This window comes from Xenopus tropicalis, chromosome 6 (genome assembly GCF_000004195.4).
Source record: "Xenopus tropicalis strain Nigerian chromosome 6, UCB_Xtro_10.0, whole genome shotgun sequence".
NCBI classification, from domain to species: Eukaryota; Metazoa; Chordata; class Amphibia; order Anura; family Pipidae; genus Xenopus; species Xenopus tropicalis.
The window spans coordinates 137,932,381-138,054,276 of NC_030682.2; the positions used below are offsets into that span (position 1 = coordinate 137,932,381).

The 121,896-nt window shown below is 40.7% G+C and overlaps 3 protein-coding genes across 3 annotated transcripts; all 3 read left to right on the forward strand.

Moving 5' to 3' along the window:
- The first annotated feature begins 27,143 nt into the window (after nt 1–27,143).
- On the forward strand, nt 27,144–42,425 carry LOC100494817 (transient receptor potential cation channel subfamily V member 4). Its single transcript, XM_018094907.2, has 13 exons — nt 27,144–27,171; nt 27,601–27,741; nt 28,176–28,474; nt 31,891–32,070; nt 32,909–33,067; nt 34,749–34,841; nt 35,556–35,629; nt 35,846–36,011; nt 36,259–36,325; nt 37,177–37,493; nt 37,637–37,749; nt 40,332–40,414; nt 41,949–42,425. Exons 1-13 carry the CDS (start codon nt 27,144–27,146, stop codon nt 42,029–42,031), a joined length of 1,803 nt encoding a protein of 600 aa, XP_017950396.2. The 3' UTR covers nt 42,032–42,425.
- Nucleotides 42,426–58,706: 16,281 nt separating this feature from the next.
- On the forward strand, nt 58,707–86,720 carry trpv4l.1 (transient receptor potential cation channel, subfamily V, member 4 like, gene 1). The gene is made up of 19 exons (XM_018094908.2): nt 58,707–59,138; nt 59,579–59,716; nt 61,977–62,150; nt 62,644–62,817; nt 65,235–65,396; nt 66,119–66,279; nt 67,332–67,481; nt 67,968–68,108; nt 70,458–70,756; nt 73,095–73,274; nt 74,671–74,829; nt 77,548–77,640; nt 78,885–78,958; nt 79,165–79,330; nt 79,530–79,596; nt 79,980–80,296; nt 80,424–80,551; nt 82,170–82,252; nt 85,084–86,720. The coding sequence occupies exons 1-19, from the start codon at nt 58,885–58,887 to the stop codon at nt 85,206–85,208; spliced, it is 3,045 nt and encodes a 1,014-aa protein (XP_017950397.2). The 5' UTR covers nt 58,707–58,884; the 3' UTR covers nt 85,209–86,720.
- Nucleotides 86,721–89,412: 2,692 nt separating this feature from the next.
- On the forward strand, nt 89,413–117,747 carry trpv4l.2 (transient receptor potential cation channel, subfamily V, member 4 like, gene 2). Its single transcript, XM_012965188.3, has 17 exons — nt 89,413–89,532; nt 93,415–93,626; nt 102,168–102,325; nt 104,234–104,386; nt 105,025–105,165; nt 106,186–106,466; nt 106,858–106,947; nt 108,392–108,553; nt 109,424–109,582; nt 110,052–110,144; nt 111,150–111,223; nt 111,423–111,588; nt 112,515–112,581; nt 113,592–113,908; nt 114,061–114,188; nt 116,556–116,638; nt 117,167–117,747. The coding sequence occupies exons 2-17, from the start codon at nt 93,424–93,426 to the stop codon at nt 117,310–117,312; spliced, it is 2,421 nt and encodes an 806-aa protein (XP_012820642.2). The 5' UTR covers nt 89,413–89,532; nt 93,415–93,423; the 3' UTR covers nt 117,313–117,747.
- The last annotated feature ends 4,149 nt before the right edge of the window (nt 117,748–121,896 follow it).

Genomic DNA, 121,896 nt, shown 5'->3' on the forward strand with positions numbered 1-121,896 from the left:
TGAAGCCCCTCCCTATATCTCAGCTCTGATCTCAAAATACACCCCTTCATGCAACTTACGCTCTGCTTCTGACCACCTTCTCTCTTTTCATCACTTCATCCCATTCCCCACTGCAAGACTTCCCTTGAGCTTCTGCCATCTCTGAACCCCCTGCCTCCCTACCAGACTCTTCTTCTCCTTCCAAATTGTCAAAAGCTCCCTAAAGTCCCACCTGTTTAGAGAAGCATATACAGTGCATGTTGATTGCTCAGAAATCAGCTTCTCATAAATCACCAATTACTTTTATCTTCCTCATGTTTTCAATGTTCTGTAGCCCTTTAGGATCTAAGCTCTTGTGAGCAGAGTCCTCTAATCCTGTTTATTACATAACCCATGTTTGTTATAAATTAATGTGAAGTGCTGCATAACTATATGAATAAATGGTGATACTAATACGCCAGTGGAGAAAAGGCCAATCTGTTTCACCCCCTCCATCTTGAATATGTACTTATGGGATCTGCCTGTCAGTGCACACACCGCATGAAGTTTGAGGATGAGTCTGTAAGTGCAAACCAGGAGCAGATTTCAGTGCAGAAGTGCAAAAGTAAGCATTTTAGCACCATTCTCCACAGTGTTTGAACAGGCTGATCCCATGCGTGTCAGGGCACACAAGATGGGGTTGGGGGAGCAGATCCCTGAGTGTGACATTGCCCTTGTGCTATTGTTCCCTGCTCGCTAGGAGTTAGGATCCTTCAGCATTGTTACAGTAAGCCCCTCCCCTGCCTGTCCCTGTTCCCGTAAGCTGCCTTCATTGGGAGTTTGTTGCCAACTCCACTGGGCTTGTGCCGACTCTCTGCACCTTGAAACTATTAAACCTTTCCTGAGAATTCTCTGTTCATGCTAGAACTCATGGACGAAAAAGTGTTGCAAAATGAGATGTTTTGTTCTGCAGAAAATGAATCAGGCAATTGCCCCATTGATCAAAGTGAAACCAATAAAGAAAAAAAGTTTTTTTACCTGGAGTTTAACCTCTGGTTAGATCCATATGGTCTTTCACTTTGCCTTAAGGTGGCCATACAAGTAGCAATAACGATATTTTGTGTGACCATTGGTAGCACAAAAGATTGTTCTCACCCTCCACTGACGTTCATGGCTGAATCGTCAGCTATGGAGGTAGAAACAATAGAAATTCTACCTCCACCTGCCGATTCAGCCCTTGATTTTGCTCGGGCGCCATTGTCTTTTAACCTGCTGATCGATTAGTTGACCGATTGGCCTCTTCGAGCCATCATACACACATTGTACGAAACCTAGTTAATTATAATAATAATCGGTGTGTGTATTACCGGCTTTACACAAACCATTTGCCTGATATACGTTTTCTATTCAGAATGCCATTCCCCTTGCTACTGTCTTGGCGGATGGGGAGGAGGAATTTGTGGTTGAGTTTGTGAGTGCCTCCACCTAGTGAACACTGAGGAGCACACCTCAGGGGAAATCTACTAGGAAAATAAAAAACACAAGGGCTGATTCACTAAAGGTCGATAAAACGTTCGTTATTTATATATATTTATATATATTTATATATTTTATAAAAAAATTTAGCGCGTCTAATTTTTTCGTAAATTAACGCACGATTCACTAAAAGGATACTTGCGTTAATTTACGCGCGATGCTGCTTGTGTTATGTTAGTCGCAAAGACTATTTTTGTGCGGTATTTGACAGAACATGCGCTAATGAATGCATCGCCCACAAATAGTCACCGCATGCGAAAAAATGCGTGCCATATTAGCCATACATGCCATTACTTTCGTAAAATTACTGTACTGAAAATGGCCATTTCCCTGCAAACTGGCGGCTGCATCACTCTGGGGCCAACACAGACTTGAATAAATCCCACTGCAAAGTCCATATTGTGTTGCCAAAAGCTCATTAACTGTACTTTTCTATAATTACCGCCTGCCCCAAGTAGGTGTTGATTTTCGCACAGACAAATGCGATATTCAGTGCGTCTAAGTGTTTGTGAATCAAGCATTAGTATTATTTCGGCGCACAAATGAACGCATGCGATAATACTGTAGTGAATCGCACGTTCATTTTCGCATCAATTTTAACGCAAAAAAGCGTGCGATAAAAATGAACGCACTTTAGTGAATCAGCCCTACAGAGTTTGCAGTGACAAATTAACTTTATATTGAAATAAAGAAATGCAACTGGCATCTAATACAAATAACAATCCTGCACTGGGGGCATGTGGGGACCTATCTGTCTCACTAGCAGATAAACACACTCTGACTATCTTACTAGCACAGACCCTTTACTATAACAGTCCCACAAACTCTGGATGGGATTAAATAATACACAGTTCAGTTTAAGGCAAGAAACTTTCCCCAAAATACCTCTTCTTGGACATAGTAGCTGCTCCCATGTAGCAGGTACACAAACTACAACTCCCCTCACACAGGGGCCCCATACTTGAATCTTTGTCAGTACCCTCCCTTGGGGGGCTCACTCCCTGGGGGCACTCCCAGGGGCAGACACACTGGAGTTTACAGGCAGCTCTGCAATGCAGACACAGTTTATAATGGTACCATTCACATCCTGGATCTCATAGGCGGAGGATGACTTTTTTGTTTGGGGAGGCTAAAGATGGCCCATACACAGACTGACCTACAGCTAATGTGACACTTAGTGGATTCGCTGCTGGTGTAAAAAATTAACCTCCCAACTACCTCTGGCAGTTCCCACTGACTCCCAGGGATACTGTACAAAAGTGCGGGTGGGGGGGATTTTTTTAACCCTAAAATGCTTAGGATGTAAAAGCATTCATACGTGCACTTCTGTTAGGGGTTCTCTATACATTTGTGTTCAGTTAGGTTAAAGGGGTAGTTCACCTTTAAATTAACTTTTAATATGATGTAGACACTGATATTCTGAGACAATTTGCAATTGGTCCTCTTTTATTTTTAATGGTTTTTCGGTTATTTAGCTTTTTGTTCAGCAGCTCTCCATTTGGTATTTCAGCAGCTATCTGGTTGCTAGGGTCTTATTTACCAGGTAGTGGTTTAAACAAGAGATGGGAATATGAATAGTTAAGGGGCTGCATGGAAAAATAAAACTGTAACCTCACAGAGCAATACTTTTTGGTCAGTGACCCTCATTTGAAAGCTGGAAAGAGGCAGAAGCAAAAGGCAAATTATTCAAAAACTATATAAAATTAACTAGGAAGACCAATTGCAAAGTTGCTAGGAATAGGCCATTCTATAATATACTACAAGTTAACTTAAAAGTGAACCTCCCCATTAGATGGGTTTAAGTTAGCTTTATAGAAAGTGAGGCAGCAGGTACTGACATCCCAAGCACGTTATATACAGCGAGACACAGTCTTTATATACAAAACCAGCACATTATATACAGTGAGAAGCAGTGGGTACAGATGGCAGATATTCAGGCCCTGGCACTATAACACTGGCACTGATACACAGCATTGGCCCCACTGTAACTAACTAGAAATGAAAAAAACAATGACAAAAGTAAAAGAAAAATAGAAAGTGCAAAAAACCATAACAAATATATAAAAGCACAATGAGCTTTGTCAGGGGGAAAAGTTAACTTACCCTCCATCTGTTAAGGTGGCCATACACGGGCCGACTATAGCTGCCGATATCGGTCCCTTGGACCGATTCGGCAGCTAATCGGCCCGTGTATAGGCAGGGCAGAGCGGATCGGGGACCGCATCGGCTCGTTGATGCGGTCCCCGATCTGACTGCCCCATTGCCGCCCACATAATCCGATCGTTTGGCCCCAGGGCCAAACGATCGGATTATTTTTTTTTACCTAAATTCTCCCCGATATCGCCCACCCGTAGGTGGGTATATCGGGGGAAGATCCGCTCGCTTGGCGACATCGCCAAGCGAGCGGATCTGCTGGTGTATGGCCACCTTTAGGGTAGGGCAGGGGTCTGCAACCTTTAAGACATAAAGAGCCACTTGGACCCGTTTTCGAAAAGAAAAAAAAACTTGGAGCCGCAAAACCATTATAAAACAAATCTAACACTGCATATATTGTTTCTTACCTTAATGCTATATACAGGATCATGTGCCAGAGTCCAGGCCCCCGTATAATGTGCCAGAGTCCAGGCCCCCCTATAATGTGCCAGAGTCCAGGCCCCCGTATAATGTGCCAGAGTCCAGGCCCCCCTATAATGTGCCAGAGTCCAGGCCCCCGTATAATGTGCCAGAGTCCAGGCCCCCCTATAATGTGCCAGAGTCCAGGCCCCCCTATAATGTGCCAGAGTCCAGGCCCCCCTATAATGTGCCAGAGTCCAGGCCCCCCTATAATGTGCCAGAGTCCAGGCCCCCCTATAATGGGCCAGAGTCCAGGCCCCCCTATAATGTGCCAGAGTCCAGGCCCCCTATAATGTGCCAGAGTCCAGGCCCCCCTATAATGTGCCAGAGTCCAGGCCCCCGTATAATGTGCCAGAGTCCAGGCCCCCCTATAATGTGCCAGAGTCCAGGCCCCCGTATAATGTGCCAGAGTCCAGGCCCCCCTATAATGTGCCAGAGTCCAGGCCCCCCTATAATGTGCCAGAGTCCAGGCCCCCCTATAATGTGCCAGAGTCCAGGCCCCCCTATAATGTGCCAGAGTCCAATAGCCCCCCCTATAATGTGCCAGAGTCCCCCCTAATGTGCCAGGCCCCCCTATAATGTGCCAGAGTCCAGGCCCCCCTATAATGTGCCAGAGTCCAATAGCCCCCCCTATAATGTGCCAGAGTCCCACCTAATGTGCCAGGCCCCCCTAAAAGTGTGACTTACCTCCTGAGAGCGAATCACGCGCCTTCCTTCAGCCCGGTCCTCCTGCAGTCTGGCTTCAGCCCGGTCCTCCTCTTCAGCACACACATCATCCTCCGCGGAGAGCAGCACCTGAAAAGCCACTGAAAGACTAGTAGACACTAGTCTTTCAGTGGCTTTTCAGGCGCGCTGCTCGCCGCGGAGGATGATAGTCACCAGCCTGACCGGAGCCGCACCTAAGGCCTGAACGAGCCGCATGCGGCTCTGGAGCCGCGGGTTGCCGACCTCTGGGGTAGGGGATATTATAAATGTCCGATGACAAAAAACAATTTAATTCCAGCTAGTGGGTCAGCCTTTAGAACATATACAGTATAGTACCTGTGGGATGAAAACTGCAGCAAAGTTCAAAGCTGGTTCATGGGTAAACTTACAGTCTGCAGATTCTTCTTTTTTAAGTCTTCATTTCTGCAGTTTTGCAAAATTTCCCGATCCCTGTCTGCATCTGTGTCTTGATTGGTCAATTTTACTGTCTGTCAAGAAAGCTGTGCTCTGATTGGGGAATATACAAGAAGAAAGATCCAATCAGAGCACAGGTGATTAGAGCAGAACCCGGAGCTTGCAGGGACAGGAGAAGATTTGCAGGACAGCGCAGAAACAGAGACAGGTTTTTTTATTTTATTTTTTTATTTTTAGGGTGCCAGAGCAGGTTTGGGGAGGCTTAGCCTCCCTTAGCCTTATCCGCCTATGCTGGATCTCTAGCAGCTTGGCAAGTAACAGGATGGGCTCTCTTTGTACAGCTGGGACACTAAGCCTTTCTTCCTGGCCAAGCTCAATACCAGCTGAAGAAGAATTCTGTTTAATATCTTGGACAGGCTCTTTCACAGTGGTTTTGGCTGGGTTCTGCAGCAGGGAATCCTTTATAGCCTCTGCTGGCCCGTGTATTTGGCTCCAAACCCAGGCTCTCTCTGTGTCATAGTAATTTCCTAGATATCTTCTGGGGCTCCCAGCAGGCCTCAGGACTTTCTTCCGCCTCTCAGCCAATTGGATCACTCCCCTGCCTGTATCCTGGCTGGATGCTGTCAAAGGTAGAACAAAGGGACAGAGTACTCTGATCCTATACATTAGCATTAGTTATATTGTTTCTAGTAATTTAGTTACTCTGTTCCTCTCGCACCTCCAACTATTAAAGGAGACATTTTATATAATATTCATCTTCAGTTATATTATTCATCCGTCCTCAGGATATGTAATGATGTCTTTTTTTTGTTGATGATACTAAATTGTGCAAAACTATAAATTCTGTAACCCTATCTTGGCTAAAAAGTGTATTGTCTAGCTAGTAAAGGTAGAACATGGGTGACACTGGGCTCTCTTACCCTCTGGCCCTTGCTAAGTGGAGGAGTAAGGAAGAATGTGTTGTTCAGCTGCACCCCTTTGGTGCTGTATAGAAACAAAAATAGGACACCAGAGGTTCTTGCAAACATACAAAAAGGGTTTATTTTCAAAGACTCTCCACAGGGTTAATACAGATTAATGAGGTAGTATTAAATGTCATCAGATAGAGTCATAAGTAAATTAGAGTTCTGTGACACCGATAAGGAGACAACTTGAGAGGTTTTAAGATACAGCTTTAGGTTGCCAGCAAGTGGTCTGGATTCCCTCCAGCAGAAATAGTGTAGGGCATTAGAAACACTAATCTGAATTTGTCTTCAGTACTGTGGTTTCTTAATTTTAGGCCTAAAAATTTTATTGCCTAAAGAGGACTACCTCCAGCTGTCTACCTTAGGTAGAGCACATAGCTGCTCTTTCTAGCTCAGCCTAATTATCTTATGTTCTTGGAATGTACTACAGGTATCGGACCCCTTATCCGGAAACCCGTTATCCAGAAAGCTCCGAATTACGGAATGCCCGTCTCCAATAGTCTCCATTTTAATCAAATAATTCAGAATTTTAAAACTGATTTCCTTTTTCTATGTTGAAATAAAACAGAACCTTGTAATTGATTCCAACTAAGATATAATTAATCCTTATTGGATGCAAAACAATCCTATTGGGTTTAATTAATGTTTTATTGATTTTTTAGTAGTATTGAGATCCAAATTACAGAAAGACCCCTTATCCGGAATACACTTGGTCCCGAGCATTCTGGATAATGGGTCCTATACCTGTATAACAAAATTAGTCCTATAATATGACAAACCTTGTGAATGGGGTCCCTGTTTTCCTACTTTCACTAGAAGAGCTTTCCCATACCTTCCAAAATTTGAAAAATGTAAGGAGGGACACGCCAATTTTTTCGACCACACTTCCTTAGTTATGCATGGTTATGTACCTTGGTAGAAATAACATAAATGCTAGTTATATACTAAATGGAAGTATTTTGGGGACCTCCTTAATTGAAAAGGATTTGGGGATTTTTGTGAATAACAGACTGCACAACTCTAGGCAGTGTCAGTCAATTCCCTTTTGTTACTAAAAATACATCAGTGTTTATGGATGATTTTAGTGCATGCATACTCAACTCACTACAATCCAGAACTATTGGAACCTATGCTGTCCAGGGGACATTGGATACATTCCCCTGTGTCTCATATTCCCACCCATAAGTAGATGGTCTTTTGTTCAATTCACATATTCTGTTACTAAGAGCATTCTGATATGCTGTTGCTATGCCCTTTTGTCATAAAACATTCTCTAAGTACCTGCACCTGATTTCTAAACTTTAAAAACTGAATATATCACTACACTTGCTATGTATCTATGAGCTGGGAAAGCTGAAATGGTTAAGGATTTAGATAATTGTGTAAAATGCTCAATAGACCAGTATATGTTCACAGAAGCCAAAGTACAAGAAGTAACATGCATTGGACTTTGGTGTGTAAACTGACTCACAAAGTCTTTGATTGATAAAAGTTAATCACACTGGATTAAATAAAGGCATTGGGTGAAACTGCACGTGTCATAAGTAACAGTGCCAGCACCAATCAGAACTTCATTTTATAATCAATTTTATGAAGTAAACAAAAGTAACCAATTATGTTTATTGTTTCAATTATGTAATCCCTTTGATGTTCTATAAAATGATATCCCGTAGTATGTCAGAGCATACTGCTCAGCGAACTGAAGAAAGAATCCTTCTCTGATCTGAAGTTTGGTAACAGTTTTACTACCTAACATATGGGATCCTGATCCTGACAGCTAGCCAGTCCAAACGCAGACTCATAACTACGCTGGTTTTTTTGGTAAGATTTTTTCCATCATAGAACTGATTTTCCACCATACAACGGATCAAGATTTTGATTGTCTTAAAAATTTTTGTTGCTTATTAAATGTGCATATATATATATATATATATATATATATATATATATATATATATATATATATACAAACAGGTATGGGATCCCTTATCCGGAAACCCGTTATCCAGAAAGCTCCGAATTACGGAATGCCCATCTCCCATAGACTCCATTTTAATCAAATAAATCAGAATTTTAAAACTGATTTCCTTTTTCTCTGTAATAATAAAACAGTACCTGTACTTGATCCCAACTAAGATATAATTACCCCTTATTGGGAGCAGAACAGCCCTATTGGGTTTATTTAATGGTTAAATGATTCCCTTTTCTCTGTAATAATAAAACAGTACCTGAACTTGATCCCAACTAAGATATAATTACCCCTTATTGGGGCAGAACAATCCTATTGGGTTTATTTAATGGTTAAATTATTCCCTTTTCTCTGTAATAATAAAACAGTACCTGTACTTGATCCCAACTAAGATATAATTACCCCTTATTGGGGCAGAACAATCCTATTGGGTTTATTTAATGGTTAAATTATTCCCTTTTCTCTGTAATAATAAAACAGTACCTGTACTTGATCCCAACTAAGATATAATTACCCCTTATTGGGGGCAGAACAGCCCTATTGGGTTTATTTAATGGTTAAATGATTCCCTTTTCTCTGTAATAATAAAACAATACCTTGTACTTGATCCCAACTAAGATATAAATAATCCATATTGGATGCAAAACAATCCCATCGAGTTTGATTAATGTTTTATTGATTCTTTAATAGACTTAAGGTATGGAGATCCAAATTACGGAAAGACCCCTTATCCAGAATACCCTTGGTCCCGAGCATTCTGGATAATGGGTCCTATACCTGTATATAAATTTAATATGCCTGGAAAGTATCAGTGCTTCTGAGACTATATTTATAGCAGTCTGATGCAGAATCTTTGTGTTGATTTGTGCTTGTTTAAATGTAAGACTCACAATAATGTAACCACAGGCCCTGGTGAAAAAACAGAACCCAGAGTTGCCCACTGAAGACACATGTTCATGTACTATTGCAATGTAAATTAATATTTACTACATACAAGTGCTCATGTTTCCTTGAACAATGGCATGTATATTATTTTAAATATTTTCCATTTTTTTCAAAAGTACCAGGAGTAAAATATGGCGGGACCCTTCCCTAAATATAATGCACCTTTGGACACTAAAGATTCCCAGGAGAAAGATGACTCTACTCTTAATAACAGATCATTACCATCTGGGAGTGAGGGAGGGGCAGAGCCCAGTGATGGGAATAAAATTACCCCTACCATGCGTTCACTTCTACTGCCAATGGACACAGATTTTCATGGAGTAAAAAAAACGCACTATAGGAGAGAAGAGCCCCTAAACGTAACCACTTACGAGTAAGTAGTGACTTGTAATGATTTTTTTTTCTTCATCATTAATACACAAATTATTTCATTCTTTATTCACATATTATAACAACATAGAATTTACACATTCCCAGCAGGCCTCAGGACTTTTTTCCGCCTCCCAGCCAATTGGATCACTCCCCTGCCTGTAACCTGACTGGATGCTGTCAAATGTAGAACAGAGGGAAGGGACAGAGTACTCTGATCCCATACATTAGCATTAGTTATATTGTTTCTAGTAATTTAGTTAATCAAATCTCTGTTGCTCTCTCTGCACCTCCAACTATTAAAGTAGACATTTTATCTAATATATAAATAATATAAATAATCTTCAGTTATATTATTCATCCCTAAATTGTGCAAAACTATAAGTTCTGTAACCCTATCTTGGCTAAAAAGTGTCTTGTCTAGCTAGTAAAGGTATATAATTGCTTACCTTAGAACCTCGTTTTAGTTAAAAACTGCACAGGCCCAGGGTACTTCTGTAGGAGCACCATGTGTAAAATATGGCGGCACCTTAAATATAATGCACCTGTAGACACTAATGATTCCCAAGGGAATGACGACTCTACTGTTAGTAACAGATTATTATCATCATCTCTCCTAAACTCGTTTGGAAGTGAGGAACGTGCAGACCCCAGTGATGGAACTGAAATTTACCAGAACAGGACTTTGTGTGTAACGGCAATGGACTCTCGCTTTGATAAAGTAACAGAAACAGACAATGTGAGAGAAGAGCCTTTTAACTTAACCCCTTATAAGTAAGTAGTGATGATTTTTTTATTCATCATTAATACACAAACTCTTTTCTTCTTTATTCACATGTTATAACAACATTGAATTTACACACTCCTATAATATCAAAAACTTACTAGTTAGAGCCAACATGAGTGATGCATCACATACAATATTTTAATGGTGAATTAAGGCCTGTGAAGAACTTTCCCCCTTAATTGCCATTAAATAAAGGAAAATAATAATCCCTGGGGGTACAAAAATATCACCCCCCCCCCATGTGATTATAATTGTTTACCTTAGAATCTCTTTTTAGTTAAAAACTGCACAGGCCCGGGGTACTTCTATAGGAGCACCATGTTGCATCTTCTTCCGCTTCTTTATACCTCTATGTTGCCCTGAGCCAGGTGTACATACACAGTAGAGAGAAAGGGCAGCTTTTCCCCTCTAAGTTTGGCTTTTCACTCTACTGTGCATGCATACCCGGAATGTAATGGAAAGAAGATGCATCATGGTAGGAGTTTTAAAGTACCACTGGCACCCAAGTTATTTATGAGATCAGGTTCTGTGTGTGAAATCAGTATGGTTAACTCTTCCTCCAGCTGTAACGTGAGGGCCCATCTGAGAGCAAAGAGTCCTCTCAGGAGTAAATTATGGCGGGACCCTTCCCTAAATATAATGCACCCGTGGGAATGATGACTCTAATCTTAATAACAGATCAGGTCAGTATGGGTCTGTATGTGAGTGGATAGATAGGTCAGTATGGGTCTGTATGTGAGTGGATAGATAGGTCAGTATGGGTCTGTATGTGAGTGGATAGATAGGTCAGTGTGGGTCTGTATGTGAGTGGATAGATAGGTCAGTGTGGGTCTGTATGTGAGTGGATAGATAGGTCAGTATGGGTCTGTATGGGAGTGGATAGATAGGTCAGTATGGGTCTGTATGTGAGTGGATAGATAGGTCAGTGTGGGTCTGTATGTGAGTGGATAGATAGGTCAGTGTGGGTCTGTATGTGAGTGGATAGATAGGTCAGTATGGGTCTGTATGTGAGTGGATAGATAGGTCAGTGTGGGTCTGTATGTGAGTGGATAGATAGGTCAGTGTGGGTCTGTATGTGAGTGGATAGATAGGTCAGTATGGGTCTGTATGTGAGTGGATAGGTCAGTATGGGTCTGTATGTGAGTGGATAGATAGGTCAGTGTGGGTCTGTATGTGAGTGGATAGGTAGGTCAGTATGGGTCTGTATGTGAGTGGATAGATAGGTCAGTATGGGTCTGTATGTGAGTGGATAGGTCAGTATGGGTCTGTATGTGAGTGTATAGATAGGTCAGTGTGGGTCTGTATGTGAGTGGATAGATAGGTCAGTATGGGTCTGTATGTGAGTGTATAGATAGGTCAGTGTGGGTCTGTATGTGAGTGGATAGATAGGTCAGTATGGGTCTGTATGTGAGTGTATAGATAGGTCAGTGTGGGTCTGTATGTGAGTGGATAGATGGGTCAGTGTGGGTCTGTATGTGAGTGGATAGATGGGTCAGTGTGGGTCTGTATGTGAGTGGATAGATAGGTCAGTGTGGGTCTGTATGTGAGTGGATAGATAGGTCAGTGTGGGTCTGTATGTGAGTGGATAGATAGGTCAGTATGGGTCTGTATGTGAATGGATAGATAGGTCAGTGTGGGTCTGTATGTGAGTGGATAGATAGGTCAGTATGGGTCTGTATGTGAATGGATAGATAGGTCAGTATGGGTCTGTATGTGAGTGGATAGATAGGTCAGTATGGGTCTGTATGTGAGTGGATAGATAGGTCAGTGTGGGTCTGTATGTGAGTGGATAGATAGGTCAGTGTGGGTCTGTATGTGAGTGGATAGGTCAGTATGGGTCTGTATGTGAGTGGATAGATAGGTCAGTATGGGTCTGCATGTGAGTGGATAGATAGGTCAGTGTGGGTCTGTATGTGAGTGGATAGATAGGTCAGTATGGGTCTGTATGTGAGTGGAAAGATAGGTCAATGTGGGTCTGTATGTGAGTGGATAGATAGGTCAGTGTGGGTCTGTATGTGAGTGGATAGATAGGTCAGTGTGGGTCTGTATGTGAGTGGATAGATAGGTCAGTGTGGGTCTGTATGTGAGTGGATAGGTCAGTATGGGTCTGTATGTGAGTGGATAGATAGGTCAGTGTGGGTCTGTATGTGAGGGGATAGATAGGTCAGTATGGGTCTGTATGTGAGTGTATAGATAGGTCAGTATGGGTCTGTATGTGAGTGGATAGATAGGTCAGTATGGGTCTGTATGTGAGTGGATAGATAGGTCAGTATGGGTCTGTATGTGAGTGGATAGATAGGTCAGAATAGATTTGAGTGTGCTGGGGTTACTTGGAAGGTTTTGACTTGATTGACTCTGGTCTTTTTCAACCCTATCTTTATAATATTTTAGAGGTGAATTAAGGCCTGTGATTAACTTTCCCCTACAATTTCCATTAAATAATGAAAAATCTCGGCGGTACCAAAATTTTCTTCCCCACAATATATATTATTTATAATTGCTTACCTTAGAACCTCGTTTTAGTTAAAAACTGCACAGGCCCAGGGTACTTCTGTAGGAGACCATGTGTAAAATATGGCGGCACCTTAAATATAATGCACCTGTAGACACTAATGATTCCCAAGGGAATGACGACTCTACTGTTAGTAACAGATTATTATCATCATCTCTCCTAAACCCGTTTGGAAGTGAGGAACGTGCAGACCCCAGGGATGGAACTGAAATTTACCAGAACAGGACTTTGTGTGTAACGGCAATGGACTCTCGCTTTGATAAAGTAACAGAAACAGACAATGTGAGAGAAGAGCCTTTTAACTTAACCCCTTATAAGTAAGTAGTGATGATTTTTTTATTCATCATTAATACACAAACTCTTTTCTTCTTTATTCACATGTTATAACAACATTGAATTTACACACTCCTATAATATCAAAAACTTACTAGTTAGAGCCAACATGAGTGATGCATCACATACAATATTTTAATGGTGAATTAAGGCCTGTGAAGAACTTTCCCCCTTAATTGCCATTAAATAAAGGAAAATAATAATCCCTGGGGGTACAAAAATATCACCCCCCCCCATGTGATTATAATTGTTTACCTTAGAATCTCTTTTTAGTTAAAAACTGCACAGGCCCGGGGTACTTCTATAGGAGCACCATGTTGTATCTCCTTTCACTTCTTTATACCTCTATGTTGCCCTGAGCCAGGTGTACATGCACAGGAGAGAGAAAGGGCAGCTTTTCCCCTCTAAGTTTGGCTTTTCACTCTACTGTGCATGCATACCCGGAATGTAATGGAAAGAAGATGCATCATGGTAGGAGTTTTAAAGTACCACTGGCACCCAAGTTATTTATGAGATCAGGTTCTGTGTGTGAAATCAGTATGGTTAACTCTTCCTCCAGCTGTAACGTGAGGGCCCATCTGAGAGCAAAGAGTCCTCTCAGGAGTAAATTATGGCGGGACCCTTCCCTAAATATAATGCACCCGTGGGAATGATGACTCTAATCTTAATAACAGATCAGGTCAGTGTGGGTCTGTATGTGAGTGGATAGATAGGTCAGTATGGGTCTGTATGTGAATGGATAGATAGGTCAGTGTGGGTCTGTATGTGAGTGGATAGATAGGTCAGTATGGGTCTGTATGTGAGTGGATAGATAGGTCAGTGTGGGTCTGTATGTGAGTGGATAGGTCAGTATGGGTCTGTATGTGAGTGGATAGATAGGTCAGTATGGGTCTGTATGTGAGTGGATAGATAGGTCAGTGTGGGTCTGTATGTGAGTGGATAGATAGGTCAGTATGGGTCTGTATGTGAGTGGAAAGATAGGTCAATGTGGGTCTGTATGTGAGTGGATAGATAGGTCAGTGTGGGTCTGTATGTGAGTGGATAGATAGGTCAGTGTGGGTCTGTATGTGAGTGGATAGATAGGTCAGTGTGGGTCTGTATGTGAGTGGATAGGTCAGTATGGGTCTGTATGTGAGTGGATAGATAGGTCAGTGTGGGTCTGTATGTGAGGGGATAGATAGGTCAGTATGGGTCTGTATGTGAGTGTATAGATAGGTCAGTATGGGTCTGTATGTGAGTGTATAGATAGGTCAGTGTGGGTCTGTATGTGAGGGGATAGATAGGTCAGTATGGGTCTGTATGTGAGTGGATAGATAGGTCAGTATGGGTCTGTATGTGAGTGGATAGATAGGTCAGTGTGGGTCTGTATGTGAGTGGATAGATAGGTCAGTGTGGGTCTGTATGTGAGTGGATAGATAGGTCAGTGTGGGTCTGTATGTGAGTGGATAGATAGGTCAGTGTGGGTCTGTATGTGAGTGGATAGATAGGTCAGTATGGGTCTGTATGTGAGTGGATAGATAGGTCAGTATGGGTCTGTATGTGAGTGGATAGATAGGTCAGTATGGGTCTGTATGTGAGTGGATAGATAGGTCAGTATGGGTCTGTATGTGAGTGGATAGATAGGTCAGTATGGGTCTGTATGTGAGTGGATAGATAGGTCAGTATGGGTCTGTATGTGAGTGGATAGATAGGTCAGTGTGGGTCTGTATGTGAGTGGATAGATAGGTCAGTGTGGGTCTGTATGTGAGTGGATAGATAGGTCAGTGTGGGTCTGTATGTGAGTGGATAGATAGGTCAGTATGGGTCTGTATGTGAGTGGATAGATAGGTCAGTGTGGGTCTGTATGTGAGTGGATAGATAGGTCAGTATGGGTCTGTATGTGAGTGTATAGATAGGTCAGTATGGGTCTGTATGTGAGTGTATAGATAGGTCAGTGTGGGTCTGTATGTGAGGGGATAGATAGGTCAGTATGGGTCTGTATGTGAGTGGATAGATAGGTCAGTATGGGTCTGTATGTGAGTGGATAGATAGGTCAGTGTGGGTCTGTATGTGAGTGGATAGATAGGTCAGTGTGGGTCTGTATGTGAGTGGATAGATAGGTCAGTGTGGGTCTGTATGTGAGTGGATAGATAGGTCAGTGTGGGTCTGTATGTGAGTGGATAGATAGGTCAGTATGGGTCTGTATGTGAGTGGATAGATAGGTCAGTATAGATTTGAGTGTGCTGGGGTTACTTGGAAGGTTTTGACTTGATTGACTCTGGTCTTTTTCAACCCTATCTTTATAATATTTTAGAGGTGAATTAAGGCCTGTGATTAACTTTCCCCTACAATTTCCATTAAATAATGAAAAATCTCGGCGGTACCAAAATTTTCTTCCCCACAATATATATTATTTATAACTGCTTAACTTAGAACCTCGTTTTAGCTAATAACTGCACAGGCCCAGGGTACTTCCGTAGGAGACCATGTGTAAAATATGGCGGCACCTTAAATATAATGCATGTGTGGGCACTAATGATTCCCAAGGGAATGACGACTCTACTCTTAGTAACGGATTATTACTGTCATCTCTCCTAAACCCGTTTGGAAGTGAGGAACGTGCAGACCCCAGGGATGGGACTGAAATTCCCCAGCCCAGGAGTTTGTGTGAAACAGCAATGGACTCTCGCTATCATAAAGGAACAGAAACAGACAATGTGAGAGAAGAGCCTTTTAACTTAACCCCTTATAAGTAAGTAGTGATGATTTTTTTATTCATCATTAATACACAAACTCTTTTCTTCTTTATTCACATGTTATAACAACATTGAATTTACAAACTCCTATAATATCAAAAACTTACTAGTTAGAGCCAGTGTACTATAGGAGTGTGTAAAGATGCATCACATACAATATTTTAATGGTGAACTAAGGCCTGTGAAGAACTTTCCCCCTTAATTGCCATTAAATAAAGGAAAATAATAATCCCTGGGGGTACAAAAATATCACCCCCCCATGTGATTATAATTGTTTACCTTAGAATCTCTTTTTAGCTAAAAACTGCACAGGCCCGGGGTACTTCTGTAGGAGCACCATGTTGTATCTCCTTTCACTTCTTTATACCTCTATGTTGCCCTGAGCCAGGTGTACATGCACAGGAGAGAGAAAGGGCAGCTTTTCCCCTCTACGTTTGGCTTTTCACTTTACTGTGCATGCATACCCGGAATGTAATGGAAAGAAGATGTATCATGGCATCATGGTAGGAGTTTTAAAGTACCACTGGCACCCAAGTTATTTATGAGATCAAGTTCTGTGTGTGAAATCAGTATGGTAAACCCTTCCTCCAACTGTAACGTGAGGGCCCATCTGAGAGCAAAGAGTCCTCTCAGGAGTAAATTATGGCGGGACCCTTCCCTAAATATAATGCACCCGTGGGAATGATGACTCTACTTTTAATAACAGATCATTACCACCATCTTATCCAAACCCGTTTGGGAGTAAAGGAGGTACAGACCCAAGTGATGGGAATAAAATTTCCCCTAACAAGCATTCACTTCTACTGCCAATGGAAACTATCTTTCATGGAGTAAAAAAAGCGCACTATGTGAGAGAAGAGATTCTTAACGAAACCACTTACGAGTAAGTAGTGACTGGTAATGATTTTTTTATTCATCATTAATACACAAATTATTTTCTTCTTTATTGACAAAGTTACATAGTTACATAGGGTTGAAAAAAGACCAGAGTCCATCAAGTACAACCCTTCTAAGTAAACCCAGCACACACAACCCATACTGACCTATCTATCCCCTCACATACAGACCCATACTGACCTATCTATCCACTCACATACAGACCCACACTGACCTATCTATCCACTCACATACAGACCCACACTGACCTATCTATCCACTCACATACAGACCCACACTGACCTATCTATACACTCACATACAGACCCATACTGACCTATCTATCCCCTCACATACAGACCAACACTGACCTATCTATCCACTCACATACAGACCCACACTGACCTATCTATCCACTCACATACAGACCCACACTGACCTATCTATACACTCACATACAGACCCACACTGACCTATCTATCCACTCACATACAGACCCACACTGACCTATCTATCCACTCACATACAGACCCATACTGACCTATCTATCCACTCACATACAGACCCACACTGACCTATCTATCCACTCACATACAGACCCACACTGACCTATCTATCCACTCACATACAGACCCATACTGACCTATCTATCCACTAACATACAGACCCATACTGACCTATCCACTCACATACAGACCCATACTGACCTATCTATCCACTCACATACAGACCCACACTGACCCATCTATCCACTCACATACAGACCCACACTGACCTATCTATACACTCACATACAGACCCACACTGACCTATCTATCCACTCACATACAGACCCACACTGACCTATCTATCCACTCACATACAGACCCATACTGACCTCTCTATCCACTAACATACAGACCCATACTGACCTATCTATCCACTCACATACAGACCCACACTGACCCATCTATCCACTCACATACAGACCCATACTGACCTATCTATCCACTCACATACAGACCCACACTGACCCATCTATCCACTCACATACAGACCCATACTGACCTATCTATCCACTAACATACAGACCCACACTGACCTATCTATCCACTCACATACAGACCCATACTGACCTATCTATCCACTCACATACAGACCCACACTGACCTATCTATCCACTCACATACAGACCCACACTGACCTATCTATCCACTCACATACAGACCCCACACTGACCTATCTATCCACTCACATACAGATCCACACTGACCTATCTATCCACTCACATACAGACCCATACTGACCTATCCACTCACATACAGACCCATACTAACCTATCTATCCACTCACATACAGACCCACACTGACCTATCTATCCACTCACATACAGACCCATACTGACCTATCTATACACTCACATACAGACCCATACTGACCTATCCACTCACATACAGACCCATACTGACCTATCTATCCACTCACATACAGACCCACACTGACCTATCTATCCCCTCACATACAGACCCACACTGACCTATCTATCCACTCACATACAGACCCATACTGACCTATCTATCCACTCACATACAGACCCACACTGACCTATCTATCCACTCACATACAGACCCATACTGACCTATCCACTCACATACAGACCCACACTGACCTATCTATCCACTCACATACAGACCCATACTGACCTATCCACTCACATACAGACCCATACTGACCTATCTATCCACTCACATACAGACCCACACTGACCTATCTATACACTCACATACAGACCCACACTGACCTATCTGTACACTCACATACAGACCCACACTGACCTATCTATACACTCACATACAGACCCATTCTGACCTATCTATACACTCACATACAGACCCATACTGACCTATCTATCCACTCACATACAGACCCATACTGACCTATCTATCCACTCACATACAGACCCACACTGACCTATCTATCCACTCACATACAGACCCATACTGACCTATCTATCCACTCACATACAGACCCACACTTACCTATCTATCCACTCACATACAGACCCATACTGACCTATCTATACACTCACATACAGACCCATACTGACCTATCCACTCACATACAGACCCACACTGACCCATCTATCCACTCACATACAGACCCACACTGACCTATCTATCCACTCACATACAGACCCATACTGACCTATCCACTCACATACAGACCCATACTGACCTATCTATCCCCTCACATACAGACCCACACTGACCCATCTATCCACTCACATACAGACCCACACTGACCTATCTATCCACTCACATACAGACCCATACTGACCTATCCACTCACATACAGACCCATACTGACCTATCTATCCCCTCACATACAGACCCATACTGACCTATCTATCCACTCACATACAGACCCACACTTACCTATCTATCCACTCACATACAGACCCATACTGACCTATCTATACACTCACATACAGACCCATACTGACCTATCCACTCACATACAGACCCACACTGACCCATCTATCCACTCACATACAGACCCACACTGACCTATCTATCCACTCACATACAGACCCATACTGACCTATCCACTCACATACAGACCCATACTGACCTATCTATCCCCTCACATACAGACCCACACTGACCTATCTATCCACTCACATACAGACCCATACTGACCTATCTATATACTCACATACAGACCCATACTGACCTATCTATCCACTCACATACAGACCCATACTGACCTATCTATCCCCTCACATACAGACCCATACTGACCTATCTATCCCCTCACATACAGACCCACACTGACCTATCTATCCACTCACATACAGACCCATACTGACCTATCTATCCCCTCACATACAGACCCACACTGACCTATCTATCCACTCACATACAGACCCATACTGACCTATCTATCCACTCACATACAGACCCACACTGACACATCTATCCACTCACATACAGACCCACACTGACCTATCTATCCACTCACATACAGACCCACACTGACACATCTATCCACTCACATACAGACCCATACTGACCTATCTATCCACTCACATACAGACCCACACTGACACATCTATCCACTCACATACAGACCCATACTGACCTATCTATCCACTCACATACAGACCCACACTGACCTATCTATCCACTCACATACAGACCCATACTGACCTATCTATCCACTCACATACAGACCCACACTGACACATCTATCCACTCACATACAGACCCATACTGACCTATCTATCCACTCACATACAGACCCATACTGACCTAACTATACACTCACATATATAAACTATATATACAACCACTAATACTAACTGTAGATATTAGTATCACAATAGCCTTGGATACTATGCTTGTTTAAGAACTCATCCAGGCCCCTCTTATAGGCATTAACAGAATCTGCCATTAAACATCACTAGAAAGGGCAATCCCCAACCTGCCCTCACTGTGGTTAAGGTTAACTAAGACCTGTGATTAACTTTCTTCTTCAATTTCCACTAAATAAAGGAAAATTATAATCCCTGTTGGTACCAAAATGTAACCCGCCCCCCTCTGTAATTATAATTGCTTACCCTAAAACTTATTTTTAGCTAAAAACTGCAAGGCCTCGGTTATTTCTATAGGAGCACCAGGTTGTATCTCCTTTCACTTCTTTATACCTCTGTGTTGCCCTGAGCCAGGTGTACATACACAGTAGAGAGAAAGGGCAGCTTTTACCCTCTAAGTTTGGCTTTTCACTCTACTGTGCATGCATACCCGGAATGTAATGGAAAGAAGATTTATAAAGACAAAGAAAATGGCATCATTGTAGGAGCTTTAAAGAACCACTGCTGCCCAAGTTATTTGTGAGATCAAGTTCTGTGTGTGAAATCAGTGTAGTTAACCCTTCCTCCAACTGTAACGTGAGGGCCCATCTGAGAGCAAAGAGTCCTCTCAGGAGTAAATTATGGTGGGACCCTTCCCTAAATATAATGCACCTTTGCACACTAAAGATTCCCAGGGGAATGATGACTCTACTCTTAATAACAGATCATTACCATCATCTTATCCAAACCCGTCTGGGAGTGAGGGAGGTGCAGACCCCAGTGATGGGAATAAAATTATCCCTACCATGGGTTCTCTTCTACTGCCAATGGAAACTACCTTTCATGGAGTAAAAAAAACACACTATGTGAGAGAAGAGCATTTTAACATACCCACTCACAAGTAAGTAGTGACTGGTAATGATTTTTTTTTTATTCATCATTAATGCACAAACTGTTTTCTTGTTTATTCCCATATTATAACAACATAGAATTCACACATTCCTATAATAACAAAACTTTATACAAGTTGGAGCCTAAATGATTGATGCATCAAATAAAATATTTTCAAGGTGAACTAAGGCCTGTGATTAACTTTCTTTTACAATTTACATTTCATAAAGATAAATGATATTCCCTGGGGGTACTAAAATGTTAACCCATTAATAATATATATTATTTATAATTGCTTACCTTAGAACCTTGTTTTAGCTAAAAACTGCACAGGCCCAGGGTACTTCTGTAGGAGACCATGAGTAAAATATGGCGGCACCTTAAATATAATGTACCTGTACCTGACACTAATGATTCCCAAGGGAATGATGACTCTACTCTTAGTAACAGATTATTACTGTCATCTCTCCTAAACCCATTTGGAAGTGAGAAACATGCAGACCCCAGTGATGGGACTCAAATTCGCCAGACCAGGGAATTGTGTGAAACGGCAATGGACTCTCGCCATCTGAAACCGCAGTTAGAAACCGACTGTGGGAGAGGAGAGGCTATAAATGTAACCACTTCCGAGTAAGTAGTAATGATTTTTTTATTCATCATTAATACAGAAATTATTTTTCTTGTTTATTCACATATAATAACAACATAGAATTTACACATTCCTATATTATCAAAACTTTATACAAGTTGGAGCCTAAATGATTGATGCATCAAATAAAATATTTTTAAGGTGAACTAATGCCTCTGATTAACTTTCCCCAACAATTGCCATTAAATAAAGGAAAATTATAATCCCCGGGGTACCAAAATGTTCATCCCCACCCTGCAGTTATAATATGCAATATATATAACTGTTTACCTTAGAACCTCTTTTTAGTTAAAAACTGCACAGGCCCGGGGTACTTCTGTAGGAGCACCATGTCCAATCTTCCTCCATTTAGAAAGACAAAGAAAATGGCAGCATGGTAGGAGTTTTAAAGTAATACTGGCACCCAAGTTATATGTGAGATCAAGTTCTGTGTGTGAAATCAGTGTAGTTAACCCTTCCTCCAACAGTAACACAAGGTCCCATCTCAGGGGTGATCAGGGAGTTGATACTGCCCAAAGCCAGCCTGGGTAAGACCTATTACAGTATAGGGTACTAGTACAAACCACTTTCCTAAAACCTGTTACAATAGAAAATAAGTAAATTGCAAAACTGCTCAGAGAAGTACCCTGAGTAAGCTTACATTGTTTTTTTTTTTTAAATTTTGAATTCCCTTTAAGTTAATCAGTAACTTTCTGTGTTGTACTGTATAAATGTTTCAGCAAAATCAAAGTAGCCTGGGCTGATATTCAGTTTATTCTCCACAGCCTTGCCAGCATCCCCCTTTCTTATTCATGTAGCATAAGAGGGGGCTAGCAGGGAGCGTGGGTGGCCATGGTAAATGGTGGAAGTTCCAGCAGGCCAAGAATCATCCCCACTTGGCTGTAGCCTAAGGGTCATAGGAGGCCTGAGAACTTGGGGGAAGGTTAAGAGGGATGGGGTTAAAAACTGGGCAGGAGTCAGGTGTGGTTGGAGGAATGTATTTGGTGCTGGGTTTTTACAACTTTTGACTTTGTTTGACTTTGTTGGTTGGTTGTTATACTAACGGTAATATGTGGATATTTTGTTACTTTAGTTATAATGTTATATACTATATGGAGTTTGGTACTATGTTAAATGTAGATAGGAAATGTAGTTTGTTCAATAAATTGCTCTGCGGCCTTTGCATCCCCTCAAAAATTGTCAGAGTGACTAATTGTTGGGGGCTTCCTCTGGGTTGATCACATTGGGGGTGGGGGACTGAACTTGATGTTGCCCCGATCAAGCAATTACATTTGTCTGGAAAGTTCTATTGCATGTAAAACCATGTTGGCACAAACTCATAGTATTGCGATTTTCAATGTATTCAAGTACCCTATCCCTTATAACCCCTTCAAAAAGCTTTCCTACTACTGATGTCAGACTAACAGGCCTATAGATTTTAGGCTGAGAGAGATCCTTTTTTTAAAAAATGGCACAATATTAGCATTCTGAATGTGCACCAATTGCGGTGGGAAGAAGACAGGCTGAGGTCTGGTACCTAGTGCAAATACCTAGTGCAACTTGACACACAGAACATCACAAAGTAATGGTTTAAGAAAAAACACGGAAAGGTACAGTGTATACTGATACACTATGTATATGCCAGTTGGTTAATATTTTTGGACCAAGAGATGCCTCCTACGCTGTGGAAGTGATGTCACACACGTTACATTACTTCCTGACGCACATGACATCTCTTCCATTGAAATGATGTCACTTCTACAGCACACTGCTGCCCATACCCCTCACACTCCCCAGCTCAGAGGGACAGAGGAGAAACAATATATACATCTCATTCACAACAGCCCGCATCTCCAAAAATTTAGGGCAACTAAGCCCAGCTATGTTTATTTGCACCCCAATGTGCTTATCACCCACTCACTGTTGCTTGGTACACCAAGGACTGAGGGATTGGTGCTATTTTCCTGCACTGTAAAATAGTTGGGTTTCACATGTAACCACAGTTATTGCCATGTCCATGCATATCCTCTATGAGGGGGCGGCCATATTTGTGCCGCAGGAGTCCGTTAGCATTGGAAGGTATAACTGACAGGCTGAGAAGGGTCAGTCAGGTTGGCAAAACAGCCACTATTAGGAGCTCCATGTAACCATTACTTACACAAGCAGCCCTATCAGCGAGAAACCATCAACATGACCTATAGGGAACTTTTAATGCACATTTATATTTTGAAGAGTAGTTTTTTAGTGTCAGTAAAATCTCTTTGAAGAGAAACGCCTGACATGCGAAATGCGAGTCTTGCACAAAATATGTTGTTTGGAAGCAGCTTCTCTCTGTGTTTTGCCAAGCAGGACTGTTTAAAGTGTTTGCAATAATCTTTATTGACTTTTTTTTTATTATTTTTTTTTTTGTTCTAGACGCCAAGCCCCATGCCCTGATCACCCCCCAGACGTAAAAAAGTATAATAGGGAACTCATTTTTAATATTGTTTCAAAAGGCTGCACAGCAAAACTGGAGGGACTCCTGCCTTTCTTGTTGCGTGAGAAGAAACAGCTGACAGATGAAGAATTTCTAGGTTAGTTGGAATTGGCAGTTTGGGTGCTCTGCTTTGTACATTAACATATCAACTATCCTACAGAGTTTAAACCCAACCTTAAGGCTTAACCCCTGCACTCCCTAGTTCTCTACGGAACTTTGCAAACCACTTCATTACACATGCAGAAAAAGTAATCAATTAGAACTGTGCATTATAAATGCAAGAGAATTGACCAATGAGAGTGCTGGCTACCATCTTGCTCACACATGCAGAAGTTATTATGCCATTTTAGCTTAATTACATTATGCTGGATCAAGTTTTGCCCATAGTGCTATATAGTCCCTAAAGATTGCCAAACTTTTGGATTCGCACAATATCTCCCACCTCAAAGTGCACATATCAGAGAAGGTCATCAAAATGAGCGGATCTTTAATTGTTTGGCCAGCTTAACTTCATTTGCAACAGATACATTTACAGAAATGAGGGATTATTGGAGGATTATTTTCCATTTTAATGCAGCTGTTGGCTTTGAGAGCCGGGGAAAGTTATATTGTGCAATATTGCGCAATTTTGCGCAATGAGAACTATGCATTATAAATGCAAGAGAATTGACCAATGAGAATGCTGGCTACTATCTTGCTGTTATCACACATGCAGAAGTTATTATGCCATTTTTGCTTCATTACACTACTTTGGAATCAGACACAGGAATAAAGAAAACACTTGCTCAGTGCTGGGAAAATGTGTTTATTGCTTCTAAAGTTGGCCATGCACAGGCACTGATAAAAGCTGCTGATTCAGTCCTTCTGGACCGAGTTGAAATTTATTGGGTCATAAGGTGGGACCCTATGACAGGCCTACCTGATCAATATCTGGCCATAAATCAGCCAGATATTGATTGGGTAGGTTTAAAAATCCCATTGTTGCAAGCACTGCATAGGCTTATTGATGCAGTATCTTTCCTGATGGCCAGCATTTACCATTATTGTTATCTGATCATTTTGCCCAAGTGCCAAATGATTAGATCAGAACAATATCGCCCACCTCAAGGTTGGCATATAAAAGAAAGCATATCTTTTATTGTTTGGCCAGCTTAATTCCAGTTGCAGAAGCTGGATTTACACAATATTTGCCTATTGCTAGCAGTATGTAATAATATAGGCAAATGTTGGCCTGTCTGGCCTAATGCTGTTAGGACCAGCAAAGATCTGGTTTGCTGCAAAAGGTTGCTGGATCAAGTTTTGCCCATAGTGTTATATAGTCCCTAAAGATTGCCAAACTTTTGGATTTGCACAATATCTCCCACCTCAAAGTGCGCATATCAGAGAACGCAAGTTCAGCAAAATGAGCAGATCTTTAATTGTTTGACCAGCTTAACTTCATTACTTCTTACTACATTTACACAAATGAGGCATCATTGGAGGATTATTTTCCATTTTAATGCAGCTGTTGGCTTTGAGAGCTAGGGAAAATTATATCGTGCAATATTGCTTTAAGAATACAACCCAGATATTGGTGGTCTATAGCTACCAGCATGCCTTAACCTTGATAATATGTTACATTATTCTGGGATTTGTAAACACAAACAACTGAGTAAAGTGTGGTTGAGCACACTCAACAATCCCCTTAATCTCAATGAATTTAATCTATTAAGAAGGAACATACCAGGGGGAATCAAACCCTTATTAATGCCATTGGATATAGTTTTTGAGCATACAGGGAAATTCAAGCTTCTCCATGTTATGAGGCAGATAATCAGATTACTGATGCAGAAATAAGTAAAAATTCCCTATTCAAGAAGAAACATTGGAGCACTGGTTATCTAACTATCCAACTCACAAAGACATTGAGGCAAAAAGCATGTTCGGCATAAGATAGATCATTGAACTCATACAGAACAAGGAGGGTATATTGCCCACACATCAGTCCTACCTTTTTTGTTACACAGTATTTTAAAGTCAAACTAACCTCAATGACCAAACTACCAAACGTCAGCTTTAAATAGATATGCAATCAATAAAATGCCTAATTCATGGGTGAACCAATTTAAACATAAAACATCCTCATTTTATTTGTGTCCCCAGTGTAGGGGTGTGTTTTGGTAACCCTAGTGCTAGTTATAGCATCACTCAGGAGAGGAAATTATTTGCAGACATGGCATTGATCATCTTTCAGACAATGTTTGCCTATCTCTAGCAGCAGGTAGTAATATGGGCAAATTGGTTTTATAAATTCACTGGCCTAATGCAGGATAGGGAAAGCAAGCATCTAGTCTGGTCCAAAAGGTTGCTGAATCACTGAAATTATGCTGAAAACTATGGAAAGTTTTGCCATAGTGCTATTCAGTTCCTAAGGATCTCTGTCTATGTTGTTCATCATGGACCTACATATGTTGTATTAACACATGAGCAAAGGGGAAGTTATTAAAGCAATCAGTGTTCCATGGGTTCTCCTGACACCCTGAGGTTGGCACAGCCTGTCTTCATGCATGTAGATGGATCCTGTTTCCTTCTAGCCCAAATCGCTAGTGTAAACCAAGCCTTCCAGGAACTTTACATTTCCTTCCAAAATCTACATCACTTTGACTTTGTGTGTGGGTTACAGTATTTAGTACCTGTATATAATATATTATTCAAATTCCTCTTTTGTTTTTACTTTATAGAAGACTCCACGGGAAAGACTTGTTTGTCCAAAGCTCTAATGTACCTGAAAAATGGCAAAAATGAGACCATCCCAATTCTAATTGACATTGCCAATAAAACTGGTGATCTTCGACAATTTATTAACTCACCCTTCTCAAAGTATTACGATGGTAGGTACCTGTCTAGAGAAGCAAAGTGTTTATTTTAGGAATATGTTGCTGCTGTTGTTTACTTGAAGGCATATTAACTAAGTGCAATGTGCTCATGTCAGGGATCAAAAACTGCAATACCTGCAAACTGCAATAAATCCTGTCTCCCCTATCGGCTAAATAAATGCCCTTCCATGAACCTCAGTGCAGAGATACAAGTAGTCAATGTAGCTGGGCGCATATGTGCAAATATGCCTGTTCAACCTGCCAACCAGATGGGTAGATCATTGGCAAATTTGGATAAACACTGGCAGCCACATTGGCTTGATCTGATTGTTTAGCAGTCACCTGAATGACTGGATAAGGCAGGTGGGCCATTCATTGATTAATAATTATGTATTTTTTTTCCAATCTGTACAATCCTAACTGGCTTTTAGGTTTGCTTAGACCCACATATTCCAGAAGATGTTGGCTATGTTGGTTGCATGTTCATATCTGCCCATGTGAAGCTAGCTTTATATTCATATGACAGAATGCAAAGTTCTAATGTGAAAATAAGAAATCTCATTTGTAGACTATAATAAAACAGCAAACCTACTCATCTTTACTGAGTAATAATTGTATAAGTAAGCACCATGGGCTATAGAATGCATTGATTTTTTTTTTGTATATTACAGCTGGCCAGTATATAATGTTGTGTTGTTTCAGGCCAAACCGCTCTGCATATAGCCATTGAGAGGCGCTGTAAGGATTATGTTGAGTTGCTGGTACAGAAGGGGGCTGATGTTCATGCTCAGGCCAAAGGGCGTTTCTTTCAACCCAAGGATGAAGGGGGATGTTTCTACTTTGGTAAGGCAGTTCCATCATACATCTGTTGTTGTTCTTCTTGCTTGTTATCTTAATGTTGTGGTATGTAATGCTGTTACAAAGTAGTTTCACCATCTTGAAAGCCCCTCATACTAGTAATCATAAGAACAGTAAAGGGACAGAAACACCCAAAAATAAGTGTTTTAGTAAGTAATTACAATATAATGTATTGTTGCCCTGCACTGGTAAAAGCTGTGTGTTTACTTTAGAAACACTACTATAATTTCTATAAAAAAGCTGCTGTGTAGCCATGGAGGCAGCCATTCAAAACTAAAAAAAGAGAAAAAGCACAGGTTACACGTATGATAGTATTTTCTGCACCAGTTACAAATATGAGAAGAGAAGATTTTATCTGGATAAAGTTGGAAAGGAAGAATACATTTTCATGCACTGATTTGTTTTGTTTGCTGCTCTAGGTGAACTTCCCCTGTCCCTTGCTGCTTGCACCAAGCAGGATGATATTGTGGACTATTTGACAGAGAATGTTTATAATAAGGCAGATTTGTGTCGTCAGGATTCCCGTGGTAATACAGTTCTGCACGCCTTGGTTGCTATAGCAGACAATACAGAAGAAACAACCACATTTGTAACTAAGATGTATGATCGTTTGGTCGTTAAATGTGCTAAGCTGAACAAAGAGTGTAGATTGGAGACCATCCTCAACAATGACAAGATGTCACCTCTCATGATGGCAGCCCAATTGGGAAAAATAGATGTAAGTGCTTGCGTGTGCTTTTTCAAGTGCAATGTGTGTGTTAGGGTCTAAACTGAGGTTTGGGCTAATAGGCTGCTAACTGAGTCAAGCAAGGCCCAATCAGCACCTGTAGCCAGATGTGCATGTGTGAGCCTTTACACTCGCTGGAATAATTTGTTGGCTGAGTAACCTTAGCAACATCCTCTTTGGGGACCACTGAGCTGCCAATCTACTCTGCTGGCCTTTAGGTAGAAGACAGGCTTTTAGGATGTGGGTTATAAAGAGATAAGTGTGCATAGGTGCTTGAGTAAATGGGCAGAAAGGGCATACACCCAAGGCCTACCAGGTCAAAGGGTAACAAAAAGCTGCTTCAACTACAATATACTTTTAATGAAGCATTTCCCACAAATGGTAGGACCATACTTTTAATCTGCTGGCAGAGCTTTTCTTTGTCATAGAGTAGTGCAAAGCTCCTTTAATAGTATCCTTCCATTCATGCAGGCACCTCAGTACTGCATATTTCCTACCCTATACAAGAAGGCCATCTTGAGCTGCAATTTCCTAAATCGTTTGTTTGAGCACATGCATCTATGGGTATCTAGGGTGCAAGTAAGATATTGAGAGAAAGCAAAAGAAGCAGCACTAGCTGCTCAAAAGTTATTTTCTCTGGTGTGAATAAAGCACTTTTCAGCTGCTAGCCTAGTTTTCTTGACTTCTCTCAGTACCTTTTTGGCATTAGTTCACACACACCAGACCAGGGGTCCCCAACCTTTCTTACTTGTAAGCCACAGTCACAAGCCACTGGGTGGGGATCACTGCACCAGAGATTGGGGTGTTTACTTCAGTAGAAAGCCTGTTGCACATTGTACAGTTACCATGACAGATTTAAAGTTATACTGTTGCTAAAAAAAAATACTCTTCAGAATATGAATGTACATAAAAAGTTACAAAAAGATAATTTTATGATAGTAGTGTATGCTTCCTGGAGACACAAACCCAGTCATGGCCTGATGTGCCAAAAAGAAGCTGAATTTAGAAATGTATCCTATGACTAAGGCTAATACTGTTGCCTGTATGTTTCCAATAGTAACAAATAGCTGCCCATGGTCCTTAACTTGCTGGCTAATTACTGATTTCAGGTAGTTTGTTTAGAAAGATAAACTGGATGAGACATAGACAGCCTTGCTAAACTATATCCTAAACAGTTATAACTTTATTCTCTTTTGTGGGCACCATCCCTCCTTTAGGGCTCTGGCACACGGGGAGATTAGTCGCCGCGTGACAAATCTCCCTGTTCGCAGGCGACTAATCTCCCCGAAATGCCATCCCACCGGCGAAAATGTAAATCGCCGGTGGGATGGCTTACGCGGCAGCGCAATTTCAGTGAAATCGCAGAAGTTTCCTCTCGAACTTTGTGGGCAACTAATCTCCCCGTGTGCCAGAGCCCTAATTGTAGGAGGAGCAGAAAGGCCTGCGCTATGAGTTGGTATATATTTTATTTCAGCTTGTCAGTCTGCTTTTTAAGGCTATAAAAAAAAATTGACTTTACACAATTTTTGTACTTATGCTTCAAATATATTTGACCTTTATATATTTAACTGTGCTTCAGGTATTAATGTACTAGTTCTATGTTTTTTTTCTCTGTGTGGGAAATAAAGAAAGAGCTATACATGAGTATGACAGAGATCTTATTGTTAGGTAATACAGTATGGGATCCGTTATCTGGAAATCCGTTATCCAGAAATGTATGAATTATTGGATGGCCATCTCAGACTCAATTTTAATCAAATAATCGAAATTTTTAAAAACAATTCCCTTTTCTCTGTAATAATAAAACAGTACCTTGTACTTGATCCCAACTAAGATATAATTACCCCTTATTGGGGGCAGAACAGCCCTATTGGGTTTATTTCATGGTTAAATGATTCCCTTTTCTCTGTAATAATAAAACAGTAACTTGTACTTGATCTCAACTAAGATATAATTACCCCTTATTGGGGGCAGAACAGCCCTATTGGGTTTATTTCATGGTTAAATGATTCCCTTTTCTCTGTAATAATAAAACAGTACCTGTACTTGATCCCAACTAAGATATAATTACCCCTTATTGGGGGCAGAACAGCCCTATTGGGTTTATTTAATGGTTAAATGATTCCCTTTTCTCTGTAATAATAAAACAGTACCTTGTACTTGATCCCAACTAAGATATAATTACCCCTTATTGGGGGCAGAACAGCCCTATTGGGTTTATTTCATGGTTAAATGATTCCCTTTTCTCTGTAATAATAAAACAGTACCTGTACTTGATCCCAACTAAGATATAATTACCCCTTATTGGGGCAGAACAGCCCTATTGGGTTTATTTCATGGTTAAATGATTCCCTTTTCTCTGTAATAATAAAACAGTACCTGTACTTGATCCCAACTAAGATATAATTACCCCTTATTGGGGCAGAACAGCCCTATTGGGTTTATTTAATGGTTAAATGATTCCCTTTTCTCTGTAATAATAAAACAGTACCTTGTACTTGATCCCAACTAAAGGTGGTCATACACATTGAGACCCGCTCGTTTGATGAGGTTGCCAAACGAACAGATCTTCTTGTGATATGCCCACCTAAAGTGGGTGATATCAGGCTAATTTGATTGTTTGGCCCTAGGGCATAGGCGCCTATGGGCTGAGGTTTGCATCAATGAGCCAATGCGCTCCCAAATCCGACAGGAAAATCAAACCTGCCCGAATCTGGCCTGACTCGAATTGGCAGCTTAAATCTCCCCATGTATGATACCGACAAAAAAAAAATACTTTTCAAAAAATCAATGTACATTAAAAGTTACCTATAGGTCATGTTGACCATTTCTCGCTTTTTTTCTCGCTTAGTTAATTAAAGTTCCTAAACCTGACTGTTTTGCCAATCTGACTGTCCCTTCTCAGTCAGTTAAAGCTTTTAATGCTAATGGACTCCTGCTGCACAAATATGGCCGCCTCCTCATAAAGGAACATGGGGATAAGATAGGTAGTGTAAAACCATAAAGAAGTACTTTTTTTGGCAAAATTATCAATCTCATGCAAACACCATGTTATAATATATTTAAAGACAGTTTAATTTTAGGTGGCAGTATCTCTTTAAGATATAGTTAATTATTGTGTTATAATTATAATAAGAAGCAAAACAATCCCATTGGGTTTATTTAATGTTTACATTTTTCTTTTAGAAGACTTTAGACCAAATTAAAGAAAGATCCCTTATCCAGAAAACCCAGAGTCCTAAGCATTCTGGATGACAGGTCCCATACCTGTAACTATAAATGTAATAATGTAGCTGAGTCTTAGACATTTGCCTCTCTAATATCCTCTGGACTAATTTCTTGACAAATGTGTATCTCTGCAGAAACATATAACACTCTCTCTCTCTCTCTCTCTCTCTCTCTATCAGATATTCCAGCACATCATCCAACTTGAAATAAAAGACGAAGAAGCTCAACACCTCTCACGGAAGTTCCGGGATTGGAATTATGGCCCTTTGCATTCTTCACTTTATGACTTGGCTACGCTGGATACCTATGAGGATGGGGATTCCGTACTTGAAATACTGGTTTATAAGAGTACAGCTAAGGTCAGAACCCATAATACTTGTTTAGGAAAAGTTATAATAGTTAACGACAAATTTGAGATATTTTTGTTTTTTCATGTTTTTTTTAAATGTGTTGCTTTTCACAAAAAAAGTACAGCAAATGGCAGTGTTATGTGGGGTCCCCAATAATGCAGTTTAGGAGGAAGGGGGAGGGTTTGGGAGGCGTGCCCAGGTATTACTCAGGTTTAGTTTTTCTTTAGGACACTTGGCTCACAGCTGGCTACAGATATGGCACTACATCAAGCAACTTTTTTGTTGCTACTGTTATTATGGAAAGGGAGATGTCCCAGTATCCAGTGGGGGCCACAGGCTATGCTATATAATGCACCATAAGAGTTTATAGTACAGCCTATCACAGTGAGTCTTGCTGGGACATAAGCACCCCAGCCTTTCTCAGTTGCTATTCCTCCTCAAACTCCTCTAGTTTTCCAAAGTTGCTATGTGTAAGGTTCCATGCTGTATTGTCTCATACAGTATGTAAAGGTGGCCATACACGTGCCGATTCTATCTGCTGATATCAGTCCCTTAGATCGATTCGGCACCTTATTGGCCCATGTAGGGGCACTAACGACGGGCCTGCCTGACCGGAATCTGGCCTGAAATTGGGCAGAAATCGATCGGGCAGGTTAAAAAATGTTGTCAGATCGGGGACCGCATTGGCTCGTTAATGTGGTCCCCGAACCAACTGCGCCTATTACCGTCATTCTAATTCAATCATTTGGCGACCTCGCCAAGCGAACAGATCTTAACGTGTATGGCCACCTTACATAAAGAAAAATAAAACCCAAGGGCAGGGCTCATATTTATGTTCCCATTGCAGAACCGCCATGAGATGCTGGCAGTGGAGCCCATAAATGAACTATTAAAAGAAAAGTGGAAGAAGTTTGGTGCTGTTTTTTTCTACCTCAGTTTTTTTGCCTATCTCTTTCTCATGATCATCTTCACATTAATTTCCTATTACCGACCCATGGAAGGCACGGTAAGTGCTGGTTTCATTCTCTGCTTTTCAAAACAACTGATTCACAGCAAGAAAAATGAAGTGATAGTTGTGAAATTAAAAGAATATTTAAATATGCAAGCTACCATCAAGGGCCAGTATTGAATTGTGGACAGTTGATACAACAAGCTAGATGTGTATAAATAATTCAGCAAAAGGGGCCAAGTTCAGCCCAGAAGAGGGTTTACCAGAAGCAGTTTAGCTGCAGACTGTGGGTTTCCATATACAAATGAAGATTATCACCCTAAACCTGCCATCATGTGCAAATGAAGATCCCACCCGCATGCAGTAAACCTTATTAAGGCTAATGCACAAGAGATTGGTTTTGTGCAACAATAATGCTTGTCTTTAGTGCACAAGCAAGTTCCAAGCAAAAATGGCATATTGACTTCCTAGTGCTTTGTGGTGGTGATGTAGTGATCCAAAAATATTTCCTGTTGCATATTTGCTCAGTGTATTTATTGAGTATCTTTGGTCTGCTGTTTATTAAAATGGCATTTAAGCATAATTTGTTGATCTGTAATGATTTCTAAATTTGCGAATCTTTCAAAAGATTCGCGAAACGGTGAAAATGTACCGTGTCAACAAAAAATTGTCGCCCGCAGCTATTCTTTTGTCGCACGGCAATTCTTTTCAAGTTTCAAGTTTATTGTCATATACAAATAACAATGAAGCATCATTACTGTAATGACATTTTTTTGACCCGTGTTCCTCCCAACTTTACATAGACAAACAAAACAAAAACAAAAACAAAAAAATACAAATATTAAATATAATAAAAGTGTGCAATACAATTTTTGGACGTGTGGCAAATTTTTCCGCAGCAAATTTTTTCATCCATTTTTTTAAACAATCCGACAATGTCGAAACGCGTAAATTCGCCGCGAATCCATGCCTGGCAAAACATTTCGCCCATGACTATCTAGGAGTGTAAGATAGTAAGGCAGCTAGAAAGAGCGGTCTTGTGCTCCACCAAAGTATTTTAGCTGGAGGTAGCTTTCCCTAGGCATTACTGGCCTAACGTGCTGAAGGGATTAAGGCTTAGAATAATGTTTACTGAACATTTTCCAATGGTGCAGATCCAGACCACTAGCTGGTAGCCTTAAAGGTGTGTTCTCACAGTTGCTCTGGGATTCCCTCATCATTAGTGTGGGACCAAAAGGACTTTTCCATAGTGATTCCAAAAAGAGGCAAAGGAACCAGGACTTTCTTTATGACGTAGATGGGATGTGGTTATTTGGGTGGACAATCTTGAAATTGCCCACCCAAGTATTAGGAGAACAGACACTTCTGCATCTGATGATTTCCCACAGGCATGTGGGGATTGACCAAATTACCCAAATATCACCCCTAATCCCACCAAGAGCAAGCAGAAAAAGAATGTGAAATGCACACTTTTTTCTTCTCCATGACAATGTAAAAACTATAGCAGTGACTTTCATATGTGTATTTGTTTGATTCATATCACGTATACTAACCTTAAAGTGGGGTCAGTCTTTCCTTCAACCCACACCATGGAGTGGGGGTGAGACAACCTTGGCACTTTGGCATTGCTGTTGATATTCTGAAGAAGTTTGGAACTTTTCAGGGTATTTACACAGCTGTGTATAGCCCTGGACTGAAACATTCTCAATTTTAAATCATCCCTTTCTTGTTCTTACAGCCCCCTTACCCTTACAGAACAACAACGGATCACTTGAGGCTTGTAGGAGAGATCATTATTCTGCTGACTGGGATAGTCTTCTTGATTGGCAACGTAAGTTCAGTCAGATATTATTTCAGTGACTGTCATCTGTGCTTTTCATACACTAAACACTATTTTCACCATTTCACTATTTTCTTACAGAACCAGAGAGATGGGAGTTGACCCTATGACTTAGGTCTTTGAAACCCCAGCTCGTTTTTTTCAACTAAATCTTATATTATTAGAGATGGTTATGTTCTAATCACATTGCCAACTTATTTTATGAATTTTCTATCCATCATCATGTCAGATCATATTCTTGTCTGCACTTGTGCTTTAAAATATACTAAAATCAGCTAACTAAGAGACTTTCTCTCCCATTTATTAGAAGCTTTTAACTCCCAAAATATCTATCGTCTTATGAGATTGACAGCTTTAGAAATCTCACTAATTACTAGTCAACAAAAGACCTTCTGGGTCAGTATACCATAATGTACAATAATCACACTCTTACACCATGTTGTACAATAAGTCCATGTTAAGGTCCGTTGCTTCTTGTTTTATTTTAGCAAAGTTTTAGGTGCAGCCCTCAGTTTTATTTCTAATTAGCGACCCTGCATGGCTGTGTTATGAAGCATGTTAGGAATAAAACATGAGCTGTTGCACAAATCATTTTAATATTATTTTTGTTCAAATTTCAGTTCAGTATTTCCCCTATAGTGCATTAAGCGTGCCCAAACTGTATGCAAATCTGTGTATTGTTCAAGTCTGATATTATTTGTCTAGATGAAAGATCTTATTATGAAGAAGTACCCCGGGGTATATTCTCTATTTACTGACGGATGCTTCCAGCTGCTTAAGTAAGTACCCAGCACTTAAGTATATGGTGGTTCAGTTCAGCAGTCAGATCCCAAGCTAAAATGACATCCCCTATGACACCATCTAACCAACATCCCAACAACCATGTTGCTAGCTAGATGGTATGGAGGGTGGCTAAATGATGAGGGAGAACTGTGGCTGGATTCTGATTTATTTGTGTATTTAAACTTTCTTTTTTTTTCACTTCCTGCCCCCAGTTTTATCTACTCTGTGCTGGTCATTATCACAGCGACTCTGTACCTTGCTGGTATTGAAGCTTACCTGGCCGTTATGGTGATTGCCTTGGTCTTGGGCTGGATAAATGCTTTATACTTTACACGAGGCTTGAAGCTCACTGGGATGTACAGCGTTATGCTTCAGAAGGTCAGAACCCTGTTCCTTGTTATAAGCGAAAGGGGGAGGCTCATATCTATCCCCAAACACTTATATTTCTTAACTGAGTTTATATTGTAGGCTGACTTGTAGGTAAATATGAGTTTTGCAACAAATGCGTTCTAGGTTTTATTATTGCTTAATCTTTACAATGTTTTCTTTGTTAAAAAGAAACTTTATGCCCCAAAGCCAGCTAAATAGGCAGCTGAAAGGAAAAACAATCTGCTGTACATTTCAGGTCCTGTTTAAGGATTTATTTCGCTTCCTGTTGGTGTACCTGCTCTTTATGGTTGGATATGCATCAGGTAAGGGCAGCTCCATAAGGTGAATGAAGGAGATAATTTCCATTGCTAATGTACAAACATTAATACTAACTGTAGATATTAATATCACAATAGCCTTGGATATTCTGCTTGTTCAAAAACGCATCCAGGCCCCTCTTATAGGCATTAACAGAATCTGCCATTACCCCATCACTAGGAAGGGCATTCCCCAACCTCACTGCCCTCGCCGTGAGGAACCCCCCACGCTGCTTCAAATGGAAGCTCCGTTCCTCTAATCTAAAGGGGGGGCCTCTGGTGCGTTTTTTTTTATGGGAAAAAAGAACATCCCCCATCTGCCTATAATCCCCTCTAATGTACTTGTACAGAGTAATCATATCCCCTCGCAAGCACCTTTTTTCCAGAGAAAACAACCCCAACCCTAACAGTCTAACCTCATAGTTTAACCCTTCCATCCCCTTTACCAGTTTAGTTGCAGTCTCTGCACTCTCTCCAGCTCATTAATATCCTTCTTAAGGATTGGAGCCCAAAACTGCCCCCCATACTCAAGGTGAGGCCTTACCAGGGCCCTATAAAGGGGCAAAATTATCTTCTCATCCCTTGAGTCAATGCCCTTTTTATACAAGACAGCACTTTATTTGCTTTAGTAGCCACAGAATGACACTGCCAGGAATTAGACAACTTGTTATCTACAAAAAAACCCAGATCCTTCTGCATTAAGGAAACCCCCAACACACTACCATTCAGTAGATAGCATGCGTTTATATTATTTCTACCAAAGTGCATAACTTTGCACTTGTCCACATTGAACCTCAATTTAGCAAATGAAGTCTAGAACAGAGTCTCATGTTGTATGCAATATTTTTTCCCCTCAGCTTTGGTATCCTTACTGAATCCATGCACAAATGAGATGATATGCAATGATGGACAAGAAAACTGTACTGTCTCAGAAAATCCTTCCTGCCAACACAGCACCACATTCATCAGTTTACTGCTAAACCTCTTTACATTGACCATTGGGATGGGAGACCTAGAGGTGATCAGCCATGCCAAGTACCCTGCAGTCTTCATCGTTCTGTTGGTGACATACCTCATCATCACCTTTGTTCTCCTCCTTAACATGTTAATCGCTTTAATGGGAGAGACCGTCGGGGAGGTGTCCAAGGAAAGCAAGCAGATCTGGCAACTGCAGGTAAATAGACTCATATATATCTTTCACCCATACACATACACACACACACACAGGGACAACATCACATAAATTACATAAACACCCTTCTGCCCACACTACCATATGTGAATCTTCAGTATCCTAATCCTATTTTGTTGTACCAGTGGGCTACCACAATCCTAGATATAGAGAGGTATCTTCCAGCTTGCATGAGGAAAGCCTTCCGCTCTGGAGAAGCAGTCTTTATTGGACCGAAAGATGAACGCTGGTGTTTTAGGTAATGCACATAAACTGTACCTGGCAAATATTGTATACGGCAATGATGTGTTTATTCATCTACATCTTCAAAATACCAACAACTTTCTATTTATCCAAATGTTCACACTGGATTCATTAGTGACACATCTGCTGGTGCATCCATTAGTACAGGCAACAAGAGGTTGACCTAATCGGTTTCCTATAAGCATAAAGGTTCAGTGGTCCATCCTAGGATAGATTTATTATAAAAAAATGCATATTGATGAAGTTTAAACCTATACCACAAATCGCAACATAAATTAAAATATAATATTCCCATCTCCAGGTTAATATGAGAGGCAGGTAGAGATGGGCAATTCATTATAAGATTCTCCATCTTTTTCCCAAAATTTGGCAGATCTGCTTATGCCCACAGGATCAACTTCCCCACACTAGGGGGCAGAGTCACAAAGATAAGTGCTATATTGCACCAGTGAGGTTACCTACAGCAACTAAACAAATGTAATCGCTAATTAGCTGCTATGGGTGACTGCCCATACTAACCATTTCAGCTAAATCCTGCTCAGTGAAAATCCGCATTAATTAATTTCATTAATTCTTCTCAAATTAAATATCGCCCATAAGGTTTCATGCGATAAACCATTAAACAATGTTTTCTGGTGGCATTAAATCTGGTCCAAACGCTCTGTTGAAGTCTATAGGAAAAAAACTGGACCTGAATTTGGAGAAAAGTTTTCTCTCCTCAAATTGAATTTTGCCCCTAAGTTTTCACATGATAAACCAAAAAATAATATTTTCTCATGGAATTAAAGTTGGCCCAATGTAATGATTTTGCAGTAGCTGAAGTTACAGACACAACAATTTGCGTACATTATTTTCATCATGCCACATACTTTGACAACCCTAGGCATATAGGGCATCAAACTGTACATTAGACACCTGGTATTCATATACAGGTATGGGATCCCTTATCCGGAAATCCATTATCCAGAAAGCTCCGAATTACGGAAAGCCTGTCTCCCATAGACTCCATTTTAATCAAATAATTCAGAATTTTAAAACTGATTCCCTTTTCTCTGTGATAATAAAACAGTACCTGTACTTGATCCCAACTAAGATATAATTACCCCTTATTGGGGGCAGAACAGCCCTATTGGGTTTATTTCATGGTTAAATGATTCCCTTTTCTCTGTAATAATAAAACAGTACCTGTACTTGATCCCAACTAAGATATAATTACCCCTTATTGGGGGCAGAACAGACCTATTGGGTTTATTTCATGGTTAAATGATTCCCTTTTCTCTGTAATAATAAAACAGTACCTGTACTTGATCCCAACTAAGATATAATTACCCCTTATTGGGGCAGAACAGCCCTATTGGGTTTATTTAATGGTTAAATGATTCCCTTTTCTCTGTAATAATAAAACAGTACCTGTACTTGATCCCAACTAAGATATAATTACCCCTTATTGGGGGCAGAACAGCCCTATTGGGTTTATTTAATGGTTAAATGATTCCCTTTTTCTCTGTAATAATAAAACAGTACCTGTACTTGATCCCAACTAAGATATAATTACCCCTTATTGGGGGCAGAACAGCCCTATTGGGTTTATTTAATGGTTAAATGATTCCCTTTTCTCTGTAATAATAAAACAGTACCTGTACTTGATCCCAACTAAGATATAATTACCCCTTATTGGGGGCAGAACAGCCCTATTGGGTTTATTTAATGGTTAAATGATTCCCTTTTCTCTGTAATAATAAAACAGTACCTGTACTTGATCCCAACTAAGATATAATTACCCCTTATTGGGGGCAGAACAGCCCTATTGGGTTTATTTAATGGTTAAATGATTCCCTTTTCTCTGTAATAATAAAACAGTATCTGTACTTGATCCCAACTAAGATATAATTACCCCTTATTGGGGTCAGAACAGCCCTATTGGGTTTATTTAATGGTTAAATTATTCCCTTTTCTCTGTAATAATAAAACAGTACCTGTACTTGATCCCAACTAAGATATAATTAATCCTTATTGGGGGCAGAACAGTCCTATTGGGTTTAATTAATGTTTTATTGATTTTTTAGCAGACTTAAGGTATGGAGATCCAAATTACGGAAAGACCCCTTATCCGGAATACATTTGGTCCTGAGCATTATGGATAATGAGTCCTATACCTGTATAGCATTTTTTATTTTTGTACCTAATAATATGTGAGAATTAAGATGCTAAATGTTCCGATATATATATCAGAAATTAAAAAATCAGCTAAATTATTGTTCGCATATTTCAAAAACAACAACATATCCCATAGTATTGGACAATAAATAGGTGTGCATACATTAAACATACATGAATACATACATACAACCAATAACCAATACAAGTTAAGCAAAGCTTTTTTTTGGTTTGGAGTAAAAGTACATATTTACCTAATTTAGAGTGCTGAGCACTTTCCAAAAATATATGGTTTTCTGGGGTTTAATTACTTTTTGGGCTTTACCCCACATAAAACACAGAAGAAATCTTGATTTGTGATTTCTGTGATCTTGAAAATAAGCTAAGTTTGTCCTTGTCTGATATCTTCTCTTCCTTAAGGGTTGATGAGGTGAACTGGTCCCACTGGAAACAGGATATTGCCACTATTAAAGAGGATCCTGGAAAGAACAACTTGCAGAGAGGTAAGAGATTCCCATTGGGCACTTCTATAACTAAATATATAATGGGGACATTGTGAGAAACATTGCATTAGAGCAATAATTAGCTGCAACCAATCAACACATGCTTGTCATACATGTACTAACCCATTTACTAGACAAAAGGCAGAGAAAAAAACACAGTGACTTACTGTGCCTCTAAACGGCTAAAAATCCGAATTTGACAATTCGCTAGGATAAACTTGTCAAGTTCATGTAGAAGTCAATGGCAAAGGTCTCTTGTAGCAGCGACAATTCAATAAAGTCGTGATTTTCTCGACGACGTTCGAAAAAATAGTTTTTTTACAACTTTTCTCACAGCAACTTTTTCTTCTGACTTTTTTTCTGTAAATATTAGACATTGGGGAACACGAGTTTAGTTGAATTTGAAAATAAAAACAAAATGAGAAATTATGAAGTTTTAGTAGTAGAATAACAAACAATAATTATAGGCTACTACATTAAGGCACAGCTGCACCTATAATAGTAGCGGGTCTTCAAAAGGAGTAACATTGGGAAGTTTAAGGATACATTTCCAATTAACGCCTTCCCATAACAGACCTATCTCAGTGCCATTCACTTTTTCAGTTCATTTGGCAGTATCTACATGTGTGAAATGTGTCTCATAGCTCTACAGGGCATATCAAAAATAGGTGACTGGGTGCCACGCACTGAGCAGACCTGTGTGTGCTCCCTCTTGGTCCTGGCTTGAACATTCTCTGGCACTGGCTTACTCAACAGGTATTGGCATTAAACAGTGATGGCACTTCCAGTCTTGATAGGAGAAGACTGGGCTAGAGATGCTTAAGGACAAAGCAAAAAATGGAAGATGCTTTCTTCATTCCCTGCCATTGTGGAATTGGGATGTAGAGGTTCAAGAAGATAATAGAATAATTTGTCTTCTTTCTAGTTCAATACCCTACAGATGAATGAAATCAGGTCATTGTTCTAAATCTTAAAGTGATGAGACCTGAAACTGCATGTTGGATCCATGGCCCTAAATATTTCATGAATGTCCTAGAAGGAGCTAGGTAGCTGCTACATGTAGATAGTAGAATGGTTCTTATTGAGCAGTAATATGAGGAATACATGTGTAAGTTAAGTGGGTGCCCCTTAGTGATCACTTAACAAAAACTTGCACCCAGGAATGCAGGTGCCACAGCATTGGGAGTGAACTCTGATGTGACCCAACCTGAAGCAAGGGAATAGGATTGCTTTGTGTGTTAAAAAGCATGAGAAAGAGTGTTAAAGCATTTCCAACTGATATAGTGGCCTTTGTGACAGACAGTACTTCATATTTACCTTTACTTGTCCTTATGGGAGATTATAAACCCTGTGGGGAGTGGGTGTATCCTGCCTGATAGCAGCTGTATGGGGCTGCTCCATTTATTAAAGCATAAACTGAAATGCTGCTGTTTTGCTACATGGCCTTACAGTAAGTGGAACTGACCTGTTGGGTATATGCACAGCAGCTTTAGGCTTAATTTAACTTATATTGTTATTTTTTTATTTTCCATAGATCGGCCGTTAGTGGGGAAGCATAAAGCTGACCAACATTCAGAAGATGAAAAGTTGCTTCCAGAAAAAGACCCACAAGCCTAGAATCATAAGAAGAACTGGAGGAATAACCAAACATAAATATAAGTGAATGTGGCACAGAGAAGAGCTCTCAGACGTGGCACAGGGCGCAGCACTTCCATATTAACTGCTCTAGCATGGTGACATACTGTATTTTTCAAGTCTTCGCAATGCTTTTTGTATTATCAGAATAACTAAAACTTACATGGCTTTTAAAGTGCCACAGGTCATAGATTCTACAGTGTGTGGATAAAGGTAACACAGATCATAAATTCTGCATTCTCTGGCACTTTCAGATTTACAGACATTTTATTGGCTTTTGAAGTAAAATGCTTAAATTATGCAGAACCTTACAGGTAAATAGGGTTGCCCTTCGGGTGGGGGGATAGGAGGTGATGTTACACAGGGGTGGGGAAATGGGCAGAGTGGGTGGGGCAATGGGAGTGGGCAGGAAACAGGCGGGGCATATGCAGGATGATCTGTATAAGGGGGGGGTCAGGGAAGGGAGCAATTTATGGGGTATTAAAAATGTATCAGCAATTACATTGGCTGGCCCTAGCTGGTGATTTACTGGCTGGGCTGGTCAAATCCCTGCATGGTGGCAACACTACGGGGCTGATTTACTTACCCACGAACGGGTCGAATGGAGTCCGATTGCGTTTTTTTCGTAATGATCGGTACTTTGCGATTTTTTCGTATGTTTTGCGATTTTTTCGGATTCTTTACGAATTTTTCGGATCCAATACGATTTTTGCGTAAAAACGCGAGTTTTCCTATCCATTACGAAAGTTGCGTAAAAAGTTGCGCATTTTGCGTAGCGTTAAAACTTACGCGAAAAGTTGCGCATTTTTCGCGTAAGTTTTAACGCTACGCAAAATGCGCAACTTTTTACGCAACTTTCGTAATGGATACGAAAAACTCGCGTTTTTACGCAAAAATCGTATTGGTAACGAAAAATTCGTACAGAATCCGAAAAAATCGCAAAACATACGAAAAAGTCGCAAAATGTTCGTTTTCAAGTCGGAACTTTTCCAATTCGGGTCGGATTCGTGGGTTAGTAAATCAGCCCCTACAGGTAAAGTGAAAAGCAGCGCTGATGTCAGTTCCTGGGACCCCTTTGTCTCATAAGCCAATGACAACAGTGCCCAGGTAACAATAATAACTACCACGCTTTTTAACTCTGACCCTCCCCCCCAGAGTAACCCCTCACTCCTCCTGGGCACATGGAATTCATTGCCGGCACCAACTGAAAACTGCACCCTACCACCTAAAAATACATATAACTTTTTTTCCATAGTTTTTTGTTTTGCACAGCCATAATCACACTTTCACAGACAGACAAAAGTGAATTTTAATGTTTGCTTTCTTTAGGTTATTTTTTTCTAATAGTTCTCTGATCAGTGCTCTACACTGGTGGGTCTGGGATTCTGACCTTGGCTCTTACTGTGGAGCAATGATTTTTTGTTTTATGCTTTTAGTGCTGCTTTGTTCTTCACCCATAATTATGCAGTGAGTTTAGTGCATTATAGCTTTAATTGCTTATTATTTCATTGAGGGTACAGTGAGAGTTGTAAATCAGGAATTCTGACTTCCAATCTCGCTGTGCGTTTTTTTTAATATTGTCTCAAGATTTTAAAGAATAGTAGTGATTTTCCTGGATTTGATTGCTGGTTCCAGAAAGGACCTGGGTATAATGGGAGCTCAAGGCATTAGACTGAGTTCATTTTTTAACCCTAGATTGTAAGCTTTAAGGCAAATGTAGCCTATGTCCATAGTTATATATAATAGAGTCACTGAAAGGTCCAGGGAGTTTGATAGAGTCTTGTTTTTTTTTATTATTCTGCCAGTTTTGTTACATTTTCAAGGGTTAACTGTGGGTTTATTGAGGTTACAGTCAGGTTTCTTTCTTGCTTCTGGCCATGGGATTTGGATGGGTTGGGCAAACCTATGTCATTGTTTTTATTTTAGTTTTTATAAACATACAAGCAATGCCTTTATATACAGATACATATAAGAAAATAAATATATTTTCATGGAAAAGGAATCTGTTCTTTTGTGTGAGGCCTCATTATTACTCATAGATGGGGTAAAGAAACCGGGTACCTAAAGAATGAATATAAAAAAGATGGTGGCTGACAGCGGCACAGAGACAGCTGGGTTGGGCTCAGTCGCTGATCAGCAGGACAGGTACTTCATATAGTACTTGTTGAAGAAGAGGTAAGACAGTCTTCCTTCAGGCACACTAGGGGCATATGAAAAAGAAAGAAAATAATATAGTGCCTCGGCTCTCATCAGGAATATGGTGAGAAAATTCAAACACTGAAAATCCAGAGACAGTGGCCAGACTTGAAATGGGAAAAAAAGCAGAATAATGAAGGAAAATTCCATGGTTGAGACAAAATAATCATTATGTGTATCCTAAAACTTTATCCTGAGACTCATTAGCAAAAAGCTCCAAATTATGGGAAGCCCATCACCCACAGAGTCTCATAGAGTCCAGTGATTTCCTTTGATGTTTAGTAGACTTAAGGTATGGAGATCCAAATTATGGATAAACCCCTTATTTAGAAAAAAAAACACATTCTATGCATTCCAGGCTATGCACCCTATACCCATATTACCTCATTTTCATGGAAGTCATTGTACTTCTGTTTTCAGTTGTTCTCCATTCGTATGCGGATTACATAACTCTTCTTCTGGTTATGTTCGAGCTTGTGAAATAAAGACTCAGATTCCCACAAGCTGGTACACAGCTTTCTGTTTATCTATAAATAGATATATCTATAGAATAATTTAAAGAGTAAGTAACGCTGATGAATACATAAAATAAAAAAATAATACAAATAAAAGAAATATATATATATATACAGTGCCGGAACTAGGGGTAGGCAGAAGAGGCAGCTGCCTAGGGCGCCACGATTAGGGGGCGCCAGGCAGGAGCCTCTCCTACCTACCCCTAGTCCTCATTTTTTGTCATTGCCCTGGAATGCCTAGGGGCGCCCTAGGCAACCTGGTCGGCCACCTTGCCCGTGCACCTGCAATGACCCACTGCAGGTGCACGGGCGAGGTGGCCAACCAGGTTGCCTAGGGCGCCATAGGCATTCCATGAGCATATAAAACAGGTCATGAAACTCCGAGGTGACTTCTAATATCCTCATATTTTACAGCAGGGGGTATGTTATTATAATACACAAGTTCCAGTGAGTCATGTGACAGATATTACATCACTAAGCACTGATTATAACTGATGACATCACTATGACATAATTTACAGGCTATACATGGCTCTTGTGTATTATATATATATATAGGCTGTTATAGCAGAATCAGAATGCTTGCTAAAATAGTGACATTGGGAGGTGGAATCGTTACATCAGGGGCCCGGCAGTGATGTTGTGGGTGCGGCTATGACATCATGCCCTGCAATTCAACTGAATTTGTCTGGTTTTTGCATAGTTAAAAACCAGACAGGAGGTTATGAACTAGTTTTAAAACCTAAAAGTGGGCTATAAAATTGATTTTGATGAGGGGCCCAGCTAGTTCAGTTAGATAAACGTGATTTACAGATTTTATGCAGATTCCCGTGCTTTGTAATGTTACCTCAGGGAGACTTGCTGGTGTCACATAATTAATATAATATATATGTATAGCACACTACGCACGATACCGCATGCAATATTTTATGCGCTAAATAACGCACAGTGCGGTATTTTACGCATGCACGCTAATTATCGCAAGTGCGATAGCTTTTACACGCGCGCTAATTGTCGTGACATTACGCACGCGCCAATCGGCAGCATAAAACTGGCGACATTTTGCCCTGGGAGAGCGCAGAGTGCTAGAGAGGTGCTGTATAAATGTTTATTTGCAAAAAAAACCCCAAAAAACCAATAAAAATCTAAGTAAGAAAAAAAAAAGAAGTGCTAGAGATAATAAAATGGGGGGGGGGGGGGGTGCATTTAAGAATATTTAGCCAAATACTTAGGGGTCCGTTTGCTAAAGTGGCTTAAATTAAGTGGGAGATTTTAGACACAGAATAAATGGCAAATATGTTATGGGCACTTTATTAAACGGGGACAAATATAATGTTGCAATTATTCTGCCAACAAAACATTGGATTGGCAGTTATCACACTCGCCAGAAAATACGCTACGTACTAATTAGCGCAAGTTTTACTATTCAGCAAAATGGGCTAAAGACTAAATTGTTACATGTAACATTTAACCCATATAGCATATTGATGTGTTACTGATAAATGTAAGAGTGTAGGGGAAACTACATGAAAGTATAGAATACCATATCAAGGAAAGAAAAATAATTAGACATTAACCAGTTCAAAAGTAGAAAAATAACAAGTTTTATTTTAACAATAAAATTTAAAAGATTAAAAACAACATTTTTGGGCCCCCCTCCTCCCACGCCCCAAATGGCCCCTCCCCCTGTGAACCCTCACATCAATACAAAGGACACACAGACATTGTTAGCCAGGGCCCCCTAAAACATTCGTGGCCCTTCCCCCAAATGACTCACACTATGGGCCGCTCCCTGCTGCTTCCCCCCTGCTTTAAACTTATTTATGCATATGTATTTGAAAATAGATGTGTATATATATATATATACAATAGGAAGTGCTGGGAAGCTGCATACCATAAGGAACAATAATACCTGGGTGCCTGTGGCAAAACAAAATCTAGACAGGCATGGGGTGACGGCACACACAGGATTTTGACAAGGAGTCACAAAGATGTGAAATAATATTCAGAGGTTTATTGTGACCAACGTTTCAGGTTCTCACAGGCATTATGGTTGAACGTGATGGACGTATATCTTTTTTCAACCCAACTTACTATGTTATTATGTCACTTTCGTCATCCCTGACATTTCTTACATTTGTACCTTTAGTTCAAATTACTTGCTAAATCTTTTACTGAACGTATACTGTAAAAGCATAATAAAGTACAATAATTACCTTCCGCTATTTCAGCGACCAGTTCTGGACTCCTGCGCTTCAGGTCAGACCATATGCGCTGGAGCAGGCGGAGGTCCACATCAAGGGCAAACCTGGTGACCAACCCATATTTGAGCTCGCGCAGGATCGCTCTCTTCCTCTCGTGGACCCCAGTGGCGGGTTGTCATATCCTGAGTGCAGGAAAAAGGTCACAATATAGCGCCTCTCCCCTGGTAGCAGATCAGAAACCCCAGGCATAATGCTCTCTGTAGTGTGACTGCTCAATGACACAAGTCGCACATGTCATGAGATTACAAAGTCGCTACAAAATGGCCGCAAGTCACGAGATTACAAAGTCGCGACAAATGAATCGCCAAAATATACATAGTAATGTATTTGTGCGACTAAATATTCACCGCTATAGAACTGCATATTATGGTGACTAAATATTTACCGCTATGGTACTGCATATTATGGCGACTATATATTTACCGCTATAGTAGCGAAATGCCAAGACTTGTAAAATTAGTAACTAGTAAAATTTCGTAAAAAAACACATACTTGAATAAATAACACTGTAAGTCCATATTTTATTGCCAAAAACTCATTAACTGTACTTTTCTATAATTATCGCCTGCCTGAAGTAGGTGTTAATTTTCGCACAGACCAATGCGATATTTAGCACCTAAGTGTTTGTGAATCATGCGTTCGTATTCTTTTCAGCTCGAAAATTAAATTAAAACTAACGCATGTGGTTGCGCGAAAATTAACACATGCGATATGCGACTTAACGCACGCGCTAATACTGTAGTGAATCGCGCGCTTATTATCGCGTCTATTTTAAAGCAAAAAAACATGCCTTTCATGGTGTATAATATATTTGGAGTTTCAGTACCCCCACTTTATAGGGGCAGATTTACTAAAATGTGAGTTTAGAGCTCATACATAAAACCTCACCCACGTTCGTATCATTCCTATGGGATTTTTAGAAGCGTATTGGCCAGGTCATTTATACTGGTTCCAGTGGAGACTGACACACGCACACACATTCACACCCAGACTGGCACACCGACATACTATATACCCAAAGATTCACACATACATGCCTACAGACTGAACACGAGAGAGCCCACGGATAGCAGCAAAGATTGGAGGAGGGGGCAACATGACCCAGGCCTAGCCCCTGCAGAAGCCCAATAGGAGGGTAAATAAAGTGGAGGGGTGATAGATGGGTGGTTGGATTAGAGGGCCATTTTAGATTGAGGAAAGGCTGCCTGTACACCACGGGAGCCAGAAGTTCCCCGCCCACCCTCCCTAGAAAGGGGGTAGAGACGGTTTGGTTTTGTTGTTTTACTAGTTGTTACATGTGTGGCCAAGGAGGGTAGGGGTACAAGAATTTATAGTTAGTTAAGGGGAAAATAGAACAGGAGGGTCCCTGTGATCAAGAGGGATATTTGTCACAGCAACAGCGGGCCCTTGTCAGTCTGCCGGGAAAGTATTTGGCCCGGTAAGAGAGGATTATCTTGGTGGGATGGTTTAACCCCCAAGGTGGGTGGCCATTATTCTGGATGGATTCCAAGGGGAAATATTTAATAAGCGATGGCGGGTGCTCCAGGTAAGGTGGAGGCTCCTTGATACGTACAGTTTGGCGGCGTATCCTCTGGGCCAGGATGTTTTACGGCTGGAGGATATTGCTTCAGGTAAGGAAGGGCAGATGTTTACCATGTTTGATATTATGATTATTAATGTTATTATTAAATGGTTGTAAATTTGTATATCACAAAGTGTATGTTATGGAATGTTATTGTTGAAAACTAATAAAGCTGTGGCCATTATCATTCCAAGATGATAGTGTCACGCATTTTATTGGGAAAAGATAGGATTAGTGTGAGAATGCAATGGGTTATGCCTTGGTCATGTACAGTAGTCAGAAATATGTGGTGGAGTTTAGTTCCTGTTACTTCATGAAGATTTCAGAGAACTGAAACAAGCCCAATAAATAGATAAATAGTGTTCCACAATTTTCTGTCTTTGATTGTCCTGAAGTATAAGAGGAGGCTGGAGTCAGAAGCAAAATGCGGCGCTGAGGATCCGGTGTGGCATCTGCGTATTATCTGCCCCATTCATGCAGGTAAACACAAATGGGAAAGTCTGTAGTGGGAAGGGGTATGGCTTTTAGCTGCAGAACTGGAAAAAGGAAAAAGAAAAAGGAGTGAGCTCAGTGCTGTGTTATATTAGGAATAAAGTACCCCCTGTTGTAAATATAAGGATATTAGTTGTCACTGAGTTCCATGAAGAAAGGTACCAAAAGGCCAAAGGCCAAGTGGTTTATATACAGGTCCTGCACTGTGAGATGACTTATATATTTCTATATTACAACAAAGGGGTACATTTTTTTCATAACACATGTTTTAATAAGTCATGTGACACATATAACATCATTAAGTACCAAATAGAACTGATGACATAATTAAATAATATTCATAAGGATATCAGAAAGCTCCAAATGACATGACAGCCATGTCCCATAGACTCCATTTTAAATAAATAATTTAATTTTTCAAAAATTATTTCCCCCATGAGGGGGGCTCTGCCCTCTCTGTAGCCGACTCCCCAAGCACCCATGAGGGTGGCTCTGCAGCCAACTCTACGGGCACCCACGAGGGTGGCTCTGCCCCCACTCTTGCCTGACCCCTGGGCACCCATGAGGGTGCCTCTGCCCCCACTCTTGCCTGACCCCTGGGCACTCACGAGGGTGGCTCTGCCCCCACTCTTGCCTGACCCTTGGGCACCCATGAGGGTGCCTCTGCCCCCACTCTTGCCTGACCCCTGGGCACTCACGAGGGTGGCTCTGCCCCCACTCTTGCCTGACCCCTGGGCACCCACGAGGGTGGCTCTGCCCCCACTCTTGCCTGACCCCTGGGCACCCACGAGGGTGGCTCTGCCCCCACTCTTGCCTGACCCCTGGGCACCCACGAGGGTGGCTCTGCCCCCACTCCTGTTTGTTTTTTTAAAATATTTTGTCCCTTAGGCGCCTGGAAGTCACCTTGTGGGGGGGGGATAATGTAAGGGTCTGCTGGGGTTTGATCCCAGGACCTCCTGGTGGTTGGCTGCTCTCCCTAACCATTGAGCCAGGAGAGCAGTCAATAAGAGGTGATTGCCTTGTATTCCCTTTCGCCTGTGCCCTGGGCTTGGTACCATCACCCCAGCAGCCTTATTGGCTAGGTGGGGTCAGCCAATCAGGGCTGACTCTGCCCTATTTAAGCCCAGCCCTCCTCACACTCAGTGCCTGAACATTGGTTAACATTAAGCACTGTGGCCTGACCCTAGTTTGTGTTTCCTGTTCTGGCTCCTTGTCTTGTTTCCATTCTTCCTTTGCTCCTTTGTCTTGTCCCTGTTCTCGCTCCTAGCTCTTCACTCCTGATCTTTATCTTGCCTGCTCTGTCCCTTCCTGTTCTGTCCTGTCCGGTCTGGTCTACACCCGCTCCGTCCTGTTCTGTCTAGTCCTGCTTGGTTTACACCTGCTCCATCCTATCCCATCTGGTCTACGCCCGCTCTGTCCTGTCTAGTCCTGCTTGGTCTATGCCTGCTCCGTCCTGTCCCGTCCCGTCTGGTCTACGCCCGCTCCATCCTGTTCCACTCTGTCCTGTCCCATCTTCTCTACGCCCCCTATGTCCTGTCCACGCCTCCTCCATCCTGTAACAGCCCCTGCCTGAAGGACTCGCCTTCCCTTCTCCCACTCATAACAGTATGATTCATAACAATAACCCATGTTTGTTATAAATTAATATGAAGTGCTGCATAACTATATGAATAAATGATGATGACAATAATACGCCAGTGGAGAAAGGGTCAATCTGTTTCACCCCCTCCATCTTGGATATGTACTTATGGGATCTGCCTGTCAGTGCACACACAGGGTGGAGTTTGAGGATGAGTCTGTAAGTGCAAACAAGGAGCGGATTTTGGAGCAGAAATGCAAAAGTAAGCATTTTAGCACCAAACTCAACCATGTGTGCGCAGGCTGATCCCATGCATGTCAGGGCACACAAGATGGGGTTGGAGGGAGCAGATCCCTGGGTGTGACACCTTGTGCTATTGTTCCCTGCTCGCTAGGAGTTAGGAAGCTGGGTTTCCTTCAGCATTAGTGCTGAGTGAATTTTTTCACCAGGCATAGATTCGCAGTGAATTTCCGCATTTCACCATTGGCGAATTGTTTCACGAAACTCCCTAGAAATTTTTTTGCCATTTTGCAAATTTTAGGGGGAGAAGCGAAACAGGACAGATTCGCTTATTCAGCATTGTTACAGTAAGCCTCTCCTCTGCATGTCCCTGTCCCTGTAAGCTGCCTTCATTGGGAGTTTGTTGCCAACTCCTCTGGGCTTGTGCCAAAGGCGCTTTCTATGTTACTATCGGTAATGTTTCCAGCAGCTTAATCATTTACTAAAATCTCTCTCTCTTTGCACCTTGTAATTATTAAACCTTTCCTGTGAATTGTCTGGTTTTTCACTAGGATTTGGGGATATTTCAGGATTTCAAGGTATTGTGACTTGTCATGCTTTTTTTCTGCAGAAATTGAATTAGGAAATTGCCCCAGGTTGTTTGCTTACCTGCAGTTTAACCTCTGGTTATGTCCTTCTGGTCTTTCACTCTGCCATACACAAGCCGTTTGGCCGGATATAATCTTTCTATTTTGAATGCCATTCCCCCTGCTACTGTTTTGGTGGGTGGGGAGGAGGAAATCTGGCCCAGTTAATTACTTGATTGACCTCCTTCACTCAGGGTCCAGAGAAGGCTTTTTATAGACCCTCCCCATCCAGTTCCCTGCTGTAGTTAGGGTGTTCCAGTAGTCTTAGAACTGAACTTGGCCCATCTGTTTTGTTTAACTCCTGGTAATACATTTGGCTGATTAATACACCACTGGAAAAAAGGCCAACTTGATCCACCCCCTCCAACTTGAGTATGTACTTATGGGATCTGCCTGTCAGTGCACAAACCTGTTTGGGGATGAGTCTGTAAGTGCAAACAATTGGCGGATTTCAGTGCAGAAATGCAAAAGTAATAGAGATGAGCGAATCTGTCCTGTTTTGCTTTGATGAAAAATTCGGTAATTTTTAAAAAAAAATTTGCAAAATGACGGAAAATTTGTGAAACAGCTGAAATTTTTTTTGACATGGGCGACAATTGTTTTGATGCAGGTGACAATTCTTTTGACGTGGGCGACATTTTGGCGCTGGGGCGATAACTTTTTGCCGTGAGCGACATTTTTTGGGCGCTGGGGCGATAATTTTTTGATGTGGGCAACAATTTTTTGATGCACAGCGGATTTTTCTGCTGCAAATTTTGACGTCCGTTTCACAAAAAAAATCCACCAATTCGCTGCAAATCCATGCCTGCCAAATATTTTCACCCATCACTAAAAAGTAAGCATTTTAGCACCAAACTCCGCCGTGTGTGCGCAGGCTGATCCCATGCATGTCAGGGCACACAAGATGGGGTTGGGGGAGCAGATCCCTGGGTGTAACACCTTGTGCTATTGTTCCCTGCTCGCTAGGAGTTAGGATGCTGGGTTTCCTTCAGCATTGTTACAGTAAGCCCCTCCCCTGCCTGTCCCTGTTCCCGTAAGCTGCCTTCATTGGGAGATTGTTGCCAACTCCTCTGGGCTTGTGCCCATGGCTTTTTCTATGTTACTATCGGTAATGTTGTTTCTTGTTGCAGCTTAATCAGTGAATCATATCACTCTCCTCCTCTCTGCAGCTTGTATCTATTAAACCTTTCCTGACAATTCTCTATTTGTGCTAGAACTCATGGACAAAAAAGTGTTGCAAAATGACACATTTCGTGATCAAAGTGAAGCCAGTAAAGAACAATTGTTTGTTTACCTGGAGTTCAACCTCTGGTTAGATCCATATGGTCTTTCACTTTGCCTTAAGGTGGCCATACAAGTAGCAATAACGATATTTTGACCATTGGTAGCACAAAAGATTGTTCTCACCCTCCACTGACGTTCAGGGCTGAATCGTCAGATATGGAGAAACAATAGAAATTCTACCTCCACCTGCCGATTCAGCCTTTAACGTAGATTTTGCTCGGGCGCCATTGTCTTTTAACCTGCCGATCAACTAGTTGACCGATTGGCCTCTTCGACCTATTATACACACACCAAACATCGTACGAAACCTAGTTAATAATAATAATAATCGGTATGTGTATGGCCGGCTTTACACAAACCATTTGCCTGAAATACGTTTTCTATTCAGAATGCCATTCCCCTTGCTACTGTCTTGGTGGATGGGGAGGAGGAATTTGTGGTTGAGTTTTTTTGTTGGTTTTTTGATTCACACCTTCACAGAGGTCATCTACAATATTTAATCTCTTGTAATGGATTAGACCCTGAAAAGAAATCCTGGACACCTTCTAGCAGTGTTCTAGCAATATCCATGCTGACCATTTGGTTGTTGCAATTTAATATCAGCATTTTTACAAACCTGCCCTAGGGTGCCAAGAAGGTGCATCTGGACAGAGGAGAGATGTCAGGAAATCTGGCCCAGTTAATTACTTGAAAAAATAATGGTTCCTGGAATAACTGTACTTCCGAGTTACCTATTATTATTGTTACAAATAAATGAATCAGCTCTGAAATTGGCTCTGCCTTTTCTTATTTCTGGAACTTCATTTGTCATGTTCTTATCTGCTACCCTAATTGGTATTTTGTGGTTACACTTCTGTGCTTGTGCCAACAGCATTTTCTATATCGGTGTAACCCCTTTCTTACCACACTCCTGTAGAACTGAATCACACTCACGTTGACTAGCGCAGTTCCTCAGGTAGCCCAAGCCTCTTTGCTTTGAAAGATACTGGGAAGTGGGATTTACAGGGCAGTGCCTCCACCTAGTGAACACGGAGGAGCACACCTCAGGGGAAATCTACTAGGAAAATAAAAAACACAAGGGCTGATTCACTAAAGGTTGATAAAATGTGCGTTATTTATAGCATGCATTAAAAATTTTAGCGCGTCTAATTTTTCGCGAATTAACGCACGATTCACTAAAAGGGTACTTGCGTTAATTTACGCGCGATGCTGCTTGCGTTATTTTAGTTGCGAAGACTAATTTTGTGCGGTATTTGACGGAACGTGCGCTAATCAACGCCCTGCATACAAATAGTCGCCGCGTGCGAAAAAGCACGCGCCATATTAGCCATACATGCCATTACTTTCGTAAAATTACTGTACTGAAAATGCCCATTTCCCTGCAAACTGGCGGCTGCATCACTCTGGGGCCAACACAGACTTGAATAAATCCCACTGCAAAGTCCATATTGTGTTGCCAAAAGCTCATGAACTGTACTTTTCTATAATTACCGACTGCCCCAAGTAGGGGTTAATTTTCGCACAGACAAATGCAATATGTAGCACGTCTAAGTATTTGTGAATCAAGTGTTAGTGTTATTTCAGCGTGTAAATTAACGCATGCGATATGCGACCTAACGCACGCAGTAATACTGTAGTGAATCGTGCGTTAATTTTTGGGCGAATTTTAACGCAAAAAAAGTGCGATAAAAATGAACGCACTTTAGTGAATCAGCCCTACAGAGTTTGCAGTGACAAATTAACTTTATATTGAAATAAAGAAATGCAACTGGCATCTAATACAAATAACAATCCTGCACTGGGAGCATGTGGGGACCTATCTGTCTCACTAGCAGATAAACACACTCTGACTATCTTACTAGCACAGACCCTTTACTATAACAGTCCCACAAACTCCAAATGGGATTAAATAATACACAGTTCAGTTTAAGGCAAAAAAATTTCCCCAAAATACCTCTTCTTGGACATAGTAGCTGCTCCCATGTAGCAGGTACACAAACTACAACTCCCCTCACACAGGGGCCCCATACTTTGCCAGTATCCTCCCTTGGGGGGCTCACTCCCTGGGGGGCTCCCAGGTGCAGACACACTGGAGTTTACAGGCAGCTCTGCAATGCAGACACAGTTTATAATGGTGCCATTCACATCCTGGATCTCTAGCAGCTTGGCAAGGAACAGGATGGGCTCTCTTTGTACAGCTGGGACTCCAAGACTTTGTTCCTGGCCAAGCTCAATACCAGCTGAAGCAGAATTTTATTTAATATCTTGGACAGGCTCTTCCACACTGGTTTTGGCTGGGTTCTGCAGCAGGGAATCCTTTTTGCCTGGCAACTAGGGGAATAGGACTTGTAGGGGATTTAAAGCCATAGGGACCATTAACCTTCTGGGTCCCTACAGTTCCATGCAGAATGTTACAACTTTGTTGACAGATTTGACTAAATTGGAAAACTGGGCAGCAAATTGGCAAATGAGGTTTAATGCTGAAAAATGTGTTTTTATGTACCTTGGTAGAAATAACATAAACACTAGTTTTATACTAAATGGAAGTATTTTGGGGACCTCCTTAATTGAAAAGGATTTGGGGATTTTTGTGAGTAACAGACTGCACAACTCTAGGCAGTGTCAGTCAATTCCCTATTGTTACTCAAAATACGTCAATGTTTATGGATTATTTTAGTTGCATGCATACGCTACTCGCTACAATCCAGAACTACTGGAACTTATGCTGTCCAGGGGACATTGGCTACATTCCCCTGTGTCTCGTATTCCCACCCATAAATAGATGGTCTTTTGTTCTAAGGAGTTAGCAGTTCACATGTTCTCTTTCTAAGAGTGTTCTGATATGCTGTTGCTATGCTCTTTTGTCATAAAACATTCACTATGTACCTGCACCCGATTTCTAAACTCTAAAAAATGAATATATCACTACAATTGCTATGTATCTATGTTCTGGGAAAGCTGAAACGGTTAAGGATTCAGATCATTGTATAAAATGCTCAGTAGACTAGTACATTATATGTTCACAGAAGCCAAAGGACAAGAAATAACGTGCCTTGGACTTTGGTGTGTAAACTGACTCACAAAGTCTTTGATTCATAAAAGTTAATCAAACTGGATAAAATAAGGACACTGGGTAAAACAGCCCAAGTCATAATAACAGTGCCAGCACCAATCAGAACTTCATTTTATCTGGAAGTAAACAACCTTTGCTATTCTATAAAACATTATTAAGTAGTATGTCAGAGGGTACTGCAGCGAACTGAAGAAAGAATCCTTCTCTGATCTGAAGTTTGGTAACAGTTTTGCCACCTAACATATGGGATCCTGATCCTGACAGCTAGCCAGTCCAAACGCAGACTCATAACTACGCTGGTTTTTTGGTAAGACTGATTTTTTCCATCACAGAACTGATTTTCCACCATACAACGGATCCAGATTTTGATTGTCTATAAAAATGATTATTTGACTAGTTCTTTAACTAGTGAGTATCATTGTTTTGTTTTTTTAAAGAGATCCTGGGCATAGGTAAGTGAAATGAATACCTTTAACATTAACCGTATGTTTATCTAGATTAAAGCATATGCTTTGTGTTACCTCATAAGATCATGCATGTTGTTTGCAGCACCATATGTTTGGGTAATAATGCTGGTTATCATGGAAGTGTGTTGGCGGTTTCCTTAAAGGAAAACTAGAACCCTGAACAATGTAGGTTTCTATAAAAATATACTGTATGGCATAAAACAGCTTAAATGTTAAAATCTTGCTTCATCTAAATAAACCATCTTCATAAAAATATACTTTTTTAGTAGTATGTGCCATTGGGTAATCCTAAATAGAAAACTGCCATTTTAAGTACTAAGGGCCGCCCCCTGGGATCATAGGATTCACAGTGCACACAAACAAGCCAAGGCACACATACATGCTAGGTCAAGTATTCTCTTATTTCATTTAACTGAGAAGGTTTTGGGGAATTTTGTGGATAACATGCTGTGTAAATATAGGTAGTGTCATTCAGTGACTACTAAAACAAATACAATATTGTCTTGCATAAAAAAGCGCATCAATGTAAGGGATGAAACCATAATTTTACCGCTCTATAGGTACTCACTTTGAGTATGGGGGGCAGTTTTGGGTTCCAGTGCTTAACAAGAATATTAATGAGCTTGAGAGAGTGCAAAGATAAGCAACTCTATTGATAAAAGGGATGGAAGGTTTAAACTATGAGGGTAGACTGTCAAAGTTGGGGTTACTTTCTAGGGACAAAAAGCATTTGGGCATTTGGGAGGGGACATGATTATTCTGTATAAGTTCTGTACATTAGAGGGGATTACAGACAGATAGCATCTTTTTTTCCCATAGAAAAGATCAATGCACTAGAAGCCCCCCCCCCCCTTTAGACTAGAGGAACAGAACTTTCCAGTTTAAGCAGTGTAGGGGGTTCTTCACGGTAAGGGTTGGGGAATGCCCTACCGCATGATGTTGTGATGGCAGATTCTATTATCTTTATCTTGGGGCTTGGATGACTTTTTGAACAAGCATAATATCCAGGGCTATTGTAATCTTAAATTCTACAGTTAGTTATTATAGGTATTAGTATATATATATATGTGAGTGTATAGATAATTCTGTATGTGTACGTATGGGCAGTGGGGTTTATTTGGAAGGGCTGAACTTCATGGAGTTGTTTTTTTTTTTTTTTTCAACCCAACTTAACTTGTTGCATTGATTGTTATATCAGTTTATTGTTGTTGCAAAAATATGTGTAAGGTTTGCTCTTTACCATTTCTAAAAGAGAATATAAAAAGAATACAGGAAAGAAATCAGGCTAAATCTGTTAAAGGAACAGTAACACCAAAAAAATGAAAGAGATTTAATATAATAATTATATAATGCACTGTTGCCCTGCACTGGTAAAACTGGTGTGTTTGCTACAGTAACACTACTATAATTTATATAATAAGCTGCTGTGTAGCCATGGGGGCAGCCATTCAAGCTGGAAAAAAGGAGAAAAGGCACAGGTTACATAGCAGATAGCAGATAAGTTCTGTAGAATACAATAGTGTTTTATCTGTTATCTGCTATGTGCCTGTGCCTTTTCTCCTTTGAATGGCTGCCCCCATGGCTACATAGCAGCTTATTTATATAAATTATAGTAGACTTTCTGAAGTAAACATACAACCTATACCAGTGCAGGGCAGCAGCACATTATATTTTAGTTACTTTTATACACTTTAATTTTTTGGTGTTACTGTTCCTTTAACAAGAGGCAAGATAAAGGACCTATCAGCAAAAAAAAAATGGAATTATTAATCTAAACATATTTAGAATCTGAATGATAAGAAAATCAGGACAAAAGAGAAATGTGAAATTTTGAGCTATATAACAGCACTGGGAATCTAATTAGCTACTTTGCAAGAACCAAACATGGAATAGCTTCTGTTTCCCTATTGTCTTGTGTAGCTTAAAAAATAGGAAAAATATTGATTTGTTGAGATAGCAATAGGCAAAAATATATATATCAGCGCAGTCCTTATTCATTTTCACTCATGTTTAACAAAGGGGGTATTGTGCCCCTTTAAAATGGCAGGTCTGTGTATGGATTTCAGCATTGTGGTATAGGTTCCAGGCATCTATCTCATCTTAAAACAGGGAAACAGGTAGCTGGGGGACATCTTCCAACACAGCGTATTACCATTTTAACATTTCTTGCTACTGCTTCATTGCTACTGCTCCCCCTGTTGGTTAGCCCACTGAAGGCACACGTTCAATGTTCCATTGCAATGTAAATGAATATTTACTACATACAAGTCCTCATGTTCCCTTGAATTATGGCATGTATATTAGTTGAAATTTTTTCCATTTTTTTCCAAACCAGGAGTAGAATATGGCGGGACCCTTCCCTAAATATAATGGACCTGTGGACACTAAAGATTTCCAAGGGAACCACTGATGCCCAAGTTATAGGAGAGATCTAGTTCTGTGTGTGAAATCAGTGTGGTTAACCAACAGTAGCACAAGGGCCAATCTGAGAGCAAAGAGTCCTCTCTGGAGTAAAATATGGCGGGACCCTTCCCGAAATATAATGCACCTTTGGACATTAAAGATTCTCAGGAGAATGATGGCTCTATCTTCAGATCATTACCATCATCTTATTTACACCCGTCTGGAAGTGAGGGAAGTGCAGACCCCAGTGATGGGAATACAATTACCCCTACCACGAGTTCACTTCTACTGACAATGGAAACTACCTTTCATGGAGTAACAGAAACGCACTATGTGAGAGAAGAGTCGCGTAACGTAACCACTTACGAGTAAGTAATGATTTTTTTTTTATTTATCACTAATACACAAACTCTTTTCTTTATTCACATATTACAACATAGAACTTACACTTTCCTATAATATCAAAAAGTTGATGGCCTACATGAGTGATGCATCAGATAAAATATTTTAAAGGCCTGAGATTAATTTCCCTTACAATTTTCATTAAAGAAAGGAAAATGATAATCCCAACATACCAATATGTTAACCCCCACCCCCAGTGAATTTATATACAGTATTATATATAATTGCTTACCTTAGAACCTCATTTTAGCTAAAAACTGCACGGGCCCAGGGTACTTCTGTAGGAGACCATGAGTAAAATATGGCGGGACCCTTCCTTAACTATAATGGACCTGTGGACACTGATGATCCCCAAAAGAATCAGTAACAGATTATTACTATCATCTCTCCTAAACCCATTTTGAAGTGAGGGAGGTACAGACCCCAGTGATGGAACTGAAATTCCCCAGCCCAGGAGATGTGAAATGGAAATGGACTCTCGCTATCATAAAGTAACAGAAAGGGACTATGGGAGAGAAGAGCCTTTTAAAGTAACCCCTTATGAGTAAGTAGTGACTGGTAATGATTTTTTTATCACATTGATACACAAACTGTTTTCTTCTTTATTCGCATATTACAACATAGAATTTACACATTCCTATAATATCAAAAAGTTACAAGCGGAAGCCTACATGAGTGATGCATCAAATAAAATATTTGAAAGGTGAACTAGGGCCTGTAATTAACTTTCCCCTACAATTGCCATTTACTTCCTGGGGGTACCAAAATGTCACACACCTCCGTGATTTTAATTGCTTACCTTAGAACCTCTTTTTAGTTAAAAACTGCATAGGCCCGGGGTACTGCTGTAGGAGCACCATGTTGTATCTTCTTCCGCTTCTTTATACCTCTATGTCTATGAAGATTTTCATTCATCCAGGTCATGGTATATCTAGTATAAATAAATTTAAAGCAACTGGACTTGTTAGGTAATCATTGAAGACGTTTCACTACTCATCCGAGCAGCTTCTTCAGTTCAACTGACTGGTATGGGAAGTCCTCAGCATATATACTCTTCCACTAATCCAATCACAATGGCACTTTGTAACTCTTCAGAAAGGTGACATCTGAAACTCACAGAGGTGTGAATGCTGTGGAGTTACTTTGAAAGGATTACCAAAGTATCATGCAACTCTTCAAAGCAGGTGTTACTTGTTAGAGTTGCATGAATGGATGTGTGAAGAGTTCTGAAACTGTCGGGGTACAGATGTTAGAACAGCATTGTATGTAGCAGACAGATGGTGTCGAAGTCCCCCGCCTCTGTTTAGGGATGGTTTCTCCACTTTAACATGAATAGCCTCTTTTACACCTCTTTCAAACCAGCAGTCTTCTTTGTCCAAAATGTGGACGTTGCTATTTTCAAAGGAGTGTCCCTTGTCTTTTAGGTGTAGTATTCGCCCTCCTATGCTGAGCCATTCGCTTGGAGAGCAGTTAGTTTGTCTCACCAATGTACAGGTCTGTGCACTCCTCGCTACACTGGACTGCGTATACAACATTGCTTTGTTTTTCCTTTGGTGTTGGATCCTTTGGGTGTACAAGTTTTTGTCTCAGTGTGTTGCTAGGTTTGAAAAACACAGGGATGTGGTGTTTGTTGAAAATTCTCCTGAGTTTCTCTGACACTCCTGCTACATAGGGGATGACTATATTGCGCCTTCTCTCTGCCTCAGGACGGTTATTCCTTTTGGTGTTCCTGTTGGGCTTAGTTGCTCTTGTTTTGACAAAGGCCAAGCTGGGTAGCCACAAGCTTTCAGTGCTCCTCTGAGATGTATACATTCCTTGTCCTTGGACTCTGTATCAGTTGTTACACTTTCCGCCCTGTGGTGTAGAGTTCTAATGACACCCAGTTTGTGTTCCAGCGGATGGTGGGAATCGAACAACAGATATTGATCCGTATGAGTGGGTTTCCTGTATAAGTCTGTTTTCAAGATACCCCCCTCTTGAATGGATATCAAACAGTCCAAAAAAGCAAGTTTGTTCTCATGGACATCCTCCCTTGTGAACTTGATGTTGTTGTCCACTGAGTTAATGTGTTCTGAAAAGGCTGCCACTTCGTTGGATCTGATTTTAACCCATGTGTCATCTACATACCTGAACCAGTGACTTGGTGTAGTTCCATTGAAAGTGAGTAGGGCCTTCCTTTCCACTTCCTCCATATACAAGTTTGCTACAATGGGAGAAACTGGTGAACCCATTGCACAGCCATGTTTTTGCCTGTAAAATTGGTCCTTGTATTTGAAGTATGTGGTGTTAAGGCACAAATCTAACAATAAACATACTTGGTTCGGACTGAGTTTCGTTCTGCTGCTGAGGGTGTTATCTTTCTGCAGTCGATTTCTTACAGTCTCAGTAGCCTCTGCGGTAGGTATACATGTGAACAGTGAAGTGACATCATATGATACCATAGTTTCTTCTGCCTCTAATTTGACTCCTTGAATCTTGGTGACAAACTCTTTGGCATTTTGGATATGATGCACTGTTTTACCTACCAATGGGGCTAAGATGTTAGCCAAGTATTTTGCAATGCTGTACCTCTATGTTGCCCTGAGCCAGGTGTACATGCACAGTAGAGAGAAAGGGCAGCTTTTCCCCTACAAGTTTGGCTTTTCACTTTACTGTGCATGCATACCCCGAATGTAATGGAAAGAAGATTTAGACAAAGAAAATGGCATCATGGTAGGAGCTTTAAAAAACCACTGGTGGCCAAGTTATAGGTGAGATATATATAAAGATTCCCAGGGGAATGATGACTCTACTCTTAATAACAGATCATTACCATCATCTTATCCAAACCCGTTTATAAGTGAGGGAGGTACAGACCCCAGCGATGGGATTGAAATTCCCCAGACCAGGAGCTGTGAAATGGAAATGGACTCTCGCTTTCATAGAGTAACAGAAAGGGACTATGGGAGAGAAGAGCCTTTTAAAGTAACCCCTTATGAGTAAGTAGTGACTGGTAATGTTTTTTTTATCACATTAATACACAAACTCTTTTCGTCTTCTTTTCACATTACAACATAGAATTTACACATTCCTATAATATCAAAAAATTACAAGTTGGAGCCTACATGAGTGATGCATCAAATAAAATATTTGAAAGGTGAACAAGGGCCTGTAATTAACAGCTTTTCCCCTCTAAGTTTGGCTTTTCACTATACTTTGCATGCATACTCGGAATGTAATGGAAAGAAGATTTATAAAGACAAAGAAAATGGCATCATGGTAGGAGTTTTAAAGACCCACTGCTGCCCAAGTTATTTGTGAGATCAAGTTCTGTATGTGAAATCAGTGTAGTTAACCCTTCCTCCAACTGTAACGTGAGGGCCCATCTGAGAGCAAAGAGTCCTCTCTGGAGTAAAATATGGTCCCTAAATATAATGCACCTTTGGACACTAAAGATTCCCAGGGGAATGATGTCTCTACTCTTAATAACAGATCATTACCATCATCTTATCCAAACCCGTTTGGAAGTGAGGGAGGTGCAGACCCCAGTGATGGGACTCAAGTTATCCAGACCAACAGCTGTGAAATGGTAATGGACTCTCGCTATCATAAAGTAACAGAAAGGAACTATGGGAGAGAAGAGCCCTTTAAAGTAACCCCTTATGAGTAAGTAGTGACTGGTAATGATTTTTTTATCACATTGATAAACAAACTCTTTTTTTCTTTATTCACATATTACAACTGTAACCCTTTTTGGCACACTCTGCAGAAATTGTGTTACACTCAATTTTTGGGCTGTATTTACTTGCTTAGTTCAGAAGATTGAGTCCCCTTTGCCTATATGTGAAAGGAACTGGGCCAAAGGGATTCTGGGAACAAATTCCTTAAGGCTCCTAAAAAAAATCTACTTACACTCCTGGCTCTACCTAAGCTGATCACAAAACCCTGCGCTACACTGATGAGCCCCAAGAAAGGCGAAACCGGTCTGTAGTTGGGAATCTGATCAGCTATTATCCCGGCTTTTGCTTTAAACCCAGTGGGTGAGCTTTAGCCTATAGGGTAAACCCATGTAAATGGCATTTTTTTAGGAGTGTTAAGGAAGGTACTGGGAAACTAGGATTTACAGAGCAGTGCCTCCGCCTAGTGGACACTGAGGAGCACACCTCAGGGGGATTCCACTAGGAATATAATCACACACAATTGTGCAGCAAAGATGTATGTATGTATGTATGTATATCTTTATTTATAAAGTGCTACTTATGTACGCAGCGCTGTACAGTAGAATACATTAATACAAACAGGGGGTTATTAAGATAATAATAGATAAATACAAAGTATAACAATAAATACAAGATAAATACAGCTGCAATAAGTTAAGAGTCGAGGACACAAGAGGAAGGAGGTCCCTGCCCTGTAGAGCTTACAATCTATATGGAAGGGTAACTTACAGACACAAATAGGCAAATGTGGTATAAGTGCTGTAGGTCGGTCACAAAGATACACTTTATATAACAGCTGAAGTAAAGCAATAACTATAAAATGGAAACAGTAATAACCCTGCTTTGGGAAACCCATGTGGTTTTAGCCACTACTGACTCAGTCTCTCCCAGGACACAGTCCCACATTCCCCTCCTGGAGGAAAGACCCTTTTCCAGTTCAGTCCTGGTAAAGTCCCTTCCCCAGAGCTCTTTCAGTTTCCCTAGGTAGGGTTAACTGCCCCAAAGTACCTCTCCCTTTGGAATAGGCAGTTGCTCCCACGTAGCAGGCACTCGAGAAACACCTGTCCTCACACAGGGGACACACACCGGAGATAACAGCAATCACCAGCAACTTAACAGACCTCTCCTTATGGTCTGAAACTCAATGCCAGACAGAGTACAGGTGCTGGTTAATCACTCACAGATCTGGTGTCTCTCTCTCTCTCTCTCTCTCTCTCTCTCTCTCAAGGCCTGGCAAAACAACAGGGTCTCCCTTTATAAACAGCTAGACCCACCCCTGATTTTTGGCTCCAAAGTCAGGAACACCTTCTCTCCCAACAGTGCACTGGGGCATCCAGCCAATCGAGTTCCTCCCCAGTCTGTAGCTGGGCTGATGAATTCACAGACAGAGAAACAGGGGAAAGAGTTCTCTTATCCCCTACACAACATAGAATTTACACATTCCTATAATATCAAAAAGTTACAAGTTGGAGCCTACATGAGTGATGCATCAAATAAAATATTTGAAAGGTGAACTAAGGCCTGTTATTAACTTTCCCCTACAATTGCCATTAAATAAATGAAAATTATACTTCCTGGTACCAAAATGTCACACACCTCTGTGATTTTTCATTGCTTACCTTAGAACCTCTTTTTAGCTAAAAACTGCACAGGCCCGGGGTACTTCTGTAGGAGCACCATGTTGTATCTCCTTCCGCTCAGGGTCGGACTGGGCCGCCGGGACACCGGGAAAAATCCCGGTGGGCCCCGGCCCTAGTGGGCCCCAGCGGCCCAGTCCGACCGTTGCCGGCGTTCCCCGCTACTGACTGTTCCTCCCCGACGCGTTCAATTTATACGCGCTCGGGGAGGACGTCAGGCGGGGGCCCTTCAGGGGGGTTAGGGGGGGCCCTGGGGGGGTTAGGGGACGCGTCTGGGGCACCTGCAGGGCCCCTGGGGCGGGAGCCCCGGGGGGCCCTGCACCCCCCAGTCCGACCCTGCTTCCGCTTCTTTATACCTCTGTGTTGCCCTGAGCCAGGTGTACATGCACAGTAGAGAGAAAGGGCAGCTTTTCCCCTACAAGTTTGGCTTTTCACTTTACTGTGCATGCATACCCGGAATGTAATGGAAAGAAGATTTAGAAAGAAGAAGAAAATGGCATCATGGTAGGAGCTTTAAAGAACCACTGATGCCCAAGTTATATGTGAGATCAAGTTCTGTGTGTGAAATCAGTGTAGTTAACCCTTCCTTCCAACTGTAACGTGCGGGCCCATCTGAGAGCAAAGAGTCCTCTCTGGAGTTAAATATGGCAGGGCCCTTCCCTAAATATAATGCACCTTTGGACACTGAAGATTTCCACGGGAATGATGACTCTACTCTTAATAACAGATCATTACCATCATCTTATCCAAACCCGTTTGGAAGTGAGGGAGGAGCAGACCCCAGTGATGGGATTGAAATTTTCCAGACCAAGAGCTGTGAAATGGTAATGGACTCTCGCTATCATAATGTAACAGAAAGGGACTATGGAACTGAAGTAACCCCTTATGAGTAAGTAGTGACTGGTAATTATTTTTTTATCAAATTAATACACAAACTCTTTTCTCTTTTCTTCTTTGCTGGGGGGTACTTTTTATTTAAAAAAATAAATCTAATATATAGGCATCAAAGGGCACCCCCCAAAAGCTTCAGGTGCCTATATATGAATATAGCCCTATTTCCACCAATTCATGCACAGTTTTTTGGAGAAAAAAAATCTGCCTCAAAATTTAACTTAATATAGTAATTAAAAATAGCTTAGTTAAATTAAGCTAATAGTCTTTGCTAATAATACAATTTACAGAGGATAAAAATAAATACATCTCATTCACATCAGCCCGCATCTCCAAACATGTAGGGTAATGGCCCGGTTATGTTCATTTACACCCCAATGTGCTTTTTACCCACCATTACTTGCTGCACTGAGGATTGTGGGATTGGTGCTCCTGCACTATAAAATAGTCAGGTGTCACAGACAGCTGGGTTCACTCATGTAGCTGCAGTTATGCTGCCATGTCCATAAATATTGCTAAAAACCAATAAATCTCTATGATGAGAAACGCCTGACGCACAGGTCACTCCCCTGCCTTTGACAAAGCACCATTGGTAGAAAGTCAAACACATCTTGCAATATGTTGTTTGGAAGCAGCTTCTCTCTGTGTTTTGCCGAGCAGGACTGTTTGAAGTATTTGCAATAATCTTTATTGACTTTTTACTTGTTACTTTTTCTTTAGTCCTAGGCGGGGCCCATATCCTGATTACCCAGACATAAAAAAGTTGAAAGAGCATCTTTTTGATATTGTCTCAAGAGGCAGCGCAGCAGAACTGGAAGAACTCAGACTCCTGCCTTTCTTATTGCATGAGAAGAAACAGCTGACGGATGAAGAATTTCTAGGTTAGTTGTGAAATTGGCAGTTTGGGGTAATGGGGGTTCTGCTTTGTTCATTAACATCTTAACTTCCCTACAGAGTTTAAACCCAACCTTAAGGCTTAACCCCTGCACTCCCTAGTTCGCTACAGAACTTAACAAACTGCTTAATTACACAAGTTCACCAAATGAGAATTATGAATTATAAATGCAAGAGAATTGACCAATAAGAATGCTGGCTACCATCTTGCTGTTATCACACATTCAGAAATTTTTATGTCATTTTTGCTTCATTATATTACGCTGGAATCAAACACAGGGATAAAGAACACACTAGCTCAGTGCTGGGAAAATGTCTTTATTGCTTCTAAAGTTGGCCATACACAGGCACTGATAAAAGCTGCTTCATTCAGTCATTCTAGAAACAACAGCTTATTGAGCCATGCCATGGGGCCCTATGCCCAAAAAAATCAGCTTTAATGACCAAACTAACAAATGTCTGCTTTAAATAGATATGCAATCAATAAAATGCCTAAATCATGGCTCAATTAATTTAGACATCACTCAGGAGAGGACATTATTTGCAGACCTGGCACTGATCATCTTTCAGGCAATGTTTGCCTATCTCTAGCAGCAGGTAGTAATATGGGCAAATGTTGGTCTTTTTTATTAATTCACTGGCCTAATGCAGGATAGGGAAAAGCAAACATCTGGTTTGGTCCAAAAGGTTGCTGAATCAGTGTAAATTTTGCCATAGTGCAAAAGGATCTCTGTCTATGTTGCTCACCATGGACCTATGTATGTTGTATTAACACATGAGCAAAGGGGAAGTTATTAAAGCAATTAATGTTCCATGGGTTCTTTGCACAGACTGTCTTCATGCATGTAGATCCTGTTTCCTTTAGCCCAAAGTACATAAGCTGCATCAGGCAACTAAGTCCCAAGGTGACCCAAGTCTTCATGGAACTTTTCATTTTCTTCCAACATTTACATCTCTTTGGCTTTGTGTGTGTTTCAGTATTTAGTTCCTGTATGTATTGTATTATATTATTTCAATTCATCTTATTTTTACTTTATAGAAGACTCCACAGGCAAGACTTGTTTATCCAAAGCTCTAATGCATCTGAACAACGGCAAAAATGACACCATCCCAATCCTGATCTACATTGCTACAATAACAATAAATGTTCCACAATTTATTAACTCACCCTTCTTAAAGTATTATGATGGTAGGTACCTGTCTAGAGAATCTAAGGTTGTATTTAAGGGAATATGTTGCTGCAGGGATAAAAACCTGCAAAACCTTTGTAGATTGTAAGCTCTTTTGGGCAGGGCCCTCTTCACCTCTTGTATCGGTTATTGATTGCTTTATATGTTATTCTGTATGTGCAATGTATGAAACCCACTTATTGTACTGCGATATGTTGGCGCTTTATAAATAAATGTTAATAATAATAAAGTAATAACCTGCAAACTGCAACAAAATCCCATCTCCCTTATTGGCTAAGCTAGCTTCATAATCATATGACAGAATGCACAGTTCTGATGTAAATTGGGAATCTCATTTGTACACTATAATAAAACAGTGATACCCACTCACCTTTACTGGGCAATACATTTATAAGTAAGCACCATGGGCTATAGAATGCATTTAATGCATTAATTGTTTTTTTATATATTACAGTTGGTCAGTATATAATATTATGTTGTTTCAGGCCAAACCGCTCTGCACATAGCCATTGAGAGGCGCTGTAAGGATTATGTTGAGTTGCTGGTACAAAATGGGGCTGATGTTCATGCTCAGGCCAAAGGGCGTTTCTTTCAACCCAAGGATGAAGGGGGATACTTCTACTTTGGTAAGGCAGCTCCATCTTGTATCTGTTGTTCTTCTTGCCTGTTATCAACATCTTACTGTTGTGGTATATAATGCTTTTACAAAGTAGTTTCACTACAATAATAACACCATCTTGAAAGCCCCTGATACTAGTAATCATGACAACAGTAATGGGACAGTAACACCAAAAAATCAGTGTTTTAAAGTAATTAAAATATGATGCAGTGGTAAAAATGGTTTGCTTTAGAAACAGTACTATAGTTTACAGTATGTAGTAGAATTAAGTCTAAAACAACTGGACTTTTCTGAAACGTTTCACCACTTATTCGAGAGGCTTCTTCAGTTCAAATGACTGGTAGGGAATTCCCTGTCATTTCACACTCCAGTCATGTACTTTGAAGGATTAACCCCTGCATCAATGAGAATCAAGGTACCATTGTGACTGGATCCTACCTTCTTACACCTGTCAGTTTCAGCCAACACCTAACTGAATAAGTTCAATGGAACCATTGTGATTGGATGTCTGTGACTGTACTACTCTCAAGGGTTTAAATACTGGGGAATTCCCTACCAGTCTTTTGAACTGAAAAAGCAATCGGATGAGTGGTGAAACGTTTTCAAGAAAAACTCAGAAAAGTTTTTGTTTTAGACTTAATTCTACTACATACTGTATATAGTGACCTGGATGAATGAGAATCTACAGAAACCCTACTATAGTTTATATAAATACCCCGCTCTGTAGCCCCGGGGGCAGCCATTCCTGCACTGGTACAGCTGGGGTGTTTGCTACAGAAACCCTACTATAGTTTATATAAATACCCTGCTGTGTAGCCCCGGGGGCAGCCATTCCTGCACTGGTACAGCTGGGGTGTTTGCTACAGAAACCCTACTATAGTTTATATAAATACCCCGCTGTGTAGCCCCGGGGGCAGCCATTCCTGCACTGGTACAGCTGGGGTGTTTGCTACAGAAACCCTACTATAGTTTATATAAATACCCCGCTATGTAGCCCCGGGGGCAGCCGTTCCTGCACTGGTACAGCTGGGGTGTTTGCTACAGAAACCCTACTATAGTTTATATAAATACCCCGCTGTGTAGCCCCGGGGGCAGCCATTCCTGCACTGGTACAGCTGGGGTGTTTGCTACAGAAACCCTACTATAGTTTATATAAATACCCTGCTGTGTAGCCCCGGGGGCAGCCATTCCTGCACTGGTACAGCTGGGGTGTTTGCTACAGAAACCCTACTATAGTTTATATAAATACCCCGCTGTGTAGCCCCGGGGGCAGCCATTCCTGCACTGGTACAGCTGGGGTGTTTGCTACAGAAACCCTACTATAGTTTATATAAATACCCCGCTATGTAGCCCCGGGGGCAGCCGTTCCTGCACTGGTACAGCTGGGGTGTTTGCTACAGAAACCCTACTATAGTTTATATAAATACCCCGCTGTGTAGCCCCGGGGGCAGCCGTTCCTGCACTGGTACAGCTGGGGTGTTTGCTACAGAAACCCTACTATAGTTTATATAAATACCCTGCTGTGTAGCCCCGGGGGCAGCCGTTCCTGCACTGGTACAGCTGGGGTGTTTGCTACAGAAACCCTACTATAGTTTATATAAATACCCCGCTGTGTAGCCCCGGGGGCAGCCATTCCTGCACTGGTACAGCTGGGGTGTTTGCTACAGAAACCCTACTATAGTTTATATAAATACCCCGCTGTGTAGCCCCGGGGGCAGCCATTCCTGCACTGGTACAGCTGGGGTGTTTGCTACAGAAACCCTACTATAGTTTATATAAATACCCTGCTGTGTAGCCCCGGGGGCAGCCGTTCCTGCACTGGTACAGCTGGGGTGTTTGCTACAGAAACCCTACTATAGTTTATATAAATACCCCGCTGTGTAGCCCCGGGGGCAGCCATTCCTGCACTGGTACAGCTGGGGTGTTTGCTACAGAAACCCTACTATAGTTTATATAAATACCCCGCTGTGTAGCCCCGGGGGCAGCCATTCCTGCACTGGTACAGCTGGGGTGTTTGCTACAGAAACCCTACTATAGTTTATATAAATACCCTGCTGTGTAGCCCTGGGGGCAGCCGTTCAAGCTGAAAAAGGAGAAAAGGCACAGGTTCTATAGCAGATAACTGATAAGTTCTGTTGTTTACAATGGGATTCTGTACAGCTTATCTGTTATCTATCATGTATCCTGTATTTCAATGGCTGCCTCTACAGCTACACAGCAGCCTAATTAAATGAACTATAGTTGTGTTTTACCAAGCCTTAAACTTGATTCTCTGTTCCTCTAATTAGCAAGAATGTGTGATACACAAGAAGATATTTTCATGCACCTCACTGATTTGTTTTGTTTGCTGCTCTAGGTGAACTTCCCCTGTCCCTTGCCGCTTGTACCAACCAGCCTGATATTGTGGACTATTTGACAGAGAATGTTTATAATAAGGCAGATTTATGTCGTCGGGATTCACGTGGTAATACAGTTCTGCACGCCTTGGTTGCTATAGCAGACAATACGCCTGAAAACACCAAATTTGTCACTGAGATGTATGATCATTTGGTCATTAAATGTGCTAAGCTGAACAAAGAGAGTAGCTTGGAGACCGTCACCAACAATGACAAGATGTCACCTCTCATGATGGCAGCCCAATTGGGAAAAATAGATGTAAGTGCTTGCGTGTGCTTTTTCAAGTGCAGTTTGTGTGTTAGGGTCTAAACTGAGGTTTGGGCCAATAGGCTGCTAACTGAGTCAAGCAAGGCCCAATCAGCACCTGTAGCCAGATGTGCATGTGTGAGCCTTTACACTCGCTGGAATAATTTGTTGGCTGAGTAACCTTAGCAACATCCTCTTTGGGGACCACTGAGCTGCCAATCTACTCTGCTGGCCTTTAGGTAGAAGACAGGCTTTTAGGATGTGGGTTATGAAGAGATAAGTGTGCATAGGTGCTTGAGTAAATGGGCAGAAAGGGCATACACCCAAGGCCTACCAGGTCAAAGGGTAACAAAAAGCTGCTTCAACTCCAATATACTTTTAATGAAGCATTTCCCACAAATGGTAGGACCATACTTTTAATCTGCTGGCAGAGCTGTGTAACATTTCTTTGTCATAGAGTAGTGCAAAGCTCCTTTAATAGTATCCTTCCATTCATGCAGGCACCTCAGTACTGCATATTTCCTACCCTATACAAGAAGGCCATCTTGAGCTGCAATTTCCTAAATCATTTTTTTTGCGCACATGCATCTATGGGTATCTAGGGTGCAAGTGAGAAAGCAAAAGAAGCAGAAATAGCTGCTGAAAAGTTATTTACTCTGGTGTGAATAAAGAACTTTTCAGCAGCTAGCCTAGTTTTGCCCTTTCACACATTGTACAGTTGCCATGACAGATTTAACGTTATACCATTGCTAAAAAAACTACTCTTCAAAATATTAATATACTTTAAAAGTTCCCTATAGGTCATGTTGATGATTTTTTGTTGATAGGGCAGCTTTTGTAAGTAATTGATACTTAAAGTGCCTAAAGCTGACTGTTTTGCCAATCTGACTGTCCCTTCTCAACAGACTCTGACAGACTCCTGCTGCACAAATATGGCCGCCCCCTCATAGAGGAACATGGAGGATCAGATAGCTCATGTAAAGCCACCGGGCAAATATTGGTTACGACATAGACAGCCTTGATAAATGATATTCTAAACAGTTATAACTTTATGCTCTTTTGTGGACACAGTCCCTCGTTTATTGTAGGAGGAGCAGAAAGGCCTGAGCTATGAGTTGGTATATGTTTTATGTCAGCGGGTCAGTCTGCTTTTTAAGACTATAAAAAAAGTGACTTTACACAATTTTTGTACGTATGCTTCAAATATATTTGAAGTTCATTAACTGTGCTTAGGCCGTTAATGTGTTAGGGAAAGCTCACTTTTAATGTATTAATCCCTAGTTCTTTGTTTTTGTTTCTCTGTGTGGGAAATAAAGAAAAGGCTATACATGAGTATGACAGAGATCTTATTGTTAGGTAATACAGTATGGGATCCGTTATCCCGTTATACGGAAAGTTATGAATTACTGGATGGCGAACTCCGATAGACTCGGTAGTAAATAATAAAACAGTACCTTGTACGTAATCCCAACTAAAGGTGACCATACACATTGAGATCATTGCCAAACGAGCAGATCTTCTCCCAATATGCCTACCTGAGGTGGGCGATATCAGGCTAATTTGATCATTTGGTCCTAGGGTCAAACGATCGAATTAGGACGGCAGGAATAGGCACCATTGGACCGCATCAATGAGCCGATCTGTCAGGAAATTCAAACCTGTCTGACACCTGGTGGAATCTGGTCTGACTCAAATCAGCAACTTAAATCTGCCTGTGTATGGCCTCCTTAAGATATAATTAATCCTAATTGGAGGCAAAGCAATCCTATTGGGTTTATTTCATGTTTAAATGATTCACTTTTCTCTGTAGCAATAAAACAGTACCTGTACTTGATCCCAACTAAGATATAATTACCCCTTATTGGGGGCAGAACAGCCCTATTGGGTTTATTTAATGGTTAAATGATTCCCTTTTCTCTGTAATAATAAAACAGTACCTGTAATTGATTCCAACTAAGATATAATTACCCCTTATTGGGGCAGAACAGTCCTATTGGGTTTATTTAATGGTTAAATGATTCCCTTTTCTCTGTAATAATAAAACAGTACCTGTACTTGATCCCAACTAAGATATAATTATTCCTTATTGGAGGCAAAGCAATCCTATTGGGTTTATTTAATGTTTAAATGATTTATTAGTAGACTAAAGATATGGAGATCCAAATTACTGAAAGACCCCTTATCCGAAAAACCCTGGGTCCCAAGCATTCTGGATAACTGGTCCCATACCTGTTAGTATAAATGTAATAATGTAGCTGGGTCTTAGTGTTTTGCCTCTCTAATATCCTCTGTACTAATTTCTTGACAAACGTGTATCTCTGCAGGAGAACATAACCATTGTCTCTCTCAGATATTCCAGCACATCATCCAACTTGAAATAAAAGATGAAGAAGCTCGACACCTCTCACGGAAGTTCCGGGATTGGACATATGGCCCTGTGTATTCTTCACTTTATGACTTGACTACGCTGGATACCTATGAGGATGGGGATTCCGTACTTGAAATACTGGTTTATAAGAGTACAGCTAAGGTCAGAACCCATAATACTTGTTTAAAAAAAGTTATTAGGGGAACAAATATGGGCGCAGGGGGCAATTGGGGTGCCTATTTGCCTTTAGTTAGTTCAAATTGAAAATTGTCCAGGTTAAATATTTATGGCGACACTGAACATTGTCTACTGCTCCTTCTTTAGCATGCTTTTTTTAATGATACTTAATGATCCGGAAACCCGTTATCCAGAAAGGCCATCTTCCATAGACTCCATTATAAGCAAATAATTCTAATTTTTAAAAATTTTCTCTGTAATAATAAAACAGTACCTGTACTTGATCCCAACTAAGATATAATTACCCCTTATTGGGGGCAGAACAACCCTATTGGGTTTATTTCATGGTTAAATGATTCCCTTTTCTCTGTAATAATAAAACAGTACCTGTACTTGATCCCAACTAAGATATAATTACCCCTTATTGGGGGCAGAACAGTCCTATTGGGTTTATTTAATGGTTAAATGATTCCCTTTTCTCTGTAATAATAAAACAGTACCTGTACTTGATCCCAACTAAGATATAATTACCCCTTATTGGGGGCAGAACAGCCCTATTGGGTTTATTTAATGGTTAAATGATTCCCTTTTCTCTGTAATAATAAAACAGTACCTGTACTTGATCCCAACTAAGATATAATTACCCCTTATTGGGGGCAGAACAGCCCTATTGGGTTTATTTCATGGTTAAATGATTCCCTTTTCTCTGTAATAATAAAACAGTACCTGTACTTGATCCCAATTGGGGGCAGAACAATCCTATTGGGTTAATTTTATGGTTAAATGAAAGGGTCTGAAGTAAAGCGAAATATCACCTGCCAACCCCACAGCAATACTCTGCAAATGGCAGCAAATGGCTGCGTTATGAGGAATCCCCAATATTGCAGTTTAGGAGGAAGAGGGTGGGTTTGGGAGGCGTGCCCAGCTATTACTCAGGTTTAGTTTTTCTTTGGGACACTTGGCTCACAGCTGGCTACAAATATGGGGACTACATCAAGCAACTTATTTGCTGCTACTGTTTTGAGAATATCTCAAATCCCAGAGAAAGGGAGATGTCCCAGTATCCAGTGGTGGACATAGGCTATGCTAGCTATATAATGCACCATAAGAGCTTATAGTACAGCCTATCACAGTGAGCCTTGTTGGGACATCAGCCTTTCTCACCTGTTATTCTTCCTAAAACTCCTCCCATTTTCCAAATTCCACCAGTTTGTTTTTTTAAAAATAATTTTATAACTGGAACCTGTAAGTTGCTATGTGTAAGGTTCCATGCTGTATTGTCTCATATGTAAGACTCTTACCTTACATTTAAAAAGAATAAAATCTAAGGGCAGGTTCACAGTAATGTCCCAACTCTCTCATGTTTATGTTCCCGTTGCAGAACCGCCATGAGATGCTGGCAGTGGAGCCCATAAATGAACTATTAAAAGAAAAGTGGAAGAAGTTTGGTGCTGTTCTTTTCTACCTCAGTTTTTTTGCCTATCTCTTTCTCATGATCATCTTCACATTAGTTGCATATTACCGACCCATGGAAGGCACGGTAAGTGCTGGTTTCATTGTCTGCTTTTTAAACTGGTTCAGAGCAAGAAAAATGAAGTGATAGTTGTGAAATTAAAAGAATATTTAAGTATGCAAGCTACCATCATGGACCAGTATTGAATTGTGGACAGTTGATACAACAAGCTAGTCTAATAAATTCAGCAAAAAGGCCCAGTTCAGCCCAGAAGAGGGTTTACCAGAAGCAGTTTAACTTCAGCCTGTGGGTTTCCATATACAAATGAAGATTATCACCCTAAACCTGCCATCATGTGTAAATAAAGATCACACCCACATGCAGTAAACCTTATAAAACCTTAGCCTTATATATTTAAGGCTATGCACAAAAGATTGGTTTTGTGCAACAAAATGCTTGTCTTTTTTGCACAAACAAGTTCCTTTTTACCCATAAGTCATTGCACAAAATCTGGTAACCCGAACACATAGCAGTTATGGCATAATGACTTTCCAGTGCTTTGTGGTGGTGCTGATCCAAAGAGTATTTCCTGTTCGATGCATGTTTGTTCAATGTATTTAGTGAGCATCTTCAGTCTGCTGTTTATGAAAATGGCATTTAAGCATAATCTGTTGGTAATGATTTCTATTGTAGGGACCCATAGAGTTAACAATCCCTATTTCTGGAAATCCCCTACAAGTGATTTTTCCCTAGCTGCTAGGCAGAAACGTTTGTATCCAAGTTATCTAACAAGGCCCAGTAAAAAGTTTAGCTCTAGAGGGACCTTCTAGAGAAAATCAGGGAATAGGGATCCAGTAAATGAGGTTTAGTCAGATAACAAGACTAGCTTTGTCAAAGTATTGTCTAGGAATGTAAGATAGTAAGGCAGCTAGAAAGAGCAGTCTTGTGCTCCACCAAAGTATTTTAGCTGGAGGTAGCTCTATTTAGGCATTACAGACCTAAAGTGGAGGGGCCACAGTGCTGAAGGGAATCAGGCTTAGCATATTGCTCACTGAACAATTTCCACTGGAGGGGATCCAGACCACTAGCTGGTAGCCTTAAAGGTGTGTTCTCACAGTTGCTCCGGGGTTCCCTTACCAAGCATCTGCCTATGACTGTATCTGACAACAACAATACTACCTTATTGCTTTGTGAGTACAAACCCTGCAGTGTCTTTGACAGCAAAGCCTTTTTCTTTTGTTTGCAAGAACCTCTAGTGTCCTATTTTTGTTTATATACAGCAGAGAGGTATAAGTGCACAACGCCATCTCTCTTTTACTTTAACTTATCGAGGGCCCATCAGTTAAGAGACCAGTGTGACCCATGTTCTACCATCTCTAGCTGGAAAGGTACTTTGAAGCCAATATAGACTTACATTTTGGCACCTAAAGGCGTGGGGCTTGAAGGATATGCTGCTGTGGTTTACTGCTTAAAATGTTTCTGACAAGAGCAGGTGTAAAGTAAATGCCTTTGGATACAGGTTCTGAGGTTCTTCCCAGTTAAACCCCACTGGCCTGCTCCACTACACATCAAGCAAAATCGTGTGCATCCATTTTGGCACCTAAAGTTTTGGTACATTTCCTAAAAGCCAGTTTCCAGGTATACGTCACCACCGCCATTTTGTTGGAATTCATTGCCAGAGAAGGACACACAAGTTGCAGCTCCAGATCTTGGGTTGGAAGGACAAGTGCTCCCTTACTCTGGAGGAGCAGTAGACCATTGCCCATGGGTGAGGCTGAGGACTCTATGTCCAAGCCTGGACAGCCATCTTCAACTACCTCCTCAGTGGTTGATGGACCTAAAAATGAATTCACTTTTTTCCCCACTGTGAATTTTTTATGCCTGTTTCGCGAAACAACCCGCCAATGGCAAAATACACAATTTGAAAAAATACGAAATCTATGCCTGCCGAATCATTTCTTCCTTCACCGCTATTAACCAAGGCTGATGTGAGTCCAACAGGACTTTTCCATAGTGATCCAGATGGTTTGGTAGACAATATTAAAATTGCCTGCCCAAGTATCAGGAGAACATACACCACATCCCTCCTACTACCTATCTTACGAGGACACACTGGTCAAGTTTAGTGTGAGGAAATCCTCCACAGCGGTTCCTACACAGTATAATATACAATATTTGTATTAATATATGGGGATCCAGTTTCACCACAAGAAACACTGAACCTCACTTTAAGGTTAGTTTGTTATGATGTGAAATGGCATGTAACCAGAGACCCCAGCCAAAGGCGTGGCACAGCCATAGACTATTATTCTGCAAATTCTGCATCTAATGCAGGATGTGAATCTTCCTCTTGCAATACCTGCTTCTTTTTCTCCTGCTACACCTCTTGTTGTGCATTTAAACAGGCAGGTTTGTCACAACACTTCCTAAGAAGAAGAAAAAATTGTTAACCAGTGTTAACTGGTAAGCACTGGTAAGCTCAGACCAAATAAAATGGCAAGATTCCTTCACAGTGTGGTTTGTAGCTGTTCAACCAATGAGTAATTGGGAAGTAAAGGACTTCTTATATGCTAAAACTTGCCTTACACAACAAGAATAATGATTAATAAAAAAAGATATACATACTATAATGTTAGTGGGCATGATAGTGGGTGTGAGACAACCTTGGCATTGTTGTTGATATTCTGAAGAAGTTTGGAACTTTTCAGGGTTGTTACACAGCTGTTTCCCCCCCTGATATGCTGTATGGCCCTAAATGAAACCTTTTAAATAAAAGAGTAAATCATCCCTTTCTTGTTCTTACAGCCCCCTTACCCTTACAGAACAACAACGGATCACTTGAGGCTTGTAGGAGAGATCGTTATTCTGCTGGTTGGGATAGTCTTCTTCATTGCCAATGTAAGTTCAGTCAGATGGTGATTCAGTGAACATCATCTGTGCTTTTCATACACCGAACACTATTTTCACCATGTTTTCTGTTCCCTTATTTTCTAGTCTTACAGTATCAGAGAGATGGGGGGTTGACCCTATGACTTTGGTCTTGGAACCCCCAGGTCATTGTTTCAACTGAATCTTCTATTATTAGAGATGGTTATGTTCTAATTACATTTCCAACTTATTTTAGCAATTTTATATCATATCAGATCATATTCTTGTCTGCCCTCTTGCTTTAAAATATACTCAAATCAGCTAATTAAGAGACTTCCTCTTCCACTTTCTCAGAAGCTATTAACTCCCAAAATATCTATTTTCCTATGAGATGGACAGTTTTAGAAATCTCACTAATTACTAGTCAACACAAGACCGAGTATAGTAGACCCAGTATACAATAATGTACAATAATTGCACTGTTACACCTATATTAAAGGAGAAGGAAAGGTAAAAACTAAGTAAGCTTTATCAGAAAGGTCTATGTAAATACAGCCATAAGCACTCACAGAAATGCTGCACTGAGTCCTCTATCAAAAGGAACACAGGATTTCTTGTCTCTTTTTTTGTAAATATGGTCTTAGGATATCTGGTTACTTCTCTCCAGAGTCTGCGCAGTTCTCTCCTCTCTCCCCTCTCCTGCTACCTCCTCCCTCAAGAATGCTAAGAATTCCTCCCCACTCCCTTAGGAATGTGTAATCTGAGTTATAACGGCTAGAGCTGCAGCAGGAAGCTATGAAGACCAAGCTAAAATGGCAGCTGCAATCTTAAGCAAACAGACAGGGGTGTTTTCAGCACCTGAACCGACCGAGGCGGCTCCGCCGATGCCACCCCCCTTGCCCCCCGACGCTTACCTTCACAGCACTGGACGGGGTCCAGGGGGGGCGCATCACTAGTGTAGAGAGCACAATTGCGCAGTAAAATGCCAAAATTACTTTCCTTCTTTAATAAGTCCATGTTGAGGTCTGTTGCTTCTCCTTTTGTTTCAGCAAAGTTTAAGTTGCAGTCCTCAGTTGTATTTCTAATTAGGGACTCTTATGCAGGGCTGTGTTATGAAGCATATTAAAGGAATATAACATGAGCTGTTGCACAAACCTTTTTGATATTATTATTGTTCAAATTTCAGTTCAGTATTTCCCCTATAGTGCATTAAGCGTGCCCAAACTGTATGCAAATCTGTATATTGTTCAAGTCTTCTGATATTATTTGTCTAGATAAAAGATCTTATTATGAAGAAGTATCCTGGGGTATATTCTCTATTTACTGAAGGATGCTTCCAGCTGCTTAAGTAAGTACCCAGCACTTATGTATATGGTGGTTTAGTTCAGCAGTCAGATCCCAAGCTAAAATGGCATTCCTGATGACACCATCTAACCAACAACCCAACAACCATGTTGCTAGCTAGATGGTATGGAGGGTGGCTAAATGATGAGGGAGAACTGTGATTCAGCTTTATTTTTGTATTTAAACTTTCTCTCTTTTTCACTTCCTCAGTTTTATCTACTCTGTGCTGGTCCTTCTCACAGCGATTCTGTACCTTGCTGGTATTGAAGCTTACCTGGCCGTTATGGTGATTGCTTTGGTCTTGGGCTGGATTAATGCGTTATACTTTACAAGAGGCTTGAAGCTCACTGGGATGTACAGCGTTATGCTTCAGAAGGTCAGAACCCTGTTCCCTGTTATAACTGAGTTTATATTGTAGGCTGACTTGTAGGGAAATAAGAGTTTTGCAACAAATGTGTTCTAGGTTTTATTATTGCTAAACCTTAACAATGTTTTCTTCGTTAAAAAGAAACTTTATGCCCCAAACCCAGCTATATAGGCAGCTGAAAGGAAATACAATCTGTTGTACATTACAGGTCCTGTTTAAAGATTTATTTCGCTTCCTGTTGGTGTACCTGCTCTTTATGGTTGGATATGCATCAGGTAAGGGCAGCTCCATAAGGTGCTCCTATGAAGCAGTAGGTACTACTCACTCCTGTTTAGGTTCTGGGGATTATAATCCTACAAGCAGGCTTTCTGGGACCCCTAATAAACTCAGTAATCAGTAATGAAAATGATTTTAGGATAAAAAAAAAAATTCAGATAATCTCCATTATGTCCATAATGTAGGGGAGTGATAAATTAGTTACACCTTATGTTTGCAGGCAGTCCCATAAAGTTTATAGACAGCTAAATTGGGTCAAACTGTATGTAAAGCATATGAAAGCTTTTTGTGAGTTTAGCAAATGAAGTCTAGAACAGAGTCTAAATTAAAAAGTGACTTGTCCTAAACTAACTCATGTTGTATGCAATATTTTTCCCCTCAGCTTTGGTATCCTTACTGAATCCATGCACCAATGAGATGATATGCAATGATGGACAAGAAAACTGTACTGTCCCAGAAAATCCTTCCTGCCAACACAGCACCACATTCAGCAGATTACTGCTTAACCTCTTTACATTGACCATTGGGATGGGAGACCTAGAGGTGATCAGCCATGCCAAGTACCCTGCAGTCTTCATCATTCTGTTGGTGACATACCTCATCATCACCTTTGTTCTCCTCCTTAACATGTTAATCGCTTTAATGGGAGAGACCGTTGGGGAGGTGTCCAAGGAAAGCAAGCAGATCTGGCAACTGCAGGTAAATAGACTGATATATTTCTTTCACACACACACAGGGACCACATCAGATAAATGACATAAACACCCTTATCCCCACACTACCATATGTGAATCTTCAGTATCCTAATCCTATTTTGTTGTATCAGTGGGCTACCACAATCCTAGATATAGAGAGGTATCTTCCAGCCTTCATGAGGAAAGCCTTCCGCTCTGGAGAAGCGGTAATTATTGGACTAAAACAGAATAAAGAGCAGGATGAACGCTGGTGTTTTAGGTAATGCACATAAACTGTACCTGACAAATATTGTATATGGCAATGATATGTTTATTCATCTACATCTTCAAAATACCAAATTTGCTTCCATTAACAATATATATACTTGGAAAACTCAAAACGCATCCTCCAGCCTATCTCCTAAACTGAACATATGTTGTAAACATCATTGTATAATTGTTCATGTTTGTAAAATAAATACTTCACCTTCCGTTGAAAAATATAATGATATAAGTATTCACCGAAAAATTCCCTGACCAAAAACAAACAAAGTCCCAGCCAGGTCAAGAGCATTTTATTCCTAAAAGGAGCACCAGCCCAGGGAAAAAACTTGGCAAATTATTTCACTGTGGGGGTATCTAACATTTTGGCACTCCGCAGTAAATGTATCTTTCCTTATCCTTTATCATCTACAGCATACCATACTTCATCAACCATTAAAGGCATAACTTTCTATTTATCCAAATGTTCACACTGGATTCATTAGTGACATATCTGCTGGTGCATCCATTAGTATGGGCAACAAGGGGTTGAGCTAATCGGTTTCCTAAAAGCAGTGGTAGTGATGAGCAAATCTTTTCGGCAGGCATGGATTAGCAGCGAATTTCTGCATTTCACCATTCGTGAAACTTCCACGAAAATTCACCGCAAAAAAATCTGTCGTGTGTCAAAAAAAGTTGCGGTCGCGGCAAAAACCACACGCGACACTAAATTAACGCAACACACTTGTTTCCTGGATTTTCCACCATTCTCTGATTTATTGCCAAAGCAAAACGGGACAGATTCGCTCATCACTAGTCAGTGGTCCATCCTAGGAAAGATTTATTATAAAAAAAAATGCATATTGATGAAGTTTAAACCTATACCACAAATCACAACGTAAATTAAAATATGGTATTCCTAACTCCAGGTTAATATGAGAGGCAGATAGTGACTGGCAATTTATTATAAAATCTTCCATCTTTTTTAAAAAAATTGGCAGATCTGCTCATGCAAACAGGATCAACTTCCCCACACTAGGGGGCAGAGTCACAGAGATAAGTGCTATATTGCACCAGTGAGGTTACCTACAGCAACTAATCAGCTATTATTTTCAAACTGGTAGTAGGCTAATCAACTGTAATTGCTAATTAGCTGCTATACTTACTACTTACCATACTTACTACTCACTGCTACATCATCATGCAGCTGAATTTTCATCATGCCACATACTTTGATAACCCTAGGCATATAGGGCATCAAACTGTACAGGAGACACCTGGTATTCATATTTAGTATTTTTTATTTTTGTACTTAATAATATGTGAGAATATAGAGCTAAAAATTGGTAGAAAATTAGATTTTCAAAAATTACAAAGTCAGCTAAATTATTGTTCGTATATTTTTAAAACAACAACATATCCCATAGTATTGGACAATAAATAGGTGTGCATACATTAAACATACAAGAATACATACATACAACCAATAACCAATACAAGTTAAGCAAAGCTTTGACTTTTTGTAGGTTTGGAGTAAAAGTACACATTTACCTAATTTGGAGTGCTGTGCAATTTACAAAAAGATATGGTTTTCTGGGGTTTAATTACTTTTGGGGCTTTACCTTCTCTTCCTTAAGGGTTGATGAGGTGAACTGGTGCCACTGGAAACAGGATATTGCCATTATTAATGAGGATCCTGGAAGGTGCAACTTGCAGAGAGGTAAGAGATTCCCATTGGGCACTTCTATAACTAAAGATATAATGGAGACATTGTGAGAAACATTGCATTAGAGCAATAATTAGCTGCAACCAATCAACAGGTGGCTGCCATACATGTAGGGGCCCATTTACTAACTTGAAATTAATTTTTAGCTCAAAAAGACAGAGGAAAAAACAGTGTGACTTACTATGCGTCTAAACAGCTAAAAATCCGAATTCGACAATTTGCTAAATTTGCGAGTTCATGTAGAAGTCAATGGCAAAGGTCCCTTCCCTTTCTTTGAAGTTCTTTCTTTTGTCTTGATACTTTAAAGATCTCACTGGGTTCTGTCTAAAAACTCAACTTTTTTTAATTGTAGCAGCGACAATTCAATAAAGTCGTGATTTTCTTTGCAACATTCGAAAAAACAGTCTTTTCTCGCAGCAACTTTTCCTTGTGACTTTTTTTTTGTAAATATTAGACATTCGGGAAAACGAGTTTAGTTGAATTTGAAAATAAAACAAAATGAGAAATTATGACGTTTTGGTAAATCTGCAGGAAGAATAACAAAAGCTAGGTGGCTGCTATAGGCTACTACATTAGGGCACAGCTGCACCTATAATAGTAGCGGGTCTTCAAAGAAACATTAACATTGGGAAGTTTAAGGATACATTTTCAATTAACGCCTTCCCATAACAGACTTATCTCAGTGCCATTTACTGTGTGAAATGTGTCTCATAGCTCTAAAGGGCATATCAAAAATAGGTGACTGGGTGCCACGCACTGAGCAGACCTGTGTGTGCTCCCTCATGGTCCTGGCTTGAATATGCCCTGGCACTGGCTTACTCAACAGGTACTGGCATGAAACCAGAAATAGGAGAAGACCGGGCTAGAGATGCTTAAAGACAAAGCAAAAAATGGAAGATGCTTTCTTCATTCCCTGGCATTGGGGAATTGGGATGTAGAGGCAGGGGGTTCAAGAAGATAATACAGGTATGGGATCCCTTATCCGGAAAGCCGTTATCCAGAAAGCTCAGAATTATGGAAAGCCTGTCTCCCATAGACTCCATTATACTCAAATAATTCAGAATTTTAAAACCGATTTCCTTTTTCTCTGTAGTAATAAAACAGTACAGGTATTGGACCGCTTATCCGGAAAACCCATTATCCAGTAAGTTCCAAATTACGGAAAGCCCATTTCCCATAGACTCCATTTCAATCAAATAATTCACATTTTTAAAAATGGTTTCCTTTTTCTCTGTAATAATAAAACAGTACCTGTACTTGATCCCAACTAAGATATAATTACCCCTTATTGGGGGCAGAACAGCCCTATTGGGTTTATTTCATGTTTAAATGATTCCCTTTTCTCTGTAATAATAAAACAGTACCTGTACTTGATCCCAACTAAGATATAATTACCCCTTATTGGGGGCAGAACAGCCCTATTGGGTTTATTTAATGGTTAAATGATTCCCTTTTCTCTGTAATAATAAAACAGTACCTGTACTTGATCCCAACTAAGATATACTTACCCCTTATTGGGGGCAGAACAGCCCTATTGGGTTTATTTAATGGTTAAATGATTCCCTTTTCTCTGTAATAATAAAACAGTACCTGTACTTGATCTCAACTAAGATATAATTACCCCTTATTGGGGGCAGAACAGCCCTATTGGGTTTATTTAATGGTTAAATGATTCCCTTTACTCTGTAATAATAAAACAGTACCTGTACTTGATCCCAACTAAGATATAATTACCCCTTATTGGGGGCAGAACAGCCCTATTGGGTTTATTTAATGGTTAAATGATTCCCTTTTCTCTGTAATAATAAAACAGTACCTGTACTTGATCCCAACTAAGATATAATTACCCCTTATTGGGGGCAGAACAGCCCTATTGGGTTTATTTAATGGTTAAATGATTCCCTTTTCTCTGTAATAATAAAACAGTACCTGTACTTGATCCCAACTAAGATATAATTAATCCTTATTGGATGCAAAACAATCCTATTGGGTTTAATTAACGTTTTATTGCTTTTTTAGTTGACTTAACGTATGGAGATCCAAATTACGGAAAGACCCCTTATCTGGAATACCCTTGGTCCCGAGCATTCTGGATAACGGGTCCTATACCTGTAGAATAATTTGTCTTCTTTCTTTTTCATTATCCTACAGATGAATGAAATCAGGTCATTGTTCTAAATCTTGAAGTGATGAGACCTGAAACTGCATGTTGGATCCATGACCCTAAATATGTCATGAATATCCTACAAGGAGCTAGGTAGCTGCTACATGTAGATAAGGAGAAGTAAAATGGTTCTTATTGAGCAGTAATATGAGGAATACATGTGTAAGTTAAGCATAAACAGGGTTTTTTTAATTTTCCCTGAGGGTACAAGGGTAAGAGCACTAAGGAGCACAAGTGGGTGCCCCTTAGTGATCACTTAACAAAAACTTGCACCCAGGAATGCAGGTGCCACAGCATTGGGAGTGAACTCTGATGTGACCCAACCTGAAGCAAGGGAATAGGATTGCTTTGTGTGTTAAAGGGCATGAGAAAGAGTGTTAAAGCATTTCTAACTGTTATAGTGGCCTTTGTGACAGACAGTACTTCATATTTACCTTTATTTGTCCTTTACAAAAACAATGGGAGATTATAAACCCTGTGGGGAGTGGGTGTATCCTGTCTGATAGCAGCTGTATGGGGCTGCTCCATTTATTAAAGCATAAACTGAAATGCTGCTGTTTTGTTACATGGCCTTACAGTAAGTGGAACTGACCTGTTGGGCATATGCACGGCAGCTTTAGACTTAATTTAACTAATATTGTTATTTTTTTCTTTTCCATAGATCGACCGTTAGTGGGGAAGCATAAAGCTGACCAACATTCAGAAGATACCATGGTGCTTCTTGAAAAAGACCCACAAGCCCAGACTCATAAGAAGAACTGGAGAAATAATGAATCACAAATATAAGTGAATGTGGCACAGAGAAGTGCTCTCAGACGTGGCACAGGGCGCAGCACTTCCATATTAACTGCTCTAGCATTGTGACATACTGTATTTTTCAAGTCTTCGCAATGCTTTTTGTATTATCAGAATTATTTAGTAAAGAGGAACCTGACCAAAATAAAACTTACATGGCTTTTAAAGTGCCACAGGTCATAGATTCTACAGTCTGTGGATAAAGGTAACAAAGATCATAAATTCTGCATTCTCTGGCACTTTCAGATTTGCAGACATTTTATTGGCTTTTGAAGTAAACTGCTTAAATTATGCAGAACCTTACAGGTAAATAGGGTTGCCCTTCGGGTGGGGGGATAGGAGGTGATGTGACACGGGGCGGGGAAATGGGCAGAATGGGTGGGGCAATGGGAGTGGGCAGGAAACAGGCGGGGCATATGCAGGATGATCTGTATAAGGGGGACTCCGGCAGCAGAGAGGGTCAGGGAAGGGAGGGATTTATGGGGTATTACAAATTTATCAGCAAGTACATTGCCTGGCCTTAGCTGGTGATTTACCGGCTGGGCTGGTCAAATCCCTGCATGGTGGCAACCCTACAGGTAAAGTGAAGAGCAGCGCTGATGTTTGTTCCTGGGACCCTTTTGTCTCATAAGCCAATGACAACAGCGCCCAGGTAACAATAATAACTACCACGCTCTTTAACCCTGACCCCCCCAGAGTAACCCCTCACTCCTCCTGGGCACATGGAATTCATTGCCGGCACCAACTGAAAACTGCACCCTACCACCTAAAAATACAAGTAACTGTTTTCCATAGTTTTTTGTTTTGCACAGCCATAATCACACTTTTACAGACAGACAAAAGTGAATTTTAATTCTTGATCAGTGCTCTACACTGGTGGGTCTGGGATTCTGACCTTGGCTCTTACTGTGAAGCAATGATTTTTGTATTGTGCTTTTAGTGCTGCAAAGGTTAATTATGCAGTGAGTTTAGTGCATTATAGCTTTAATTGCTTATTATTTCTTCGAGGGTACAGTGAGAGTAGTAAATCAGGAATTCTGATTTCCAATCTAACTGCGTGTTTTTTTTATATTGTTTCCAGGATTTATGATTTAATTGATTGCTGGTACCAGAAAGGACCTGGGCATAATGGGAGCTCAAGGCATTAGACGGAGTTCATTTTTTTAACCCAAGATTGTAAGCTTTAAGGCAAGTGTAGTATTACTCTGCCAGTTTTGTTAAATTTTCAAGGGTTAATTGTGGGTTTATTGAGGTTACAGTCAGGTTTCTTTCTTGCTTCTGGCCAGTGTTTATGTTGTTATCGTAATCACTTGCTTTTATTGACTAGAGATAGTTGATATGTGGTCCCAAAGACCTCCAGTATAGTAAAAATATATACTGATTGGATTTGGGTGGGTTGGGCAAATGGCAATACAAGCTATGTAATTGTTTTTATTTTATTTTTTTTAAACATTGCAAGCAATGTTTGTATATACAGATACATATAAGAAAATAAATATATTTTCATGGAAAAGGAATCTGTTCTTTTGTGTGAGGCTTCATTATTACTCATGGATGGGGTAAAGAAACCGGGTACCTAAAGAATGAATATAAAAAAGATGGTGGCTGACAGCGGCACAGAGACAGCTGGATTGGGCTCAGTCGCTGATCAGCAGGACAGGTACTTCATATAGTACTTGTTGAAGAAGAGGTAAGACAGTCTTCCTTCAGGCACACTAGGGGCATATGAAAAAGAAAGAAAATAATATAGTGCCTCGGCTCTCATCAGGAATATGGTGAGGAAATTCAAACACTGAAAATCCAGAGACAGTGGCCAGAGTTGAAATGGGAAAAAAGCAGAATAATGAAGGAAAATTCCATGGTTGAGACAAAATATGTATATGTGTATCCTAAAACTTTATCCTGAAACTCATTATCAAAAAGCTCCAAATTTTGGGAAGGCCATTTCCCAGGGCCCCATAGAGTCCAGTGATCTCCTTTTTCTCTGTAATAATAAAACAGTACCTGTACTTGATCCCAACTAAGATATAATTACCCCTTATTGGGGCAGAACAGTCCTATTGGGTTTATTTAATGGTTAAATGATTCCCTTTTCTCTGTAATAATAAAACAGTACCTGTACTTGATCCCAACTAAGATATAATTACCCCCTACTGGGGGCAGAACAGCCCTATTGGGTTTATTTAATGGTTAAATGATTCCCTTTTCTCTGTAATAATAAAACAGTACCTGTACTTGATCCCAACTAAGATATAATTACCCCTTATTGGGGGCAGAACAGCCCTATTGGGTTTATTTAATGGTTAAATGATTCCCTTTTCTCTGTAATAATAAAACAGTACCTGTACTTGATCCCAACTAAGATATAATTACCCTTTATTGGGGGCAGAACAATCCTATTGGGTTTATTTCATGTTTAAATTATGTTTAGCAGACTTATGGTATGGAGATCCAAATTATGGAAGAATTCCTTATTTAGAAAAAAAACACATTCTATGCATTCCAGGCAATGCACCCTATACCCATATTACCTAATTTTCATGGAAGTCACCGTACTTCTGTTTTCAGTTGTTCTCCATTCGTATGCGGGTTACATAACTCTTCTTCTGGTTATGTTCGAGCTTGTGAAATAAAGACTCAGATTCCCACAAGCTGGTGCACAGCTCTCTGTTTTTCTTTAAATAGATATATCTATAGAATAATTTTAAAAATAGGTAATGCTGATTAATGAAAATGTACAATAAAAAATAATACAAATAAATGAAATATATATATATATATATATACATACAGGAAAACACAGAGCACACCCTGTTAGTAATCAAATGCCCAGGGTGCTTGCAAAAACATATAAATAGCAAGACAGTGAGCCGCACACACAGGGACTTTGTTAAAAAACAAAAAATGTATTTAGTGAAAAATTTCCAACGTTTCGAGCTCCAACTGTGGTCTTCCTCTTGAGGAAGAGCACAGTTGGTGCTCGAAACGTTGGATACCATTGTGGGAAGAACCATTATGTGCCTCCCCCTGCCCATGTCTTATGAATACAGCTCTGACAAACACAGGTACAACTGTACTCATGGGGGGAACACAGGTCTCTGCACTCTATTTTGGAGTTTGAATTTTGACTGGTAGGAGGCTGATACCTACACCAATCCTTAGCAGCCTGCTTTATGGAACGGTAAGAGGTTGTCAGGACACATTAGGGTTGATTCACCAAAGTGCGATAAGCGTTATCGCATTTTTTTTTAGCTGAAATTGGAGCAAAAAAAGCGTGATTCGCTAAAGTATTATCGCATGCGTTAAGTCGCATATCGCGTGTGTTAATAGCGCACAACCGAATACTAACACTTGATTCACAAACACTTAGACGCGCTAAATATCGCATTAGTCTGTGCGAAAATTAACACCTACTTGGGGCAGTCGGTAATTATAGAAAAGTACAGTTCATGAGCTTTTGGCAACACAATATGGACTTTGCAGTGAGATTTATTCAAGTCTGTGTTGGCCCCAGAGTGATGCAGCCGCCAGTTTGCAGGGGCATTTTCAGAAAAGTAGTTTTACGAACGTAATGATGTGTATGGCTAATATGGCGTGCGTGCAATAAGTAGCGCATGTGCGTTAATAAGTGCACGCGACAAGTAGCACACGAAAATATTCTTCGCGACTTAAATAGCGCAAATAGCAGCGTCTAAATTAACGCAAGTATGCTTTTAGTGAATCGTGCGTTAAGACGAGAAAAATAAGACGCAATAAAAATTTTAACGCATGCTATAAATAGCGCTCGTTTTATCGCACTTTAGTGAATCAGCCCTATTGCCTTTCATGGAGTATAATATATTTGGAGTTTCAGTACCCCCACTTTATAGGGGCAGATTTATTAAAATGTAAGTTTAGAGCTCAATACAAAAAAACTATTCATTCTATTCTATTCCATTATGTTCTATTCATTCCTATGGGATTTTTAGAAGCGTATTGGCCAGGTCATTTATACTGGTTCCAGTGGAGACTGACACACGCACACACATTCACACACAGACTGGCACACCGACATACTATATACCCAAAGATTTACACATACATGCCTACAGACTGAACACGTGTACAGTAGTCAGAAATTTGTGGTTGAGTTTAGTTCCTGTTACTTCATGAAGATTTCAGAGAACTGAAACAAGCCCAATAAATAGATAAATAGTGTTCCACAATTTTCTGTCTTTGATTGTCCTGAAGTATAAGAGGAGGCTGGAGTCAGAAGCAAAATGCAGCGCTGAGGATCCGGTGTGGCATCTGCTTATTATCTGCCCCATTCATGCAGGTAAACACAAATGGCTGTAGTGGGATGGGGTATGGCTTTTAGCTGCATAAGTGTTCAGCAGAGAAAGGAGTGAGCTCAGTGCTGTCTTATATTAGGAATAAAGTACCCCCTGTTGTAAATATAAGGATATTAGTTGTCACTGAGTTCCATGAAGAAAGGTACCAAAAGGCTGAAGGCCAAGTGTTTTTTATACAGGTCCTGCACTGTGAGATGACTTATATACTTATATATCACAACAAAGGGGTACATTATTTTTCGTAACACACCTTTTAATAAGTCATGTGACACATATAACATCATTAAGTACCAAATAAAACTGCTGACATCACTAAAAAATATTATTGTCTCGTGGGTATTATATAGTGAATAATATACAATTTATTGCAAAATATAAGGATAAAATAAGTCACCAAGGAGTTCCATGACCTCCTGTAAAGGCTTTGCTACATCTCATGGAACGCTGAGGTGACTTATAAGATCCTCATATTTTACAGCAGTGAGTACATTGTTTATTATAATACAGGTATGAAATCTGTTGTCTAGAAACCTGTTATCCAGAAAGCTCCAAATTACATGACAGCCATATCCCATAGACTCCATTTTAAACAAATAATTGAATTTTTTTTAAAAATGATTGCCTTTTAATCTGTAATCATAAAACTGTACCTTGTACTTGATCCCAACTAGGAAATAATTACCCCTTATTGGGGGCAGAACAGTCCTATTGGGTTTATTTAATGGTTAAATGATTCCCTTTTCTCTGTAATAATAAAACAGTACCTGTACTTGATCCCAACTAAGATATAATTACCCCTTATTGGGGCAGAACAGTCCTATTGGGTTTATTTAATGGTTAAATGATTCCCTTTTTTCTGTAATAATAAAACAGTACCTGTACTTGATCCCAATTAAGATATAATTACCCCTTATTGGGGGCAGAACAGCCCTATTGGGTTTATTTAATGGTTAAATGATTCCCTTTTCTCTGTAATAATAAAACAGTACCTGTACTTGATCCCAACTAAGATATAATTACCCCTTATTGGGGGCAGAACAGCCCTATTGGGTTTATTTAATGGTTAAATGATTCCCTTTTCTCTGTAATAATAAAACAGTACCTGTACTTGATCCCAACTAAGATATAATTATCCCTTATTTGGGGCAGAACAGCCCTATTGGGGTTATTTAATGGTTAAATGATTCCTTTTTCTCTGTAATAATAAAACAGTACCTGTACTTGATCCCAACTAAGATATAATTACCCCTTATTGGGGGCAGAACAGCCCTATTGGGTTTATTTAATGGTTAAATGATTCCCTTTTCTCTGTAATAATAAAACAGTACCTGTACTTGATCCCAACTAAGATATAATTACCCCTTATTGAAAGCAAAATAATCCTATTGGGTTTATTTAATGTTTAAATATTTTTTAGTAGACTTAAGGTATGGAGATCCAAATTACAGAGGGGTCCCTTATCCAAAAAAACTCAGATCCAAAACATACCTGCACACAAGCTTCAGTGAGTCAAGTGATCACCATTTTCCACCATCACCCATTCATAAAAAAATCCTAGAGACTTGACAATGAACAAAAAAGTGCTCCATTGTTTCCCTTAAAGGTGGCCATACACGCACCGATATTATCGTACGAAACCTCGTTTCGTACGATAATCGGTGCGTGTATGGCATGTCAGCGAGCCGACCGATATCGCAGGAAGCTGCTGAAATCGGTCGGCTCGCCGATCGGCCAAGTTAGAAAATTTTGATCGGGCGCCATAGAAGGCGCCTGACCAAAATTCTCCCTTCAGAGCTGAATCGGCAGAAGGAGGTAGAAATCCTATTGTTTCTACCTCCTTACCTGCCGATTCAGCCCTGAATGGTGTGTGGCGGATCTGACGATGTTTCGTGCGACCGACGGTCGTACGAAACATCGTGAGATCGCCACGTGTATGGCCAGCTTAAATCACAGCTCCATGTACTAAATCTGTTGACTAACCTGAGGTAGCTCACATTACCCATCACAAACAATCTCCCTTTTAAACAAAACCAAGCACTCTCAAAAATTCTTCTTGGCAGTTTTAAAGTACTAATAATATAAACCAATTCCTGTTTTTGGTTGCACAACCCTTTACCACTAAACAGGAACAGAAGAAAAATTTACGAATTGTTCTCATACAAATGTTTTCTAGATAATACATTGATGTCTTTAAAGTTCAATTTCTTTAAAAGCTTAACCCCCAAAAGAAAGGAAATACCCCCTCTTATCTGGACCTCCTTTACTCTCCTTTACAAACCCTGAAAAAGTCACTAAAAAAGCCCTTATTAAGGACTAGGTCCCATAACTGCACTGCATACTCAAGGTGAAGCTTTACCAAGAATCTATAAAAAAAAGGCCAAATTACGTTTTATTCTGACAAGTTAATGCTGGTTTTATGCAAAATGATCCTTTATTTGCTTTAGTAGCCAATGAGAGACTCTGCCTAGAGTTACACGCTTTCTTATCCACAAAAAATCCCCAGATCCTTTTAAGTTAAGGAGGCCCCTAACTCACTCCCAGTTGGTGTATAACTAGCATTCATTTTATTTCTGCCAAAGTGCATAATCTTGGCCTTATCAACTTTGAACCTCATTTGCCAAATTGCTGCCCAGTTCTCCAGTTTAGTCAAATATCTCTTGCAAATCAGCAACATCCTGCATGGAACATTCCTCCAGTTCTCTATGCAAGTACAAATATTATGTTCTAGGCCAGGGGTCGGGAATCTTTTTGGCTGAGAGAGCCATAAACACCACATATTTTAAAATCTAATTTCGTGAGAGCCATACAATATGTTTGGCCGCAGATGCTGCGGGGCAAGGTAGGGTGGGTCCCAAGGATGCTGGATGCGATGCAGAGGAGGGTGTGGCCTGCGCTCGGCGGATAGAAGACGTGTTCTAAGGCTTAGAACATGTCTTCTATCCGCTGAGCGCAGAGGCAAGGTAGGGTGGGTCCCAAGGAGGTGGAGGAGGGCGTGGCCTGCGCTCGGCTGATAGAAGACGTGTTCTAAGGCTTAGAACACATCTTCTTTCCGCCGAGCACAGGGGCAAGGTGCCAAGGAGAGCGTGGCCTGCGCTCGGCAGATAGAAGACATGTTCTAAGGCTTAGAACATGACTTCTATCCACCAAGCGCAGGCCACACCCCCCGTTATTTTTTTTTATTAAAGATTTGGCAGCGAGCCAGATACAGCCATCAAAAGAGCCACGCCTGGCTCGCGAGCCATAGGTTCCCTACCCCTGTTCTAGGCCAATTTTCCTTAATTTAACCATTAACCTGCTGTGTGATACTGTATCAAATGCTTTAGCAAAGTCTTAGTAGATCACATCCTCTGCCACTCCAGTGTCTAGGCTTCATAGAAGATAATTTACAGTTGTCAGGCAACATCTATTGCACCTAAAAATGTGCTAGAAAAATATTTATATCAATGCCTTCATGAAAAAATTCACTCATCACTATTCATTTATGAGGAAAGACTGGCCAAGCTGGGATTGGTTACTCTGGAGGAGAGATATGATAACTATGTATAAATATATACTGTATGGGGGGGGCAAAAGGCCACAAACTGCACCAATACTCACTGAGTCTTCTGATGCTAAATCATTGTATATTTGAACGGCTGGAATTCCATTTGTGCTGGTTAATATGTTATCCACTGGTTTAGTTTGGGAGAGAAAATGACATAGTGGGAAGGTGATATGGTAGAGAATGAAAAAGAGGTATGATTTTACCCTGATAAATATTATTATATATTAATGTAACTGATTAATTCTCATTGCATACTAGTCCTCTTGTTTCATTTGAATGTATAACATTTGTGATATATCCTTTTCCCCCCTAAAATGATTAGGTGTGAAATATGGCAGAACCCTTGCATCTCTTTAAACCTAATGCCTTTGTGAACACTGATGATTCCAAGCGGGTTGATGGCCCCACAATCCTTACTGAAAATGTGGGAGGAACAGGCTTCAGTGGGCCCCTCGTGCCTATGTGTGAATGTGCAATACCCATGGACACTCTCTATCAGGAACCAACTCAATCTCCTACAGAAAACATACATGAGTAAGTAATGTTTGATTTAACATTAATACACAAACTCTTCTTCCTCGGTCATGTAATATTGATGATAACAGCATACAATTTACAAATTGATTAAGGTGTGCTACACAATGGACAAACCGGCTAATTGTAGCCCCAGGTGCAAGCTGAACCCTCAGCCAGGGTAAAACAATATCCAGAATAGAATGAAAAAACAGCAGCACTCCGGAAATGTTGTAGAAAAAAGTGACTTTACTCAAGTGCACACAGCAACGTTTCGGGCTTAAACCAGCCCTTTATCAAGCCTAATCATACAAATACAATCAAGTGTTATATACCCACAGGAAAGGGAGGGACCAACACTCCAGCCCTCCATTTAACCCATAGTGTTCAATATACAGATTTTACACATATCAAGTTTTCAAATTGCAAAAAAACATATAAAACAGCACATGTGTATGTCATAATAATACTTCCATAATATACTCTAGTGTATCAAGTGCATCAAAATTTAATAGTGAAAAATATACTGCTAACATATAGGAACAATAAATGTCTTACTTTAATGTATTAAAAATAATTGCTTTTTCCTTATTTCTTTTTTCTTTTTGGCTCCGATGCCAAACTCAGGGGACAAATCACCCCTGAATTGTTAGGAATCTGGAGCTTCCACATCTCTGAATCTTACTGTCCTATAACAAAAACAGTAATACACAAATTTTTAGATAAAACCAAAAGCAAAACACAATATTTGTTAAAACACAGTATTTGTTAAAAACAAGCACTCGTAATCACTTACTTATATAAATAGCATAGGGGTATATTCCCTGTTAAGACCACCTGGTGACAAAGTACCCAATATATGTTTTTAACAAATACTGTGTTTTAACAAATATTGTGTTTTGCTTTTGGTTTTATCTAAAAATTTGTGTATTACTGTTTTTGTTATAGGACAGTAAGATTCAGAGATGTGGAAGCTCCAGATTCCTAACAATTCAGGGGTGATTTGTCCCCTGAGTTTGGCATCGGAGCCAAAAAGAAAAAAGAAATAAGGAAAAAGCAATTATTTTTAATACATTAAAGTAAGACATTTATTGTTCCTATACGTTAGCAGTATATTTTTCACTATTAAATTTTGATGCACTTGATACACTAGAGTATATTATGGAAGTATTATTATGACATACACATGTGCTGTTTTATATGTTTTTTTGCAATTTGAAAACTTGATATGTGTAAAATCTGTATATTGAACACTATGGGTTAAATGGAGGGCTGGAGTGTTGGTCCCTCCCTTTCCTGTGGGTATATAACACTTAAATTGTATTTGTATGATTAGGCTTGATAAAGGGCTGGTTTAAGCCCGAAACGTTGCTGTGTGCACTTGAGTAAAGTCACTTTTTTCTACAACATTTCCGGAGTGCTGCTGTTTTTTCATTCTATTCAGCATACAATTTACATTTCCCTTTTATATTGGAAAGTTCTACAAGCTGAAGCTCAAACCAATTAAAACCTTGGGTTTGAATAAAATATGCATATAACATATTTTAAAGGTGAACTAAGGCCTGTAATAAACCTACCCCTACAATTTACCCTTTAGAATGTACTTGCCCCATGGGGCCATGACACGAAACATAAAAAAACTTGGTAACAAAGTCAGTTTTCAGCATCACATATCATGTATATAAAGAACTGTAAATATTGTATGTATGCCATTAGAGCCTATGTATCACTCTCACTCTAATTCCAGTTCCCTGTTGCCCCTTGCTAGAGCTTCCATAAGGCCAGCCCCCTTAGATTTCCCTTTGTTTCCCTAACATTATCTTGTCCCCCTTCCTCTTTTGACTGGGTGAGTCCCTAATAGCTTCTAGTCCCCAGTGAGTTCTATCATGTTCCAGTTATATCAGACTTTTTTTCTGATCTGGATTTTTTTAGCGCTAAAAGTCGCTGAAAAAAAGTTGCAACTTTTTTCAAAATGACCTATGTGTCAAAACAGCTAAGGCTAATGTCAGATGAGACGTAGGGCTGATATTTTTGGCAAGTGAAAAAAGCATTTGCCGAAAATACCGCCCTACGCCTCCTACATGTGCCTGCACCCAAATGAATGAGATATGCTCGGGTGCAGGCACATGTAACCAAAATACGCATGAAAACGTGAGACGTGCATTATCTCACATTTTCATGCGTATATCGGCTACATATGCCTGCAGCTGAGCGTATCTCATTCATTCGGGTGCAGGCACATGTAGGAGGCGTAGGGCATAATTTTCAGCAAGCGCTTTTACGCTTGCCAAAAATATCCGCCTTACAAATCTGAACAATTCGCTATCAAAAACTTACTGAGATCATTTAGAAGTCAATGGTAGTGATGAGCGAATCTGTTCCGTTTCGCTTCGCCGAAAAATTTGCGAATCTTTCAAAAGATCCGTGAAACGGCGAAAAATTCGCGAAACGTCAAAAATGTCGTGCGACAAAAAAAATTGTCACCCGCTTCTATTCTTTTGTCGCCCACGGCTATTATTTTGTCGCGCGGCTATTGTTTCGTCGCCCGCGGCTATTATTTTGTCGCACGGCTATTGTTTCGTCACCTGCGGCTATTATTTTGTCGCGCGGCTATTGTTTCGTCGCCCGCGGCTATTATTTTGTCGCGCGGCTATTGTTTCGTCGCCCGCGGCTATTATTTTGTCGGACGGCTATTATTTTGTCGCGTGGCTATTGTTTCGTCGCCCGCGGCTACTGTTTTGTCGCCCGGGGCTATTGTTTCGTCGCCCGTGGCTATTATTTTGTCGCGCGGCTATTGTTTCGTCGCCCGCGGCTATTGTTTTGTCGCCCGCGGCTATTGTTTTGTTGCCCGGGGCTATTGTTTTGTCGCCCGGGGCTATTATTTTGTCGCACGGCTATTATTTTGACGCCCGCGACTATTCTTTTTTGACGCCGGCGACAATTTTTGCCCGTGCAGCGAATTTTTCCGCGAATCCATGCCTGGCGAAACATTTCGCCCATCACTAGTCAATGGCAGATGTCCCTTCCCCGGAGGATCTTCCTTTGCTTTAGAGGTTTTTGAAGCTGCTTTTTTTGTGACAGTAGAAGTTTCAATGTGACAATTAAAAAGGTTTCACAACTTTTCCGTGACTTTTTCCCTCTCTTACTTTTTCAGTTCAGACTTTTTAGTAAATGTCAGACATTCGTGGAAATGAGTTTATTCAAATTTTAAAATAAAAAAAATGAAAAAAGTTAGGGTTTTAGTAAATCTGCCCCTAAATCTTTCTTTACTAGCATAACATTGCATTTACATTCCCTATCTGATCCCCCATGTTCCTCTATGAGGGGGCGGCCATATTTGTGCAGCAGTAGGCCGTTAGCATTAGAAGCTGTAACTGACTGGTTGGGGACAGTCAGGCTGGCAAAGCAGTCAGGTTTAGGAATAATTACTTACAAAAGCAGCCCTATCAGCAAGAAACCATCAACTCGATCTATAAGTAAGTTTTAATGTACATTCACATTTTGAAGAGTAGTTATTTAGTGTCACTTTATGCTGTCAGACGTCAGACGAGGCGTAGGGCAGATATTTTTGGCAAGCGGAAAAACGCTTGTTAAAAATTCCACCCAAACTCTTGCATTTTTATGCGTATTTCGGCTATGCCTGCACCCAAGCGTATTCCATTCATTCTTTATGGCAGAAGCACCCTGCAGAGATAGCAGACCTCTCATGTAATCCCACAGTATGGTGATTTTAGCCAATGAAATTTTACCCAGGGCCTGCTGGTACCTTAAGGCATATAGCAGTTTAGAAAGTACTATGTTAACTCAGCATGTCTTGTACAGGGCTGCCGCTCCCTATAAGCAGAGTACGCATAGGGCACCCAACTCCCAGGGGGGCACCATCCCAGCTGCTCCAAAAAATAAAACCTTTTTATATATTATAACATACCCCCCAACACTGTCCCACCGGTTTTTATAGTGCATCCCGCTGTCCCAGATAGTTCTATCAATCTATGGGGGCTATTGGGGGCATTGTCTATGGGGGCACTGTGTGTGGGGCCCCTATAGTAGGTGTTTTTTTTAATTATTTAAATTTTTACTTCCGTAATATTTGGGGGAGGGGGCACAAAAGTAAATTTCACACCCATTTGGCCAGCAGTGGCCCTGGTCTTGTACACCGTGACATCTACAGGCCATTGTATAAGCACCATATTGTCTTTGCCTCCCTTCTACCTGTCAGAGTTAGAACCTGCATTATTTCCTGTCAGGTGATCAGTGAGTGACATGCAGTACAGCACATAATGGTAGCACAAGGGAAAAAGATGGAAAAATACCCTTACTGGGGGTCATTTATAAAGCCTGGGCAAATTTGCACCTGGGCAGTATCCCATGGCAACCAATCAGAACCAGATGTTTGCATTTATGGTTCTACCAGCAGCTGGCCATGTCTACCCTCACACTCACAGCAGTATAGAAAGTACTATGTTAACTCAGCATAAGTCTTTGTTAGCAGAGTATCTGGGTAATCTGGAGTAGCAGTAACAGTCAGGAGTCTTACCAATCAGGATGATGCTGCAAGCATGGTTGATACTTTATTCACCTTACAACAAGAAGGAAACAGGGACATAACATCACATCCTGGAGACTCTTCCCAGAATGCATAGGTTCATAAAAGCTTTATAAACACAAAACAATATGTATACTGACACCTACTGGCAGAACATAACAGTATAACACAGTATATTAGAGAGAAGGTTTTTGTTGCTAACTGACAGTGTACACACACTAGTCTAACACCCCCACTCAACAAATACTTCTCACATTAGTCCCATTCTTGTTCTGAGCTTCTTAGGGTTAGGCAACTTTTGCATTTTCTCCCATGATGCTGGTTCAGGCTGTGGTGCTGTGCGAACCATATAGGACAAACGTTTAGCTGGGATGCCCTTATTGCTTCTTGAGGACTTTCTGACTGAAGTTGTAGAGGTTTCATCTTCTGCCTGTTTAGTTTCTGTATCATTTACACTGACTTCAGTTTCTGTGCTCTGTAGTATTGGTTGAGGATCTTCTGTAGATTGGGCAGTTGTTATCACATCATGAAACTTTAGACATACAGAGTTTTCATCAATAATCACACTTCTGCTGATTGTTACTTTGTTGGTGCTTGGGTGCAGGATTCTGTACCCTTTTTGAGATTCACTATAGCCAACAAGTATCCCTTCCTCAGCACAAGCTTCCCACTTTGAACGCTTTTCTTTGGGAACATGTACATAGGCTTTGCTTCCAAAGATTTTAATGTGCCTCAAGTCTGGTTTCTTTTCATTCCATAGCTCAAATGGAGTCTTCTCTATTGCTTTTCCAGGTAAGCGGTTTTGAAGATAGCAGGCTGTCACAATTGCTTCTCCCCAATACATGGTTGCCATATCTGCATCAAAGAGCATGCTTCTTCCACTTTCACACAATGTGCGGTTCATTCTCTCTGCAACACCATTTTGCTCTGGGTTGTATGGTACAGTAGTCTGAAACATAATTCCATGTTTTCTCAGAATGGCTTGTGTTTTGCCACTTGTGTACTCAGTCCCATTGTCTGCACGCAGTATTTTTGGCATTTTGCTAAATTTATTGCTTACTTGAGCAAGATACTCTTCAAGCTTCTCTGGAACTTCATCCTTGCTGTGCAGCAGGTAGACTACTGTGTACCTTGAGAAATCATCAATAAATGTAAGAAAATATTTCTTCTTTCCTGGAGTCTGAGTTTTCATTGGACCACATAGATCTGTGTGAATTAGGTCCAGGGGTTGTTGAGCTCGGCTGTTGCTGGCTTTTGGAAAAGGTTTCTTTGTCATTTTCCCCTTTATGCAGCTAGTACATTTCATTTGCTTACTACATGCATCAATTTTTATACCACTGGCATGCTGATCTTGAACTAGTCCTTTTATGGCTTCAGGATTTCTGTGCCCAAGGCGACGGTGCCATGTATGAATACAGTTCACATGTCTTTCCTCTTTGGCAGCCTTAACCATTTCCTTACAGTCCAGCTGATAAAGTTCATCTCTGATTTTTCCTTTGGCGAGTATGCAACTCCCCTTTGTGATAATGCAGTCATTACCTTTAAATGTAACTGTATTCCCTTGCTTAGTTAGCTTTTTCACAGACAACAAATTACTTTCAAGAGCTGGGAAATATAGGACATTCTTGACAGGTATCTTTCTGGTGACTGTTTTGGAGACAGGGCAGTGAAGAAAACCTTCCCCCACTCCCTCTGAGACCATATATTGCCCATTAGCTGTAGCAATTCTTCCTGCTTTACTTTGATCAAGCTGAGTGAAGAATTTCTTATCATTGGTCATATGACTTGTAGCTCCTGAGTCAATACACCAGTTGTGAATTGATGTGCCATCCTCTTTGGAGTGAAAGGCACACTCTGCATTTGTGTCTTCCATTTCTCCTTTAACACTTTTGGCCTTTTGTTGGTTAGCTTGCCTCTTTAGCTGATTCATTCTAGCTTTCCAGACTCTGCAGTTTGCCTTTAAATGACCTGGCTTTTTGCAAACATAACATTCACGTGTTTCACGCAGTGCATTAGGGTTTTTAGTTTGATCTATAATTTTTAGTGCAGTCTCTGTTTCTGTAGCAGATTTGTCATTTGCACTTTCTGCTTTACGCTTGTATTCATCCACAAGTTTGCCTTTAACATACTCTAGTGTAAGCTCATCATCTGGCCGTGCATCTAGTGCTGTGACAAGTGTTTCATAACTCTCTGGAAGACCGCTGAGCAGCAGTGCTGCAACATGAAAGTCTTTTATTTCTTCTCCTACACCTCGCAGGCGTTCCACCATTTCTAAGGTGCTTCTTATATAGTCCTGCATATGCTGGCCTTTCATCAGCTTAGTCTGGTACAGCTTTCTAATTAGGTACAGTTTATTGCTGAGATTTGCTCTCTCATGTACTTTCTGTAGCTCCTCCCACATTTGTTTTGCAGTTTCACATTTACAAATATGCACAATCTGATCATCATCAATGCTGAGAGAAATAGTGCTCTGTGCCTTTTGATCTTTCTCTAGCCATTCATCTGTGGGTGGATTTGGCCTGGCCTCCTGTATGCACTTCTATGTACCTTCTCTGATTAGCAACATCTTTATTTTAGACTTCCAAGACTGGTAGTTCTTGTTAGTCAGATTGGCTACTGAGAACTTTGTGCTGTTAGCAGCCATTACTTCTGCTCTCTGACTTTACTCTTGCTGTCCCTGCTGGGTGCCTGAGCTGTGCTTATAACTGCACCACTATTCAGGTATATAGCTGGAACGGTATCTGCTAGCTCTATCTGCAGGCTGTATGTGGCAGCTTATTTGTAAACTTTATCTGCCAGCTGTATCTGGGAGCTGTATCTGGGCCCATAACCTGTTAGCAGAGTATCTGGGTAATCTGGAGTAGCAGTAACAGTCAGGAGTCTTACCAATCAGGATGATGCTGCAAGCATGGCTGATACTTTATTCACCTTACAACAAGAAGGAAACAGGAACATAACATCACATCCTGGAGACTCTTCCCAGAATGCATAGGTTCATAAAAGCTTTATAAACACAAAACAATATGTATACTGACACCTACTGGCAGAACATAACAGTATAACACAGTATATTAGAGAGAAGGTTTTTGTTGCTAACTGACAGTGTACACACACTAGTCTAACAGTCTTGTACACAGTGACATCTACAGGCCATTTGTATGAACACCACAGTGCCTCCCTTCTACCTGTCAGAGTTAGAATCTGCATTATTTCCTGTCAGGTGATCAGTGAGTGACATGCAGTACAGCACAAAATGGTGGCACGAGATAAAAGATTGGAAAGTGCAGTGTGTGTGTGTGTGTATATATATATATATATATATATATATATATATAAAAATAATAGAAAGAGTGCCACACACACAGGGACTTGATACAAAAGAAAAAGTGTTTTTATTGAAAAATATTGGATTTTTTTCAATAAAAACACTTTTTCTTTTGTATTAAGTCCCTGTGTGTGTGGCACTCTTTCTATTATATTTCTGTTTTTGACCTGCACCAAGGGCATTTGGACTTGTATAGGGTGTGCTCCTCCCTGTGTACTATACATATATATATATATATATATACAGTACAGGTATGGGACCCGTTATCCAAAATGCTCTGGACCTGGGGTTTTCCCCATAAGGGGTCTTTCTATAATTTGGATCTCCTACCTTAAGTCTGCTAAAAAAATATATTTAAACAGTATTTAAACCCAATAGGACTGTTTTGGCTCCAATAAGGATTAATTGTATCTTAGTTCCGTAATTCAGAACTTTCTGGATAATGGGTTTCCGGATAAGGGGTCCAATACCTGTGTGTGTGTGTATATATATATTATTTATTTATTTTTTGATAGGTCACACAAGACAGGGCCACACCTAAATGGGTAACCTAATTACACGTGTGGCCCTAGCTTTAACAAGATATGTTTTTAGGAAGATTCTGTGTTTTAAATGGACAGACTGTTTAGAATGTTTCACAACAAACTTTAATGACATTTTTTCTTGATTCTTGTTTATTATTGTGTTCTAGGCCCATCCCTGCAAGTCCCGGCCTTCCCCCCAACATAAAAAAGTTTGATAGGAAACTCCTTTTTAATATTGTGTCAAGAGGCAGCGCGGCAGAGCTGGAGGGACTCCTGCCTTATTTGTTGCATAGGAAGAAGCAGCTGACAGATGAAGAATTTTTAGGTGAGAGACAGAACCGGCAGCTTTTGATTAAAGAATTTAAACTGGAGGAATTTTTATTGTCTAATGATTAACATACCAGGGGAAATCAAACCTTACTTTTACTGTAACCCTTTGTGGCGCCAAACGCCTGCACAATAATAGACCATAGCAGCAAGGCCACCATATAACAGACATATACATAAGCTATTCACCATCTTCAGCATTACAGCTATTGCCACAGGTGCCATTATCCTGTAGGGGTTTATTTCAGGTTTTTTGGTAGGCAAAGAAAAAGATGAAGATCCAATTTATGAAAAGACTTCTTATCCAGAAAAACCAAGGTAAAGGAGGTTTGCCCAGTGCTATAGAACAGTTATTGACTGTAGTCATCCTATAAAAAGGACATTTAAGATGAGTTAGTGTATTACTGCATTCTACCGCTAAGGCAAAACTTCCACCTTTAAATTGCCTCTTGTTATGCCACCCGGACATAAAAAGCTGTATAATAAAAGTGGTTTTCAAATTAAACATAAAAACCACATTCTTTGTTAAATAAAAATATCCATACCTGTTATTAATTAATTTAGAAATCTCATCTGTCAATCATACTTTGCCTCACCTCTATTCCTCAGACAGAGGAAGGGTGTCTGCAGCAATTACTTTCACTTTCCATTCAGCACTTCCTAGATATCACTACGTACCTCACATTCCCCTCCCCTGGAGCTCCCCCATTCTGGCACATACTCAACATTTTGGGATAATGTAGACAGAGCTTATCTTAATAACCATGTCCACAAAATGGTGCCTTCCTGCTTGCTGTAATTGTGAATTCCACTAAAGGAAATAACATTTATATAGTGTAAGTAAAGTACATTTTGCCTGAGTAGCACATTAGAAAAGAATTTGGAAAGATTTCTTAGGATGACACTTTAATTTTAGATTTATTTGTGAAAGAGCGACCAGGGGTCAGCAATCCTTTGTTCTCCTCTAGTTACAGAACTACCCTCAAATATAGGTGATCCCCCTACAGGATTGTTTTGCTTCTAATAAGCATTAATTATATTATATTATATTCTTTTTTAAGAATTTGAATTATTTGATTAAAATGGCATCTATGGGAGATGGCCTTCCCGTAATTTGGGGCTTTCTGGAAAACAGTTTTCTGGATAACGGATCCCATACCTGTCCTGAGAAAGGAGATGCAGGACAAATTCATGCTGGTCATTTAAATCCCTTCTGCCCTCTCATTGTAGTTTAGTAAGTGCCCATGTAGGGGCAAGTAAGGAGAGAATCTTTTTCTGTTAACTGCCATTAATCACACATCAGGCTCTTATTTGCAGTTTATTTGTTAGTCAAACTATTCTTAATGATCAAATTGCCTAATCGCCCCTTTAAATAGATATATCGCTGAAGTTTCCTCTCAAGGCAACTTCCGCGATTTCGGGAAATCGCGCTGCCGCATATGCCTTCCCACTGGCAATTTTCATTCAAGCTGGTGGGATGGAATATCGGGGAGATTAGTCGCCCGCGACAAGGGAGATTTGTCGTGGGCGACTAATCTCCCCGTCTGCCACGGCCCTAAAGGTCCTCATACACAGCCCGATTCTAACTGCTGATATCGGTCCCTTAGACTGATACGGCAGCTTATCGGCCCCTGTATGGGCAGTACCGACGGGCCTGCCCGACTGATATCTGGCCTGAAATCGGCCAGCTCTCGATCGGGCAGGTTAGAAAATCTAGTTGGATCGGAGACTGCATCGGCTCGCTGATGCGGTCCCCGGACCGACTTTGCCTATGCCCGTCATTATAATTCGATCGTTTGGCCCCAGGGCGAGCGGATCTTAAGGTGTATGGGCACCTTAACTCAGGGCTGCATAGATTTTAACATAAACCACCACTGAGTGTTTTTCATATGTATCTTCCATGCAGAGGTGTGTTCTGGGAAGACTTGTTTGTCCAAAGCTCTAATGAACCTGAAAGATGGCAAAAATGACACCATCCCTGTGTTAATCGACATTGCTGAAAAAACTGGCAATCTGCAGGAATTTATCAACTTACCATTCACAGATAAGTATTATAATGGTAGGTATCTGCCTAGAGAAACCAAGTATTTATTTATGGGAACTTGGTGTTATTGTAGATTACACTAAGGCTTATTGCCTACTTGAAACAATACTGCCTCTGGGAGGAATCAAAAACTTCAAGTAAAAAAAAAAATCCAATTCCCTTCCAGCAACATCAGCACAGAAATACACGTACTGGCAAGATCATTAGCCAAATGGATTTACCAAAATGCATACCACCCAAGTGTCCCGATTTCTGCAGGACAATTCTGATTTTTATTGGAGAACCCACAGTTTGTGTACCTGCCACTAATGGCTCAGAACTTGCAGGGGATAATCCAAGCTGGCCACTGTGGAATGTACAGCCATCTCTGATTTTTTGGGGGTTGCAGGATTTAAAGATGACGTGCCCATAGGCCACTTGCAACACACTCACACCCCCCCATCTGGTCGCACACCCCTCACCCCTTTTTCTGTGCTGTCAAAAGTTGCCATGACAAATGCTGAAATATTTACTAACCACTAGTGCCAAATCATTTTGTAAGTAAGCACCACAGGAGGGAGCTTTTAATTCAACATGAAAAGTTATAGAACACATTTAATGTTTTTTCTTAATTACGGAACAGCTGGTCAGTATATAATGTTGTGTTGTTTCAGGCCAAACTGCTCTGCACATAGCCATTGAGAGGCGCTGTAAGCATTATGTTGAGTTGCTGGTACAGAAGGGGGCTGATGTTCATGCTCAGGCCAAAGGGTGTTTCTTTCAACCCAAGGATGAAGGAGGATACTTCTACTTTGGTAATGCAGTTCCATCTTTTATCTGAAGCCTTTCTTTATTGTATTTTACCTCTTACTGTTAGTGCTGTGTCTTCACCATTATAAGGCATCTTGGTTCTTGGAGCTTAAACATTTCTGAGCAGATTAAAACATTTTCCTTTTTATGCCCCTTGTCTTGGTTCCTGACAAAGCTGGCAGCAGTTTTTTATGAAGAATACACAGAGATTGCAGATTGATAAACTTATCTTATTGTGTAAAACAAACATGTGGGGACACATAGAGGTCTGTCTGTCTAACTAGCAGAGAACAGGCTGACAGACTAACTAAACCCAGCCATATACCTACGTGTGGGGCCAGGACTTAGAGAAGTTTCAAACCTAGTGTGGGAATGCAGACAGAAGTGGTTCCTGCCCAGTGCCCCAATACTTTCACCCTAGGTATGTTCCACTTCTACCTACACCTATTTCTGGCCTTGGACTTGAATTGACCTTATTTATTACATAGCATTCATTCTAGTCAGATCATGGAGTTGGTTTGTTCTCCCTGCATTGCTGTGGGTTTCCGCTGGGCACTACAGTTTCATCCCAAATCTAAAATCCTAGAGAAATGTTAACTGGCTCCTGATAAAATCTTACAGTATTTGATTGTAAGCTCCCCGGGGTAGGGACAGATGTGAATGATGTATAATCTCTCTAAAGCACTGCAGAACAGAGTTCTGCCCGGAACCAGTGTTTCAAACCTGGACCCGAACCTGCAACCTGATCTGCCTAATTGCCTATTTTTATCTGCAACCTGATCTGCAGCCTGCTGACCACCATTAAATAAAGAGTATTAATGCTAATTTTTGAGTGAATCTGTATCGTTTCACTTCGCCGGAAAATCACTTGTGGTCCCACCAATATATGAAGTATAATGCTTTTTCCTAATTTTACGTTTTCCTGGAGTTTACACCATTTTTTTCTGGTCCCCCGAAAAACTTAAAATGGGGGTTCTACTGTGTTTTCATGCAACTTTATAGGTGGTTTGTGTTTGCTGTTCTAGGTGAACTTCCCCTGTCCCTTGCCGCTTGCACCAACCAGTCTGATATTGTGGAATATTTGACAGAGAATGCTCATAATAAGGCAGATTTATGTCGTCAGGATTCACGTGGTAATACAGTTCTGCATGCCTTGGTTGCTATAGCAGACAATTCACCGGAAAACACCATATTTGTCACCGAAATGTACAATCATTTGGTCATTAAATGTGCTAAGTTGTGTGCTAAACGTAGCTTGAACGGCATCCCACCTCTCATGATGGCAACCAAACCGGGGAAAATTGAAGTAAGTGAAAAATCCAGTGGTTAGTAAATGGCCCCTTCAGTGTCTGACTGGCCCACTGGGTGACCAGGAAAACTCCCTGTGGGCCCAGGTGTCAGTGGACCCTTCTGCTCCTAACCATTTGGCCTATTTCATGTTTATTCACTGTTTCTGTATGATAACAGGCTAAATAGCTGGAATGATAAGATGGAAAGAAAAGAGACTAGGAAAATAAAGAGGTTGAATAGAGAGAGAAGTACAAATAATTTGGAGAGAGGGCCTGTGGTTTAAGCTTCTCTGGTCGGCCCCTGGTGTCCCTTTGTAACAGAAAAATGTTTTATAACAGAGCTAAAGTGTCACAGCTACTTTACTGCACTCTAGTGGTTATATTGAATCTTATACATACTGTTTTTAGGAGAAGCAGGAAACCCTGAGCTTGGAAGCTGTCCTCAACAAAGAAAACATGTCCCCTCTCATGATGGCAGCCAAACTGGGAAAAATAGGGGTAAGTGATATATGTAGGATTAAATTCCCCTGTTGGTTTAGGAATTCCCTTACTGGGTAAGGAAGTCCCAGTATCTGTAACCTGTGTCCCTCGATGGGATGTTTTATTCCCATTGGCCCAGGGATGTTGTTACAAATTCCTCTCCATATTTAATAAAATAGACGGGAGCACATAGCCTTTGGATCCCACCTGTTCTACAGGGAGACTGCTGCCAAGGAACCTGGGACACAGGTTCCCTTAGGGAACGTATTCCTTAGTGAAAGGGTGAAAAGTGAATAGTATCAGTGTCATAGTGTCAGAAGTAGAACCTGTACTAGCACACCTTAAAGGTATGACAGACGGGAATGCTAGAAAGAGCAGCACTGAGCTGATCGATTGATACTGAACTGAACTAAAGATTGATAGATTGGAGGCAGCTCTCTGCTAGTAAGTGGAGGGGCCACAGCTGCAAATGGACTCAGGCTAGTATCTACTCCCTTGTGATCTTAAACCATCCAGTACACAAGTGTCCCATTATAGAAGATTAAAGAGTCAAGTTGCAGACTAGAGGTATAGGATATGGGAAGCTTTTATTAGTAATTGATTTAAACTCACAAAAAGAGAAAGTTCAATCCACCATAAAAAATAGAGGCCAGTATAAACACAGGCTACATTTTGTAAGGGGTTCCACATTGAAATGCCCTACCTTTTACTCCCTACAATGCCCTCAGTTGTGCCTTTCCCTGTAGGCTAAAAAATATAGAATCCCCTATATGTCCAAGACAGAATATGTGCCTCTCTGAAGGGGCAACTATTCTGATTGGAACAGCCAATCATTTTTTAAAGTACTCACAATACAGCTTGTCAGAGGCCAGTAGTACAGGCAACACCACATACAGAGTGCAATACAGACTGACACTCCCCTGAGTACAGACTTGGCAGGAATCTCACTTCCCCTCTGCCACACCCTGTATTGGATCCCTTTAGGGAATTCTCTGTCCTGATTCCCTATCCACTGGGATCCCTACACTACAGGCAATATGGCCTGGGAGAGATACCTCCAAAACTGCCAGTCCTATGTAGGAGCTCAGCCCTAACTGCCTTACACCCCTAGAGTGGGTGCTACACCTGCCACTATCTAATGCCTCATTCACGGGGCCCTGTTCCCCGACTTTAACTAGGCCTGTACCCCGGGCTCACAGCAGCCATACACCCTGTTCCTTGGGGGGAAGCAAAGAGGAAGGTGCCACTCCTTTCCCAGCACTATACCAAAGTGAGGCAGGAAGTGGTCACCATCCCTGCTAGCCAATAGCACACATATGTAAATGAACTTAGATACATTCCCTTCCGCCCAGCAACTAAGGGAACTGAACCTGTAGGGATTTAAAGCCATAGGGGCCATTAACCCTATGGGTCCCTACATAGTTTTTACAGGAAAATAATTACTGTTGTATCTCTTTCTCAGATATTCCAGCACATCATGCAACTTGAAATGAAAGATGAAGAAGCTCTTCACCTCTCACGGAAGTTCCGGGATTGGAATTATGGCCCTGTGTATTCTTCACTTTATGACTTGTCCATGTTGGATTCTGTACTGGAAATCCTGGTTTATAAGAGTACAGCTAAGGTCAGACTGCATCAATTTTGTACATTCATTTTAAGGAATATTTTCAGCAATTATGTGGTAGTGAAGGCATTGCCTTTTCAAAAAGAAGTTTAACTGGCAAGTAAAATGGGTGTCTATAGAGACCTACGAGAGACACAACACTTGCAAATAACTCTTATCTTATTGCAACTATATCTTTTATTTATTTATATTTATTGTAATATTTTGTATTTATCTATTATTATCTTAATAACCCCGTTTGTATTCATGTATTCTACTGTACAGCCCTGCGTACATAAGTAGCGCTTTATAAATAAAGATATACATACAAATAAGCAGGGGAGCTTACCCCATTCATTGCGTCAGTAAAAAAAAAAACAGAAAGTCTCCATTTGTCAATATAACTGAACATAACAAAAGAGGCAAAGAAAGTTGCTGAATAATGCTTGGTATAGCCCCTGTATTTGAAGATAGCTGTCAAGAGTCTTCAACTGGCCATTATGCCCTGATATCAGACTGATCTGTTCATTTGGCTCTTGGGGCAAATGACCAGCCGATGCAGTCATTGGGATTTTAAACCTGCCCAATCAATATCTGCCTGATTTTTAGACAAATACTGGTCAGACAGGCCCATTGGAGTGCCTCATACATGCACCAATAAGCTGTCGGCTCAGTCCAGAAGGACCAAACCGGTAGCTTTCATACACTCCTTACCTGTTAATGTTCAGTTGGATGTTTACATTGTTATTGAACCATCCCTTACTAGTTAAAAAGGTAACAGTTTCACAACATTTCTAGTTCTTACGTCTGGTGGTATAACGAAGTGTAATAAAACCCAAGGGCAGGTTGCTTCATAGTAACGTCCTAACTCTCTTTATGTTCCCACTGCAGAACCGCCATGAGATGCTGGCAGTGGAGCCCATAAATGAATTATTAAGTGACAAGTGGAAGAAGTTTGGCGCTGTTTCTTTCTACCTTAGTTTTATTGCCTACCTCATTATGATGATCATTTTCACATTAATTGCCTATTACCGACCCATGAAGGGCACGGTAAGTGCTGGTTTCATTCATTGCTTTTCAATGCAACTGGTTAAGAGTAGGAAAAATGAAGGGATCATTGGTAAATAAAAAGAATGTATTTATATGCAAGGATTGGTATTGTATTCATTTGTGGACTGTTGATCATCAAGCTCAATTCTTAAACAGGAAATATCCTTTGTGTCTGTCACTACAATTACTACTACAAAGTATTGTGGGGCCCAATGCATAATAGCTGCTAGATGTCCTGGGTACAAGATTTCATGTGATAATGGGTAAAAAATTGTTGAAACTTTTAATCACTTGAAGTCGCCTGAGCGACAAAGAGTGTTTTGTTGCCTGAAAACACCTTGTGTACCATTAGAATAAGGAGAATTTGGAAAAAGTTGCCTTGAACTTGAATATGAAGGCAAATTTATGGCCCTGGATTGATACAACTTTCTAAATAAAATAGTAAATCATCCCTTTCTTGTTCTTACAGCCCCCTTACCCTTACAGAACAACAACGGATCACTTGAGGCTTGTAGGAGAGATCATTATTCTGCTGACTGGGATAGTCTTCTTTATTAGCAACGTAAGTTCAGTCAGATGGTTATTCAGTGACCGTCATCTGTTTATTTCCTATACTGAACCCTATTTACACTGTGTGTTCTGTTGCCATATTTTTAATGTCTTACTGCATCAGAGGGACGGGTATAACCCTATGGGGGAGATTTACTAATCCACGAACGGTCCGAAGGCGTCCAAATGCGTTTTTTCGTAGTGATCGGTATTTTTGCGACTTTTTTGTCGCCGTCGCGACTTTTTCGGATGTTCCGCGACTTTTTCGTATATTTTCCGCAACTTTTTTGTCGCCGTCGCGAAAAAATTGGATTGGTTTTTCCATTGGTTTTTCCATTTGGCCTAAGTCTGTATAGAAAGATTTTTTTTAACATTTTTACAGTGTAATAACAACAATTGTTTACCATGTATACAACACTTTTCAAAATTTGGCAGCATTAAACAAATCCATAAAACTATAAGATACCTTTTGTGAATTTGTCGTGCTTACAACATGTATACAATTTGGCAACCGACACTTTAAGAAATGTGTACTTATCAGCACTTTTGTGAATTCCCCCCATTTAGTTTGTTGAATGCCCATTATGTTTCTCATCTGCAATGTTTTTTTTTTGCTTTTTAAGCAACTTCCATTACATATAATAGACATTATGTTTCTTTTTCATAGGCTTTTACATCAATTTATATATGTACATTGAGGTAGAAGTTTTTTAAACACTGTTGTGATTATTAATGAACAAAAAACCGCCATTTTCTTGCAGTTGCACTCAGTTGCGCTTATATTAATACACATTAGTTCATGTTTAGGTAATTTGCTTGGTGCAGTCCTCGGTTTCATTTGCTTAGTAGTTAGGGACCCTCATACAGTGCTGTTCTATAAAGCATGTTAAGCAAATATACCATGAGCTGTTGAACAATTTCGATATTATTTGTATTTAACTTCAGTGTTTTCCCTATAGTGCATGAGACTGTATGCAGATCTGTATATGATTCAAGTCTTGTGATATTATTTGCCTAGATGAAAAACCTTTTTATGAAGAAGTACCCTGGAGCAAACTCTTTATTTACTGACGGATGCTTCCAGCTGCTTTAGTAAGTACCAAGCATTAAAACATAGGCAGGATGGGTTGGTTCTGTTCAGTAGTCAGATCTCACACTAAACTGACCTCCCTGATGCAACTATCAACCCAATAGCAATGTCCATAGCTAGATAGTATTTAGGGTAAAGACATTATTGGGAAATAATGCACAATAAATATTATTTTTCTGTATTTAAACTTCCTGCCCCCAGCATTATCTACTCTGTGCTGGTCATTATCACAGCGACTCTGTACCTTGCTGGTATTGAAGCTTACCTGGCCGTTATGGTGATTGCCTTGGTCTTGGGCTGGATAAATGCTTTATACTTTACACGAGGCTTGAAGCTCACTGGGATGTACAGCATTATGCTTCAGAAGGTCAGAATCCTATTCCCTCATATCTCATATCTATTGCAGGACTTTTTAATTAGATTTCATTTCATTTAGCTTTGCTTAAGCTGGTCAAACATGGGCTGAGCCATCTGTAGCATGTGATTTTGTACATTTTGTGCAAACAGGGGTTGCTGCAAGGAATGCCTGGGACACCAATCAGAAGGTAAGTAGCATGCCAGTTTTTTTCACAGGCTGGTGCAGTTTTTTGGAGCATCAACTTGGGGCAAAAACTGATTGATCAATTTCACGGGGGGGGGGGGGTCCTAATCTTCTGGCACCCCCTAGTGAAATAGACTCTACATGTTCTTTAATGAGCCCACTCAGATGGAGTCATGGTTAGTCATTTTCAGCCAAAAACAACCCAAAATAACCTATTTTTAAAAATGTTTCACATTTCCCCCAGAATATTGTAGTTACCAGGCATTTTACTTGAGCCTCAGGCATCTATGAATCTAGAATTTGGGTAACATGCAAGATTTCAAAGGCTTCACATTGGACTTGACTACTCAAGACCTGGCTACTCTAAATGGCTACTGTATGGCCATTGTATAAGTTTGTACATCAGGCTTTATTTGTATGAAGCAGTGTTTTAACTTGGGGCTGTTTTATGCAATATATTTTTACAGAGACCAGTGATATTCAGGGTATAGTTTCCCTGCCCTACAGGTGTGTTGTTTGGGGCACTGGGCTGGCCACTGACATCAGCAGGGCCATAAGCTGTACATAAGGATGGGCAACATTGGCAGTTCAAAGCAAATGCTGTCTGGGAATATGAAAATGAAACAAAATATTTGATTAATATCCTATATTTTATTAAAAATATGTAAGTGTTCCTTATGTCCCAAGTCCCACTGAATTGGCAGATAACAGAACATACAATCCTGTCTAACACAATCTGTTGTACACTTTAGATCCTGTTTAAAGATTTATTTCGCTTCCTGCTGGTGTACCTGCTCTTTATGGTTGGATTTGCATCAGGTAAGGGCAGCTCAGAAAATTTACAATAAAGGATTTTTCAGATGATCCCCATTGCAAAATGCATAGATTGTTACAGACAATATTCCTTGTAATTATGAAAGCAGCACTATATAAAGATATTAGCTTTTTACAGACAGTTTAGCTCCATCTTGAACGTTATCTTTATCCTGTTTGTTGCTTATGGACTCACAATTGCACTCACAGTTGCACATTGTGCCACTCTACCACAGTTTGCCATTGCCCCAGAGATCCTCTGGTGTCCTGGAGAGGGCGCATATGCAGTAGAGTAAAACCGGATCTTTAAATTAGAAGGAAAGTCATTTTGGCATGTTACTGCCAATAGATTCGCCACATTAGTGCCACCTAGAACAATATATTTATTCTGCAGAAACCATTACCATACCTGAGTAAAGAGCCCTAGAAGCTTTCTCTGTTTTCTTAAAATTGCAGCTGCCATTTTAGCTTGGTCTTCATAGCTTCCGGCTGCAGCTCTAGCCACAGGTAGCTCAGATTACACATTCCTAAGGGAGGGGGTAGGGAGTTCTTTGCATTCTTGAGGGAGGGGGAGCAGGAAAGGGGGGGAGGGGAGAACTGCATAGATTCTGGCCCCTGGAATGAAGGATTTTTCTGAGGAAGTCAGATACCCAAAGAACATGTTTACAAAAAGGAGACAAGAATCCTGTGTTTCTTTTGATAGATGACTCAGTGCAGCATTACTGTAAGTGCTTATGGCTGTATTTACATAGACCTTTCTGATAAAGCTTATTTAGTTTTTACCTTTCCTTCTCCATTAAAGTAAGGACTCTTACTCTATTGTGCATGTGTGTTATAAGGACAATGCAGAGGATCTCTGGGGCATTGGCAACAACAGAGGTGTGGTTCTCATGGACAAGTACTCCAGGCAGGCCCAGGGTCACACCAGGACTGGTCCAGTCTAGAGCAGAGTGCAATAAAATGTGTAATGACCCATGTTGTATGCAGGAAAGACACTGAAACCTATTTCCCCTCAGCTTTGGTATCCTTACTGAATCCATGCACCAACGAGGAGATCTGCAATGATGGACAAGAAAACTGTACTGTCCCAGAAAATCCTTCCTGCCAACACAGCACCACATTCAGCAAATTACTGTTAGACCTCTTTACACTGGCCATTGGGATGGGAGACCTGGAAATGATCAGCCATGCCAAGTACCCTGCAGTCTTCATCATTCTGTTGGTGACATACCTCATCATCACCTTTATTCTCCTCCTTAACATGTTAATCGCTTTAATGGGGGGGACTGTTGGGGAAGTGTCTAAGGAAAGCAAGCAGATCTGGCAACTGCAGGTAAATAGAATGATATATATCTTTCACCCATACACACAGGGACCACATCAGCTTACTTAAACATGAACATAACATAAACAAACATAAACACCCTTATCACCACACTACCATATGTGAATCTTCTGTATCCTAATTCTTTTTTGTCATGCCAGTGGGCTACAACAATCCTAGATATAGAGAACTACCTTCCAGCCTTCATGAGGAAAGCCTTCTGCTCTGGGGAAATGGTAACTGTTGGAAAGAAACTGAATGGGGGCCGAGATATACGCTGGTGTTTTAGGTAATGCCCAAAAACAAGTGCTGTATATATGGCAAGTGTGTGTTCCTTTACTTACATCTTCAAGAAATGGTTTTCACACAGGTCATGGATCTTCACGGTGGCTTCTAATATTCTCATTTTTCTAAACGGGTATTTTTTATTCATAAAAGAAATCAGTAAATCATCTGAAACAAGCTATGCATGGGTTAAGATGATATTTTACAGGTTATTCATGGTTCTTTGTATTACCTTTTTATATCTATTATACATATAATTATTGCCTTTTGATAGCAAAGTATTGAAATATTTGTCCATTCTTTTTTTTTTTTTTTATATATATTCTTTATTTTTGCATTTCAACTTTGGGGAAGGGGTACAGAAAAAAAAGGGGTGGGGTAAGGGGGGGGTGCATTGAACATTTACAATCCAAGTCATTTATTCCTAGACTAACAGCAAGTTCTTACTACTTTATGATGTTGATTTGTCCATTCTTTTAAGCAGATTTATAATAGTAACATAGTTAGGTTAGATTGAAAAAGATAAAAGTCCATTTGCTTAAACAGAACACGAGTGCACATACAGACTTATGAATCTACTTGCATATACAGTATAACTATTTAAACCTATACTGATACTAACTGTAGATATTAGTATCACAATCGCCTTGGGTACTATGCTTGTTCAAGAAATCATCCAAACCCCTCTTAAAGAGATACTGACACCAGAAATAAAATGTTTTTTACATTTGTCATAACATTGTCTTTGAATGCTATTTTATTTTGCCATAAAAGTATTTGTCAGATGCTTTTACATTCCCTATCTGATCTCCCATGTTCCTCTATGAGGGGGCGGCCATATTTGTGCAGCAGGAGGCCGTTAGCATTAGAAGCTGTAACTGTCAGGCTGAGAAGGGACAGTCAGGTTGGCAAAACAGTCAGGTTTAAGAACTTTGAGTAACAATGACTTACAAAAGCTGCTCTATCAGCAGAAAACGATCAACATGGCCTATATCAAATGCTTTAGGAAAGTATAAGTAGATGACATTCACTGCCATTCCAGTGTCAAGGCTTCTGCTCAACTCATACATGACAACTAAATTAGTCTGGCAAGATCTCTGGCACAAACTTCTAGGGGCACATTTACTAATCCACGAATGTCCGAAAAGCGTCCGAATGCATTTTTTTCGTAATGATCGGTACTTTACGACTTTTCCGCAAATTGTGGCGACTTTTTCGAGCTCTCAATACGAAAGTTGCTACAATTCGCGAAAGTCGTAATGGCTATGAAAAAGCCGCGACAATTCACGAAAGTCATAATGGCAATGAAAAAGTCGCGACAATTCACGAAATTTGTAATTGCTATGAAAAAGACGCGACAATTCGCGCAGGTCGTAACGGTTACGAAAAAGTTGCAACAATTTACGGAAAAGTCGTAACGGCGACGAAAAAATCGCAAAAAATACGAAAAAGTCGCAAAATGTTCGTTTTTCAATCCGAATTTTTCGGATTCGGATTCGTGGATTAGTAAATCAGCCCCCTAGTGTTGTGATTTGCAATGTATTCAAGTATCTTATCTCTTATTACCTCTTCCAAGAGCTTTCCTACCACAGATGTCAGACTAACAGGCTTATAGTTGTCAGGCTGAAAATGGGATCTCTTTTTGAATAGCGACACATTAGCAGTTTGTCTGTCTCTGCACCATGCCAGACCTCAATGAATCTTGAAAAATTAAGAGGCAATCACAGAGCTAAGCTCATTAAGTATCCTGGGATAAATACCATCCTGGACCTTTGATTGCCTTTACACATTTTCTTTGTTTTACCTTTACAAACCTCTTTTGAATTTCCATGTAGTAGTTTTATGACTAAAATTGGGTCTATTTAAATGGAAGCCTTCAGATGTGGAGACAGTTCAGAATATCTGCTTTTTTCCTGCTCTCATCAACCAACTGACCTCCCTCTGGTGATAAAGATCCTACCCAGTTTTGTGAAGGAAGGCCACAGAAATAGGGAGGGACATTTCTTTCAATGAAAACAACATTTTACATTTTCAAGTAGTTTTCCAAACTTGAAAATCTCGCTTAAAAAGAGGAGCTTAGAATTGTGTAAAACCAACTTTAATGACACTAAAACACATTCTACTATTTATTTTCAATGATTCTGCAGTGTTTGGACTTACAAAACTCAAATTTTACAAAAGCTTAGGATTGGAAAATACACCTCCCATAATACGGAAATGCATTGATCATTAATAATACAATTAAAGGCAATGCAACAACCAAGAGAAAATTGATATTGTTACTGGCTACCTAACAAGCAAATAATACAGACCTACAAGATCAGTTTTCTGATTTTCTTTCTCATCTGATATCTTCTTTTCCTTATTTAAGGGTTGATGAGGTGAACTGGTCCCACTGGAAACGGGACATTGCCATTATTAATGAGGATCCTGGAAGAAACAACTTGCAGAGAGGTAAAAGTTCCCGTTGAACATTACAGATATAGTGGGGATATTGTGAGATATATTGCATCAGTATCATAAACAGCTGCAACCAATCAACATGTGGCTGTCATAAGTCTAGTGCAGTGCAGGTAGAATGAAATCTAGGTGGTTGCTATGGGCAAGTGCACATATAATAGTAAGTAAGGGCTCTTAACTCTGCACACCACTTAAGACCAACCCCTTGGATGTTGCTCCCAGTGACCTCAAAATAGGTACTCATTTTTGAACTTCTGGCTTGGAGGCAAGTGTTGATTGCTTAAAGCCCAGTGTAAAGCCAAACAGAGCCTTCTATAGGCTGCCAGTCCACATAGGGGCTACTAAATAGCCAATTATAGCTCCTATTTGCACCCCCAGGAACTTTTCCATGCTTGTGCTGCTTCCCAACCCTTTTTCATTTGAATGTGGCTCTTGGGTATAAAAGGTTGGGGATCCCTGCCCTAGATGTAACTGTATCATTGGACACACGGACTGTTAACTGTTTTTATTTATTTTTCATAGATCGGCCATCTGTGGACGAGCATAAAGCTGACCCACCTTCAGAAGATGCCACGGGGCTTCTTGAGAAAACCCCTCAAGCCCAGACAGACAAGCAGCGAATGAAAGGGCTCAGAACCGCATGGGGTGCCAAACACAAATCTAGATGAATGTGGCACAGAGTATTGCACCCAGTACTAACTGCTCTGCCTCAGCATCATGTGACATCACACATGTCTCAATGACATCACAGGGGAACCTGATCAAAATAAAAATATTACATAACCATAACTTCACAGATCATAGATTCTATGTTCTGACGCACTTTACAGATGAAATGCATGTGCTTGATGCAGGATCCTTCAGGCAAGGAGATATTGGTATTGGTTCCTGGGACCCAGTTGTCACATGAGCCAATGAGAGCAATGTCCAAGTAACAAAGATGGCTGCCACCATTCCCTCTTTAACTCTAACCACCTGGAATGGCCCCCACACCTCCCGTGCATATTGTATTTATTGGAGCTTTTTGCAGTTGTTGTGAGGCCCTTCTGTTACCACCTAAAAATATACTGAATGTATTTAATTAAAAAAGTAACCAAACTTTATTTTTTTTTTATCTTTTCAGTTGTTTTTTGCACAGCCATAAGCATACTTTTGCACACAGTATAAGTTAAAGTGTATTTTCTTTAATATTTACTTAAATAGGGTTTTATTTTGCTCTATAAAGTTCTTCGATCAGTGCTTTACACTAAGGGGCACATTTACTAACCCACGAACGGGTCGAAATGAGTCCGATTGCGTTTTTTTCGTAATGATCGGTATTTTGTGATTTTTTCGTATTTTTTGCGATTTTTTTCGGCGTCTTTACGAATTTTTTGTTACCAATACGATTTTTGCGTAAAAATGCGAGTTTTTCGTAGCCATTACGAAAGTTGCGTAAAATCTGGCGATTTTTCGTAGTGTTAAAACTTGCGCAAAAAGTTGCGCTTTTTTCGTAGCGTTAAAACTTACGCGAAACTTCGCACCTTTTGAGTTTTAACGCTACGAAAAAGGCGCAACTTTTCGCGTAAGTTTTAACGCTACGAAAAAATCGGGCGATTTTACGCAACTTTCGTAATGGCTACGAAAAACTCGCGTTTTTACGCAAAAATCGTATTGGTAACGAAAAATTCGTAAAGACGCCGAAAAAAATCGCAAAAAATACGAAAAAGTCGCAAAATGTTCGTTTCCAATCGGAATTTTTCCAATTCGGATTCGAAATCGTGTCTTAGTAAATCAGCCCCTAAGGGTTTTACTGTGAAATAATGATTGTTTTAATTGTTTTGAGTGATTTTCATGAAATTTAAACTTTTTGTTCTGCATTGTTCTTGATTTATTTTGCCCATAAAAGGTTTATTGTGCAGTGAGTTTAGTGCATTAGGGATTTTCACTACTGATCTCACAGTCCTTTTTTTTATTGGCAGTTTTGGTCCATAAAAAGTTCATTAGGTTCATGTATTCTCGATGTGCAATACATTTTGTTTTTTATTACTTATTTTTGCACTTAAAGTTGTGGTTCACCTTAAGTTAACTTTTTAAGTTAGTATGTTGTAGAATGGCCAGTTCTAAGCAACTTTTCAATTGGTCTTCATTATTCCTTTTTATAGTTTTTGAATTATGTACCATTATCTCGTTATCTTGTCTCATTTACACCACTCCCTGGTTGCTGAGGTTTTTTGAATGCTAGCAACCAGGTAACTCTAAACTGGAGAATTGCTGAACAAAAGGTAACATTTTTTAAAAACACATAATAAAAGTTTACAAATAAAAAAAAGAAGATGAAATTGTCTCAGAATATTACTCTCTAGATCATACTAAGCGACACATTTATCAAAGTATGACTAGGTCCAAATGGGGAAAATTTGTATTTCTTCTCATTTACAGAACTTTGCGTATTTTCCATGATATTTTTGTGAAATTCCTCAACTCTTTCGTGCTTGCGTCAATTTGTGCGACAAAATCTTATTTGTCGCAACAACTACAAAAGTTTCGGATTTATTCAAGCTTCGGTATCATGACTTTCTTTTGGCCAGGTTGGAGCTGCAGAGTGCCATTGAGCCCTATGGGAGACTTTCCTTGGGCCAGGTTGGAGCTGCAGAGTGCCATTGAGCCCTATGGGAGACTTTCCTTGGGCCGGGTTGGAGCTGCAGAGTGCCATTGAGCCCTATGGGAGACTTTCCTTGGGCCGGGTTGGAGCTGCAGAGTGCCATTGAGCCCTATGGGAGACTTTCCTTGGGCCAGGTTGGAGCTGCAGAGTGCCACTGAGCCCTATAGGAGACTTTCCTTGGGCCAGGTTGGAGCTGCAGAGTGCCATTGAGCCCTATGGGAGACTTTCCTTGGGCCGGGTTGGAGCTGCAGAGTGCCATTGAGCCCTATGGGAGACTTTCCTTGGGCCAGGTTGGAGCTGCAGAGTGCCATTGAGCCTTATGGGAGACTTTCCTTGGGCCAGGTTGGAGCTGCAGAGTGCCATTGAGCCCTATGGGAGACTTTCCTTGGGCCGGGTTGGAGCTGCAGAGTGCCATTGAGCCCTATGGGAGACTTTCCTTGGGCCGGGTCGGAGCTGCAGAGTGCCATTGAGCCCTATAGGAGACTTTCCTTGGGCCAGGTTAGAGCTGCAGAGTGCCATTGAGCCCTATGGGAGGCTTTCCTTGGGCCAGGTTGGAGCTGCAGAGTGCCATTGAGCCCTATGGGAGACTTTTCTTGAGATGGGTTGGAGCTGCAGAGTGCCATTGAGCCCTATGGGAGACTTTCCTTTGGCCGGGTTGGAGCTGCAGAGTGCCATTGAGCCCTATGGGAGACTTTCCTTGGGCCGGGTTGGAGCTGCAGAGTGCCATTGAGCCCTATGGGAGACTTTTCTTGGGATGGGTTGGAGCTACAGAGTGCCATTGAGCCCTATGGGAGACTTTCCTTTGGCCGGGTTGGAGCTGCAGAGTGCCATTGAGCCCTATGGGAGACTTTCCTTGGGCCAGGTTAGAGCTGCAGAGTGCCATTGAGCCCTATAGGAGACTTTCCTTGGGCCAGGTTGGAGCTGCAGAGTGCCATTGAGCCCTATGGGAGACTTTCCTTGGGCCAGGTTAGAGCTGCAGAGTGCCATTGAGCCCTATGGGAGACTTTCCTTGGGCCAGGTTGGAGCTGCAGAGTGCCATTGAGCCCTATGGGAGACTTTCCTTGGGCCAGGTTGGAGCTGCAGAGTGCCATTGAGCCCTATGGGAGACTTTTCTTGGGATGGGTTGGAGCTGCAGAGTGCCATTGAGCCCTATGGGAGACTTTCCTTTGGCCGGGTTGGAGCTGCAGAGTGCCATTGAGCCCTATGGGAGACTTTCCTTGGGCCGGGTTGGAGCTGCAGAGTGCCATTGAGCCCTATGGGAGACTTTTCTTGGGATGGGTTGGAGCTACAGAGTGCCATTGAGCCCTATGGGAGACTTTCCTTTGGCCGGGTTGGAGCTGCAGAGTGCCATTGAGCCCTATGGGAGACTTTCCTTGGGCCAGGTTAGAGCTGCAGAGTGCCATTGAGCCCTATAGGAGACTTTCCTTGGGCCAGGTTGGAGCTGCAGAGTGCCATTGAGCCCTATGGGAGACTTTCCTTGGGCCAGGTTAGAGCTGCAGAGTGCCATTGAGCCCTATGGGAGACTTTCCTTGGGCCGGGTTGGAGCTGCAGAGTGCCATTGAGCCCTATGGGAGACTTTCCTTGGGCCGGGTTGGAGCTGCAGAGTGCCATTGAGCCCTATGGGAGACTTTCCTTGGGCCGGGTTGGAGCTGCAGAGTGCCATTGAGCCCTATGGGAGACTTTCCTTGGGCCAGGTTGGAGCTGCAGAGTGCCATTGAGCCCTATGGGAGACTTTTCTTGGGATGGGTTGGAGCTGCAGAGTGCCATTGAGCCCTATAGGAGACTTTCCTTGGGCCAGGTTGGAGCTGCAGAGTGCCATTGAGCCCTATGGGAGACTTCCCTTGGGCCGGGTTGGAGCTGCAGAGTGCCATTGAGCCCTATAGGAGACTTTCCTTGGGCCGGGTTGGAGCTGCAGAGTGCCATTGAGCCCTATGGGAGACTTTCCTTGGGCCAGGTTGGAGCTGCAGAGTGCCATTGAGCCCTATGGGAGACTTTCCTTGGGCCGGGTTGGAGCTGCAGAGCGCCATTGAGCCCTATGGGAGACTTTCCTTGGGCCGGGTTGGAGCTGCAGGGTGCCATTGAGCCCTATGGGAGACTTTCCTTGGGCCGGGTTGGAGCTGCAGAGTGCCATTGAGCCCTATGGGAGGCTTTCCTTGGGCCGGGTTGGAGCTGCAGAGTGCCATTGAGCCCTATGGGAGGGTTCCAAAATCATGCACTGAAGGTTCAAAGTCAGAAAGTCTTCAATGATTACTTAACAAGTCCAGTTGCTTTAGATTTATTTATACTAAATATACCATGACCTGGATGAATGAAAATCTTCATAGTCACAAAGTCAGAAAGGTTTTCTCGCCATTTACAATTGTTCAGATATGAAAATTTCGTATCTTTCGGATCATACCACGATATCTTTGTACGGCCATGATATGAATTTTCGTGCGATTAGCGCACATCAGAAATTATCGTGGTTAGTCCGAATTTTTGCCAATCGTACTTAGAAACATCCAAAGTTCGGACTTTGATAAATGTGCCCCTAAAAGTTAACACAAAGTTGAACAACCCTTTTCATTTGTTTCATTGTGTAGAGAAAGAAGTGAATCAGGGATTTACT

Bases quoted from the DNA above. Each gene is read 5' to 3' on its own strand.
- trpv4l.1 (XM_018094908.2), top strand. From the start codon at position 58,885: ATGGCGGGACCCTTCCCGAAATATAATGCACCTTTGGACATTAAAGAT. The intron at 73,275-74,670 runs GTCAGAACCCAT...TTCCCGTTGCAG, and splicing joins TTTATAAGAGTACAGCTAAG to AACCGCCATGAGATGCTGGC. The intron at 79,331-79,529 runs GTCAGAACCCTG...TGTACATTACAG, and splicing joins ACAGCGTTATGCTTCAGAAG to GTCCTGTTTAAAGATTTATT.
- trpv4l.2 (XM_012965188.3), top strand. From the start codon at position 93,424: ATGGCAGAACCCTTGCATCTCTTTAAACCTAATGCCTTTGTGAACACT. The intron at 102,326-104,233 runs GTGAGAGACAGA...TCTTCCATGCAG, and splicing joins GACAGATGAAGAATTTTTAG to AGGTGTGTTCTGGGAAGACT. The intron at 104,387-105,024 runs GTAGGTATCTGC...GTGTTGTTTCAG, and splicing joins CACAGATAAGTATTATAATG to GCCAAACTGCTCTGCACATA.
- LOC100494817 (XM_018094907.2), top strand. From the start codon at position 27,144: ATGCCTGTTCAACCTGCCAACCAGATGG. The intron at 34,842-35,555 runs GTAAGTTCAGTC...TTATTTGTCTAG, and splicing joins TAGTCTTCTTGATTGGCAAC to ATGAAAGATCTTATTATGAA. The intron at 40,415-41,948 runs GTAAGAGATTCC...TATTTTCCATAG, and splicing joins AAAGAACAACTTGCAGAGAG to ATCGGCCGTTAGTGGGGAAG.